General features: G+C 44.9%; 1 protein-coding gene across 1 annotated transcript; it reads right to left on the bottom strand.

Moving 5' to 3' along the window:
* Nucleotides 1–31,109: 31,109 nt before the first annotated feature.
* LOC137548484 (myosin heavy chain, clone 203-like) lies at nucleotides 31,110–116,927 on the bottom strand. The gene is made up of 14 exons (XM_068271155.1): nucleotides 116,895–116,927; nucleotides 109,600–109,676; nucleotides 103,808–104,006; nucleotides 95,412–95,539; nucleotides 94,099–94,225; nucleotides 93,183–93,380; nucleotides 68,802–69,022; nucleotides 67,078–67,216; nucleotides 64,158–64,222; nucleotides 59,286–59,362; nucleotides 59,119–59,201; nucleotides 57,157–57,255; nucleotides 37,805–37,927; nucleotides 31,110–31,229 (listed from the first exon to the last, which is right to left on the bottom strand). The coding sequence occupies exons 4-14, from the start codon at nucleotides 95,513–95,515 to the stop codon at nucleotides 31,182–31,184; spliced, it is 1,284 nt and encodes a 427-aa protein (XP_068127256.1). The 5' UTR covers nucleotides 95,516–95,539; nucleotides 103,808–104,006; nucleotides 109,600–109,676; nucleotides 116,895–116,927; the 3' UTR covers nucleotides 31,110–31,181.
* Between the last annotated feature and the right edge of the window lie 27,252 nt (nucleotides 116,928–144,179).

Genomic DNA, 144,179 nt, shown 5'->3' with positions numbered 1-144,179 from the left:
TGGCAAAGGAATCAACCCATATGACTATTAATCTTGCATTTAGATTGTTCCATCAGAGGAAAACAGGAAATGTGAGTCAGAGTGTAGAAGAGCTGTGTGTGCATATGACTCAGCTATCAATGTCACATCTTGTTTCTAATTCCAGCTGATATAAGGACCTTTTTACTGCTATTTGAGAAATCATAGATCTGCATGGTATAGTGATGTGTGTGTTTCAGTTTTTACATATCAGCTGTTCTTGTACTTCTTAGATACCTCTCTGGGGTTTACATATGAAGCTCAGGCCTTTCTGTCATGAGTATTAGAACTTCTGTCATATAGCCTGTATGACTAATTATAACTACACACTTACATTTTCTCCTCAGTAGAATAACAGTCAAGAGATACCCATTTAGGATTTATTTTAACAAGAACAAGCTAACCAAACTGAATTTTTTTTGTTATGCTGGATTAACAAATTACACAAAACACTTACACTTGTGCTTAGTAGTACAAACAGAAAAACTCAGCAAAGTCATCAGGCTCTACAGTCTGGATTCAAATAATAGACTATTTAAAAATTGAATTACTGAACAGCTTCTTCGGTTATCAAAAATTCATTGTCAAGGAGGATTGTCATTATTATGATGGGTTATATATTAGTTATAGGCAATATTTTTTCCTCAAAAAGTTTCAATTAGAACATATACAAAAAGTTTGCAAGACAGCCAAAATAAATGTAATAAATTGATTAAGATTGTGTAACCTAAAAAAAATACACTCTCAGGCATGGGCGTCTGCAGAAAATTTTCCAGGGGGGGCAAAAAGGTGAGGAAGAAAGATTCCGGGGAGGTAGTGCGCGCCGAAAAATATAGGGGTTACATTGTGCGGCGCCGGAAAATGGGTGTGGCCATGGACCAAAAATGGGTGTGGCTATGGACCAGAATGTGGGTGTGGCCACAGGTGAAGACAAATTTACATGAATTTAGCAATGTGGGACATTAGATTAGGAGTGGTGGCGAACCTTTTGGAGGCTGAGTGCCCAAACTGCAACCCAAAAGTCACTTATCTATCGCAAAGTGGCAACAGCAATTTAAACTAAATAGAAACGTTTTAACTCATACATGAACATTATGGAAAATCCAAGTTGAAAATAAACTGTGAAAATAAACAATAATTTCATCCATCCTACTCCTGAAATTTAATTATTTTTTTTTAGTACCTCCCAGTTTTATTTTCGGTTTTAAAAAACTAAAAAAAAGTAGGTTTAATGCTAGTGTCTCATGATGATGATTCAGCTTTTCCCATAGTCTCGCAGTTAGCAATCATGTGACCCCCAACAAGACAAATTCAGCAATCATGAGGCCCCGAACAAATCATGAGGCCCCGAACAAGACACATTCAGCAATCATGATGCCCCCAACAAGACAAATTCAGCAATCTTGACGCCCCCAACAAATCATGAGGCCCCCAACAAGACAAATTCAGCAATCATGATGCCCCCAACTAGACAAATTCAGCAATCATGAGGCCCCCAACAAATCAGGAGGCCCCCACCAACACAAATTCAGCAGTCATGAGGCACATAAATAGATAACATTTCACATAAATAGGCAGAATGCCCCCTTAATATGGTAGACACCTCTCACCTGGCTTCTCAATTCTCCTCTACTGGCTGCTGTGCCTGGCATTACTGTTTTTGGCTGGATTAAGGATGATGTGTGGGCTGAAAGGCCTTGCGGCCGGGCTGGCTGACGGTGATGCTGTGGCTGGGTTGGCTGGTGGTGATGCTGTGACCTGGCTGACAGTGATGCTGGGCTGTGCTTGGCTAGTTGAAGTAAACGCTGTAACAACAAGGTCCTGAATATCTTTTACCATATGCTTCCCAGGTCTAAGACCTTATATCAACATTTTATTTACAAGCAAGGTTGGGAAGAAAAACTAAATTGACTGAAGTTATACAATTATCAAAATGATTTGTTTATTTATAAATCCATAATAAAAGATTTAAAATTCAACCACAGCGCAAACACATGGTAAGAGATACATTAGCCTGATATCCACTGTTTTAGCCAACTGGGCCCAAGTTAACAAATGTCCATGACTCGACAGTCAAATGGAGGGAATAACCATGGTTATCCAGAAAAATATTGCATATGCATATATATGTGCACAATGAAATATAACTGCACTCTTAAAGGGACACCGTGCAGTGCAGAAACTATGGAAAGATGCATATCATTTTAAAGCTCTCTTTCTCCTCTATCTAATGATATATAAACCGCCACCCTACGCCTTTTAGTTTTCGTTATTTTCGTGATTGAAATTGCCGATTGAAATAGACTAAAAGGCGTAGGGACGCTGTTTAGGTGTCGCCAGAAAGAGGAGAAAGAGAGCTTTAAAATGATATCCATCTTTCCATAGTTACATTGTATTACACAGGAAGACTTTTTCTGCTGAATGGAGCTGCTGACTTTGAGAAAAAGTTGCCCTGTGTAATACAATGTAACTATGGAAAGTTGGATATCATTTTAAAGCTCTCTTTCTCCTCTTTCTGGCGACCCCTAAACCGCGGCCCTACGCCTTTTAGTTTTCTATATTTTCGCGATCGAAATCGCGGCCGCGTCAATTTCAATAGCGAAAATAGTGAAAACTAAAAGGCGTAGGGCGGAAGTTTATATATCATTGGAAAGAGGAGAAAAGGAGGAGAAAGAGCGCTTTAAAATGATATGCATCTTTCCATAGTTTCTGCACTGCTCGGTGTCCCTTTAAATAGCTATAGAGATTCCCAGCAGTCAATCCGATGTTAATATTCCACGTTTTCCTCTGCGATGGTTAAAACAGAACCTGGTTCACCAAAATAATTCCTTGTGCAATATCAGACATATAGTTGAGAAAAGTCCCAGAGTCTCTGACCACATATATTGTTATCACTGTATTTGTTCCTCTATGTTGGTCAATTGTGTATTGTCCGCCAGGAAAATTCCTTATGCAGTTGCAACCATAAGAGGGCAAAATTCATCAGGGGTATTGCACCTGGACCTTTGCATAACCACCTGTAAAGGTCCCAGGACAAAGTTCATCAAAGATATTGCACCTGGACCTTTTTAGCACCACCTGCAGAGGTCCCAGAATCAGCATATATCAGGCAAAGTCACATGATTCCAGCACGTGTAACATGCTATATTTGGTCACAATAGAAACAGCACTATATATATTCCTTGAGTGGTCCGCCAGGATTTAATCCTTGTGCAGCAGCATCCCCAAAAAGTGAGACACTTAAGGGATCTCTATTCAGGTTCTCTTTAGGTGAGAAGGACATATATATACAGGATCTTCTCAAAAAATTAGCATATTGTGATAAAGTTCACTATTTTCTGTAATGTACTGATAAACATTAGACTTTCATATATTTTAGATTCAAATACACACAACTGAAGTAGTTCAAGCCTTTTATTGTTTTAATATTGATGATTTTGGCATACAGCTCATGAAAACCCAAATTTCCTATCTCAAACAATTAGCATATTTCATCCAACCAATAAAAAAAAGTGTTTTTAAAACAAAAAAAGTTACCCTTCAAATATTTATGTTCAGTTATGCACTCAATACTTGGTCGGGAATCCTTTTGCATAAATGACTGCTTCAATGCGGCGTGGCATGGAGGCAATCAGCCTGTGGCACTGCTCAGGTGTTATGGAGGCCCAGAATGCTTCGATAGCGGCCTTAAGCTCATCCAGAGTGTTGGGTCTTGCATCTCTCAACTTTCTCTTCACAATATCCCACAGATTCTCTATGGGGTTCAGGTCAGGAGAGTTGGCAGGCCAATTGAACACAGTAATACCATGGTCAGTAAACCATTTACCAGTGGTTTTGGCACTGTGAGCAGGTGCCAGGTCGTGCTGAAAAATGAAATCTTCATCTCCATAAAGCTTTTCAGCAGATGGAAGCATGAACCCACTTTTGAACCAGAAACAGCGGCAGAAGCGCCTGACCTGGGCTACAGAGAAGCAGCACTGGACTTTTGCTCAGTGGACCAAAGTACTTTTTTTGGATGAAAGCAACTTTTACATGTTATTCGGAAATCAAGGTGCCAGAGTCTGGAGGAAGACTGGGGAGAGGGAAATGCCAAAATGCCTGAAGTCCAGTGTCAAGTACCCACAGTCAGTGATGGTCTGGGGTGCCATGTCAGCTGCTGGTGTTGGTCCACTGTGTTTTATCAAGGGCAGGGTCAATGCAGCTAGCTATCAGGAGATTTTAGAGCACTTCATACTTCCTTCTGCTGAAAAGCTTTATGGAGATGAAGATTTCATTTTTTCAGCACGATCTGGCACCTGCTCACAGTGCCAAAACTACTGGTAAATGGTTTACTGGCCATTGTATTACTGTGCTCAATTGGCCTGCCAACTCTCCTGACCTAAACCCCATAGAAGCTGTGGGACATTGTGAAGAGTAAGTTGAGAGACGCAAGACCCGACACTCTGGATGAGCTTAAGGCCACTATCAAAGCATTCTGGGCCTCCATAACACCTGAGCAGTGCCACAGGCTGATTGCCTCCATGCCACGCCGCATTGAAGCAGTCATTTATGCAAAAGGATTCCCGACCAAGTATTGAGTGCATAACTGAACATAATTATTTGAAGGTTAACTTTTTTTGTTTTAAAAACACTTTTCTTTTATTGGTCGGATGAAATATGCTAATTTTTTGAGATAGGAATTTTGGGTTTTCATGAGCTGTAGGCCAAAATCATCAATATTAAAACAATAAAAGGCTTGAACTACTTCAGTTGTGTGTATTTGAATCTAAAATATATGAAAGTCTAATGTTTATCAGTACATTACAGAAAATAATGAACTTTATCACAATATGCTAATTTTTTGAGAAGATCCTGTATGTGCATATGTATCGCTCCCTTTGGGTGTCTATAGGCATCAAAGTCTTTGCAATTTAATGAAGTGCTGAATAAATCAAGTTCATGGTATTGCGTGTTTGTTGTATAATCATCCAGAGCCGCTTATGCCATAGATACCTCCTCGGGTCCAGAGTTCGTGCACAGTGCGATCTCCCATGTGTGGTGCCAGGTCAAGGAATTGAGCCCAATAGCCAATGGCTATTGGGCTCAATTCCTTGACCCGGCACCACAAATATAGCATGTTACACGTGCTGGAATCATGTGACTTTGCCTGATATATGCTGATTCTGGGACCTCTGCAGGTGGTGCTAAAAAGGTCCAGTTGCAATATATTTGATGAACTTTGTCCTGGGACCTTTACAGGTGGTTATACAAAGGTCCAGGTGCAATATCCCTGATGAATTTTGCCCTCTTATGGTCGCAACTGCATAAGGAATTTTCCTGGCGGACAATACACAATTGACCAATATAGAGCAACAAATACAGTGATAACAATATATGTGGTCAGAGACTCTGGGACTTTTCTAAACCATATGTCTGATATTGCACAAGGAATTATTTTGGTGAACCAGGTTCTGTTTTAGCCATCGCAGAGGAAAAAGTGGAACATTAACCATTTACCGCCATCCTAACGTATTAAAACGTCATGCTTACCGCTATTAACAGCAACATGACGTTTTAATACGTCGCGCATTCCCGCCGCTGCTACCGCCGAGTGTCCGCCGCTACCGCCGCCATTACCGTCGGGATCCCGTGCTGGGTGATTGGGGAAGAGGACCGAACAGTCCTCTACCCAATCGCAGTGCCTGGAGTGAATGGACGTGACCGCGAACAGCGGCTACGTCCATTCACATAAACAGGAAATGTAACAGTTTAATAAAGTGTAAAAAAAAAAAAAAAAAAAGTGAACACGTCCTATGAGTGTTCACTAGCGCCATCTTGTGGCCAAAAAGTATATTACACCTACAAAATACATACATTTTCAAGTATATACACATCACTAATAAAATTACACTTCCAACCCTCCCCCCCCAAAAAAACACTTGTAAAAAAAAAATCAGCTTAAAAAAAATAAATAAATAGTTGCCGTAGGGACTCAGCTTTTTTTTATTCTATATTTTATGGGGAAAATTAATTTTAATTTATTACACAGGGGCTTGTGATTATGGCCAGAACAAACAGAAAAATAACCACTTATATTTCAAAATAATATACTGTCACCATACATTGTGGTAGGGACATAATCTAAACTGTTTAATTATCGGGACCACTGGGCAAATAAAACGTGTTTGTTTTATCCACAGGAGAATGTTTAATTTTAAAACTATAAAGGCTGAACACTGAGAAATAATGATTTTTTTTCTTTTTTTTCTGTTTTTCTCATTAAAATGCATTTAGAATAAAAAAATTATTAGCAAAATGTACTATCCACAGAAAGCCTAATTGGTGGCGAAAAAAACGAGGTATAGATCATTTTCTTGTGATAAGTAGTAATAAAGTTATTAGGGAATAAAAGGGAGGAGCGCTGACAACTGAAAATTGCTCTGGTCCGTTAGGATAAAAACCCTTGGGGGTGAACTGGTTAACATCGGATTGACTGCTGGGAATCTCTATAGGCTATTTAAGAGTGCAGTTATATTTCATTGTACACATATATATGCATATGCAATATTTTTCTGGATAACCATGGTTATACCCTTCATTTCACTGTCGAGTCATGGACATTTGTTAACTTGGGCCCAGGTGGCTAAAACAGTGGATATCAGGCTAATGTATCTCTTACCATGTGTTTGTGCTGTGGTTGAATTTTAAATCTTTTATTATGGATTTATAAATAAACAAATCATTTTGATAATTTTATAACTTCAGTCGATTTAGTTTTTCTTCCCAACCTTGCTTGTGTATAAAATGAAGTAAATGCTGGCCTGACTGGTGGTGATGCTGTGGCCTTTTTAACAGTTATTCTGGGCTGGTTGGCTGATGGTGATGCTGGGCTGGCTGGCCTAGATAGTTTAGGTAGTGACAGGTGTCCCCCTAGTTTAGGTAGCGCCAGGAGCCCCCCAGTTTAGGTAGTGACAGGCGTCCCCCAGGTTAGGAAGTGCCAGGGACTCCCCAGGTTAGGAAGCGACAGGCGTCCCCCAGGTTAGGAAATAACAGGGACCCCCCAGGTTAGTGACAGGCGTCCCCCAGGTTAGAAAGTGACAGGCGTCCCCCAGGTTAGTAATAGGCGTCCCCCAGGTTAGAAAGTGACAGGGACCCCTCAGGTTAGTGATAGGCGTCCCCCAGGTTAGAAAGTGACAGGCGTCCCCCAGGTTAGTGATAGGCGTCCCCCAGGTTAGGAAGTGACAGGGACCCCCATTTAGGTAGTGAGTGACAGGGATCCCCATTTAGGCAGTGAGTGACAGGGACCCCCGTTTAGGTAGTGAGTGACAGGGAACCCCAATGGAAGCGAATGACAGGAGCCCCCCTCTAACCGCCGCTGCCGCACCCACCTTGCAGCCAGCAGCGTGTCAGACCTCGATCAGCGGGCGACCCGACCAATAAGAGCGGGCGCACGGACGCACCACGCTCTATATGCGGAAGTGATGTCACTTCCGCATATCAGTGCGGTGTGCTAGGTCCTAGCACCCGCACTATTGGTCGCCGCCTGATCGAGGTCTGACGCGGCTAGAGGAGGGGGGAGCGGTGGCTAGAAGGGGGGAGCGGTGGCCAGGGGGCGCAGCGGGTGGCCAGGGGGAGGCAGGCGCCCGTTTTTGCCATATGTGCAGACGCCCATGCTCTCAGGGCTAGGATGCATGTTGAAAATGTCCTCTAAATACAAGTAAAATTTGTGGTATTTTTCATTCAATTTAATTAAAGGACTTCCAAGGTGAAGGAGGATGAATATCTTTTTACTCACCTGGGGCTTTTTCTAGCCCCTAGCAGACCACATCTGGCATGTACTATGTCTGCGCAGTAGTTGTGCGCAGGGGCAGTATGCGCCAGATGATGCAGAAGAGCCAACCCCTCCGGCTGGTCGCAATCATTACGGGCGGCCAGTGAGGACACCGAGGAGGACCTTGGCTACAGCAAGGGACTGAGATGGCTGCTAGGGGCTTGAGGAAGCCCCAGGTGAGTAAAAATAGATTGTTGTGTTCGTCTCGGAAGTCCTTTAACTTCAGTGATGCAGTGATTACAGAGAGTTAATACACTAGGCAAAATTTAACAAATATAAATCATATCACAGAAGTAGATTTTTAGCGCCTTTTGAACCTCAGTGGCTTTGTTTTTGATTACTTCTGACTTTCCAACTTTTGTATGTAGGGGGTGTATGCACTACACTGTGTCAAGCAGAGTAATGTGTGTCAAGTCTTAGGCCACATACACACATCAGACCATAGTCTTTTGAAAATGAAAGATCACAGACCAATCTTACCACCCTTCATGTAGTATGAGAGCCATACTCTACACAGTCTATTCTATGGAGCTGAACTCCCCATCAGATAAAAACCTTTGCAAGATGCTGCACACAAAGATGCTGTACAGACACAAAAGATCAGTATCTGCAAAAGATCTGTTCCTGCCAAAGATCCATTCCTGCAAATTGCATTCATAGTCTATGAGATCTGCAGATCCTCATACACACCTTGTTTAACTGACCTTCATCTTCAGATCAGAAAATAATCTGCAGATCTGAAAATCCATCCTGGTGGATCTGATCTGCAGATGAATGTCTGTTAAACAAGGTGTGTATGAGGATCTGCAGATATCATAGACTACGAATGCATTTTGCAGGAACGGATCTCTTGCAGGAACAGATCTTTTGCAGATACTGATCTTTTGAATGTCTACAGCATCTTTGTGTGCAGCATCTTGCAAAGATTTCTGTCTGATGGGGAGTTCAGCTCCATAGAATAGACTGTGTAGGTATGGCTCTCATACTACATGGAAGGGGGTAAAATTGGTCTGTGATCTTTCATTTTCAAAAGACTATGGTCTGATGTGTGTATGAGCCTTTAGGCCACATACACACACACACATGCTGTACAGACACAAAAGATCAGTATCTGCAAAAGATCTGTTCCTGCCAAAGATCCATTGCTACAAATTGCATTCAGAGTCTATGAGATCTGCAGATCATCATACACACCTTGTTTAAGTGACATTCATCTGCAGATCAGACAATCATCTGCAGATCTGAAAATCCATCCTGGTGGATCTGATCTGCAGATGAATGTCTGTTAAACAAGGTGTGTATGATGATCTGCAGATCTCATAGACTATGAATGCATTTTGCAGGAACGGTTCTTTTGCAGGAACAGATCTTTTGCAGATACTGATCTTTTGAATGTCTACAGCATCTTTGTGTGCAGCATCTTGCAAAGATTTCTGTCTGATTAGGAGTTCAGCTCCATAAAATAGACTGTGTAGGTATGGCTCTCATACTACATGGAAGGGGGTAAAATTGGTCTGTGATCTTTCATTTTCAAAAGACTATGGTCTGATGTGTGTATGAGCCTTTACTCCATGATGAGTAGAGCAGAATTCAACACAGTACATGCACGTAGTTGGCCATTTTATTGAAGTGCTGTCATTCTAATGACTTTTGGATAAAGAGCTATTATGCTGCGGTAGTGCCAGCCTAACTACATGGATCCTACTTGTTATAGCCACTATGTACAGAGACTACAGGCTGTGGCACACCTAAGTCTTTAGTATATGGGCGCTTTTCTACACAAATTCTTTATAGATTACATGCAATGCATTATACTCTACTCATCGTGCGGTAAGACGCAATTCTGCTTAACACAGTTTATTGCCTTCACCTATAGTTCTATGAGCTCTGCTAATGTGAGAACTGTCCATTTTTCATCCATGGTGTCCCACCACTTCAGGTAGAGCTGACACATCAACACCTTCATCTTCCAAAACTATTGTGACAAATCAATTGCCCATCTCAGATTTTTTAAATGCTTCCCACTACAGTATCAAATGTTCTACTATACCATCTAATCTAAAACTATGATAGGTGCCCAATTATGAAGCATGATAATACTTCAAGTGAGGTGTCTGAACAAGGCTGACATACTCGCAAGTAAACTGTCAAAGAAGTGTAAAATATGTATCACCAGTTTATGATTACATTTACAATGTGTGCACATTGTACTGGTGCATAGCTGGCCTTTGACCTGAGCGAACCGAGCAGCCTTCCAAGGGGGCACCTAGAGCTGGCTATCTAACGGAGGGCACCTACTCCTTGCTACCTATACTGAGGGCACCAACACCTAGCTACCTATACTGGAGGCACTGACGCCTGGCTACCTATGGGGGGGAGACCTACACCTGACTTCCAATACTGGGGATACCTATGCTTGGCTACCTATATTGAGGGCACCTACAAATGAGATCCTATACTGGGGGTATACCTACCTAAACTGAGTCTGAGGGCATTTTTTTTTTTTGGGGGGGGGGGGGTTACGCACTTTGGCTTTAACTTGTGGTGAAAATTGTTGGTGCTCTGCTATCATTCCAAATTGGGGGGGCCGCCTAACTGTCCCACTGATTTTTAGTATTTTTTTTTCTTTCTTTTTAGTATTTTGTTTCTCATTTAAATTTGCAAGTACACATCTTTTCCTTAGGAGCATATATGGCAGTGTGGCATGAGGAGCATTAAGTTATGCTTGTGGCCCAGCCATATATTAAGCTTACACATACAGTTTCTACAAAATGTAAGATTCACATACTGTTATATCCTTTATTTGGCTTTGCTCACTATCAGTCTGGCAATGCCTGCTTGTTACATATAAACCTTCTTTGATACCCAGAGGTGCCCCAGATCTTCTGAGGCCCTAGCAATGCCCTTAAGGATTTCTTTAAGAATTTACCCTTTTCAATTTTGTCAATTTTGGGGTTAGCTGGGATTTCATCCAAAGCATAAAGAGTGCTATAAAAATGTTATGTTTAACTGTACTTGCTGACATGATCTGCAGTGGCGGATCTAGAGGGGTACAGGCATGGCTAGAGCCATGGGCGCTAATGCACCATGGGCGCCATGCCTGCCCCATACCACTGCTCCCCCACTGTCTGCCTCCCCTCCTGGGTTGCGCCCTCATGCCACCACTCCAACGCTGTCTGCCTCCCCTCCTGGCTGCGCCTCCCTGACGCGTCTCCACTGGGGTCCCCGCCAGCGCCATGGTAACAGACCACCTAGTCACCTAGTAAGATCAGTGGACACAGAGGGCGCTCGAGCTACCCGCCCGGCCTCTGTACTCCAAATGCGGAAGTGGCGTCACTTCCTGCATTTAGAGTACAGTGGGCGGCAGGTAGCGTGTGCACCTTCTCTGTCCACTGATATCACTATGTGGTCTGTTAGCATGGTGCCGGCGGGGACGCGGCAGTGGTGGGGGAGCGGCATGCACGAGGATACAGGTAAAGCACGCAGCCTGCACCCAGCCGCCATTCACTCTGCCCAGCCATGCTGACTTGCACACAGCCACCCTTCATCCTGCACCCAACCACCCTTCACCCTGCACCCAGCCACTCTTCACCCTGCACCCAGCCACCCTTCACCCAGCACTGAGCCACTCTGCACCCAGCCACCTTTCACCCTGCCACCCAGCCACCCTTCACCTGGCCACCCAGCCACACTGCACCCAGCCACCCTTCACCCTGCACCCAGCCACCCTTCATCCTGCACCCAGCCACCAGCCACCCTGCACCCAGCCACCATTCACCCAGCCACCCTGCACCCAGCCACCCTTCACCCTGCCACCCTGCACCCAGCCACCCTGCACCCAGCCACCCTTCACCCTGCCACCCAGCACCCAGCCACCCTTCACCCTGCACCCAGCCACCCTTCACCTAGATCCAGCCACCCTTCATCTAACCACCCACCCTGCACTCTAACCCAGCCACCCTTCAACCTGCCCAAGCCACCCTGCATGCAGACTCACCCTCCACCCTGTCCCAGTCACCCACACTCACCCTGCAGCTGGTCCCAATCACCCTGACCCAGCCACCAGACCCACCTTGCAGCCGGACCCAGCCACCCTGTCCTAGCCACCCTGCACCCAGACCCAGTCACCCTGCATTCTGACCCAAGCATCCTGTCCCAGCCACCCTGTACCTTGACCCAGCTACCCTGTCCCAGCCAACCTGCACCCAGACTCACCCTGCAGCCCGTCCCAGCCTCCCTGCACGCTGACCCAGCCACCCTGTCCCAGCCACCCTGCACCCAGACCCACCCTGCAGTCTGACCCAGCCACCCTGCCCCAGCCTCCCTTCATCTAGCCACCCACCATGCACCCTAACCTAGCCACCCTTCAAGGGAAAAAGGAGTGGGAGTGTCATGGTCACTTACATGTCTGACGAGGCAGCTGGCACATACTGATGTGGGCAGGTGTCCTGGTGCAGATCATCGGGCCTCTGTTAGGGGTCGGGGGGTGTGTGCCTCTGGGTTCCGTGTGCGTGTGGAATTCTCGCTGGAGCCGTTGGTAGCTGGCATGGTGTTGTGCGCATGCGCGCCCGAAGGGTCGCCTGTGTGTGCATGATTTATGGGTTTTCATGCGTGCATCTGGCCGCGTGATTGCATATGGGTGTCGCGTCATCGCGTATGGGTGTGCGTGTCATTGCGTGCGGACGTCCGCGTGTTCCCGCCATTCAGCCTATTTAAGTCTGGAGAGTGCCACTCTCCAGTGCTGTTGTATTGCAGCTAGTGTGAGTGAGCGTTCCTGTGACGTGATCCTTGATCTGCCTGTTTTCCTGTCCATGCTGTTGCTGACCCTGGCCCGTCTGACTGCCCGACCTGTTGCCGACCTCTGCTTAGTACGATTACGCAATTTGTTGCCAACCTCTGCCTGTCTGAGATTCTGATCTAATGCCGACCTCTGCTTAGTACGAGTACCCGATTTGATGCCGACCTCTGCCTGGCCAAGAACCCGATCTGTTACCGACCTCTGTTCTGAACGACTACCAGATTTTTTGCCAACCTCTGCTAACTACAAAACTCAATCTACTACGAAGACTACTACCTGGTCTCTGAGTCATTGCACCACCAGACTCAGCCTGTGGGGGCGCTTCAGTCTCACAACGGTCACGCGATTCGGCGTCACGCCAGTGATTCTTCTAGTGCTCCTGCCCCATGTCAGCTGTAGGTCTCTGTTCACACTCCAGGTCCCTCAGCTGATAAGTTGCAAGAGTCGCTGTCCTCAGCACATCGGTCTCCAGTCTACCAGGTACGTTACAGAATACAACAGCCACAAAATGGAGACTGCTGAGGCAGCGAATGTACTGAGTACCTTGTGTAAACAAATTTCTGCACTCACGGATGCTATTAAAGAACTTCAAGCAGGACATGTGCAATTAGAAGGACAACTCAACACCTTACAGGGTGGAGGTACTCCAGTTGCTACTGCTTCCCCCGCTCCTGCTGCCGCAGCTCCACCTCCTGTACCCCCGGAGCCAGTACCAATGGCCGCTGCTATTATACCTGAACCCAGAGTACCAACGCCTGAACACTTTTCAGGGGATCGCTCTAAATATCGCTCCTTCCAGCATTCATGTGAACTTTATTTTGCTCTCCAGCCTCGTACCTTTGCTAATGAGGAAGTTAAAGTGGCATTCATTATCTCATTATTATAAAGAGAACCACAGTCCTGGGCGCATAAACTGATGGAACAAAAGGATCAATGTCTGAGTTCAGTAGAAAGTTTTTTTACCAGTATGGCCAATTTGTATGATGACCCACAGCGGGGTGCCATGGCTGAGATCTCTCTTCGCAACCTCAAACAAGGCCGGAAACCAGTAGATGAATATACTGTACCTCTGAATTCAGGCAATGGATATCAGACACTGATTGGAATAAGGGTGCTCTAAAACATCAGTATCGGCTTGGATTATCTGAGTACATCAAGGATGAGTTAGCTTGAACAGGCATACCAGCAACTCTGGATGATCTCATACTGTCAGCTATTCAGATCAACAATTAGAGAAGTCCGGTGCTTATGTCTTCCGTAGCTCTTGGACACCCTCGAACCAGTCACCCTCTCCGGTATCTGCTTCTTCTAACAATCAACCCATGCAACTTGGGGTAATGCGTTCTCCCTTAACTGAGGAAGAAAGAACGCGAAGACGACAAGGAAACCTCTGCTTTTACTGTGGAAACCCCGGTCATTATTTAAGGAATTGTCCTGTCCGCCCAACGGGTAAGAATGATAACTCTCAGTTTCAAACATCCGTTCCTGTAACCAGTCCCAGCAATCATCTAATTATTCCTATTCTTTTCCAGCTACCAAGAAAAATCCTTAGAACATCAGCCATCATTGATTCCGGAGCCTGCAGTTGCTTTATGGACATCTCTTTTGCTACAACACATCAATTTCCTGTTCGTTCCCAGAAGGAAATACTTCACATCCATCTGGCAGATGGTTCCTCTATCAGTTCTGGGCCAGTAAACATGGACACTATTCCAGTACCTACATGTATTTCAGATAATCATCAAGAACTGCTTAAATTTGATCTGGTGTCGTCTCCTTTATATCCTGTTATTCTAGGACTACCATGGCTCCGTGCTCACAATCCAATTATAAACTGGTCTACTGAAGAAATAACCTTTAACAGGGCCGGATTTGTATTTTTTACTACCCTAGGCCAACTATCTCCAGCCGCCCTATGACAACAGCGGGGTTAGCAAAGGGTTATAGGACATAGAGAAGGGGGGTGGTTAGGGATACTGATAGAATAGGAGAACAGTGTCAGGCATTTCTGAAAAAGGAGTTTAAGTTAGGCAAAAGTAAAATAAATGCAGTTAGGTGGAGAGTAAGGCCCCATTCACAGTTGTGCGTTGTGGTGTAACAGCCGCTTTTTTAATGCTGCCTGTTGCATTGCAATACACCACGTATGCAATGTTTACAGTGCAACAGGTGGGTTGCGGTATAGTAACACACTGCATGCAAGTGCATTAAAGCTAAACGCGTATATTATCAGTAACAGTTAAGCATACTTTTGCTTCAAACTGTATGCTTCACAGTACCCAACGCAATGTGAGCATAATGTGCAGTGCTGCTGTCCCAATGTCTTGTGTTCCTGCTGTCACAGAATGCAACGGCCACTGTGAACATGACCTAAAAGCTAGTGCCTTGGGCTACGAATTTGAGAATAGAATTATGGGAAAAAGGATAAAATTAAGTATCAGCTTAGTGTTCGTGATCACAAGATGAGGATGATTAAATTGACTTAGGAAAGTCAGTGACATGACCATGTAGTCTGTAACCAAAGATACGACCAACTCTCCCTATGAATTCGCTGCTCACCCGCAGTCTTCTTGTTAATTAACACAATCACCGGCAGCCATTGCCATCAAACATAAGATCAATGTAAACTCTTGAGGTATAGCGTATCAAATTAAAATACTGCACCGTAACATCAGCACGTCCGCCGGCCGGGTGTAGTGTAGAGCCTCGTTTCCTAGGCGTCTGTACGTGCATCCAAGCTCCGCCCTATGCGTTTCGTCACGGGGCGTGACTCATCAGGGGCTGCCCCTGATCTTATGTTTGATGGCAATGGCTGCCGGTGATTGTGTTCATTAACAAGAAGACTGAGGGTGAGCAGCTAATTCATAGGGAGAGTTGGTGGTATCTTTGGTGCGTTTGGGGCTTATTCACTGCTCGTGGTAGTGTGTGATTTGACACTGAAGGTGAAGTGGTCCCTACGTTACACCCTATGTTCCCCTCTCTGTTCTTCTTCCCTATATATGCCTGCTGGATTTATGAGATATACAAGCGCAGCAGTATTGGAACGATTAAAAATTGGTAGGATTAGATTGTGAGCTCCTCTGAGGACAGTCAGTGACATGACTATATACTCTGTATACAGTACTGCTGCAGAACATGTCAGTGTTATATAAATACATAATAATATTGCATGACATTAGACAATGACTATGGTAGGATTAGACTTTGAACTCCTCTGAGGACAGTCAGTGACATGACTATATACTCTGTAAAATTCTGCAGAAGACTTCAGTGCTATATAAATACATAATATGGTAGAACATTAGACTATGACTAGGGTAAGTATTAGATTGTGGGCTTCTTTAAGTAAAGTCTGTCAGACATGCCTGTGTACTTTGTAAAGTGCTGCAGAAGATATCAGTGTTGTGGGGCTTGGAAGGGGGGGAGGGCATACAGATGACAAGATAGGAGAGAAAAGAGATGGGAATAGAGCACATATGTGGGAAAGAGAAAAGAAAAAGTGAGAGCACTAGATGAGAGAGAGGAAAAGACAGAGAGAATGTGATGTGTAGGAAAGTAAAGAGAGATGGTGGAAAAGTCACATTTCCTTACCAGGACTGCAGCCTGACCTGTACTGTTTGTTTTTGACATGCCAGGCATCTAGTGGAAGGAAAACACGTAAATGAGAGAGAGTGAGGGGAAGGGTAGAGAGAAGAATTAATCAGCAGCAGCAGCAGCGATGAAGCTTATCTTCATTGGAGCGATCTCTACAGTCATTTTGTTTACTCACTTGTCTGTAAAGATCTCTTCAAAGCTAAGCTTCTTCCCCATGCCGAGACGCTGATAGCAGCTCTTTCTGCATGGTTTAAATCACCCAGTAGTGTGACAAGCAGCCCGGAGAGGAGGGGGGCGTGCCTGCACAACACACAGCTCCATTACAGGGGGAGAGGAGGTGATGTACTCGCAGCGACCTGCATCAGCGTCACAGAGTTTCCTGCAGCGTCATCACCACTCACCCGGGAACTCAAGCTGTGAGTGGCCGCAGACGGGTCTTGCTGGCTGTTTTGTTGTGTACAGTGCACACAGCACTGTACACCGGCAGGAGAATACTGCGGTTAAGTGCTAACCAGTCTGCTGAGAGGCTCTAAATGTTTAGGCAGGTGCACTGCCACTGCGCCCTAGCAAATATGGCGCCCTAGGCTTGAGCCTAGTAGGCCTTGGCTGAAATCCGGCCCTGACCTTTAATTCTCTTTACTGTGGAAACTGCTGCTCCAATCAAGATTCAACGTCCTCTGGTTCTTTGTTGTGTACCTCTTCTTTAACTGAAACCATTCCTGCGCAGTATCACAATTATCTAGATGTTTTTGATTTTAAAAAGCAGATCAGCTTCCTCCACATTACCCATACGACTGTCCAATTGATCTTCTGCCAGGTGCAGCCATTCCATTTGGCAGAATGTTCCCTCTTTCTGAACCAGAACAGGCAGTATTAAAGGACTAAATTGAGGAAAACCTAAAGAAAGGGTTCATCCGTCCTTCCACTACTCCCGCTGGTGCCGGTATATTTTTTGTTCAGAAGAAAGACAAAACATTGAGACCATGTATTGATTACCGAGCACTGAATAAGGTTACAATAAAAAAAAAACCGTTATCCTCTTCCCTTGATGCCTGAGTTATTTCAAAAACTACTGGAAGCAAGAATCTTCACCAAACTGGATCTGAAAGGACCTTACAACTTGATCAGAATAAGGAGGGGAGATGAATGGAAAACTGCCTTCAGATCTCGTTATGGACACTTTGAGTACCTAGTGATGCCATTTGGACTTTGCAATGCGCCAGCTACTTCTCAGCATTTTATTAATGATATACTCCGAGATTTTATTGATCAATTTATTATTGTGTACTTAGATGACATCCTTATCTTCTCTTCCTCTTTGGAGATCCACCGGCATCAAGTTTGTCAAGTACTTGCCCGCTTAAGGCTTCATAAACTGTATGTAAAATCAGAAAAATGTGAATTTGAAAGAGAATCAATCCAGTTTCTCGGACTCATTATTTCTGCTGAGGGACTCACTATGGATCCACAGAAGGTTCAAGCTATCCTCGATTGGCCACCACCTAGTAATAAGAAGGCAGTTCAAAGATTTGTGGGCTTTGCTAACTTTTAGCGAAAATCTATAAAAAAAAATTCCGCTATAATTCTTCCTATTACACAACTCACCCGTCAACAGAATCGATTTTTCTGGAGTCCGGAGGCCCAGTTGGCATTCGATAAGCTTAAAAAACATTTTACTACTGCTCCTGTTCTGAGACATCCAGACCCTGCTTTATCCTTCATCTTAAAAGTAGATGCTTCTGAATCAGCTGTCGGGGCGATTCTTTCTCAAAGACAAGATGCGAAAGCTGTTTTCTATCCTGTGGCTTTTTTTTCCAGGAAACTTTCTGATGCGGAAAGAAACTACGATGTAGGTGACAGAGAACTGTTGGCCATTAAGGATGCGTTAGAGGAATGGCGAAACTTGTTGGAAGGTGCGGCTCACCCTATACTTATTTACACGGATCACAGAAATCTTGAATATCTGAAGACAGCGAAAAGATTGAATCCCAGACAAGCCAGATGGGCATTATTCTTTTCCAGATTTACTTTTCATATTACATACCGTCCTGGATCAAAGAACACAAAACCTGATGCTATTTCCGGTATGTTTCCTGATGATGAGGTACAAACCAATCCAGATACGATTTTGTCCCATCAAGACTTTTTGATGATTCAACCAGATGTTCTTAGACAATTTTGCCAGAGTGTGATATCTCCTTCAGACAGGATAAAATCTTCTCTGACCCAGAAAGATGGTCTCTGTAACATGGGGATAAGATCTTGGTGCCTGAAGAATGTCGAATGACAGTACTTCAACTTTGTCATGATCATCAATTAGCCGGTCACTTTGGAGTATCTAAGACCCTGGATCTAATAAAACGTTATTTTTGGTGGCCAGAACTGAAGAAGAACTGTACAGACTATGTCTCCACATGTGCAATATGTAATCGCTCTAAGGCAGGGGTCTCAAACTCAATTTACCTGGGGGGCCCCAGGAGGCAAAGTCAGGATGAGGCTGGGCCGCATAAAGAATTTCACAATCGCGGCGCAACGCCGCCTCTGCCCGCCCCTCTCACTCTTACTTCACAGCGAGGGGCGGGGAGAGGCGGCGATCCATGCGGCTATTGACGCCAGGAGGGGCAGAGCTGAAGCTGAAAGCTCTGCCCCTTTCAGGAAATGCCGGCGGATTGGGGGCTCTGCAGCCCTCGTTTAGCGGCGGGGATGCGGCGGATTAATTGGGAGCACTGAAGCGAACTATAAGGAGGATTTTGCCGGCGAGGGCCACAAAATATTGTATCGAGGGCCGCGAGTTTGAGACCCCTGCTCTAAGGGGAGTAACCTAAGACCTTGGGGTTTGTGAGAACCACTTCCTGTTCCTCCAAGACCATGGCATTCTATATCCATGGACTTCATTGTTGAATTCCTACGATTTCACAATTGTAATACAATTTTCATAGTTGTGGACTGACTGTCAAAAATGGCTCACTTTGTCCCAATGCAAGACTTACCTACAGCTCAGACAACTGCCACCACCTTTATCAAAGAAATAGTCAGCCTCCATGGGATTCCTGACAATATTGTCTTCGACAGAGGAACTCAATTTACGTCCAAATGTTGGAAAGCTCTCTGTAAATTACTTAATATCAAACTCCATTTCTCTTCTGCTTACCATCCGCAAAATAATGGACAGACGGAAAGAACCAATCAAACCCTGGAACAATATTTAAGATGTTTTTCTACCTTCTCACAGGATAATTGGTGCCAGCTTCTTCCTTTGGCTGAGTTCGCTTACAACAATTCTATACATTCATCCACACAACAATCACCATGCTTCGCCAACTATGGTTTCCATCAATCTTTTTTACCAAATCTAACTGTGGAAACCTCTGTTCCGGCTGCTGAAAAATTAGTTAATTTTCTTTCCCAGAATAATTTGGAACTCCAAAGATCCATGGCACATGCTCAAGAAACCTTTAGAAAGAAAGCAGATGACCATATGAGGGGTGATCTGGAACTTAAAGAGACACTGAAGCGAAAAAAAAATGATGATATTATGATTTGTATGTGTACTACAGCTAAGAAAAAAAACATTAAGATCAGATACATCAGTCTAATTGTTTCCAGTGCAGGAAGAGTTGAGAAACTCCAGTTGTTATCTCTATGCAAAAAAGCTATTAAGCTCTCCGACCAACTTGGTCGTGGAGAGGGCTGTTATCTGACTTTTATAATCTCAACTGTAATTAAACTGTTTACTTTTCCTCTAGCAGAGGAGAGTTTATTACTTCACAGACTGCTCTGAAAGACTCATTTTGAATGCTGAGTGTTGTGTAATCTGGACATATTATAGAGTGATGCAATGTTAGAAAAAACACTATATACCTGAAAAGAAAAATATGAGAATATTTTCTTTGCTGCTAATCTTCTAGTAATTATTCATAGTACACAACCAATTCATTATATCATATATTTTTTTTCGCTTCAGTGTCTCTTTAAGAGAGGAGATCATGTGTGGTTATCCACAATTAATCTTAAATTACCTTGCCCTTTCAGGAAATTGGGACCAAGATTCATTGGACCATTCTTAGTCAAAAAGAAAATTAATCAAGTTGCTTATGAATTGGACTTACCTGATAATTTGAAGATCCACCTAGTATTTCATGTATCTTTGTTGAAGGTATCTTCTGTTTATCCTTTTCCAGGTCGATCCACGGTCCCTCCACCACCTATCCTGATTGATGGAGAGGAGGAATTTGAAGTAGAGGCAATCATGGATTCCAGAAGAAGAGGCAGAGGCATGCAGTATCTGGTCAAATGGAAGGGCTATGGGCCTGAGGAAAGTACCTGGGAACCAGCCTCAAATCTGCACGCTACTCGCTTAATTAAAGAATTTCGCAAAAAAATGTCCTGATAAACCTGCTCCTGGGAGGCATCCGGAGGCTGCCATTTAGGGGGGGGGGGGGGCATTGTCATGGTCACTTACGTGTCTGACGAGGCAGCTGTCACATACTGATGCCGGCAGGTGTCCTTTTGCAGATCATCGGGCCTCTGTTAGGGGTCGGGGGTGTGCGCCTCCGCGTTCCATGTGCCTGCGGAATTCTCGCTGGAGCTGTTGGTAGCTGGCATGGTGTTGTGCGCATGTGCGCCCGAAGGGCTGCCTGTTTGTGCATGATTTATAGGTTTCATGCATGCATCTGGCTGCGTGATTGCGTATGGGTGTCGCGTAATCGTGTATGGGCGTGCGTGTCATTGCGTGCGTCTTTCCGCGTCATCGCGTACACCTGTTTGCGTCATTGCGTGTGGACGTCCGCGTATTCCCGCCATTCGTCCTATTTAAGTCTGGAGAGTGCCACTCTCCAGTGCTGTTGTATTGCAGCTAGTGTGAGTGCGCGTTCCTGTGACGTGATCCTTGGTCTGCCTGTTTTCCTGTCCATACTGTTGCTGACCCTGGCCCGTCTGATTGCCCGACCTGTTGCCGACCTCTGTTTAGTATGATTACCCGATTTGTTGCCAACCTCTGCCTGTCTGAGAACCCGATCTGTTGCCGACCTCTGCTTAGTATGAGTACCCGATTTGTTGCCAACCTCTGCCTGGCCAAGAACCTGATCTATTACTGACCTCTGTTCTGGACGACTACCAGATTTGTTGCCAACCTCTGCTAACTACAAAACTCAATCTACTACGAAGACTGCTACCTGGCCATTGCACCACCAGACTCAAAACGGTCACGTGCTTCGGCGTCACGCCAGTGATTCTTCTAGCGCTCCTGCCCCGTGTCAGCTGTAGGTCCCTGTTCACACTCCAGGTCCCTCAGCTGATAAGTTGCAAGAGTCGCTGTCCTCAGCACATCGGTCTCCAGTCTACCAGGTACATTACAGGGAGGGGCGCACTTTCATTGTTTGCCATAGGCGCCATATTACCCAGATACGCCTCTAATGATCTGAATGCATCTTTTTTGCATTGAATGCTTTTTGTACTTTCAACAAAATACAATATTAGATAAAGCTAACCCATGTAAATGTAACATAAATGTTAAATTTGCCAACCTACCTATGAGAAACACAGTAAGTTAGTAGGAAGGTTTTACTTGTGTGCTTTAAGTGAGGTAGTTCACTCAGTATACTATACCAAATACTTGTGGAACATGGTATAAGAAAGAGACCATGCAGTGGATCAAATAATTATATTAATTCACTGCTATATCCTGAAAGGGATGTGCTTACTTGAAGAGGAACTATTAAAGAAACTGTCATTCTGTAAAACCCCAATAATGATAGAGTTTTTAGCCAGCAACAATAAAAGGCTTCCCCTGTGTCTTTTATGACAGCTTGTTTGAAGGAATGCCTTCTATATCAGGGTTCTGTGTCAGTGACGGCGTACAAGGCTGTACCATGTAGCTAGGTGTAGTGTTGGGCGAACATCTAGATGTTCGGGTTCGGGCCGAACAGGCCGAACATGGCCGCGATGTTCGGGTGTTCGAGCCGAACTCCGAACATAATGGAAGTCAATGGGGACCCGAACTTTTGTGCTTTGTAAAGCCTCCTTACATGCTACATACCCCAAATTTACAGGGTATGTGCACCTTGGGAGTGGGTACAAGAGGAAAAAAAAATTAGCAAAAAGAGCTTATAGTTTTTGAGAAAATCGATTTTAAACTTTCAAAGGGAAAACTGTCTTTTAAATGCGGGAAATGTCTGTTTTCTTTGCACAGGTAACATGCTTTTTGTCGGCATGCAGTCATAAATGTAATACATATAAGAGGTTCCAGGAAAAGGGACTGGTAACGCTAACCCAGCAGCAGCACACGTGATGGAACAGGAGGAGGGTGGCGCAGGAGGAGAAGGCCACGCTTTGAGACACAACAACCCAGGCCTTGCATGAGGACAAGAAGCGTGCGGATAGCAATTTGCATTTTGTCGCCATGCAGTCATAAATGTAATACAGATGAGAGGTTCAATAAACAGGGACCGGAAACGCTAACCCATCACAGATGTTCATTGTTCATGTTACTTGGTTGGGGTCCGGGAGTGTTGCGTAGTCATTTCCAATCCAGGATTGATTCATTTTAATTTGAGTCAGACGGTCTGCATTTTCTGTGGAGAGGCGGATACGCCGCCGATCTGTGACGATGCTTCCGGCAGCACTGGAACAGCGTTCCGACATAACGCTGGCTGCCGGGCAAGCCAGCACCTCTATTGCGTACATTGCCAGTTTGTGCCAGGTGTCTAGCTTCGATACCCAATAGTTGAAGGGTGCAGATGGATTGTTCAACACAGCTACGCCATCTGACATGTAGTCCTTGACCATCTTCTCCAGGCGATCGGTGTTGGAGGTGGATCTGCACGCTTGCTGTTCTGTGTGCTGCTGCATGGGTGTCAGAAAATTTTCCCACTCCAAGGACACTGCCGATACCATTCCCTTTTGGGCACTAGCTGCAGCTTGTGTTGTTTGCTGCCCTCCTGGTCGTCCTGGGTTTGCGGAAGTCAGTCTGTCGGCGTACAACTGGCTAGAGGAGGGGGAGGATGTCAATCTCCTCTCTAAAGTCTCCACAAGGGCCTGCTGGTATTCTTCCATTTTGACCTGTCTGGCTCTTTCTTCAAGCAGTTTTGGAACATTGTGTTTGTACCGTGGATCCAGAAGGGTATAAACCCAGTAATTGGTGTTGTCCAGAATGCTCACAATGCGTGGGTCGCGTTCAATGCAGTCCTAGGCCGAAGAGGTCATAGCCTAGGGTCACAAAACCTGTTTATTTGGGCAATTTCAATGGTGGCGAGTCTGACATACATAAATCGCAGCAATGGCCGTTAGCAACGTCTGAATCTCACGAAATGTCTCATGCAGGTAGAAGACATATTGTTAGACGTGGGCTCCAAAGATGGGTTCCCTCCATCTCTGCAAACCAGAGTTACAGGGCTCCAAATTTGGTAAAATCCCCAATAGGCTTTCATTGGGCCTCCTATTTACAGTTCCAAAATCTCACATCTTTTCAAAGGGCAATTACTCAGCAGTGGCAAATTTTCTAGCATTGTAGGGACCCTTAGGGGGAACATGACTGGTGAGTTTCGGGCCCCTAGGCCGAAGAGCTCATAGCCTAGGGTCACAAAAACCTGTTTATTTGGGCTATTTCAATGGTAGTGATGGTGACGTACATAAATCTCAGCCATGGCCGTTAGCAACGTCTGAATTTCACGAAATGTCTCATGCAGGTAGAAGACATATTGTTAGACTTGGATTCCAAAGATGGGGTCCCTACATCTCTGCAAACCAGAGTTACAGGGGTCCAAAATTGGTAAAATCCCCCATAGGCTTTCATAGGGCCTCCTATTTACAGTTCCAAAATCTCACATCTTTTCAAAGGGCAATTGCTCAGCAGTGGCAAATTTTCTAGCATTGTAGGGACCCTTAGGGGGAACATGACTGGTGAGTTTCGGGCCCCTAGGCCGAAGAGGTCATAGCCTAGGGTCACAAAAACCTGTTTATTTGGGCTATTTCAATGGTAGTGATGGTGACGTACATAAATCTCAGCCATGGCCGTTAGCAACGTCTGAATCTCACGAAATGTCTCATGCAGGTAGAAGACATATTGTTAGACTTGGATTCCAAAGATGGGGTCCCTACATCTCTGCAAACCAGAGTTACAGGGCTCCAAAATTGGTAAAATCCCCCATAGGCTTTCATTGGGCCTCCTATTTACAGTTCCAAAATCTCACATCTTTTCAAAGGGCAATTGCTCAGCAGTGGCAAATTTTCTAGCATTGTAGGGACCCTTAGGGGGAACATGACTGGTGAGTTTCGGGCCCCTAGGCCGAAGAGGTCATAGCCTAGGGTCACAAAAACCTGTTTATTTGGGCTATTTCAATGGTAGTGATGGTGACGTACATAAATCTCAGCCATGGTCCTTAGGGGGATCATGACTGGTGAGTTTTGCCACTGCTGAGCCATTGCCCTTTGAAATGGTGTGAGATTTTGGAACGGTAAATAGAGGCCCAATGAAAGCCTATGGGGGATTTTACCAATTTTGGAGCCCTGTAACTCTGAAATGAGACATTTCGTGAGATTCAGACGTTGCTAACGGCCATGGCTGAGATTTATGTACGTCACCATCACTACCATTGAAATAGCCCAAATAGCCCAAATAAACAGGTTTTTGTGACCCTAGGCTATGACCTCTTCGGCCTAGGGGCCCGAAACTCACCAGTCATGTTCCCCCTAAGGGTCCCTACAATGCTAGAAAATTTGCCACTGCTGAGCAATTGCCCTTTGAAAAGATGTGAGATTTTGGAACTGTAAATAGGAGGCCCAATGAAAGCCTATGGGGGATTTTACCAAATTTGGAGCCCTGTAACTCTGGTTTGCAGAGATGTAGGGAACCCATCTTTGGAGCCCAAGTCTAACAATATTTCTTCTACCTGCATGAGACATTTCGTGAGATTCAGACGTTGCTAACGGCCATTGCTGCGATTTATGTATGTCAGACTCGCCACCATTGAAATTGCCCAAATAAACAGGTTTTGTGACCCTAGGCTATGACCTCTTCGGCCTAGGACTGCATTGAACGCGACCCACGCATTGTGAGCATTCTGGACAACACCAATTACTGGGTTTATACCCTTCTGGATCCACGGTACAAACACAATGTTCCAAAACTGCTTGAAGAAAGAGCCAGACAGGTCAAAATGGAAGAATACCAGCAGGCCCTTGTGGAGACTTTAGAGAGGAGATTGACATCCTCCCCCTCCTCTAGCCAGTTGTACGCCGACAGACTGACTTCCGCAAACCCAGGACGACCAGGAGGGCAGCAAACAACACAAGCCGCAGCTAGTGCCCAAAAGCGAATGGTATCGGCAGTGTCCTTGGAGTGGAAAAATTTTCTGACACCCATGCAGCAGCACACAGAACAGCAAGCGTGCAGATCCACCTCCAACACCGATCGCCTGGAGAAGATGGTCAAGGACTACATGTCAGATGGCATAGCTGTGTTGAACAATCCATCTGCACCCTTCAACTATTGGGTATCGAAGCTAGACACCTGGCACAAACTGGCAATGTACGCAATAGAGGTGCTGGCTTGCCCGGCAGCCAGCGTTATGTCGGAACGCTGTTTCAGTGCTGCCGGAGGCATCGTCACAGATCGGCGGCGTATCCGCCTCTCCACAGAAAATGCAGACCGTCTGACTCAAATTAAAATGAATCAATCCTGGATTGGAAACGACTACGCAACACTCCCGGACCCCAACCAAGTAACATGAACAATGAACATCTGTGATGGGTTAGCGTTTCCGGTCCCTGTTTATTGAACCTCTCATCTGTATGACTGCATGGCGACAAAATGCAAATTGCTATCCGCACGCTTCTTGTCCTCATGCAAGGCCTGGGTTGTTGTGTCTCAATGCGTGGCCTTCTCCTCCTGCGCCACCCTCCTCCTGTTCCATCACGTGTGCTGCTGCTGGGTTAGCGTTACCGGTCCCTTTTCCTGGAACCTCTTATATGTATTACATTTATGACTGCATGCCGACAAAAAGCATGTTACCTGTGCAAAGAAAACAGACATTTCCCGCATTTAAAAGACAGTTTTCCCTTTGAAACTTTAAAATCGATTTTCTCAAAAACTATAAGCTCTTTTTGCTAATTTTTTTTTCCTCTTGTACCCACTCCCAAGGTGCACATACCCTGTAAATTTGGGGTATGTAGCATATAAGGAGGCTTTACAAAGCACGAAAGTTCGGGTCCCCATTGACTTCCATTATGTTCGGAGTTCGGCCCGAACCCGAACATCTAGATGTTCGCCCAACACTACACGTGACCCGTTCGGCCAATCACAGCGCTAGCCGAACGTTCGGGTAACGTTCGGCCATGCGCTCTTAGTTCGGCCATATGGCCGAACAGTTTGGCCGAACACCATAAGGTGTTCGGCCGAACTCGAACATCACCCGAACAGGGTGATGTTCTGCAGAACCCGAACAGTGGCGAACACTGTTCGCCCAACACTAGCTAGGTGACACTTCCCTGTCATTATTCACACAGGAATGATTGTTTCTGCCCTGCTCACACACACACTGCTTTTTCACAGTTTATATGAGAACAGCTGAGAGATTTTTCAAGTACAGCGCAGCTTTTAAAGAGAAGGAGTTTTACTTTATTCCTGTTCTTGCATGCTTACCCCCTTCCATTCAGAATGAGCTCTTCCTGGCTGTAACACTTGACTATTTACTCTACCGCATGAGGCAGAGAGCAGAAACACAGGAGCAAGGCATGCAGTTTATGAATTATTTAAACAGTATTTTGATGCTATATCTCTGCTATCTGTGGTTCCGAAGGCATTGCAATCACAGGATTTTAGCCAGTAAGTACTGTTTCTGTATGCTGTCCTCCATAGTAATGCAAACAGAGAAAACTGTTCTCTGTAAATGTCATATTTTCTTCACATAAGAAATGAAAAGATGAAAAAAGCATTTTTATTACTATTTGCTAGTAACTACTGGAAATATATGTGGAATTAAGAATTTCACTAAACATTGATAGTTGTCCTTTAAAGAGACTCTGAAGTCTCCCAAAATTGCACTTTTTATTTAACAATTCTCTTAAGCAGTAGAACCCAAGCTGAAACGCTGCACCCCCGCCGCAGATTGCTGTATTTAACCCCCCAGATACGGGGCTAAAATCCATGACTTTGAAAGTCGTGGATTTTGCTGCCCGGGGAGGCAGAGCTTTGAGCTGCAGCTCTGCCTCCATGCGCGTCAATCCGCGCCTATCTCCGCCTCTCCCCCGCACCTGTGAAAGAAGACTGAGAGGGGCGGGGAGAGGCGGTGATCAGCGGGGATTGACACACATGGAGGGAGAGCTGCAGCCCAAAAGCTCTGGCTCTATCGGGAAGCGCTCCACGATTTCAGCCCCAGGGATTTAGGGGGTATAAGACCCTCGTTCTGCCACTGGGATGCAGCGTTTTAGCTTGGGTTTTACTGCTTAAGAGAATTGTTAAATAAAAAGTGCAATTTTGGGAGACTTCAGAGTCTCTTTGAAGTACTGTTGCTGTTTGTTACTTTGTATACGTTTTCTTCTTTCTATTCCAGATAGATAAAAACTGTTGAAATTTGACCATAGCATGGTAGGATCACCAGCTTTGCCCAGCCTCTCTTGTGATGAGTCATACTGTGTGCTCTACTGTGTATAGGAACAATACACTGCAATCTATACTGCCCTTACCAACTTGCATAGCAGTGGGTAACTGTTGATAGAATCAAGGTCGTAAGTCAAAAATCCTCTTCTTAGTAAGAATATCCAAATACATGCTGTTATGGGGACATCCAGGTTTCCCACCTAGTATATCGCATGGGGGCTTTCTGGAGTGGGAATCAAAGGGGATATCTAAACTGGGAAATCTCTGGTATTTTAAGAAAAACAGATGGTATAACTTCCTAGAACTGAGAGCGTTATACAGTATCCCCAAGTCACACTTCCTATATTTCGCCCAATTGAAATCCTATGTATCTAGCCTAGGAGATAACATGGCAAGGATAATGAATCCAAAGTAAATCGAAAACCTTGCGCTCTTTTCCTGAAGAAATCAGTGCTTTCAAAAAGATCCTTTTCTCCTTGGTCTCTATGCACTGAGCTGCTCCACATATATTAGACAAGGAGGAACTTATTCTAGAAGAAAGGAAGCGCTCTATAGTGCATTACCCAAGGATATACTTTAATCGCAATGTAAGGTTATACTCACAAGATGTGAATGGTTAAAATCGCTCATCAGCGGTACAGTCCACCACTGACGAAGGCGCAGAGCGCCGAAACGCGTAATAACGCCATACGCACGCTGAATCCACAGTCACGCCCACTCCCACAACGAGACGGCTTCCCTGAGCATCGGAGAACGCACTGCCGGCCACAGCGCGTTGTTGCCCATCTGCCTGAGAGTGTAGCGGTGGACTGTACTGCTGATGAGCGATTTTAACCATTCACATCTTGTGAGTATAACCTTACATTGCGATTAAAGTATATCCTTGGGTGATGCACTATAGAGCGCTTCCTTTCTTCTAGAACAAGGATAATGAATGTTAACTCATTTGACAATTTTTTCAACCCCAAAGACCAAAATTATCTATATCAGAAATTCAAAAACGTATATCATTCCCTTCCTTAGAAAAAAAAGCTTACCGCAATTTTTCCGCATGGACAAAAGAAATTCAGAGCGAAAACCTAAGTGCACAAATTATTGAAGGTAATAACCTAATTCACTCGCTAATCCTAGATGAATCGGCCAGAGAATCACATTTCAAAATGATTCACCACGCAAAATACGCCTTCAACATTAAATATAAAAAATTACCCTTAAATTATCAGCCATGTTGTCCCAAGTGCTATACCCCAAATGCTAATATGTTCCACTGTCTATGGTCTTGCAGAATAATACAGGCCTTCTGGGCAAAGGTCCAGAAATATATTCTGAATATATGCAAATGCAAGATAGAGCTCATCCCCCAGCTATGTCTGTTTATTTTTTATGATCCAAAGTCTGAGGGCCCAAGTAAATCCTCAGGAGTGAAAAAAGGTCTACCTCTTCTAGCTCATATAATCGTATTTGTTTTACGAAAGGTAGTATATAATAAATGGATCTACTCAAGCTCCCCGACTACCTGGGACATTAACCACTTCCGGATACCGGGTGGTTTTGCTGATCGGTGCTGCGTGGGCTCTCCAGCCCGCAGCACCGATCAGCTAGCAGCCAGGCCGATCAGACTTCCCCCCTTTTTTCCCCACTAGGGGGATGTCCTGCTGGGGGGGTCTGATCGCCGCCGGCTGCTTGCGCTTGCGGGGGGGCTCTCTTCAAAGCCCCCCTCCGCAGCGCTTCCTGGCCGCCTTCCCCTTCCCTCCCTCTACCTCCCCCTGTGAGCGGCGCAGGACGGAATTCCGTCCTGCGCCGGATAGGATAGGCTTCAGCCTATCAGGTGCCGGCGGTCCCCGGCCAATCAGAGGCCGGGGATCGCCGATCTCCGCCACGGCGCTGCTGCGCAGCAGCGCCGTATACATGTAAACACCGGGGAAGATCTTCCCCGTGTGTTTACATTTACCCTGCGAGCCACGATCGGAGGCTCGCAGGGTGTTCACGGAGACACCCTCCGTGAACTGACATGGAACGGCCGCTCCGTTTCCATGCAATCCACTTCAGGATTCAGGGGCGTAGTTAAGCGTACGCCGAATCCTGAAGTGGTTAAACAAGAGCTTCTACATATGTTCTACCTGGCAAATGTGGAGACCCAAATGCACAAGGAAAAAATGACAACACGACTTTTTCGAATATGGAAACACTTTATTATTCAATCTTTCACAACAGAAGAGATCCGCAATATTATGTTACCATATCAGTATACCTCCTGGTACGCTAAAAGAGATCTTCTAGGAGAACTGGGCAAACTTCGGCTGTAAAAGTCTCGCCTTAGACATAACACACATGCTAAATGGAGCATGATTCCATATGACACCCCTTTCTAATATTTTTGGAAAAAAATTAAAAGATGAGATGGTGACGGGGGGAGGTGGGGGAGGGAGGAAGGGAAGGGGAGGGGTTGAAGGGTTTAAAAGGAAAATATTTGTGAAAGATTCTTATTATGTAAATACAGGAGGCAAATGTTCAAGCAACTATTTGTGAGCATTAATGTAACCACCATACCTGTCAACAGTATATCTATGTTCTCCTCCTGTGTGAGGTCGCTTGTTATGTAACTTTCACAAGTTTAATAGAAATTTGTTAAAAAAAAAATCCTCTTCTTCCTGTGATTGGCCTTTATGGAACTTTATAGAGAACCGTGGCTGGTTTATGTGGTGCATCCAACATTGTGGAGAGTATGTGCTACTTAGGGTGGCGGCCCTTCATTGGGTGTGTAGAACTTTCTCTCCAGCCACAGCCAAGGGATGGCCTCTTCTGAAGTTCATACATAGTGGCTGTCACAGGGACTCAGTGCTCAATAAAGATATATTTATAGGGAGCAGCTCATTGTGGAAAGACATGCAACTCTCTTACTCTCTATTAAAGTCTTGTAGACTGATTTTTACTGTATTTATTTATTTTGTTTAATGACTTTCGCTCAGATTGCAATACATTTCATTATTTCTTGTATGTATTTATTTGCATGTCACTTACTGGTAATATTTTAGAAAACTGCATAATTCACATAGCAGAGCTTTAAAAAAAAAACAAAACACTTTTGCAGACATTTCCCTTCTAATCTAAGAATGTGTTCATATAACTGACGAAGGCAGTTGCACTTTGTTTGCAACTTTTAGACAAAACTTACTATACAATCTGTTTAGAGTTAATGTTACATTTGTAAGATTGAAGTAATAGAAATGAGTAGCGAGAGGAAAACCAGTCACAGCAAATTATTGTTAATAAAAATATCCTGAAAACAAAACAAAAAACAAAGTGTAAACCTTTAATTAATATTTTGATAAATTTCAGTATGATTTGATACGGCAAATGTCTTCTTATTAGGTATCAATTGTTTGATCCTGAAGTTTAAGGAGTTTCAAAGAATCCTGAAATTGAATATATGTTATTGTATGGCATGTCCATTTAAATATTTTGTTCACAAAATAAAATGTATATTTGCAATCTAAGTTTATTTTTATATTCTAAATACCTAATAGGTTAGAATTAATACAAGGTGCTGTCAGTTAAAAATAACTCTGTGTCAATATTTTTAACATGTGTGTCTTGAGTTTTACTACATTTATGCATTTTGCATAAGCTCTGTTTTCTCAATATTAAAGTTGCTGGCATGTAGCAGGGAACTCATGGAAAAGCGTGTGATCAGTTTAAATAGGCTATACATTTGTCAGGCTAATGTGCTGGTCACAGTCATGAGTCACTTCAGTTTTTGAGTGGACTAAATCATGAAATAGTCTATAGCAGAACTTCAGAGATGGGAATAAACATAATGGAATACAGGAGACACTAAATGTAGTATATATACGTTTGAATAGAGAACTTAATGTAAAATATTATGCTTACACCATAGGGGTTGCTATTATGTAACTGTGTGAGGAATCATCAGTCACCCACAATGAATGTTTCTATATGGAAGGTTTAGTAAGAAACTGAACAGTATCTAGCAAAGCTAGTAAGGTATAAACAACTGATAAGTAAAATTGAGGCACCAGAAGAAATAAAATAATGAAAAATCTGAAAAGGAGTGTAAGTGGTTACACTTACTTCCTATACAAGAATAGCTGGTACACAGGAAATATATAAGAAAAATTGGCACACAACAACACCTTGCTTGGGTCAAGCCCACTTTATCAGGTTACAGCGCCCAGAGTAAAAAGAGTGCTGTAATAGACATGGGTAATCATAATATAAAAATTTTATCATACTGTAAAATCACTATTAACAAATAATCTAAAAGTAACATTCAAAAATAATAATAAAAATAGCCTACAATAGTATCATTACTATAATTAAAATAGTTAAGACTATGAGTAGATGGAACTGCAAAAACATTTTTTATGAGTAGATGGAACTGCAAAAACATTATTAAAAACATAAATAAATGATAAATATATATATATATATATATATATATAGAGAGAGAGAGAGAGAGAGAGAGAGAGAGAGAGAGAGAGAGAGAGAGAGAGAGAGACAGACAGACAGAGACACAGAGAGAAAGAGATATATCGATAAAAGCAGGAACTGCAGTAAATCAGAGAAAAGAGGGTTATTGTAGAATGGGCCTATTTCCACGGGCCACGAATTGCAGCTGTTTTCTGCATGTGACTTCAGATGCAGAATTGCAGCCTATTAAAATCAGCATGTTGCATTTTTCAATGACATATATATATCTGAATCCCTATAGCCATGCATGACACTCACAGGTGATTTGGCTGCAGACCCACAAAAGCAGGAGTGCTGCATCCGATTTGAAAACAGACAGTCCAGTGGAAATGTGCTTTGAAAATTGTGTATTGTTTACAGGAGAATATAGAAGAAAAAATGAGGAGGACATTGGTCCATACAATTGTTGCAAAGGGACAAAGCAGAGGGAAACAGGGAAACGCTGATCCCACTATAAAATGATTAAAGGTGTAGAATGAAATTCTCATAAATAATGCAATATTCTATAACATACCGGTACATTTAAAATGAAGGATAAAATTTCACTTACCTAATATCTGAACCTTTCAGTGGCGACTGCCTCTAGCATGGTCAGCTCACTGTTATTGTCCATTAAAACTTACAAAATGCAGTATTTCGGTGCCAAAAATGGGATTGCAGGGCAAAGGTAATGTGTTTTATGTGCATGTGATGGAAAATGGGAAATGCGCATGCACATAAAAAGTTTGCATTTCTGCTCAAAAAATGCAAGTTTGTGCAAAAGAAAGTGCCAAGAAACGGTAAGGCTGAGTTTTTAGACTACACATTTGCATTTTATGTGTGAGAATTTACATGAACATTTTTCATGTGGTAAGAAGAAAAATGTGCAAATTTTATGCAAATTTGTGTATACGGCTAGCATATAGGACAATTCCTTCTCCTTCGCTTTCCATGTAAAACATATGCACATTTTTGCATATCACATGCAAAACCATGCACAATTGGGACATGAACACATGGAAAATGTGAAAAAGTGCAGTAGTCTGTCATGAAATGCATTGTGAATAAACATTTGCATTTCATGGAAACTTGCACATTGTCTATCATTAGCATGCATTCTAATGTGAATTTCTGTCCCAAAAATACATAAAAATTGCATAAATAGAATTGCAGCTTAGTACATATCAACAGGGAGTAAAATCAGTTTATTTGTACATTAAAATATTCCCTATTTTGGAATAATTAAGAACAAGTGACTGTGGGCCTGATGCACTAAAGTCCGGTAAAGTTGTCATATGTAGGGAGTGCACAGCAATTTTACTGTTATTAGCACAAGGGAGCACCAGCCATCAACCCATTAGCGGCATGTGCATTACAGTGGTAACGTGCATTACAACCTGAAAATGTTTTCCATACAGCAGTGAATACTGGCATCACAGGGGCTGCAATAAAAAGCCGGAGAGGCCATACACTGGTGCATTAGAAGAGCTGACCTATCTATTTTTATCCCGTCAGACTAGAGAGGACACGGGGAGTGGAGGGATGGAGGTGCAGCATGGAAAGGTTAGAGGAGGACAAGGGGCCCAATTGGGGCAGGTTGAGGAGCCTGGGAATTGCACATACCACTGCCACTGAAGTTGCCCTTTCTTCAAGACTTGGCTGGACAGCTCTTGTCAGGTTGTGTTCTGGCCAGCCAAAGTCTGAAAAAAAGCAAGTTCTTCACGTATTGGCTACACCAGTTGGCCACTTTGTGCATTGGTAAGCCAGCTAGATCATAAAAAAGTCAGCTTTGGGATCCTGCCATAACACATACAGAGCATTCAAACTTTTTGGGGAATGGAGTAGTACATACTGGTGCTTTGCGTGCATCTGTGTACATAGATGCATGAATGTGTGTATGCATGTGTGCCAATTAGTGTTTATGAGTAGGCAGAGATGAATGTGTGTAATGTATGTATGTTTATGCATGAATATATTTATGTATGTTATTGATGTCCATGTACTCAGGGCCGGATTTGTACTTTTTACCGCCCTAGGCCAGCAGTCAAGAAACCGCCCCTCACCACCCACAATATTCCATCACCATGTGTGAGCTCCTCTGAGGACAGTCAGTGACATGACTGTGTACTCTGTAATGTGCTGCAGAAGATGTCAGGGCTATATAAATACATAATAATAGTATGGTAGGACATTAGACTATGACTATGGTAGGATTAGATTGTGAGCTCCTCTGAGGACAGTCAGTGACATGACTGTATTCTGTAAAGTGCTGCAGAAGATGTCAGGGCTATATAAATACATAATAATATGGTAGGACATTAGACTATGACTATGGTAGGATTAGATTGTGAGCTCCTCTGAGGACAGTCAGTAACATGACTATGTACTCTGTAAAGTGCTGCAGAAGATGTCAGTGCTATATAAATGCATAATTTTAAGACGGTAGGACATTAGACTATGACTATGGTAGGATTAGATTGTGAGCTCCTCTGAGGACAGTCAGTGACTTCACTATGTACTCTGTAAAGTGCGGCAATAATAATAATATCATAGGATTTAAGACTATGGCTATGGTACGGAATAGATTTTGAGGAGGACAGCCAGTGACATGACTATGCACCATGTATAGTGCTGCAGAAGATGTCAGTGCTATATAAATACATAATAATAATATGGTAGGACATTAGACTATGACTATGGTAGGATTAGATTGTGAGCTCCTCTGAGGACAGTCAGTGACTTCACTATGTACTCTGTAAAGTGCGGCAATAATAATAATATCATAGGATTTAAGACTATGGCTATGGTACGGAATAGATTTTGAGGAGGACAGCCAGTGACATGACTATGCACCATGTATAGTGCTGCAGAAGATGTCAGTGCTATATAAATACATAATAATAATATGGTAGAGACATTAGACTATAACTATGGTAGGATTAGACTGTGAGCTCCTCTGAGGACAGTCAGTGACATGACTATGTACTCTGTATAGTGCTGCAGGTATCAGCACCGAATAAATGTTTTAAAATAATATAGTAACATTAGACTACGATAGGGATTAGATTGTGAGCTCCTGTGAGGACAGTTAAAGTGCATAAAAGAGAAAGAGGAAAGGGACAAGAGGGGAAAGAAGAAAAAGAGGGGGAGAGCACAGGATGGGAGATTAAAAGAGAAAGGGAACAAGATGGGGAAGAGGGCAGCTAAAAAGAACAGAAATAGAGAACAAGAGAAGGAGAATGTGACGGGAAGAAAAGCGAAAAATGTGGAAGAGGGAAGGAGCCATTACACAAGTGGAATGACTAAGAATGGGCAATAAATCAGGTAGTGTAGGATGAGAAACACTCAACAGCAAAAAACAGCAAATCATCTTATCTTAGGTGCAGTATATTGAAACTACCGAACTTGACTGTGTTAGAGGTGAGGGTGAAAGGACTTTTATATGTTAATACCTGTGTGGAGCTTTTGTTCTTGTACCACTGGCACTGCCTGTCTGGTGGCTCATCTGCACAGCACAAGCAGCGATATATAGCCCCCGGGAACTGTTAGGGGGAACTGCAGCCAGGCGACATGATGCGAGTTGCCTGCCTGGCTGTGTCTGCTTCTCAATGCTGGCTCCCTTCCCTACCATCTTCGCTGCCTTGTTGTCCACCCATAAGCCCCTACTCCCCAGCCACCGGGAAAGATGTTAAATTTGTCCCCCACTGCCGCCACGTGTCACATGCCGAACAGCAGCCAATGAGGTGGCAAGGCTGGATTGTGCATGCTGCGCGATAGGCTGCTGACTTTGATGTTCACAATCCAGCCTTGCCAGCTCTCAGGTTTACAGCGCAGAGGGGGGCGAGGAGCAGCTGATCACCCATCATCTATCTGTGCGCGACCCTTGCCCTTCCAGCCTGCCGCCCGCTGCCTGCTAGCCATACAATGCCTATCTGCAAATTTAATGCAGGGCGGGCGGCCGCGGACGGAATGCATCTGGGCTCAGGAGGTGAGCAGAGGGGACTGCTCCCCAGTCCGCCGCAGCTGCAGCCTGCACACACAGACATGCTTTTGTGTGCAGAGGAAAGGAGCGGGCGGCTGCAAAGTGACTGGGCGGCCATTGGGACACTGCCGCCAGTTTCTTAACCCGCCCCTACCTTGGCTCCGCCCTAGTCCTGGGCCTCGGTGGCCTGCCCACAAATCCGGCCCTGCATGTACTTGGGTGTTGGTGGACCTTTTGAAAGAACTGCTTTAAGCATGATCTGTGAATAGGAGGCTTAGTCATAAAACCCATAAGAATGTGAATGTATGGTAATATTCTAAGCATAAGAAAATTATGCCATGCTATTTAGATTAAAGGTGGGTACACACATCGGATAAAAGTCTTTGGAAAATGAAAGATCACAGACCAATTTTACCCCCTTCCATGTAGTATGAGAGCCATACCTAAACAGTCTATTCTATTGAGCTGAACTCCCCATCAGATAAAAATCTTTGCAAGATGCTGAACACACAGATGCTGTACACACATTCAAAAGATCATTATCTGCAAGAGATCTCTTCCTGCAATAGATCCGTTCCTGCAAAATGCATTCATAGTCTATGATATCTGCAGATCTCATACACACCTTGTTTAATGGACATTCATCTGCAGATCAGACAATTATCTGCAGATCTAAATATCCATCCTGGTGGATCTGATCTGCAGATGAATGTCTGTTAAAGAAGGTGTGTATGAGATCTGCAGATATCATAGACTATGAATGCATTTTGCAGGAACAGATCTTTTGCAGGAAGTGATCTTTTGCAGATACTGAGCTGTTGCATGTGTACAGCATCTTTGTGTACATCATCTTTCAAAGACTTTTATCTGAATGGGAGTTCAGCTCCATAGAATAGACTGTGTAGAGTATGGCTCTCATACTACATGGAAGGTGGTAAAATTGGTCTGTGATCTTTCATTTTCCAAAGACTTTTATCTAATGCGTGTACCCACCTTAAGTCATGCTATTTATGAATGTACACTCACTAGAATAGCATTGTCATCACAGTTGTGCACATCTGTATGGATAGGTATTTGTTTGGTTTCCCAATGTAACCCTACTACAGTGGTTTACAATGGAGCCATGTGATAAACACTGCATTCAATATTTGAGAACTGCGATTGTCTGTCATAGTTAAAGAATGTCTATGCAATCACTGTTTCTATGGTATTTTAAACAGTTTCATTGAAATACATAAGGTGGTTGGGCAGTGTATTGATGGTTGTACAGCTTGATTGGACTATACTATCAAGCAGAAATGACGTGATCACTTGATGGTGACCAGCCAGTCAGAGACAACTTACAAACTGATGACACAATGTGCAATTTCCACTTTCTCTTGTAGGAGAAATCATGCAAGAAATATCTTCCTTATCTCACACTAATACATATTTTCTTCTGTGAAACTATACTACTAAAATCATAGCAGTCCTTGACATTTCAAACTCTGCACACAAAAAACTGTCCATTATAAATTAAATATTATCAGGGGCCCTCACCTTTATTGCTTGTACTCTGCTTATCCACATCATTGCATCCCTGTCATCAGGGTCTTCAGAATGCCTTAAACTTGCATTATATGCTTGCTTTAGATGAGTAAGTTCAATTATGACAGCTGTAATCTATTAAACATTGAGAATATTTCAGAACAGATAAATAGATTGGACCACACCACAATCATTTAGGTTTCTGCCATCTTGGTCACTGACTGGATTTCATCAGAAGGTGCATGTTAGAACAATCACTTAGAAGGACTAGTGCTGACCCCTCTATACTAAGACTAAAAAGAATGCAGCCAGAGTTGGCATGTATTACATTAACACAAGCCGTGTCTTACAATGACACCTTATTTCAGTCTGTTTTTGGCATCTTACCTTTGGAAATTTTAATCAATCAAGGAAAAAGGATAAACTGTAATCACAGTCTGAAAGAGAACCCGAGGTGGGTTTGAAGAATATTATCTGCATACAGAGGCTGGATCTGCCTATACAGCCCAGCCTCTGTTGCTATCCCAAACCCCCCTAAGGTCCCCCTGCACTCTGCAATCCCTCATAAATCACAGCCACGCTGCTGACAAACAGCTTGTCAGAGCTGGCTGTGTTTATCTCTATAGTGTCAGTCTGCTGCTCTCCCCGCCTCCTGCAGAACTCCGGTCCCCACCTGCATCCCTTCCCTCCCTGCTGATTGGAGGGAAGGGACGGGGGCAGGGACCGGAGCTATGCAGGAGGCGGGGGAGCAGCTGAGACTGACACTACATATGTAAACACAGCCTCACATCACGACTGGGATTTATGAGGGATTGCAGAGTGCAGGGGGACCTTAGTGGGGTTTGGGATAGCAACAGAGGCTGGGCTGTATAGGCAGATCCAGCCTCTGTATGCAGATAACATTCTTTAAACACACCTCGGATTCTCTTGAAAGTTATTTTTTTTACTGAGAGGCTCTATAATGACTCATGGTAGAAGGTGTTAAATTATTCAGGATATCCATTTTACCTTAATCATCCTGGTTTTGGTTTTCTGATATCTACTGGTATATATTGGTCTGTATTTGTTGTAGCCCTGCCCTCCCAGTGATGTTTAGCCTAGGGCAGTGGTTCTCAACCTTTTTGAAGTCGTGAAACATTACGCCAAATGCTTAGATCTCCATGGCACATCATCAACAACCCCCCTGGTTTAAAAATGTTCGCACAGTACAGACAATTTGCACTGCACCCCCCCCCCCCCCCCCCAAACAAAATAGCCCTCAGACTCAGTATAAGTAGTTAGTTAGCGAAGTTCCAAGTAGGGCAGGCACCACCAATTGTAAATATAGCTTATTTTATTGGTCACTTATAGTTAAAAGCAGTAAATACAATGACAGACCTCTGTTTCGAGCATCCTTCGGTCTTTTTTCAAGTTGCAGTTCTGACAACTTGAAAAAGACCGAAGGACGCTTAAAACAGCGGTCTGTCATTGTATTTACTGGTTTTAACTATAAGTGACCAATAAAAGAAGCTATATTTACAATTAGTAGTGCCTGCCCTACTTGGAACTTGTACGTGATGGTGGTGGTGTGAAACGCTGCTTGCCTGGGCACACCTTTCTCTTGTTCATGGGTGCTGTCCCATCTCCTTTTTTGGTTTGTAATTAGTTAGCCAAGATCAGGTGCCCTCAGTAAAGGAAGTCAGGTGAAGGGAACCTCAATATTGGTAGCCAAGCATAGGTGCCCCCCAGGGGCGTAACTAGGCCCCACCGGGCCCCCCTGCAGATTTTCAGAGCGGGCCCCCCCCTCTCCCTGGGGCCCGCTCGGGCCGTTTTGTGGGAGCTGGAGGGGTGGCAGCATGAGGGGAAAGCTATGCCCACTGTCGGCAGGGAGAGGGGAAGTCCCCCCCCCTCTCCCTCACCTCAGGGCTCTCCCCTCCAGCTAGATACAGTGTGGGCAGCGGCTGGCAGATACATACCTTCCGTGCGTTCCACCGCATACTCCTCGCTGTAACGTCTGACGTCACTTCCGGAAGTGACATCACTTCCGGAAGGGACGTCAGACGCCAGAGCGAATATTATGCGGTGGAACGCAAGGAAGGTATGTATCTGCCCGCCGCTGCCCACACTGTATCTAGCTGGAGGGGAGCGCAGAGGGGAGAGCCCCGAGGTGAGGGAGAGGGGGGGAACTTCCCCTCTCCCCGCCGACTGTGGCCAAGGCTTTCCCCTCATGCTGCCACCCCTCCAGCTCCCCCAAAACGACCCTGAGCGGGCCCCAGGGCGCAGGGGCTGCAGGGCCTATTATTACGCCAGTGGTGCCTGCCCCCAGTATAGGAAGTCAGGTGTAGGTGCCCTCAGTATAGGTATGTAGGTGCCATCAGTATAGATATGTAAATGCCTTCAATATAGGTATGTAGGTGCCCTCAGTATAGGTATGTAGGTTCCCCTCAATATAGGTATGTACAGTAGGTGCCCTCAGTATATGTATGTAGATGCCCTCAGTATAGGCGTGTAGGTGCCATCATAGGTGCCCTCAGTATAGATATGTAGGTGCCTTCGGTATAGGTATATAGGTGCCCTCAGTATAGGTATGTAAGTGCCCGCAGTATAGGTATGTAGGTGCCTGCAGAATAGGTATGTAGGTGCCCGCAGTATATATATAAAGGGTGCCATCAGTATAGGTAGCCAAGCATAGGGGCCCTCAGTTTAGGAAGTCAGGTGCAAGTAGCTAAGCATAGGTGCTCAGTGCCCCCCTCCCCCCCCACCAAGTGGCATGAGCAGGCTGCGGCTAACTCACCCAGCTCTGTGGATTCCAGCGATGACATCTCTTCAGCGCCCTGCTCTGTCTCCCTCTCTGCTTCACTGCTCTGCCTCCGCTCCATGTATAATTAGAGCAGGGCTACAACAAAATGGCCACAGACGTCTGCGTTTGTGGACATCGGCGCCCATTTTCTTGTAACCCTGTTTTAATTACACGGAGGCAGAGAGCATGGTAGAAGATAGAGCGGAGAGGCGGCACATACCCGAGGCTGCCGCGGCACATGAATGTGTCGCGGCACATGGGTTGGGAAACCCTCGCCTAGAGTATGATGTTATGCAGCCTTCTGTCCCAGAGCACTCTGGGAGATCTTGGGATGTTCTTGCTCATTTTACAGAGTGGGAAAAATGATTCTAGCAGTAAAAATGCTAGCACCTAAATATAAACACTGTATATCAAGGTAGAGGTAAGATTTTACAGTAGGCAAACAGGGATAAAACAATTGCTAAATTAATATTGTAAAAAAAAAGTTTATTTATTAAGTTATTCAATAAAGTTTTTCTTTAAGTTTCCGCAAAGGAACTGATTAAAGCTAATGTATATGTATTTGTGTTATAATAAAATAAAAATGTTAAATTGCATTTAAAAATATATAAAATAGTACCAACCAAAGTTTCACATATTTTGGAATAGCAACTGCACCTTCAACTGGGAAAATGTTGTGGGCAGAAGAGAGCATTGCTTTCTTGCTGCTGCATAGAAATTTTTGAGATAACAAAAGCAAATTTCCCTGCGTTGTGGCTGATAAATAGGTAAATGTAATTTTCTATGAAGCTATCTTATCTTTTGTCCACTGCAGTAAAATGAGGCCTTTCTTTGATTTTCAAAGTTTGAATTTCACAAAAATAAATAAATAAATCAATAAATGTAAACACAATAAATGATCACCATGCGCATTTGTGTATGCGGTACAGACCCACTTGTCTTCGGAATTACTTAGGGACGTGAGAGGGCCAGTAAGGCTCTATGGGAGCCAGCACCTTCCCTCTCCATAGGTGAGAATCAACACTTTTTTGGGGGGTGGCTACACTTTACCTGCTTGCCGACCGCGTCATGCCCATGGGCATGGCTGCGGCGGCAGCCCCAGGACCGCCTAACGCTGATCGGTGTAAAGTCCTGGGGCTTCAGTTTGCAGGAGATCGCGCGCAGGCTGCGTGCCCATCTCCTGCTTGGTAGGCGGAGCAAGCGCAACGCTGGGAGACTGTTAGATGGCGAAAACCGCCGTCTTAATACCGTGTACAGCTCTGCAATCTACAGCAAAGCTCCTGAGTCTCGGCAGTGATCGGCTGTGAATCCTATGACAGCTGATCATGGTGATTGGCTGGCGGGAGGAGGGAGGGAAGAGTACATAAAATATAAACAAAAGACACATTTTTCTTATAAAATAAAGAAATAAATATTTTAAAAAAAAAATTAACATTGGGGGAGTGATCAGGCCCCACCAGCAGAGAGCTCTGTTGGTGGGGAGAAAAGGGGGAGGGCAATCACTTGTGTGCTGTGTTGTGAGGCCCTGCAGCTTGGTCTTAAAGCTGCAGTGGCCCATTTTACAAATAAATGGCCTGGTCTTTAGGGGGTGGTAAAGCCTGTGGTCCTGAAGAGGTTAAAGGAGGTTAACGTTTTTCAGCAAATATATTATTAAATGGTGACCTTACAAGTAGGATAAGGAAGTAATTTTCTAATTCTGCATTACACTTCAAAGGAAGGAAGAAGAATAATAGTACATTCATGTAAAACATTTACAGAACAGTGCTTTATCACAAGTATCTGGTGCCCTCTAGTGCTACAGAGACTCTGCATTTTATTTATATGTCATGTAGGGAAACACTGTGATAGTATTTAACCAATGGTTTGGCCATTTAGCACCTTGGTTAACACAGAGTAACCTCTAAGTGCTTGTGAAATAAATTAAGTGCATGTAATATTTATGAGAAATAATGATATATTTGGAATATGAGCATCCACCTTGCACACAGGCTTAAGTTTGTTCACAACAAAATGCAAATTAACAATTATAAATGCATCAGTAGGGATAGCTAAGCAATGCAAAAGGGAGCATGATGTGTAGTTATCCATACATTTCCAAACATGCAGTTATTTATAGGATGCCAGGAAAACATGTATTCTTTGATCATGCCTTTTAATGTAATCTCACATTGAATTATTCTCAGAGGATATAATACTAGATCCCTAATGGTGGCCATACATGGTACAATTTTTTCATACAATCTTACCATTTCTATGTAACATAAGGGAACTGCCTAAATTATCCTTTCAGTATATTCACTTAATTTACCCTTATACTACATAGAAATGGTAAGATTGTATGAAAAAATTGTACCATGTATGGCCCCCATAAGACAGTTCTTTAGTAAATGAAAACAATTATTAACCTCCCTGGCAGTAATCCTAAGTGTAGCTCGGGCTACGAATTAGTAGCCAGGTGCGGTAACTAATATAGCATCTCCACCTGCTTACCTGGGTCCCGCGCACGATGGGCGCAGTCAGGCGGGACTCCAGGACTCTCCAGCTGACCACCGGGATCCGCGTCTCCTCTCTTCTTCATGGATCGCGATGGTGGCGGTGCGGCAGTTTCGGCTTGCGGCGGTGCGGCGTGACGTCATGACGTGGGGGGGCAGGGGCGGTCTGGGAAAGTTAAAGTGGACCTGTTCTCTTGCACAGGACAGAAGGAAAACAGCACCCAGTGTGTATATGTCTAACCCCTCTGCACCTGAACACTTGCGCAGGATTGAAGGAAACATAGAAAAAATGCACAGTGTATGTATATAGAGAGTTTTTGCCCGTCTAATTCCCCCTCATTTAAGTCTAATCACATGTTGTAATTTGATCTATCCCCTGTATCACATGACTGCCATGGAAGAGATGACAGATAAGCTCATTTAAAAGCACAGGATGTTAACAATTTAGCCATTTGGTTCCCAACTGCTTCTGAGCTTCTGTTGATCTGCCTTTTGAGTACTCTATGCCTGCCACCTGCACCGACCTCTGCCTGTATTTTGACTACTCTCTGCAGGCCGCCTGTACCGACCTCTGCCTGGATTTTGACTACTCTCTGCCTGCCGCCTGCACCGATCGCTGCCTGGATTTTGACTACTCTCTGCCTGCCGCCTAAAACTGAAAGCAAGGGGAAAATAGTCTTAAAGGAATCATGCTTCTGCCCAATTTTTGATGTCATCCTCTGTGCCATTCCCAGTTTTAAATTATACCACACGCAGGAGTGTATTAGGTATATATGTACATACTGTATAGTCTGGTGCTTTATTTGTACGGTTTCACAATTTTTTACGTTTATTCATTAATTTAATTATTTCAACAATTTTGTGTCCTAGTCTTTTATTATACGCGGGATGGCTATAGGACCTTTATTCTGACATATTTCGGTAAGTTTTGACTTAAGAATTGGAAACTTAAAATTCTTGAAAAAAATGTACCGCTTTTAGGCCCATAAATCCAGACCGAAATGCACCGCCAGGGAGGTTAATGTTGGTCCAGCATATAATACAAATAAGGTACTAAGACATCTAAATGTACTGTATCCAGCATTCAATTAAAATAAGGTACCAAAGGAGGAAAGATGCCCCAAGTGTAAAAGGTTTAAGACATACAAATAGGAGTGCAAGCCACTAGGCATTTACCTCCTAAAAGAAAGCAACAGGTTAGCTTTATTATAGTACCATCTACAACGTGTTTTGAGGGTCCCACCCAGTTCCTCGGGTAACAGTGCCCATATGAAGCTTGTATGTAGAGCATTGTAATTGACTAGTCGCTTGCACTACAACTTTAACCTTTTATGCTTCCTTTCCTTTGTACTTTTGTTTAGGCAGTAGCCACTTCTGTAAAATTCCTCTTTTTTTAGAGAAGCAACCCATTTGAATATTTACCTTAAACTCTGAACTGAAAAAAGGTGAGTGGTAATCCTTTACAGAGGAGCATGTTGAAATATTATAACAATTGCAAAACTGTACTGTATGTGCAAAGTCTAAAAAAATGCTCCTTCCTCCAGGGCCGGTGCTACCATAGAGGCAAAGGGGGCAATCGCCCCAGGGCCCCAGAGCTAGTAGGGGCCCCTAAGGTGTCTCCTCCCTTAATTGTTCCTCCCAGGGGCCTCTGCAGAGTCTTTGAAAGAGTAATGTCTCACATGTGCTGGTGGGCAGGTGAGATGCTACACTGCCAAAGGGCCCAGGAAAGAAAATTTGGCTGCTACAATGGGCCCCTAATGCTGCTTTTTGGTGGGGTGATGTCTGTTGGAGGGCCTCAGGGTTAATTTTGCCCTGGGGCCCCAATGTTACTAGAACCATCCCTGCCTTCCTCATACGTGCATAGAATTGGCTGTATGGCAACTTCCATGCTCTAGACAGCACAGATGTAACCTTGAGCTGGCACAGGATCAAGGCAAGCATGTGGGGATAGATCCTGGGGCGGACTTAGATTGGAATCTGGGAACTCCCTTCCTTAATGGGACCTCCAGATGTCTGTCCTCTGCCAGGTAAATAGATTTCTGTTTTTAGAAAGCAAAAAGTTAAACTTTATTAAAGTCAGAGGAATATGGATGCTGACTTATTTAATTCCTTTTAAGCAATGCAAATTGCCTGGCTGTCCTGCTGATCATCTGCCTCTAACACGTTTAGCCATAGACCCTGAACAACCATGTAGATCAGCATGGGAAAAAAATTGATTCTGATTTTGATCAGGTGTTTCTGACTGAAGTCTGACTAGATAAGCTGAATGCTTGTTTCAGAACGTGATTCAACCACTACTGCAAAAAAAGAGATCAGCAAGACTGCCAGGCAACTGGTATTGTTTAAAAGGAGATAAATATGTCAGCTTCCATATCTCTTACTTCAGGTTTCCTTTAAGGGTTAAAACCCCCTTTTTTTCCTTAAGGTAGCCATACACTGGTCGATTTGCCATTAGATCGGCCAGCTGACAGATCCCTATCTGATTGAATCTGATCAGAGAGGGATCGTATGGCTGCCTTTACTGCAAACAGATTGTGAATCGGTTTCAGCCTGAAACCGATCACAATCTGTTGAGCTGCTCCTGCCGCCTGTCTCCCCCCCCCCCCCCCCCCGTATACATTACCTAAAGCTGGCTCCGGGTCCTCTTCTCCGCGCTGCACCCCGCACCACATCCCAGCGTACCTTGTGTCACTCCATGACCAGGAAGTTCAAATAGAGCGCCCTCTATTTGAACTTCCTGGTCACTGCAGTGACACAGGAAGTTAATGTACGCTGGGATGGAAGCAGGAACAGAGTGGTGCAGCGCGGAGAAGATGCCCGGGAGCCAGCGTCAGGTAATGTATACCTGATCGGATCGGCCGCCGCTAGCGAAGCGCTCCCTACCCGCGGGCGATCGACGGTATTTTTCCGCACGGCGCGATCGACGGACCGATCCGATTTCGGGAGGAAATCGGATCGGCGGGTGCGTTTAGCGCGAACGATTGGCAGCAGATTCGATCCCAGTGATTGAATCTGCTGTCGAAACAGCCGCAAATCTTCTTCTATATACTTCTTTTGTCATTTTTATCTGTACAATTTGTTCTGCTCCTTTACTTTTCTTTTTTTTTTCTATCTTCTGTTCTTACATTCTACTGTTTTTCTGTATTCTTTACTTGCTCAAAGAGTCCCTGCTGCCTATAGGCAAAACCCAGCAAAACCACTGCAACCTACTGCATTACTGAAGCTGTACTGCTGACAGGGCTGGTTCAAGCAGCCCTGTCAGCAAAGGTAACCAGGACAAAGGTAACCAGGGGGTCCCTTAGCCTAAGGCAAAGTCAGTCAACCCCCTCCCCCCCTCGTTAACTCCCTGGCAGCCAGGACAGTGCCCTCCCAGTAAAATGCCAAATTGCCAGTAGCCTTTCTTCATAGGTAGTGTGGTGTCCCAGTATAGGTATAGTAGTGCCTCCAGTATAGTTATAGCAGTACCCCCAATATAGGTATAGTATTGCCCCCAGTATAGGTATAGTATCGCTCCCAGTATAGGTATAGTATCGCCCCCAGGATAGGTATAGCATCGCTCAGAGTATAGGTATAGTATTTCTCCCAGCATAGGTATAGTATTGCCCCAGTATAGGTATAGTAGAGCCCCAAGTATAGGTATAGTATTGCCCCCTGTATAGGTATAGTATTGCCCCCTGTATAGGTATAGTATTGCCCCCAGTATAGGTATAGTATTGCCCCCTGTATAGGTATAGCATTGCCCCCAGTATAGGTATTGTATTGCCCCCAGTATAGGTAGAGTGGTGCCCAAAAACATAACCATCTCCCCGTGCCAGGGGCGTAGCATTCAGTATAGCCACCATAGCGGTTGCTATGGGGCCCCTACGCCACAGGGGGCCCGTGCCGAGTCAGAGGACTTTTTTATTATAATGATGCCGTCCGGGCCTCCTTCCCCCCTTCCCCCCCGGTCCTCCTCCCCCCCCCCCCCTGATATTTATAGAAAGCGCACAGGCCTCCCCCAGCCCCCCTCCTCTGATAAGGTGGCTGGTGAGGAGGGGGACTACGTGGCAGCGCATTGATCCTCCCTGGTGGCCGGGCCGACACTTACTGTATAGTTCCGGCTTCCGGCCAGCCAGGGAGGGAGAAGGAGGACAGTCAGACGTGCGACCAGGAGGGAGCGGACCGCCTGCGAGGAGGAGAGCGGAGCACCGAACCGACCCCACGCAAGCTGCAGGCATTGTAAGTATGTTGTGTGCATGCCTCAGTGCCTGGTGCTGCTGCCTGCAGTGGACGGAGGTGGGTGGGTGGATGGAAATGGGAGCCGGCCCGGGGGACTTGCTGGCTGCTGCGGTCCGGGCACATATACGTCCGACTACATATACTTGGCACATATACCCCTGGCTACATATGCTGAGGACATATACCTCTGGCTACATATACCGGGCACATATACCCCTGCCTACATATACTGGGGACATATACCTCTGGCTACATATACCGGGCACATATACCTCTGACTACATATACTGGGCACATATACCCCTGCCTACATATACTGGGCACATATACCCCTGCCTACATATACTGGGCACATATACCCCTGGCTACATATACTGGGCACATATACCCCTGGCTACATTTACTGGGCACATATACCCCTGCCTACATATACTGGGCACATATAACCCTGGCTACATATACTGGGTACATATACCCCTGGCTACATATACTGAGCACATATACCCCTGGCTACATATACTGGGCACATTTACTGGTGAAAAGCTGTCTCTAATTATGTGCATTTACTGGTGAAAAGCTGTCTCTTATTATGTGCATTTACTGGTGAAAAGCTGTCTCTTATGTGCATTTACTGGTGAAAAGCTGTCTCTTATGTGCATTTACTGGTGAAAAGCTGTCTCTTATGTGCATTTAATGGGGAAACGCTGTCTCTCATTACATGCATTTACTTGGGAAACGCTGTCTGTCATTATGTGCATTTACTTCATTTTTTTTTTTATGTAACTACATTAGCTAGTATAACTACATTATAGTTAGCCTCATCCACATGACATCATGGCCACGCCCAGTTTAAAAAAAATGTCCTCGAGCATGTTGCCCCCTACCCATTTTTGACTGCCCCCTCATATGTGCCAGTCTAGAACCGGCCCTGTACCCCTGCCTACATATACTGGGCACATATACCCCTGGCTACTTGTTCTGGGGACATCTCCACCCCTGGCTACCTGTTCTGGGGACATCTATACCCCTGGACACCTATTCTGGGGACACCTATAGACCTGGCTACTTATACTGTACTTAGAGGGGTGTGGGAATGTTGGGGTGGAGGGTCCTGGAGGAATGTTTGGGTGGGAGGTCCGAGGTCCGTGGGGTTGAAAGGTCGTGGGGGGGGGGGCCATAATTTTTATGTGCTATGGGGCCCAGTAATTTCTAGCTACGCCCCTGCCCCCTCCTCCAAAAGCAGAGAGTTAGATAGTAATAGAACCTGACTCACCAGCACTTCAGAGCCAGGCAAGCAGGCAGCCAGAGATCCTATGGATTCTGTCCAGCCACTCAGCCAGCATCAGTGCGCTCTGCTCCTCGCAGGCATGGGCGCACTGACATGACGTCCATGCCTGTGTCACATGGGGGAGCGCCGCGCTACGGCTGGCCACAAAGGCGAGTAACCATGGAGACCAGGACGCCACCAGGTATGTATGGTCTCGGCTCCCTGACTCCTCGTATGCTTGCCACCGCTGGCACCCAGCGCAGCGTAGGCAGACCACAAAGTGGCTGCCTGGATAGTCATTGGCTGGCAAAGGGGGCCCGCAGGGACTCTGGGGCCCCAGGGAAATTGCCCCCTTTGCCTTACTGGTAGCGCCAGCCCTGACTGCTGACAACTATCGCACCATTGCCTCCACACAATTGGCAGGAACCACCAGACACCACCACAGCATGGTTAGAACTTATCTTAGCTATTAGCTGCAATCTGGTGTCCTACTAGTGTTGGGCGAACATCTAGATGTTCGGGTTCGGGCCGAACAGGCCGAACATGGCCGCGATGTTCGGGTGTTCGACCCGAACTCCGAACATAATGGAAGTCAATGGGGACCCGAACTTTTGTGGTTTGTAAAGCCTCCTTACATGCCACATACCCCAAATTTACAGGGTATGTGCACCTTGGGAGTGGGTACAAGAGGAAAAAAAAATTAGCAAAAAGAGCTTATAGTTTTTGAGAAAATCGATTTTAAAGTTTCAAAGGGAAAACTGTCTTTTAAATGCGGGAAATGTCTGTTTTCTTTGCACAGGTAACATGTTTTTTGTCGGCATGCAGTCATAAATGTAATACATATAAGAGGTTCCAGGAAAAGGGACCGGTAACGCTAACCCAGCAGCAGCACACGTGATGGAACAGGAGGAGGGTGGCGCAGGAGGAGAAGAAGGCCACGCTTTGTGAGACACAACAACCCCGGCCTTGCATGAGGGCAAGAAGCGTGCGGATAGCAGGCTTTGTACCGCCATGCAGTCATAAATGTAATAAAGATAAGTGGTTCAATAAACAGGGACCACGCGGCAACGCTAACCCAGCAGCAGCAGACGTGATGGAACAGGAGGAGGCGCAGGAGGAGAAGGCCACGCTTTGTGAGACACAACAACCCAGGCCTTGCATGAGGGCAAGAAGCGTGCGGATAGCATGCTTTGTACCGCCATGCAGTCATAAATGTAATAAAGATAAGTGGTTCAATAAACAGGGACCACGCGGCAACGCTAACCCAGCAGCAGCACACGTGATGGAACAGGAGGAGGGTGGCGCAGGAGGAGAAGAAGGCCACGCTTTGTGAGACACAACAACCCCGGCCTTGCATGAGGGCAAGAAGCGTGCGGATAGCAGGCTTTGTACCGCCATGCAGTCATAAATGTAATAAAGATAAGTGGTTCAATAAACAGGGACCACGCGGCAACGCTAACCCAGCAGCAGCAGACGTGATGGAACAGGAGGAGGCGCAGGAGGAGAAGGCCACGCTTTGTGAGACACAACAACCCAGGCCTTGCATGAGGGCAAGAAGCGTGCGGATAGCATGCTTTGTACCGCCATGCAGTCATAAATGTAATAAAGATAAGTGGTTCAATAAACAGGGACCACGCGGCAACGCTAACCCAGCAGCAGCAGACGTGATGGAACAGGAGCAGGCGCAGGAGGAGAAGGCCACGCTTTGTGAGACACAACAACCCAGGCCTTGCATGAGGGCAAGAAGCGTGCGGATAGCATGCTTTGTACCGCCATGCAGTCATAAATGTAATAAAGATAAGTGGTTCAATAAACAGGGACCACGCGGCAACGCTAACCCAGCAGCAGCAGACGTGATGGAACAGGAGCAGGCGCAGGAGGAGAAGGCCACGCTTTGTGAGACACAACAACCCAGGCCTTGCATGTGGACAAAAAGCGTGCGGATATAGCAGCAATGCTTTTTGCCGCCATGCAGTCATAAATGTAATACAGATGAGAGGTTCAATAAACAGGGCCCGGAAACGCAACACCATCCCAGATGTTCATTGGTCATGTTACTTGGTTGGGGTCCTGGAGTGTTGCGTAGTCATTTCCAATCCAGGATTGATTCATTTTAATTTGAGTCAGACGGTCTGCATTTTCTGTAGAGAGGCGGATACGCCGATCTGTGACGATGCCTCCGGCAGCACTGAAACAGCGTTCCGACATAACGCTGGCTGCCGGGCAAGCCAGCACCTCTATTGCGTACATTGCCAGTTCGTGCCAGGTGTCTAGCTTCGATACCCAATAGTTGAAGGGTGCAGATGGATGGTTCGACACAGCTACGCCATCTGACATGTAGTCCTTGACCATCTTCTCCAGGCGATCGGTGTTGGAGGTGGATCTGCACGCTTGCTGTTCAGTGGGCTGCGGCTGCATGGGTGTCAGAAAATTTTCCCACTCCAAGGACACTGCCGATACCATTCCCTTTTGGGTACTAGCTGCGGCTTGCGTTGTTTGCTGCCCTCCTGGTCGTCCTGGGTTTGCGGAAGTCAGTCTGTCTGCGTACAACTGGCTAGAGGAGGGGGAGGATGTCAATCTCCTCTCTAAAGTCTCCACAAGGGCCTGCTGGTATTCTTCCATTTTGACCTGTCTGACTCTTTCTTCAAGCAGTTTTGGAACATTGTGTTTGTACCGTGGATCCAGAAGGGTATAAACCCAGTAATTGGTGTTGTCCAGAATGCGCACAATGCGTGGGTCACGTTCAATGCAGTCTAGCATGAATTGAGCCATGTGTGCCAGAGTCCTACCAGAATCCTCATCATCCTCTTGTGAGCGTTGTGATAGTTGTTGTGATGCATCATAGTCGTCACCTTCCTCCTGGTCTGCTTCTGCTGACCATTCGCGTTGAATTGTGGAAGTCCAACGTGCACCGCTCTGGCCCTCGTCAGTGGTGGCATGAAATTCCTGCTCCAACTCCAGCTGTTCCTCCTCCTCTTCTTCGTCATAGCTGCTGGGGCCAGCGTTCCCTGAGGCGGATGGCCTGATGTTGGTACCATCACGCTGATCGTTTTCTCCTTCAGATTCCCCCAGTTGCATCATGACAGCTGTTTCCTTGATTTTTAACATCGACCTCTTCAGTAAACACAGCAGTGGTATGGTAATGCTGACTGAAGAGTTGTCACTGCTCACAAGCAACGTGGATTGCTCAAAATTTTGGAGGACTTGGCAGAGGTCCAACATGTTGGCCCAATCGGATCCACAGAAGCTTGGCAGCTGGCCGGATGCGCCTCGGTACTGCGCCGTCATGTACTGGACCACTGCACTCTTCTGCTCGCAAAAGCGGGCTAGCATGTGCAGCGTAGAATTCCAGCGCGTAGGGACATCACACAGCAAGCGATGGTGGGGGAGATTGAAGCGCTCCTGCATCTTGGCGAGTGCCCCCGAAGCAGTACTGGAATTTCTACAATGTTTGGACACTCGACGCACCTTCAACAGCAGATCGGGCACGCCTGGGTATGTCCTCAGGAACCGCTGAACTACTAGGTTCATCACGTGCGCCAGGCAAGGGATGTGTGTCAGCTTAGCCAACCTTAAAGCGCGAATGAGATTACTCCCATTATCACACACAACCATGCCCGGTTTCAGGTCCAGCGGTGCCAGCCACAAATCCGTCTGTTCCTTTATTCCCCTCCAAATTTCCTCCCCTGTGTGCTGCTTATCCCCAAGGCAGATTAGCTTCAGCAACGCTTGCTGACGCATGCCAACAGCTGTGCTGCACTGCTTCCACGATCCTACTGCTGCTGGGTTAGCGTTTCCGGATGAGGTACAGCTTTGAGATGCGTTGGAGGAGAAGGAGTCAGAGAGGTAGGTGCTGCTGTTGTTATCCAGTGGGAGGGACGGCGGTGCAGCTGTTTGTGGCGTGGGCAACACCCGTGCCGTAGCAGGTGAGGAATCGCTGCCAGGCTCCACAAGGTTCACCCAGTGCGCGGTAAGGGAGATGTATCGACCCTGGCCGAACGCACTCGTCCAGGTGTCAGTGGTGAGGTGAACCTTGCAGGCAACGGCATTCTTCAAGCTTCGGGTTATTTTGCTGACCACGTGCTCATGCAACTCAGGCACTGCAGAGCGTGCAAAGTGGTAGCGGCTGGGAACCACGTAACGTGGGATGGCCACTGACATCATGCCCTTGAAGCTGTTTGTCTCCACCAATCGATATGGCAGCATTTCGCAGGCCAGAAGCTTGGCTATGCTGGCTGTTACTGCCACGGCCCGGGGGTCATTTGCTGGCAATTTCCTCTTGCGCTCAAACATCTCCGACACAGACAACTGAACCGTAGCGCTGCACACGGAAGGGCTGTTGGTTGTTGTGTTTGATGAACACTGGGAGACCTCAAGAGCACTACTCCGGAAAGTGACAGTGTCAGCGTCGTCTGATGTTTGTGAATGTTGTGAACCACGCAATGGCTGGGCTACTGCTGCTGCTGAGGCGGGTCTGGTGAACCCAAGGGAGGCAGTGTTGTTTCTGGTACCCTGTCCTGACGCGTTTGCCCAAAGAGTGGGATGTTTGGATAGCATGTGACGGCTCATGCTGGTGGTGGAGAGGTTGTTAATATTTTTCCCCCTGCTCAGGCGGGTCTTGCACACCTTGCAAATCGCCATGGTAACATCCTCAGTGCAGTCTTCAAAGAAAGCCCAGACTTTGGAGCACCTGCCTCCTTGCTGGCGATTTCTGTTTGCTCCTCTTTTGCCTCTCACTTGAACTTCCACGCTTGTGGTGCCTGAAATTGCGCGCCGCCTACCTTGTGGCACAAGGCGAACTCGTGCAGCAGTGTGTTCTTCAACAGACTCATCTGTGCTGCTGCTACGACGGCGATGTTCTCGTTCACAAACAAAATCTGGGTCTCTGTCCACATTGTCCATACCCTCCTCTTCCATCTCCTCAAACTCGTCATATGTCATTGTGGGCCACCGCCGTGGAGTAGAGCTCCCCACAACAACCTCTGCGCAGCACACTCCAACGTCGTCTTCCAGATCTTGTCGGCCGACCTCCTGCAATTGCAACCCCTCCTGCCCAAATTGCTCTGGGATTTGGGTTTCCGAGTCCTCTTCGGACTCGCCTTGTATTTCAGTGCGCGGTGCATTTCCCACAGTTAACGGTTGTGAATCCAGGCACAACATTTCTGGCTGTTCCTCCATTGACCTTTGAAAGGTGGAAGTTTGTTGGGCTGGGAATAGCTCCTGCGAATACCCCATTGTGTCCTGAGGTAATTCATCGGACTGGTTATCTGGCAGTTGTGTGCGTGGTGTCGCTGCCGGTTGTGTCAGCTTTGTGCCCACTGGCTCCTTGTAACTGGCTGAGGACTCGGACCTCGTGCGTGATGTGCTGGTGCTGCTTAACCCACTGCTGGACGCTTGAGAGGTCATCCAAGTAATTATCTGGTCCTGTTCTTTTGGATTTGTGAGGGTTGTTGTCCTGGACAACATGGGCGGTATTGAGTGGGTTTTCTTGGGTGCTCCCCTGTGGCCTGTACGTGAACCGTCAGGGGAAACACCTCTTCCCTTGCCCCTCCCTCTTTCACCGGATTTCTTCCTCATTTCACTTATCCTTACAGTACACGCTGACTGGCAGCAGTACAGTGGCAGTACAGAAATGCTATACAGTACCACTATTCCCAGCAGCGACACAGAGCACAATGCTATACAGTGACGGGTGAGCGGTGTACCACTATTCCCAGCAGACACAGAACAGTACACAGAATGCTATATAGTGTGGCTGAACGAGCGGTGTACCACTATTCCCAGCAGACACAGAACAGTACACAGAATGCTATATAGTGTGGCTGAACGAGCGGTGTACTACTGTTCCCAGCAGACACAGAACAGTACACAGAATGCTATATAGTGTGGCTGAACGAGCGGTGTACTACTGTTCCCAGCAGACACAGAACAGTACACAGAATGCTATATAGTGTGGCTGAACGAGCGGTGTACCACTATTCCCAGCAGACACAGAACAGTACACAGAATGCTATATAGTGTGGCTGAACGAGCGGTGTACTACTGTTCCCAGCAGACACAGAACAGTACACAGAATGCTATATAGTGTGGCTGAACGAGCGGTGTACTACTGTTCCCAGCAGACACAGAACAGTACACAGAATGCTATATAGTGTGGCTGAACGAGCGGTGTACTACTGTTCCCAGCAGACACAGAACAGTACACAGAATGCTATATAGTGTGGCTGAACGAGCGGTGTACTACTGTTCCCAGCAGACACAGAACAGTACACAGAATGCTATATAGTGTGGCTGAACGAGCGGTGTACCACTATTCCCAGCAGACACAGAACAGTACACAGAATGCTATATAGTGTGGCTGAACGAGCGGTGTACTACTGTTCCCAGCAGACACAGAACAGTACACAGAATGCTATATAGTGTGGCTGAACGAGCGGTGTACCACTATTCCCAGCAGACACAGAACAGTACACAGAATGCTATATAGTGTGGCTGAACGAGCGGTGTACTACTGTTCCCAGCAGACACAGAACAGTACACAGAATGCTATATAGTGTGGCTGAACGAGCGGTGTACCACTATTCCCAGCAGACACAGAACAGTACACAGAATGCTATATAGTGTGGCTGAACGAGCGGTGTACTACTGTTCCCAGCAGACACAGAACAGTACACAGAATGCTATATAGTGTGGCTGAACGAGCGGTGTACCACTGTTCCCAGCAGACACAGAACAGTACACAGAATGCTATATAGTGTGGCTGAACGAGCGGTGTATTACTGTTCCCAGCAGACACAGAACAGTACACAGAATGCTATATAGTGTGGCTGAACGAGCGGTGTACTACTGTTCCCAGCAGACACAGAACAGTACACAGAATGCTATATAGTGTGGCTGAACGAGCGGTGTACTACTGTTCCCAGCAGACACAGAACAGTACACAGAATGCTATATAGTGTGGCTGAACGAGCGGTGTACTACTGTTCCCAGCAGACACAGAACAGTACACAGAATGCTATATAGTGTGGCTGAACGAGCGGTGTACTACTGTTCCCAGCAGACACAGAACAGTACACAGAATGCTATATAGTGTGGCTGAACGAGCGGTGTACTACTGTTCCCAGCAGACACAGAACAGTACACAGAATGCTATATAGTGTGGCTGAACGAGCGGTGTACTACTGTTCCCAGCAGACACAGAACAGTACACAGAATGCTATATAGTGTGGCTGAACGAGCGGTGTACTACTGTTCCCAGCAGACACAGAACAGTACACAGAATGCTATATAGTGTGGCTGAACGAGCGGTGTACCACTATTCCCAGCAGACACAGAACAGTACACAGAATGCTATATAGTGTGGCTGAACGAGCGGTGTACTACTGTTCCCAGCAGACACAGAACAGTACACAGAATGCTATATAGTGTGGCTGAACGAGCGGTGTACTACTGTTCCCAGCAGACACAGAACAGTACACAGAATGCTATATAGTGTGGCTGAACGAGCGGTGTACTACTGTTCCCAGCAGACACAGAACAGTACACAGAATGCTATATAGTGTGGCTGAACGAGCGGTGTACTACTGTTCCCAGCAGACACAGAACAGTACACAGAATGCTATATAGTGTGGCTGAACGAGCGGTGTACTACTGTTCCCAGCAGACACAGAACAGTACACAGAATGCTATATAGTGTGGCTGAACGAGCGGTGTACTACTGTTCCCAGCAGACACAGAACAGTACACAGAATGCTATATAGTGTGGCTGAACGAGCGGTGTACTACTGTTCCCAGCAGACACAGAACAGTACACAGAATGCTATATAGTGTGGCTGAACGAGCGGTGTACTACTGTTCCCAGCAGACACAGAACAGTACACAGAATGCTATATAGTGTGGCTGAACGAGCGGTGTACTACTGTTCCCAGCAGACACAGAACAGTACACAGAATGCTATATAGTGTGGCTGAACGAGCGGTGTACTACTGTTCCCAGCAGACACAGAACAGTACACAGAATGCTATATAGTGTGGCTGAACGAGCGGTGTACTACTGTTCCCAGCAGACACAGAACAGTACACAGAATGCTATATAGTGTGGCTGAACGAGCGGTGTACTACTGTTCCCAGCAGCGACACACAATGACTGGGGGGGACCCTGGCTAGCGTGGCTGGAGCGCGAACTACCCTGCCTGCCTACCCAAAGCTAAACCCACAGACAAATGGCGGAGATATGACGTGGTTCGGGTATTTATTTACCCGAACCACGTGACAGTTCGGCCAATCAGAGCGCGTTCGGGTCCGAACCACGTGACCCGTTCGGCCAATCACAGCGCTAGCCGAACGTTCGGGGAACGTTCGGCCATGCGCTCTTAGTTCGGCCATATGGCCGAACGGTTTGGCCGAGCACCGTCAGGTGTTCGGCCGAACTCGAACATCACCCGAACAGGGTGATGTTCTGCAGAACCCGAACAGTGGCGAACACTGTTCGCCCAACACTATGTCCTACATAGAAGATTCTTTTCTCCAGACAGCATAAACCCAGGAAGATTTCTATTTGTTTATCCCTTTAATATTTATGTGATGAGTTTATATTAAGTTTTATCTACCTGATTAACTCTTGTATGAAAGTGCTCTTTCAAGTTACTGCGCTCTTTCAAACGTTGTTCTACTTCTTCTTGGCTTTTATCAGTTGTAGTTGTGCTATCCTAGGAAACAATTAAACATGTGATTAGAAGAAACAGTCATTTAAGCTATAATTTCAATGTTGTTTATTTATTAAAAACTGTATACAGTAGCTGAACTTAGATAGCGGCAGAGCTGGTAGGTTAGTATGAGGGGATAAGAAACGGGTTTGGTTATAATATACACAAACCCCATGGTTAATGTTAGGTGCAACAGTAGCAGGAAGGAAGATTAGTGTTAGGCATGGAGATGGGTGAGGTTAGTGTTAGGAGTGGAGAGGGGGTTAGTTCTAGGTATGGAGAGGGGGGGAGGGGTAGTGTTAGGAGTGGAGAGGGGTGAGGTTAGTGTTAGGAGTGGAGAGGGGGGTTAGTGCCAGGCGTGGAGAGAGGGGGGAATAGTGTTAGGAGTGGAGAGGGGGGAGGCTAGTGTTAGGAGTAAAGAAGGGGGGTTAGTGCTAAGCATGGAGAGGGGGGTTAGTGCTAGGCGTGGAGGGGTGGAGGTTAGTGTTAGGAGGGGAGAGGAGGGAGGTTAGTGTTAGGAGTGGAGAGAGGGGGTTAGTGCTAGGCGTGGAGGTTAGTCTTAGGAGGGGAGGTTAGTTAGTGTTAGGAGTGGAGGTGGTTAGTGTTCGGAGTGGAGAGGGGGGAGGTTAGTGCAGGAGTGGAGAGGGGGGAGGTTAGTTAGTGTTATGAGTGAAGAGGGGGGTTAGTGTTAGGAGTGGAGAGGGGAGAGGTTAGTGTTAGGAGTGGAGAGGGAGAGTGGAGAATGGGGAGGTCAGTGTTAGGAGTGCAGAGGGGAGGTTAGTGTTAGTAGTGGAAGGGAAGGTTAGTTAGTGTTAGGAGTGGAGGGGGGTTAGGGTTAGGAAAGGAGATGGGGGAGGTTAGTGTAGGAGTGGAGAGGGGGAGATTAGTTAGTGTTAAGCATGAAAGGGGAGTTTGTGTTAGCAGTTGAGGGGGTTAGTGTTAACCACTTAAGGACCGGGCTATGTTCTTCTGATCTGTGCTGGGTGGGCTCTTCAGCCCACAGCACAGATCATGTTTGAGGCAGGGCGACCAGACTTCCCCCCTTTTTCCCCCCTGCCGGCGATCCCCGGCCAATCAGAGGCCGGGGATCGCCGATCTGCTTTACGGCGCTGCTGTTTGATGCGCCGTATGATGTAAACACAGGGAATTTCTTCCCCGCGTGTTTACATTTAGCCTGCGAGCCGCGATCGGAGGCTCGCAGGCTGTTCACGGAGACACCCTCCGTGAACTGACATGAAGAGGCCATGGGAAACAACTAATGACCTGCCGCCGCCTATCGGCGTTAGGCGGTCGTTATGTGGTTAAGATTGGAGAAGGAAGTTTGTTGCAATATTAACCATATTTAAATTATTGGTAATTCCTGTGCCAATCTTCCTAGTGTGTATAATAAATGTATGCATACTATAATCTAAGTGCTAATTTGTTTTCACAACATCATGAAAGATAACTGGTAATTAATTAATTCAAAAAGAAAAAAAGAGATGGGAAACGTCTCCCATCTCTTTTCTTTCTTTTTGAATTAATGAATTAGTTATCTTTCATGATGTTGTGAAAACGATTTATCGCTTAGATTATATTATGTACTTTTTTGGACCATACATGTCTTACTGAGCCAGCTTTTCTGTCCCACAGTATATGCTCCTTTTTTTGCCTGATGAAGCAGGAGATGCCTGCGAAACACGTTGCACTTGCACTTTCTGGAGTATACAAATAAACCTTTGTTGTTTTGAATATATACAACAGTCTTTTGTGTCTGCTTGAAGGAGGTAAATCCATCTCTGCCTACTCTCATTTGAACATTTTTAGAAAATTTGTATTCTTTTGGCACCTCTGTCTGCATATATAGTTCACAGTGCTCTGACTCACCTTGAGCTCTTCTAGAGTACCCAACAGAAATGTAAAAATGTGCTCTTTTTCATGATCTAACTTTACTTTGTTTTTGAGAAGACCTTTAAAGAGATGGAAAGCAAGACACTTTACTATTTACTTTTTTCTCTCTAGACATGACTTCAGTATCTATAACATAAACTTACATTCCAGTTTCCTCAGTAAATCTGCCAGATTTTGATAGCGGGCACAAATAACCTTGGTGTTCATTTCAGATCTTTTACTGGAAAAGGAAATTAAATGCCTTAGCTTCCAAAATGAATAAAAAGGTGCTGATTAAAGAATTCATCCAGTAATTAACATACGTTCCAGACGCAAAAAGAAAGAAAAGGCAACAGCAGCCATCACACATTACAATGCTAACGGAAATTACCTTACTAAATAAAACAGTGATGTGTCTGAAATCTTAGTATAAGGTTTAGAATCCAGCAATTACTATGTGTACTGTGGAACATTTGAAGAGTTACTACACTTTAATACCACAATGTATACAAGGGTCATCTGGGAAGTAACAGCCGTTTTAAATAAATAAGTGAACATTTGATTTATTCCATCTTTTACAAGATTTTCAATCTCTTTGTCAAAGTAACTTCACACTGCTCACCTATAGGTAGTAAGAGAAATTGACAGAGAGGAGGGCATTCATGTTAATGTTGCTGAGCTGAACATAGAGGGGGCCATTTATCAAGAGTGTCTGAGACAAAATATTGGTATGTTTCTAGAAATCCATACAGAACTGTCTTATGGTACCCATACACGGCACAATAAAAAATGTTTGTTTTTCCCGTTTTTTCGACTAAAATGATCAAACTGAATGGAAAAATCTTTATATTTTATCTACCTGAATAATTGAACTAAATTATCTAATTGAAATTTTTTTAAAAAAATTGTACCATGTATGGGCACCTTTAGACATATTGAGAAATCACTAGATAGTGTAGTTTCCTTCTAAAACTGTTGTAAAAGAGGAGGAGTTATGAAGGTTTCTCAGAAGTGTGTGAGGGAAATTGCTGTTGCTGAGGTAACCAATACATTTCCTGTAATGCATCAATGCCCAGCACTGGCGGGTTTTAGCACAGAACAGCTTCAGAGGATTCAGCAAGGGGGGGGGAGCACTTCACAAATCATGCCTAGCCTGCACTGCTGCACAAGCTGTAGAACTGCTATTAACCAGCCGGGCGGTATGGACGAGCTCAGCTCGTCCATCACCGCCGGAGGCTGCCGCTCAGGCCCTGCTGGGCCGATTTTCATCAAATAAAAAGCAGCACACGCAGCCGGCACTTTGCCAGCCGCGTGTGCTGCCTGATCGCCGCCGCAATCCGCCGCGTGCAGCGGCGAAAGAGGGTCCCCCCAGCCGCCTGAGCCCAGCGTAGCCGGAACAAAAAGTTCCGGCCAGCGCTAAGGGCTGGATCGGAGGCGGCTGACGTCAGGACGTCGGCTGACGTCCATGACGTCACTCCGCTCGTCGCCATGGCGACGAGGTAAGCGAAACACGGAAGGCCGCTCATTGCCGCCGGAGGCGATCAGAAGAACGCATCCGGAGCGCCCTCTAGTGGGCTTTCATGCAGCCAACTTTCAGTGGGCTGCATGAAATAGTTTTTTTTTTATTAAAAAAAAACCCTCCCGCAGCCGCCCTGGCGATCTTAATAGAACGCCAGGGTGGTTAAGCACTTCTTAATCTGCGGCAGTTTAGGGATGGATTTGCACTTTTCTTAACTGTAATGCAGCTGTAGAAATTCACACTAAACTGCCGCTATTATGTAGGTTTTAAAGAGGAACTCCAGTTAGAATAATGTAATAAAAAAAGTGCTTCATTTTTACAATACTTATGTATAAATGATTTAGTCAGTGTTTGCTCATTGTAAAATATTTAGTCTCCTCGATTTACATTCTGACATTTAAAACATGAGGACATTTTTACTGTGGGTCACTTCTGCATTTAGACCCATTGAGTTATGCTCCTTTTTGCCTGATGAAGCGGGACCATGCCTGCGAAACGCGTTGCACTAAGTGGAGTTACATAAAATTTTTGTATTGATATATTGTGACTCAATTGAGTTTTATATTTTTGAGGGAGGTAAATCCACCTGAACATCCCCCTCTTTTAGACGATTTTTAAACGTTTTTATTCTACTCTGGCGCCTCTGTACACTAAGCCTTGCTGAAATCTTGATTCCACCCTCAGTGGAGGGGTGTTACCCCGTTTCCTATCTACAGAGAGCGACATCTTAAAAACCTAAGTGGAGTCAGGTTCTAATACTCCCCACCTGCACTTGAAGTGGTTGCCTATGGGTAACCCATGTTTGTGAGTATAGCTAAATATTTTGCTTTAAACCACAACCAACTTAACGATATTACATCACATTGGGCTCTCGATTTCTCTTTGTTTTTCCAAGCATTGGCACAACTTCTGTAACATGTTAGTTAACATTATGCTGATTTCACATCACCCTTCCATCCGTGTGTTTAACTAGAGTTAACTAAAGCTGCATTATCACCTGCAGATGGATGGGGGAACCTCACAGCTGCCCTTCCCGATGAACAAGGTTCTCCAATCCATTTTCCTACCCACGGGAGCACATGATATCACACCAGAGCAGGATTATCCACCAGGCAACCTAGGTGCCTGGGCCATAGTGGGCGTCAAGGGGCCCACATGTCAATTTGTTTGACCTCTCTTCACTTCATCTTACCAAAAGGACCACAAAGGGGCCCCAAATTTACTACCTTGCTTGGGGCCCCATTGCACCTTGATTCATCTCTGCATCACACGATGACACACAACGGGCGCGAACAGGAGTTCAAACGATCGTGGTACTTTGCATGGAGTCATCAGGGAACTTACAGATCCGATCCATTGTGATGGCTGTTATCGTCACGTGTCGACAAAAGTCATTTGTGTAATCATGCGCTTGTACCCATGCCACAAGATCGTGTAAACGATTGCTCGTCACTCAAAAAAAATTGCTGGTCATTGTAAAAATCACTGTAGAAATCATGTAGTGAGCAAGGGCCTTTAGACAAGCATTGTGTAGTGTAAATTAAAAAAACGAAAAAACGTGTTCATTTACTTAACTGAGGACTGTTCACTGCTGTCCAGGGGGCCATAAAACATGTCTCATTTCTTTAATAACTGCTATGTTGCTGTCTCCGTTCCTGCATTCCTGCAGTGACACAAAGGACACACAGGAGGACATGCATAGCTCGGCTTGTCTGCAGAGTGGGAGTAGCATGGTGAGGACAGCAATTCCCAGGCTGCTGGCATGCAACTTGTTACAGATGTCTCAGGCCCTACTATTACAGAGCTGTGTATAGTGTCTTGCGCACATGTGATGACATGCTCTACACAGCAAATAACACAGACAGACCTCAGAGGGCGGCGCTTGACTGGCTGGGATAAACAAACTACTAAACCTCTCCCTCTTCCTCCTGTAAAAGAACACCTTGTTTATTACTCTTAGTGCCAGTGGGGGGGGGGGGGGATACTTCTTCATCCCTTAGCCGATCTCCACTCCTCCTCAGTCAGGCTCTACCTGCAGTGCCACTCCTCCATTCTGCCTTGTGAGTTACAAGTGCCAGATGCTGCTGCTCTCACCTCCCGGGTCTACCCTCCTCACTCGCACTACTTGCACAGCACAGGCAAACTGCCTTGACCCAATAACCTCCTTGTCACCTTGCTCTCCTCCGGCAGCCGCAGTGGGCGGCTCCTCCTGCTCATAGCCTCTGCATACTGTGTGTACACAGTACAATTGTGTCTTACTGACTTGTTGCCCTGTTTTACCCCAGGAAGTAGTTTTAAGTACTTCTATATCTTCATTTAAATAGGTTTGGATGCTTTCCTTGCATTGAAGGACATCTGCGGCTATAATTACTAGTTAATTCCCAGCAAAGTTGATCCAGAGATTTTATTTGATGGTCACCTGGAGTTGGAAAGGATTTTTTTTCCCTTAAAGAGAATCTGTATTGTTAAAATCGCACAAAAGTAAACATACCAGTGCGTTAGGGGACATCTCCTATTACCCTCTGTCACAATTTCGCTGCTCCCCGCCGCATTAAAAGTGGTTAAAAACAGTTTTAAAAAGTTTGTTTATAAACAAACAAAATGGCCACCAAACCAAGAAGTAGATTGATGCACAGTATATCCACACATAGAAAATACATCCATACACAAGCAGGCTGTATACAGCTTTCCTTTTTAATCTCAAGAGATCATTTGTGTGTTTCTTTCCCACTGCAGCTATCTTCCACTGAAGTGTCAGGCTGTTTCTTCCTGCAGAGTGCAGACAGCTGTGCCTGTATGTAACTCCTCAGTATGTGAAAGCCCAGCCAGCTCAGAGGAGGATTTATCCAGCTTGTAAAAGATAATAGAGCAGAGAGAAGCTGCACTAATCTAAATAACACACAGGCAGTGTGCAGAGAGGGGCCAGGAGGGGGGAGATGCATCACAGAACCACAACACTGAAGAACTTGGCAGCCTTCCAGACACAGGCTGACAAGTCTGACAAGAGAGAGATAAGTTGATTTATTACAGAGATGGTGATAGTAGAACGTGCTGCAGTAAGCCAGAGCACATTAGAATAGATTTTGGAACTTGTAGGATGGAAGAAAACCGGATGAAATTTTTGTTACGGAGTCTCTTTAAAGGTTAAATGGCCCAAGCCTTGCACTGTTTTTATTTTCCTTCCCCTGAATTAACTGAGATACGTGAGGGTGTGTGAGAGAAAGATACCTAATGCTTGATTATTTATTTATTTTCTTTTTTTCTTCTGGTTGGACTTGGTGGATGAATGCATTTTTTTCAACCAAACTAACTATGTAACTATGGGTCAGTAGCAAAACATCCTTTAGAAAATTAGCAACACTACCTTTTTTTAGTTTTGCAAGTTTTTCTTAGTTTTTTTTTTCAATGTAGCAAATAACTTTGCATTATGTTAGTCCTAGGAAAAAAAATAATTCTACTACTACTACCTCTACTATTACTAATAATAATACTGCACCACGCATCATATATTACATACCTATCATCATCCTGATGATGTCTGTTTCCTTGATTGCTGTCACCTTTAGAATCATATTTTAGTTCCTGTAGTAAAAAAAAATAACCCTAAGTAAATAATACTAAATAATAGTTATTTGAAATAAATACTTTTGCTCTAGTTGTAATATAGACTGAAATTAAAGGCAAATGTTTTATACTCCATATCAATAAAGATTTTGGATACCCTATTCTCACAACAAAAATCAGCTATAAAATATTTCTTTAATATGAAAAGTAGTGCGCTCCTCCACTCAGGGCGATCTTAACATAGACAATATCGAGTGTATAGTATCACAACAGAAAACAATAAAAATAGGCTTAGCCACAAATATTTGATGCTTGGTATAGCGCTCAACAGTTCACTCTCAGGGAGAAAGACATACATAAAAGTCCAGCATATACACTTCTTTCAGAGTCCCATCTTCACCAGACCTCAAACAAAAATAAACAGGCGAACATAGTGAAGTACTAATACGTTTACAGTTCACTTTTCTTATATCTACACTTCTAGTGGAGCCAATAAAACAGATTACGCTCACCGGAACTCCTGGCTGACCATATATGAATCCGCATAAAGGCATGAGGCTAAGCCAATATTGTGGATTCCCAGTCCTTGGCGTTCCTGATCACCTTAAAATCGTGTGAAGTTGGGAATAAGCTGATTATACACTGGAAGATCTGGAGAGGGATTTGAAAGAACACAATTGCTGGTCTGTGCTGGGCCAGCCACGCTATCCGGTGAGAGGCTCTATTGTTCTCTGGTGTGTGATGACACGTTGGATGAGAAGTGTTTTCTGGGTGCACAGGAGGTGGAATGCAATTTGCATAAGGCAGTATTACACTATCGCCATCTTTTTTTCATTTTTATGTATGAGCACATGATGAGGAACACCGAGGACTGTGAATCCACAATATTGTCTTAGCCACATGCCTTTATGCTGATTCATATATGGTATGTATACTTTCTTTTTTTTTTTGCTTGTACATCAACATTTCACAGAAATGTTTGCTGCTTGTATTGCAAAGCGCTCTTAAACCAAGTTACTCTCAATCCAAGGTTTTACTGTATTCAGCGATTTTGAAGAATCTAGAATAACACCATATCAGAAAGCAAGTCATTAATGTTGTTTTTATTGCAGTAAGCTTGAAACAGGATTTCTATAGGATAAATGTAAATTTAAAGATCACGTTGTGCTGTTTTTTGTGCTGTCTCAGCTCATCATAACTGTGTGGCTCCTTCTGTCCATCAGTATCATTATCAGTGCTACCATTGTGAAACCACAAGTCTCACATTCCTTGTTGCCTTGTTGCACTGTTCATAAAAGAAGTAGGCAGTACTATTGCCTGATATCATTTTGCATCAAAATTTGAAAAGTGAAAACGTTTTAGATTTTATACAATAGAAATATGCTGAAGTCAATTGTGAGTTCAAAATGCACTTTTTAAACAGAATGAAATGGGGCCTTAAGAGTTTATTTGACAACATGCCACAACAAAACCTACTGTCTGTCACTCATAAAGTTCTGCAGTTCACACCTTCTTTTTGTCAGTGAAAAAGCCATACTTAAGGATTTGACTAAAGGACAAACAGTAATTTAATTTAATGAATTATCCTCATGGATGCTTCACCTCAAGAACCAGCAATTCCAGTGACAAGGCGACCCGGGTATCAGAGTTTGCACAATGCTAAAATATTAAATAGAGCACAGCTGTATCAGGGCCTTCAAAAGGCATTACACCACCTCTCAGTTATAGGGAGCCTGGCCTACTGCACTGATCTCTCATGCAAAAATGAACTTTCTTGGTACTTGATTTGACTGGTACCTTTCAAACCAGAACAAGGAGTTGTGCTTATGAGGAGCCTTATCCTTAGGCTTACAGTACGTGTGATGTATTAATGGACAACTATCAATAAGCAAGTGTTATAAAACAACAATGTACAGATTATGTCTAAGTATTATTTAATAGCTGTGTAAGCATGTTCCTACTTTTCATGTTAAAAATTGGAGCCAAAAACTTTACTTTGGTTTGTGTAGGTTTTAGCTGCATTCATTAGCAGAGGTGAGTTTTTTTTATTTGAAATGTAACATCACAACCACTGCTGGTCTCTGCATCTTTCAGAAGACTACAGACTATTTTTATTTGACAGAAAATCCCGCTTGGTGTCAAGTTTCACACACATTAGTACAGAATGTTTAACAGCAGATAAGACATACATTTCTTTCTGCTTAGCTGCACCCCAGGTCTCCTGACACACCTCTCACTGAAAGCCCCACACGTTATCTGGACAGCTCATTCAGAGAGAGAGAAAGACAGCTAAGGATGCCAGTCACATGCAAAAGATAGAAAGTACACACAGGGTTGACATATGTAGGGAGAAGGACCCCCCATCTCATGATTCCCTTCCCTGACCCCATCAGTGAGATACTGTACATTTAGAACAGCAAAGGAAGAGATAAGCAGGGAAACATTTACATCTGTACTTAGGAACGCTTAGACAAGCTATTCCCATCCAAATTTAAAAAAACAAGACCTTTAACTGTTCTCCATTTGGAAGGCATTATTTATCATCATTAGTATGTTACTTAAAAAATCTTAAAATTTCAAACACAAACAAATAAGAAGTATGTTTCTTCCTGAGTAAAATGAGCCATAAATTACTTCTCTCCTATGTTGCTAGCATTTACAGTAAGTAGTAGAAATCTGACAAGATAAGTTCTTACTGTAAGTGACAGCAACATAGGAGAAAAGTAATTTATGGCTCATTTTACTCTGGAGAAATGTGCTTCTTATTTGTCTATGTGTACATATATTTTAAATTTAACGATTTTCGTGACAGAAATAGCAGTGCACATCCTCTTGTATCTCATTATATAGAAAATTTTTACTGTGCAACTAACCTTTTTTCTCCACAGCTTTGCTGGCCTTATGGAACTTCTGAGACTTGACACTCGTGGTAATTCAGAAGGCAAATTGCCATCTACAGAGCTGATGCAGTTACTGTTTTCATATTTATGTCCCTGGACCTGTCTAGGAGTTCTGAATGAAATTGTCAACAAAGTTAAATGTATATTCATTCTGAAATTATCGCATTTCAAGCTGTATGCAGTGTATAAAACTTCAGTGAGCTAAATACTAGTTTATCCTCAGGAAAATTAATCAATTATCACTTGGTCAGCCTTTTAAATGATGAAACAGCTAAAGTTAGACAGAGTATCTGAGGCTTTCTTTTGTCTTCATTTCCCAGAGTTCTGTTTCAGGATTATCCCCTGACTTCCAGACTGGATCCTGTAGTTTTTTTTGCTATAGATAGAAGTAATACATTGTTGCCTCAAGCCAACAAGCTATAATGCATCCTGGCTGCTAATCAGAAAGGGGTAAACACGGACTCAACACTGTGACATCAGTCTGGCTTGGACCATTACTCCTTTTCAAGAATCAGTAAAGTGATTATCTCCCAATTGGATAAAACAAACCAGCACCAGCAGGTCCACCACTCCGGCAGTTCACTTACTGCATATATTATAGATGATGTAAACCTTAATTCAATAAATAAAGACAGAACACAACAAGCTTACACAACCCTTGCTTGTTTTAAAGCAAACAATCAAAACAAAGGAGATAAGAGAGGCAGGGGGCTCAAAGGAGAAAATGTGTACAGTTAAAACATAACTTTTAATTATGGTATATTGTGAATAAAATCAACAATCATATAACATCATAAATAAAGTCACCACAGGGATTCCGAAACTGCATAGGTCCCTTCTCGGGCATATGGTCTTTTTCTTGGTTTGGCAATTATCATGTCTTTATTGCTCACATTGCACGTTTATTTATGCCTCAGTATGTCCCTCTTTCATTCCCATTTTTTTCCTTATCCTTCACTGTACACAGATTAGTGCGTCCTGATGTTGTGTTAGAGCACACAAATTACATACTACATGTTTCTGGTGGAGCTCTTTCTCAAACCTGAAAAAATGTAGTCTGCTGCTTCTGTGCAAACATTTGCAGCCTCCTGTCTGCTATCTACCGGTACTTTTACTGAATTACTCACCAATGATCACAAGGGGTACATTTAATATAAACTCATGTAAGATCCGAAATACATATCCTGAGAAGAAATAACTATTCCAATAACAGGATGTGTAGTGATTGGCATGTAAATTAGAGACAATAAATACTAATCTTATTAAACTTCTAACTAAAAAGTTATGTGAACTCTTAAAATAAAACACACTGGTTGTGAAACTATATTATGGCTGTCCAGACTTCCATTCTTTGCAACTACCTGTCCATGTCTGTACTGCTAGATTTTGGAACAGTCTTCACCTACTCATGGCTGGCAGTTTTGCAGACCGGGGTGACTGTATCACATCTGTGTTCTACCTAGATATATTTCCCTATCTCTCCTCTGGTTAGAATGATGCTGTGGTATGATCCCTGACAGTAATATTGTTAGAAAAGGTGTAGAAAATATGAATTTATAACATTAAGTGTGTCTGTAGTATAGACTGACAAATGTAACAGGATAAGACTGAATACTATACAGTTTACCATTTTCTCAGTGTCACTCATTTCGCTCGGATGTGTCTTGACAGGCACCTCATGTGGATAATCCACATACCTTTTTTTCTGTTCTTTAATCCCCCGCCTCTTTTCTTCTTTTTTCTTCACTATTTCAAACAGAAGTTCCTTCTGGGATATTAAGCTCTGTTTTTCTTGTTGCAGATTTTCTACTTGCGATTGGAGTGATTTGTTTTCACTTTTTGTACCTTCAATTGTGTTTTCCAGTGTCTGACTGTGCTTCTTTAGAGATGACGCTTCAAGACAGAGGCCCTCATTAATCTGTCAATTAATATACAGACATGCAGGAATTACCCTGTAGCAGCTGAGATGATATTATATGGATAGAACAAATGTTTTGACACCAGTTTACCATTGCCCTTTTTATAGATGTCTTAACTGATAGGCTTACCAATGACAAGTATATGCAGCAAATGTTTTAATGCCCTAAGGTTTTAGTATTTTTAATATTGTTACAGTATTTGTGGCTGCATTATGTTCTTTAAACACAATGTTTTAAATCATCTAATATGACAGTTTACTTTCAAGTAGTAAAATCTAATTGTAAGGGGAAAAGTTTTCATTTAAAAGAAAACAAAAACCCGCCTTTATGGTCTATGATAATATTCACACAAACCACCATTAACTTAGAGGCTCCCTTAGCTGAACTTCCCTATTAGTTTGGCACTGTCAGTGGCCTGAGGAAGCGGGCTCAGACCCATGAAACGCGTTGCCTGTGCTATCACTAATACAATCTTTTGTCACTACAAAGATTTTTCGTTACTGAGGTAAGCCACCTCAATTTATTTTCGTTTTTAAACTGCTTTTAAACAATTTTATATAACACCAGGGTGCCTCTTTAACCTCATTGTGCACCATTAATTACTTTATGAGGATAAACACTGATGGTTTACTTTTTTCACATTCAAAAAAAAAAAAGCAGTTAGCAGTTTAACTTATCTGGGGCTTCTTGCAGCCCCCTGCAGTCATCCTGTGCCTGCGCTGTCTATCCACAACCCTCCAGTTAGCAGCAGTGACCCCCTCAAAGCTGGCCAGTGATGGGTGGTTGCAGCCTACTGCGCATGCACTGTGCACATCCTGATTGCACTCCCGTAGCAGGGAGCATTCTGCATATGCTCAGTAGCATAGTTTTCTGTACTGCACATGTACAGAACACTGCTGTGCACAGGAGCATGATGAGGAAGCGTGCGGCTTAGGGCTACACATACAGCTGATGGAAGGCCGATACAGCTGATGAGAGGATTGCAGACTGACGGCATGGGCACAGAATGACTGCAGGGGGCTACAAGAAGCCCCAGGTAAGTTGAACTGCTTTTTTTAGGCTTAAAGGAAACAAGAGATGTTAAAATAAAAGTTTTATACATACCTGGGGCTTCTTCCAGCCCCATGTGCACTGATCTCTCCCACATTGCCGTACTCAGCCATCTTTATCACTGGTACCGGGTCCCGGAGAGATACGTAAAGGCAGCTGCCGGAGAAATACGTAGAGGGCGCATTTCTCTTGCACAGACTGGCCGTGACTGGCCAAAGTTACGGGACCCAGTACCGGCAATAGAGATGGCTGAGGATGGCAGCATGGGAGCGATCCATGCGCATGGGCAGGGGCGTAGTTAAGGGTGGGCAAGGGGGGACATATGTCCCCAGGGTGCAGCACTGTGATGGCGCTCAGTGCGGCTACCGCACCCACACGTGTGAGAGGCAGCTTGCTGGCCAACTGAAGTGCCACCGCTCTCCCTCCCTCTGTGGGGTGAGTAAACATTGATAACACCAGAAGACTCACCGACTGCAATGTTGAATGATATCATCTCTTCTCTGTTACCAAGGAGAGGATGCTGGGCATGTTGCAGAGGACAGAGTCACTGTAACATTGGAGCTAGTGAGTCTTCTGCTGTATAGAGGGGGGCACATCTGGCTATCTATTGTGGGGCACACTGGCTATCTGAACAGGGAAGAGGGCACTTTTAACTATCTAAATGAGGAGGGGGGGGGGGGGGCACATCTGGCTAGATAAACAGCATTTGTACATTTGGCTCCACCCATGACCATGCTCAGATTCTGATGCGTGGTCACACCATTTCTTTGCCGGGGTAGGACGGCGCAAAAATTGTCTTTGCCCCGGGGTGCAAAAAACTTTAGCTATGTCTCTGTGCATGGGGCTGGAGGAAGCCCCAGGTATGTATAAAACTTTTATTTTTGAATGTTAATGGTACACTTTAAGATTCCCTTTAATGTAGTGTTACAGAAATAGCACAAATTTGTTCTTACCATACAAAATAAGTTCAAGAAAATTAACCCTTAGACTACTGTGGACATTTAAAGTAGAGATTGCCCGAACGGTTAGAACGTGAACTTGTTAGCGTGAACAACGCGAGTTTGCATTCGCGTCGAAACGCGAACTTTATGCGAGTTCGACCCGCCCCCTATACTACATCATTGGGCTAAACTTTGACCCTCTACATCACAGTCAGCAGACACATGGCAGCCAACCAGGCTGCACTCCCTCCTGGAGCCCCCCCACTCCTTATAAAAGGCAGCAGTGTCGGCCATGTTCTCACTCTGCGTGCTGCTGTTTTAGTGAGAGAAGGGAGAGATGTGGTTGCTGCAGAGAAAGGGAAAGCTTAGTTAGGCTCTTGTTAGCTTGCTCCTTGCTGATATTTGTTGCTGAAAAGCACCATCAAAACAGCTCTTTTGAGAGCTAATGTTCTAATGATGTGTTTTTTTTTTGTGTGTGTGTGGCCCACTGACACTGCATATACAGTCCTGTCTTTCGCAGCTGGCCCTTGCTAATTGCTATACTGTGCCAGGCCCAGCACATTCAGTGCCTAGTGTGACTACTGCACATTGTATTATAATACCAGTCACTGCATACCTTTCACTGCATCTGTGTGACAGCACGCTGTTTTATATACCAGTCCGTGCATACCTTTTCACTGCACCTGTGTGACCGCACGCTGTTGTATATACCAGTCACTGCATACCTTTCACTGCATCTGTGTGACCGCACGCGGTTTTATATACCAGTCACTGCATACCTTTCACTGCATCTGTGTGACCGCACGCTGTTTTATATACCAGTCACTGCATACCTTTCACTGCATCTGTGTGACCAGATGCTGTTTTATATGCCAGCAGTCAGTGCATACGTTTTCACTGCACCTGTGTGACTGCACATTGTTCTACCAGCAGTCACTGCATACCTTTCACTGCACCTGTGTGACTGCACATTGTTCTACCAGCAGTCACTGCATACCTTTCACTGCATCTGTGTGACAGCACACTGTTTTATATACCAGCAGCCAGTGCTTCCATTTTCACTGCTTCTGTGTGACTGCACATTGTTCTACCAGCAGTCACTGCATACCTTTCACTGCACCTGTGTGACTGCACATTGTTCTACCAGCAGTCACTGCATACCTTTCACTGCATCTGTGTGACAGCACACTGTTTTATATACCAGCAGTCAGTGCATCCATTTTCACTGCTTCTGTGTGACTGCACATTGTTCTACCAGCAGTCACTGCATACCATTCACTGCACCTGTGTGACAGCACGCTGGTTTATATACCAGCAGTCAGTGCATCTATTTTCACTGCACCTGTGTGTGAATGCACATTGTTCTACCAGCAGTCACTGCATACCATTCACTGCACCTGTGTGACAGCACGTTGGTTTATATACCAACAGTCAGTGCATCCATTTTCACTGCACCTGCGTGACTGCACATTGTTCTACCAGCAGTCACTGCATACCGTTCACTGCACCTGTGTGACTGCACATTGTTCTACCAGCAGTAACTGCATACCTTTCACTGCATCTGTGTGACAGCACACTGTTTTATATACCAGTCAGTGCATACCTTCCACTGCATTTGTGACTGCACATTGTATAATACCAGCAGTCAGTGCATACCTTTCACAGCACCTGTGTGACTGACTGCACATTGTATTATACCAGCAGTCAGTGTATACCTTTCACTGCATCTGTGTGACTGCACATTGTATTAGTCAAGTCAGTGCATACCTTTCACTTCATCCCCCCAATATGGACAAAACAACAGGAAGAGGCAGAGCCAGAGGCAGGCCACCCGGCAGGTCTGTTCGAGGTCGTGCTAACGTGATTTCGTGCTGCCCTGGACCAAAGTACAGTGTTAAGAAGGCACATGCCATCAACTGCCAAGATTGTCAGGACGTAGTTGACTATTTACCACAGAACACCTCATCTTACGCAGCCACCAGCACTACTACTAGCACCACATCTGCTCCATTTGACACTTCGCAGCAGTTATTTGGTGGGGAATTAACTGATTCACAGCCATTATTGTTACAACAAGATGAAGGCGCTAAGCAAGTTACACCACCTCATATTTCTGAGTTAGGCGTCAGTATGGACGTAAGGTGTGAGGATAATGAAGTACCTGTTGTTGGTGCAGTTTTGGAGGTTTCTGATACAAGCGAAGCTGAGGAGGATGATTATGATGATGGCGATGATGATGATGATACTGCCATGGATGTCACATGGGATCCCAATAGACACAATGACCAGGGGGACAGTTCAGAGGGGTGTCAGAGAGGAGTAGGAGGAAACGAGTTGCTGAAAGAAGCAGGGGGAGCTCGTCATCAGAAGCAGCTCATGGCAGTGTCCGGCGGCATGTATCACCACCTATGGACAGCCAGCCAACATGCCCTTCAAGGTCAGCTGCTGCTGCCACCACCAAAGTGCCATCATCCCAGGGCTCAGCAGTGTGAACATTTTTTTGTGTGTATGCCTCAGATGACAGTGATGCGATCTGTACTCTCTGCCACCAAAAATTGAGCCGTGGAAAGACCAAGACCTGTGTAGGGACAACTGCCTTATGAAGGCACATGATGAAAAAGCACAAACGGCAATGGGATGACCACCTGAGGAGAAGCAGCACACAACAGCAAAGCCACCCTCTGCCTCCTCTTCCTCCTTCAGGTGCAGCATCTTCAGCCGCTTCATCCCTTGCACCTTCACAGCCACCCTCCTCCACTCCACCTCTCACCTTGAGCAGTTCCTGCTCCCCTGCCCACAGAAGCCCGGTGTCTATGAAGGAAATCTTTGAGCAGATAAAGCCAATGCCTGCCACTCACCCCCTTGCCCGGCGTCTGATAACTGGACTCTGAGGCCTTCCGAAAATTTGTGGCGATTGGGACACCGCAGTGGAAGATACCAGGCCACAATTATTTCTCAAAAAAGGCGATACCCAAATTGTACCGTGATGTTGAAAGGCAAGTGGTGTCATCTCTGGCACACAGAGTTGGGTCAAGGGTCCATCTGATCATGGATGCCTGGTCTGCAAAGCACAGTCATGCAGGTGCATTACTTATACGGCACATTGGGTCAACCTGGTGACTGCTGGCAAGCAGGGAGTACGTGGCTGTGCAGCGGACCTAGTTGTGAGACCTCCACAGCTTGCAGGCAGGCCTGCTGCCGCCTCCTCTCCTTCTCCTCCTACTCCTCCTGCTACATCCTCTTCGCTGTCGTCCTCCTCCTCCTCGGCTGAGTGGCAGTGCTACTCTACTGGTGCTGCGATCTCCTCTCAACTCCACACCTCCAGCTCCCCAGGGCCTATGCTGCATGCCAGGTACGATGGTGTCACACCATCTTGGACATGTCTTGCCTCAAAGCCGATAGTCACACTGGAGCAGCTCTCCTGGCTGCTCTGAACAAACAGGTGGATTAGTGGCTGACCCCACACCAATTGGAGATCGGTAACGTGGTGTGTGACAATAGCAGCAATCTCATTTTGGCTTTGAGTTTGGGAAAGTTGACACATGTACCCTGCATGGCACATGTGCTTAATCTAAAGATTTGTGTCTAAGTACCCAGGCTTACAGGAGGTCCTGAAGCAGTCCAGGCAGGTGTGTGGGCATTTCAGGCGTTCCTACACGGCCATGGTGCGCTTGGCCGATATTCAGCGGAGAAACAACTTGCCAGTGAGGCGCTTGCTTTGCGATAGTCCGACTCGCTGGAATTCAACACTCCTCATGTTTGACCGCCTGCTACAATAGGAGAAAGCCGTCAACGACTATCTGTACACCTATTGTCAAAGGTCAGGCTCTGGGGAGCCGGGGATTTTCTTGCCGAGGTACTGGACATTCATGTGTAATGCCTGCAGGCTCATGCATCCATTTGAGGAGGTGACAAACCTGGTGAGTCGCATTGAAGGCGCCATCAGCGACTTGATCCCATATGCTTTCTTCCTGGAGCATGCCGTGCCTAGAGTGGTGGATCAAGCTGTAGAGGAGCGTGAACAGGAAGAGGAGGAAGAGTTGTGGGAACCATTACAACCAGAAGAAGATTAGTCATCAACATCTGTGGCAGCACAGAGGAGGGGGGAGGAGGAAGAGTCATCTGGGGAAGAGTAGTCAGATGAGGAAGGTGTTTTTTTTTTGAGGAGGCGGAAAAACAACCGCAGCAGGCATCACAGGGGGCTTGTGCTGCTCACCTTTCCCGTGGTATTGTTTGTGGCTGGGAGGAGGAGGAGAACTTACCTGACATCACTGTGGAAGAGCAAGAGGAGATGGATAGTAGGTCGGCATGCAACTTTGTGCAGATGGGGTCTTTCATGCTGTCCAGCCTGTTGAGGGACCCCCGTTTAAAAAAACTCAAGGGGAATGACCTGTACTGGGTGGCAATGCTACTAGACCCTCTGTATAAGCACAAAGTGGCGGAGATATTTACAAATCTCCAGAAGGCAGAAAGGATGCAGCACTTGCACAACAAGCTGGCAACTATGCTTTACAGTGCGTTTAAGGGTGATGTTACAGCACAACGGAATAAAGGTGCCACTGCCAGTAATCTTCCTCCTCCTATGTCCAAGCAGGCAAGGACAGGACTAGGGATGCTCGTCGGATTCCGTGGAATGGAGATTTCTGCAATTCCGGTCGGAAATTGGCAATTCCGTTCCATTGAGCCGGAACGGAAAAGCTATATCGCTAATCGGAAATAATTGGAAATATTGGAATTTCTACGCGGAATTCTGTCAGAATTTCAAACAGAAGCGTGTAAAAGCTGCATTAGCCAATGAGCAGGGATAGACCCATCACAGAAGCTTAAAACATGATGATTTCTGCATTAAAAACGGAATTTCTGCACCAATTAGAGTCTTAACAAAAACCAACCAATCCTACGTTAGCAACCAGCTCCTAGCTACATATCATCAGCTATCCCACCCATTTTGTATATAAGAGAGGTGTGACAGTCACGAAAGCTTGTGGGTTTCAGTCTGGTGTTGGAGAGAGGAGAGACAGACCCATATTAGTTGTTTCAACATAAAACAATAGTCTTTTTAAAGACTGTATATAAAACAAAAGTCTTTTTAAAGACTGTGTGAGAGAATTAGATTGATGTGAGCTATATTAGTATTAGTAGTTAGGTGTATTTGTGAGAGAGTGACAGTAGATTGTTAGTTTGAGTGATAGATTGTAGTGTAATGTACTAGTAGTTGCTGTGTGGAGAGGGTTAGACAGAGCCAGCCAGGCTGCAGGCTTAGTGTTTGACAGAGTGAGAGAGGTGATTGATTAGTTGAGTGTAGTGCAAGTTTTTTTTGTTTGTTTTCGAAGTTCATATTTTTTTTGTTTTTTATTTTGTTTTTTATTTATTTTCTATATTTATTTTACTTTGGTTATGTCACTCATACCCCTTCCCCAATAAAGTTTTTGGCCCCAGAGCAATGGAGCGAGAGCAGCAGCAATTTCCTGCCACTCCTAAAAGAGAATGGAGTGATGGTGGTGTTGGTGGATCACGTGAAGTTTGAGGGTGGCAGCAGCAGCAGGAAGCGTTCCCCCCTGGTCAGAGATGTCTTCCCTCTGTTCAGACGCAGGAACATTTTGACAGAGCAGCAGGCGAACAGAGTTGTTGATTATTTAGATCAGGAACCCTCTACCCAGTCTGAGGAACTTATAGCTAGTGGCAGCAGCACCAGTAGTGGCCGCCAGGTTCCTCATGACCAGAACCCGACCGCAGCTGCTTCTCTTGATGAGGTTGCTTCCTCCCAGTACTCTCCTCCAGAAGTAAAGCACACCTATGTCGTTGAGAGAGATGTGGAGAAGGATTGGGAGGAGGCATTGGAGGAGACCATGGGACCAAGGTCCCAAGAAGTGGTGGGTTCTATGGTGACAGAAATGGCCCCTGTGTTTTCTTCATCCAGTAGTAATCCATCACAACTGGGAGCTTGTGTCACCACCAATCTACATCACCACCAGTCAAATACAGAGGTGTTTTGTGGCCAGGTGGAGGGTCCAGAAGAGTCCCTTATGGGTTCCAGTGATTTGGTTGAACTGGATGATGGTGGGCTATCTGGCTATCTGGTGGGTTAGGCACTAGCAGGCATGAGCAGCATGGAGAAACAGAACAGACGGTTGACCAGCAGTCTGTAAGTGCTTTCCCGTCTGTCAGTACCCACCAGTCCAATGCTGAGGATGGACGTGCAAGAACAGGTCGTACCACTCGCACCACTGCTTCACGTGCACGCACGTCCCTTGCATGGAATTATTTTACTGTTCTGGAAGAGGATGAATCCAGGGCAGACTCTTCTGTGTGCCGTAAATCGGTGAGCAGAGGCAAATCGGGCACCGGGTTCGGCACTTCAGGGCTGATAAGTCATTTGCGCAACCACCACAGACGGGAGTTTGAATATATAAAAAATTACAATAAGATGGGTGGAGGAAAAGCAGCAGCAACAGGCCCCTCCTCTTTTTTTTCTACTTGTCCTGTCCCTATCCAACCTGCTCAGTCCCATTCTAGTTCAAATCCCTCTGCATGCCAGGCTGGTAGAGGACTCCAGACCTCGGCAAGCACCTCATCATCACCCTCGTTGGTTTCCTCTGAATCCCCAGTGTTCCAGCGTCAGGCCTCTGTGCCAGAAATGTTGCAGAGGAAGCGGATGCTTCCTGCAAGTGATCCTTTTGTTGTGAAAAATAATGCGTTCCTGGCAAGGCTGTTGGGCCAACAGTTGCTGCCCTACCAGTTTGTGGACTGTGCCCCCTTCCACAGACTGATGAACAGTGTTGCTCCACAATAGCGTATCCCCAGCCCCCATTATTTTTCCAGGAATGCTATCCCTGCCCTTCACCAGCACATTGTGGAGTGTGTCGACCGGTCTATGGATCACTCTGTCAGTGGCAAGGTGCACTTCACTATGGACGGCTGGAGCAGCAGGCATGGGCAGGGAAAGTATCTAACTTTGGGTCACCATCCATGGTGCTGCTAAAGAGGGTGCAAGATCTGTGGCATCTCAGCTGGCGGTGCCGCCAAGTGGGTTGAAGGGGAGGCCTGTTGTACTTCCCTCTGCTACCTGTTCTGTTCAAGGCCAGTCCGCCATTGCTGAGCCTCCCAGCAAGTGGTCCCGCTCCTACACTGGTCTGCAGCACCATCGATGCCAAGCAGTGCTGAAACTGGAATCCATGGACGAGAACAGGCAAATTGGATCTGTAATCCTTGCAGCCTTACAGGATTAGATTCGGCAGTGGCTGACCCACCAAAAACTGGAGACAGGTGTAGTGGTGTCTGATAATTATGCCAACATGCTGGCCGCCATTTCTCAAGGTGACTACACTCACTTACCTTGCCTGGCCCACATCTTCAACCTTGTAGTCCAGAAATGTTTACGAACTTTTGATGGGTTGAAGGACGCTGTGGCCTTAGCACGAAAAGTGTCAGCCCACATCCGTCACTCCACAACTGCCACCTCGGCCTTGAAACTGCTGCAGCGCCGCCATAGCCTGCCACAGCATACGCTTCTTTCAGATTGTCCGACGCAGTGGAACTCCACCTTCCACATGCTGGAGAGGTTGTGGGAGCAGTGAGGGGGAGGAAGCCCTACTGAACAGTGGTCAGTCAAGTGGGGGAGGTAGTGAGCATGCTCAAGTCCTGGATGAGGAGGCAGAGTTTGTGGAAGCGGAAGAGCCCATTGTCTGGGGGTGGGAAGAAGATTCTGATGGTGTGGAGCAGGAGCATGACGACAGTTCTGTCAGCCAGGAAGAGGTGATTAATGGCAGACATCTCTTCCCTATGGCTGCGCATATGCTCCAGTGCCTCCGTAAGGACCCCCAGATTAAAACTTTAAAATTAAGGCTCGACATGTGGGTGGCCACCTTCTTAGTTCCTTGGTGCAAGGGGAAAATGCGGCAGACAGCAGTTCATACCCCCCTCCCAAGCAGACGCCAGGATGAGCCACATCCGGGATGCCCTTATTCGTTGGGTAGAAGATGCGTTTCCTGAACGCGTATCCTGGGCCCAAGCTACCAAGCCTCATCATGCTCAGCAAAAGTCCCTGCAGCAGCACCAATAGCCAATATGTGAACCTGCTGAGTATGTTGAAGGAATTTTATCAGCCAATGCCAGATACTTCTTCTAGCAGCAGCACCACCAGCAGGCAAAGTAGTCACCGCCAGAGGCTGGCCCGTATGGTGAATGATTACTTGGGGTCGGCGAGTGCTCCAGACAATATGGAAAGTAATGATGACCCCATGGAGTATTGGACAAAACAACTGGATACCTCACCTGAACTCGCTCAGTATGCATTGGAGGTTCTTGCATGCCCCGCCGCCAGTGTTCTTTCTGAGCGAGTATTTAGTGCTGCAGGTGGGGTGGTCACCGACCAACGGACCCGTCTGTCCGCAGATATTGTGGACATACTAACGTTCATAAAAATGAATGAGTCATGGATCAGTGACAATTACAAGGCCCCTCTCACTGATTCATGATGAAGATTGGACAGACTAAATTAAAATTTTGCTGTAATGACTGCCGTGAAACCACCTCGAGGTCCCATGGCCTACGACAACTCCTGGTGCTCCCAAAAAAAAATTATAATGACTGCTGTGAAACCACCTCTAGGTCCCATGGCCTACGACAACTCCTGCTGCTCCCAAAAAAAAAATTATAATGACTGACGTGAAACCACCTCTAGGTCCCAATGGCCTACGACAACTCCTACGACAACTCCTACGACAACTCCTGCTGCTCCAAAAAAAAAATTGTAATCAGGATTGTGATTCAGCCAACACTACAGCCAAAGTTATCAGCAGGACTGCTAGGGAACTGGTAACTCATGCTGCTCCCCCCCAAATTGTGATGACCGCCGTGAAACCAACTCTAGGTCCTATGGCCTACGACAACTCCTACAACAACTCCTACGACAACTCCTGCTGCTCCAAAAAAAAAATTGTAATCAGGATTGTGATTCAGCCAACACTACAGCCAAAGTTATCAGCAGGACTGCCAGGGAACTGGTATTTGTTTTAACCACTTGAGGACCTAGGGCTTTCTACCCCTTAAGGACCGGCCACTTTTTTTCCATTCAGACCACTGCAGCTTTCACGGTTTATTGCTCGCTCATACAACCTACCACCTAAATGAATTTTGGCTCCTTTTCTTGTCACTAATAAAGCTTTCTTTTGGTGCTATTTGATTGCTCCTGCGATTTTTACTTTTTATTATATTCATCAAAAAAGACATGAATTTTGGCAAAAAAATGATTTTTTTAACTTTCTGTGCTGACATTTTTCAAATAAAGTAAAATTTCTGTATACATGCAGCGCGAAAAATGTGGACAAACATGTTTTTGATAAAAAAAAACCCATTCAGTGTATATTTATTGGTTTGGGTAAAAGTTATAGCGTTTACAAACTATGGTGCAAAAAGTGAATTTTCCCATTTTCAAGCATCTCTGACTTTTCTGACCCCCTGTCATGTTTCATGAGGGGCTAGAATTCCAGGATAGTATAAATACCCCCCAAATGACCCCATTTTGGAAAGAAGACATCCCAAAGTATTCACTGAGAGGCATAGTGAGTTCATAGAAGATATTATTTTTTGTCACAAGTAAGCGGAAAATGACACTTTGTGAGAAAAAAAAAAAAAAGTTTCAATTTCTTCTAACTTGCGACAAAAAAAAAATGAAATCTGCCACGGACTCACCATGCCCCTCTCTGAATACCTTAAAGGGTCTACTTTCCAAAATGGGGTCATTTGTGGGGTGTGTTTACTGTTCTGACATTTTGGGGGGTGCTAAATTGTAAGCACCCCTGTAAAGCCTAAAGGGGCTCATTGGACTTTGGACCCCTTAGCACAGTTAGGCTGCAAAAAAGTGCCACACATGTGGTATTGCCGTACTCAGGAGAAGTAGTATAATGTGTTTTGGGGTGTATTTTTACACATACCCATGCTGGGTGGGAGAAATATCTCTGTAAATGACAATTTGTTAATTTTTTTACACACAATTGTCCATTTACAGAGATCTTTCTCCCACTCAGCATGAGTATGTGTAAAAATACACCACAAAACACATTATACTACTTCTCCTGAGTACGGCAATACCACATGTGTGGCACTTTTTTGCACCCTAACTGCGCTAAAGGGCCCAAAGTCCAATGAGTACCTTTAGGATTTCACAGGTCATTTTGAGAAATTTCGTTTCAAGACTACTCCTCACGGTTTAGGGCCCCTAAAATGCCAGGGCAGTATAGGAACCCCACAAATGACCCCATTTTAGAAAGAAGACACCCCAAGGTATTCCGTTAGGAGTATGGTGAGTTCATAGAAGATTTTATTTTTTGTCAAAAGTTAGCGGAAAATGACACTTTGTGAAAAAACACAATTAAAATCAATTTCCGCTAACTTGTGACAAAAAATAAAATCTTCTATGAACTCGCCATACTACTAACGAAATACCTTGGGGTGTCTTCTTTCTAAAATGGGGTCATTTGTGGGGTTCCTATACTGCCCTGGCATTTTAGGGGCCCTAAACCGTGAGGAGTAGTCTTGAAACGAAATTTCTCAAAATGACCTGCGAAATCCTAAAGGTACTCATTGGACTTTGGGCCCCTTAGCGTACTTAGGGTGTAAAAAAAAGTGCCACACATGTGGTACCGCCGTACTCAGGAGAAGTAGTATAATGCGTTTTGGGGTGTATTTTTACACATACCCATGCTAAGTGGGAGAAATATCTCTGTAAATGACAATTGTTTGATTTTTTTACACACAATTGTCCATTTACATAGAAATTTCTCCTACCCAGCATGGGTATGTGTAAAAATACACCCCAAAACACATTATACTACTTTTCCTGAGTACGGCGGTACCACATGTGTGACACTTTTTTGCAGCCTAGGTGCGCTAAGGGGCCCAACGTCCTATTCACAGGTCATTTTGAGGCATTTGTTTTCTAGACTACTCCTCGCGGTTTAGGGCCCCTAAAATGCAAGGGCAGTATAGGAACCCCACAAGTGACCCCATTTTAGAAAGAAGACACCCCAAGGTATTCCGTTAGGTGTATGGCGAGTTCATAGAAGATTTTATTTTTTGTCACAAGTTAGTGAAAAATGACACTTTGTGAAAAAAAACCAATAAAAATCAATTTCCGCTAACTTTTGACAAAAAATAAAATCTTCTATGAACTCGTCATACACCTAACAGAATACCTTGGGGTGTCTTTTTTTCTAAAATGGGGTCACTTGTGGGGTTCCTATACCGCCCTGGCATTTTACAGGCCCAAAACCGTGAGTAGTCTGGAAACCAAATGTCTCAAAATGACTGTTCAGGGGTATAAGCATCTGCAAATTTTGATGACAGGTGGTCTATGAGGGGGCGAATTTTGTGGAACCGGTCATAAGCAGGGTGGCCTTTTAGATGACAGGTTGTATTGGGCCTGATCTGATGGATAGGAGTGCTAGGGGGGGTGACAGGAGGTGATTGATGGGTGTCTCAGGGGGTGGTTAGAGGGGAAAATAGATGCAATCAATGCACTGGGGAGGTGATCGGAAGGGGGTCTGAGGGGGATCTGAGGGTTTGGCCGAGTGATCAGGAGCCCACACGGGGCAAATTGGGGCCTGATCTGATGGGTAGGTGTGCTAGGGGGTGACAGGAGGTGATTGATGGGTGTCTCAAGGTGTGATTAGAGGGGGGAATAGATGCAAGCAATGCACTGGCGAGGTGATCAGGGCTGGGGTCTGAGGGCATTCTGAGGGTGTGGGCGGGTGATTGAGTGCCCTAGGGGCAGATAGGGGTCTAATCTGATAGGTAGCAGTGACAGGGGGTGATTGATGGGTAATTAGTGGGTGTTTAGGGTAGAGAACAGATGTAAACACTGCACTTGGGAGGTGATCGGACGTCGGATCTGCGGGCGATCTATTGGTGTGGGTGGGTGATCAGATTGCCCGCAAGGGGCAGGTTAGGGGCTGATTGATGGGTGGCAGTGACAGCGGGTGATTGATGGGCGGCAGTGACAGGGGGTGATTGATGGGTGGCAGTGACAGGGGGTGATTGATGGGTGATTGATAGGTGATTGACAGGTAATCAGTGGGTTATTACAGGGGAGAACAGATGTAAATATTGCACTGGCGAATTGATAAGGGGGGGTCTGAGGGCAATCTGAGCGTGTAGGCGGGCGATTGGGTGCCCGCAAGGGGCAGATTAGGGTCTGATCTGATGGGTAACAGTGACAGGTGGTGATAGGGGGTGATTGATGGGTGATTGATGGGTAATTAGTGGGTGTTTAGAGGAGAGAATAGATGGAAACACTGCGCTTGGGTGGTGATCTAATGTCGGATCTGCGGGCGATCTATTGGTGTGGGTGGGTGATCAGTTTGCCCGCAAGGGGCAGGTTAGGGGCTGATTGTTGGGTGGCAGTGACAGGGGGTGATTGATGGGTGATAGGTGATTGGCAGGTGATTGACAGGTGATCAGTGGGTTATTACAGGGAAGGCCAGATGTAATTAATGCACTGGCGAATTTATAAGGGGGGGGTCTGAGGGCAATCTGAGCGTGTGGGCGGGTGATTGGGTGCCCGCAAGGGGCAGATTAGGGTCTGATCTGATAGGTAACAGTGACGGTTGGTGATAGGGGGTGATTGATGGGTAATTAGTGGGTGTTTAGAGAAGATAACAGATGTAAACAATACATTTGGGAGGTAATCTGACGGCGGGTTTGCGGGCGATCTAATGGTGTGGGTGGGTGATCAGATTGCCCGCAAGGGGCAGGTTAGGGGCTGATTGATGGGTGGCAGTGACAGGGGGTGACAGGTGGTGATTGATGGGTGATAGGTGATTGGCAGGTGATTGACAGGTGATCAGTGGGTTATTACAGGGAAGAACAGATGTAATTAATGCACTGGTGAATTGATAAGGGGGGGTCAGAGGGCAATCTGAGCGTGTGGGCGGGTGATTGGGTGCCCGCAAGGGGCAGATTAGGGTCTGATCTGATAGGTAAAAGTGACAGGTGGTGATAGGGGGTGATTGATGGGTGATTGATGGGTAATTAGTGGGTGTTTAGAGGAGAGAATAGATGTAAACAATGGATTTTGGAGGTGATCTGATGTCGGATCTGCGGGCGATCTATTGGTGTGGGGGGGTGATCAGATTGCCCGCAAGGGGCAGGTTAGGGGCTGATTGATGGGTGGCAGTGACAGGGGGTGATTGACGGGTGATTGACAGGTGATGGACAGGTGATTGACAGGTGATTGACAGGTGATCAGGGGGGATAGATGCATACAGTACATGGGGGGGGGGGTCTGGGGGGGGGGGGTCTGGGGAGAATCTGAGGGGTGGGGGGTGATCAGGAGGGAGCGGGGGGCAGGGGGGGATACAAAAAAAAAATAGCGTTGACAGATAGTGACAGGGAGTGATTGATGGGTGATTAGGGGGGTGATAGGGTGCAAACAGGGGTCTGGGGGGTGGGCAGGGGGGGGTCTGATGGGTGCTGTGGGCGATCTGGGGCAGGGGGGGGGGGGGAAATCAGTGTGCTTGGTGCAGACTAGGGTGGCTGCAGCCTGCCCTGGTGGTCCCTCGGACATTGGGACCACCAGGGCAGGAGGCAGCTTGTATAATACACTTTGTAAACATTACAAAGTGTATTATACACTTTGTATGCGGCGATCGTCGGGTTAACATCCCGCCGGCGCTTCCGTATGGCCGGCGGGATGTTGCGGCGGGTGAGCGGCGCCAGGCGGAGGCGGAGGATCGCGTCACTGATGACGCGATCGCTCCGCCCATGCCCCTACAAGGACCGCCGCCAATTGTCAATACGGCGGTCCTTGCGGGGTGCACTTTCGGCCGCCAATTGTACATACGGCGGTCGGGAAGTGGTTAAAGGAAACATCCATTACGTTCCCTTTAACATTGTGGAAATGGTTCCACCGGAATGCGGAATTCCGCGGAATACCGCGGGGATCCGCCGGAATGTAGCGGTTACGGAATTTCGTTACCGTGGAATCCGGAATTTCCACAGAATTGGAAATCACCCTTTCCAATCATCCCTAGACGGACGCTCTAGCGATCTCATGGTGATGTCGGACATTCTTTATTCCAACGCCTCACCCAGGCCCTTCTGGATCCACCCTCCACCAATGCCTCGACTGGCAGGTAGTCAACTACCTGGTCTTAAGTGCGGATGTAGACACTCTGATGCTTGACCTGTGGCCAGAGCTGTCACAATTTGCCATTCAACTTCTGGCTTGCCCTGCCTCAAGCGTCCTGTCAGAAAGGACCACCAGTGCAGCTGGAGGCATTGTCAGTGAGAAGAGAAGTCGCCTAGGTCAAAAAAGTGTTTAGTACCTCACCTTTATCAAATTGAATGAGGCATGGATACTGGAGGGCCTGCCCGAAGACTAAGTCAGTCCCCACACAGCATCTCTGCCTGCCTGCCGGCTGCTGCTGCCTGCCCCAAGACTAAAGCTACGTACACACATGTGACAACGATCGTTCGTTGTCAACGACGAACGAACTTTTTATTGATGAAAGAACGACCTAAGTAAAGTTAGTTTTAAAAGGTGTGTAACGAACAGATCGTTAGAACGAACGTTACATCATGTAAACTATTGCGCCTGCGCATAAAAATGAAAAAAGTTCCATGGAGAAATAGTGAAATGCGCATGTCAAGCCTAGTGCGAACGACCGTTTCCAATGATGTACTACTCTTGCAAACGATCATCATTGGAAAAAATCCACCAAGCTAGATCGTTCGTTTTTAACGATCTAGCTCATCCGTCGTTAGACTTAATAGTCGTTGGCTGCTTTTTTTTTAAACGATCGTCGTTTGAAACGATCGGGGAACGATTGTTTCAAACGACTATAGTCGCATGTGTGTACGCACTTTTAGTCAGCATCTCTGCCTGCAGGCCGCTTGACTGCCTTCTCCGCCACCACTAACAGGGTCCAGGACGCCACGCGGATTTCTGAATTTTTAAGGCCGCTGCAAGCAGTGGCCTCTAACAAAAAGAATAATTTTTCTGGTGCGTGTATATGCCTAATTTTTCAGGCTGCACTGCGGCTGCAACAACAAAACAAAAGGCATGTTCATGTATCAATTCCACTTTGTGATCGTTACCTTGCCGTGGTGAAGGGGCTTGCGTATCACAATGAAGTAATGACCTATATGAGTGTGTTGGGGGGCACACCCAAGATAATAAGGTCGTTGCTTCATTGTGGACAGACCAAGTTTGATCAGCTGGACAGTCACTGTTGTTCTGTCATTGAGCTACCTCAGCCTGATCATATGGGCTCGAAAACTGCCATCGCCTGCCATCGCCTGCACTCTCGCCATGGTGCGCACCAGTCCAGCACGGCCATCACTACACAAACAGCTGTTTGCGGTGCGTTACACAGTGAGTTTGGTCTGTCAGTGTGAAGCAGTACACTAATTACTCTACCTGATTGATGTATACACACGCAAGATGTTTTAAAGCACTTTATGCCTCCAATTTAGCAATGCAATTTGATTTCTGCCCTTAAAGGGAAGGTCCAAGCAAAAAAAAAAAATGAGTTTCACTTTCCTGGGGCTTCTACCAGCCCCATGCAGCCATCCTGTGCCCTCGTAGTCACTCACTGCTGCTCCAGTCTCCCGCTGGCAGCTTTCTGACCTCGGAGGTCAGGGCCGAATTGCGTACATTTTTACACATTCCCGCTAGTGCAGGAACATTAACACATACATTTTTACGCGTTAGTGGTGCAACGCGTACATTTTTGTTCCTGCACTAGCTGGAATCCCTAAAAATGTATGCAATGTGGCCCTGACCTCCGAGGTCAGAAAGCTGCCAGCGGGGGACTGGAGCAGCAGTGAGTGACTACGAGGGCACAGGATGGCTGCATGGGGCTGGTAGAAGCCCCAGGTAAGTGAAACTCTTTTTTTTTTTTTGCTTGGACCTTCCCTTTAAAACCCTGCTGTGCATCAAATCCGTAATTTTCCACTGGACTTTTGGTATGTATCCCATTCTACCATGCTCCCCTCCAGGTGTTAGACCCCTTAAAACATCTTTTCCATCACTTTTGTGGCCAGAATTAGTGTTTGTAGTTTTGAAAGTTCACCTGCCCATTGAAGTCTATTGCAGTTCACATGGTTCGCGTGAACGCGAACTTTTGCGGAAGTTCGCGTTCGATGTTCGCGAACCTAAAATCAGAGGTTTGAGCCATCTCTAATTTAGAGGTGTTCTGTGTTTTCACATCCATACACCACGGACGTGTAAAGGCATTTTATTGCAAAATTATTTCTGCATACAGCAGAAATCTATGGTCTTTTTGAGTCCCCATAGTCCTGTGCCACAGACATCTAAAAGGTGTTTAGTCCTCCCGTTGTCCTTCATTCATCCGCAGTCAGCCCCGGTATCTGGCTCAGTCGGCTCCAGTCTGGTTTTTCTGCTAATGCGCAGACCTCCTGCGCATGCGCAGAAGACCCCGGCTAAGGTCACTGAGCCAGATACCGGGGCTGATTACTGCTAAACCGAAGACCGCGGGAAGACCGCGAGCAATGCACCCATGCTTATAGGGCTGGAGGAAGCTCCGGGTAAGTAAAAACGTTTGTAGTGTGCCGTCTCTGGTACACTTTAAGTTGTAGTTAGTCACCCATGTAGTGGCAATATTTTTCTTTGTATTGTTACTTGATTTTGTATAAGATAGTTGATGTTAATAACCTGTAAAAAACAAATAGCTGGTGTTGGTGAAAGTTAAAGACTCTCTCCTTCACACTGTACCTGTCCTAGAAGGCAAATCACTTGTCACCAATCTCCTTGATTAAACAACAAGAGTGAAAAAACTTGCATTGTGCAAGTAAACTATTAGTCCACATTTTGCACAAAGAGGGCAGGGGTTGTTATCAAGATTTTCAGATACCACCATATGGTACCCCAGAGTGCTTAGCACCACTTCCTTTTCAGTGCAAACAGAAGTGAAGATGGGCATGTTTTAAAAATGTGGGCGAATTTTACTGCTATTATTCCTGAGCTAATTCCTAATGTCATAGACTATAGCCTGGTTTTGCTCTGTGGGCGTAGCCTGTATGGAAAATAGTGCGTTAATAGTGTTTGGGAGTTGGCGACTCATGCAACTCACTTTAGTCCAAAATAGAATCCATTCCATTTAAAGTGAAATGTATTTTCACCTAGTGTGGGCAGATGAAATTATTGTGCACTCAGTTCTCATTTTTGAAATTAAACAATGGAGTTGATTCATTAACCCATTCAGGTTCCGTCGTTTTCACGTGAGAAATGTTCACCTCCCATTCATTAGCCTATAACTTTATCACTACTTATCGCAATGAACTGATCTATATCTTGTTTTTTCCGCCACAATTAGGCTTTCTTTGGGGGGTACATTTTGCTAAGAGCCACTTTACTGTAAATGCATTTTAACAGGAAGAATAAGAAAAAACGGAAAAAATTCATTATTTCTCAGTTTTCAGCCATTATAGTTTTAAAATAATACATGCCTCCATAATTAAAACTCACGTATTGTATTTGCCCATATGTCCCGGTTATTACACCGTTAAAATTATGTCCCTATCACAATGTATGGCGACAATATTTTATTTGGAAATAAAGGTGCATTTTTTCCGTTTTGCATCCATCACTATTTACAAGTTTAAAATAAAAAAAATATAGAAATATTTCATCTTTACATTGATATTTAAAAAGTTTAGACCCTTAGGTAAATATTTACATGTTGTTTTTTTTTATTGTAATGTTTTTTTTTTATAGTAAACATTTTATTTGGGTAGTTTTGGGAGGGTGGGAGGTAAACAATAGATTTATAATGTAAATGTGTGTTAATTTTAATTTTTTTTTTCTTACAGGTGTAGTATTACTTTTTGGCCACAAGATGGTGGCCATGAGTTTGTTTACATGACGTCACTCTAAGCGTAACACACACTTACAGTGACGCATCGGGAAAGGAACGACCAGAAAAGGTGCAGCTTCCGAGAGAAGCTGTCGCTTTTTCAGCGGGGGAGAGGAATCAATGATCGGGCACCATAGCCCGATACATTGATTCCCTGGCTACCGAATCCGCAGCCGGGCGCGCGATCGGCCACGGGAGCGCGCGGTAGCGCGCATGGTTCCTGGACGTAGAAACTACGTCCAGGAACCAAAATAGGTTAAGCTGCCAAGTGACAGGCAGCCTATTGTGCCAATCAAAGTGCGGGGATCATGTCCTAGAAAGCCACTGGACCCAACAGGGCTCAGGCTGTATTAGAGGAGCGGCTGGCATTTCAAAGGGGCGCATGCAAGTTATCAGCACACGCTGCGCAGCATTACTGCGCAGAGCATGTGTGCAGAGATTTTAACTTGTGTTGCTCAATTTAAGCTGCGCTGCTTTAGCAGCTTATTGAATCAACCCCATTGTCTCATCTGACAGCACTAACTGAATCAGGGTACAAAATGATAGGTCTTTAACCACTTGAGGACCGTGGGCTTTACCCCCCTTAAGGACCAGACCCTTTTTTTCCATTCAGACCACTGCAGCTTTCACGGTTTATTGCTCGCTCATACAACCTACCACCTAAATGAATTTTGGCTCCTTTTCTTGTCACTAATAAAGCTTTCTTTTGGTGCTATTTGATTGCTGCTGCGATTTTTACTTTTTATTATATTCATCAAAAAAGACATGAATTTTGTCCAAAAAATGTTTTTTTTAACTTTCTGTGCTGACATTTTTTAAATAAAATAAAATGTCTGTATACATGCAGCACGGAAAATGTGGACAAACATGTTTTTGATTAAAAAAAAACATTCAGCCTATATTGATTGGTTTGGGTAAAAGTTATAGCGTTTACAAACTATGTGCAAAAAGTGAATTTTCCCATTTTGAAGCATCTATGACTTTTCTTACCACCTGTCATGTTTCATGAGGGGCTAGAATTCCAGGATAGTATAAATACCCCCCAAATGACCCCATTTTGGAAAGAAGACATCCCAAATGATTCACTCAGAGGCATAGTGAGTTCATAGAAGATATTATTTTTTGTCACAAGGTAGCGGAAAATGACAGTTTGTGACAAGAAAAAAAAAGTTTCCATTTCTGCTAACTTGTGACCAAAAAAAATTGAAATCTGCCACGGACTCACCATGCCCCTCTCTGAATACCTTGAAGTGTCTACTTTCGAAAATGGGGTCATTTGTGGGGTGTGTTTACTGTCCTCGCATTTTGGGGGGTGCTAATTTGTAAGCACCCCTGTAAAGCCTAAAGGTGCTCATTGGACTTTGGGCCCCTTAGCGCAGTTAGGCTGCAAAAAAGTGCCACACATGTGGTACCGCCGTACTCAGGAGAAGTAGTATAATGTGTTTTGTGGTGTATTTTTACACATACCCATGCTGGGTGGGAGAAATATCTCTGTAAATGACAATTGTTTGATTTTTTTTTACACACAATTGTCCATTTACAGAGATATTTCTCCCACTCAGCATGGGTATGTGTAAAAATACACCCCAAAACACATTATACTACTTCTCCTGAGTAAGGCAATACCACATGTGTGGCACTTTTTTGCACCCTAACTGCGCTAAGGGGCCCAAAGTCCAATGAGTACCTTTAGGATTTCACAGGTCATTTTTGTTTCAAGACTACTCCTCACGGTTTAGGGCCCCTAAAATGCCAGGGCAGTATAGGAACCCCACTAATGACCCAATTTTAGAAAGAAGACACCCCAAGGTATTCCGTTAGAAGTATGGTGATTTCATATAAGATTTTATTTTTTGTCACAAGTTAGCGGAAATTGATTTTAATTGTTTTTTTTTCACAAAGTGTCATTTTCCGCTAACTTGTGACAAAAAATAAAATCTTCTATGAACTCACCATACTCCTAACGGAATACCTTTGGGTGTCTTCTTTCTAGAATGGGGTCATTTGTGGGGTTCCTATACTGCCCTGGCATTTTAGGGACCCTAAACCGTGAGGGGTAGTCTTGAATCCAAATGTCGCAAAATGACCTGTGAAATCCTAAAGGTACTCATTGGACTTTGGGCCCCTTAGCGTACTTAGGGTGTAAAAAAGTGCCACACATGTGGTACCGCCGTACTCAGGAGAAGTAGTATAATGTGTTTTGTGGTGTAGTTTTACACATACCCATGCTGGGTGGGAGAAATATCTCTGTAAATGACAATTGTTTGATTTTTTTTACACACAATTGTCCATTTACAGAGAGATTTATCCCACCCAGCATGGGTATGTGTAAAAATACACCCCAAAACACATTATACTACTTCTCCTGAGTACGGCGATACCACATGTGTGACACTTTTTTGCAGCCTAGGTGCGCTAAGGGGCCCAACGTCCTATTCACAGGTCATTTTGAGGCATTTGTTTTCTAGACTACTCCTCACGGTTTAGGGCCCCTAAAATGCCAGGGCAGTATAGGAACCCCACAAGTGACCCCATTTTAGAAAGAAGACACCCCAAGGTATTCCGTTAGGTGTATGGCAAGTTCATAGAAGATTTTATTTTTTGTCACAAGTTAGTGAAAAATGATACTTTGTGAAAAAAAAACTTTAAAAATCAATTTCCGCTAACTTTTGACAAAAAATAAAATTTTCTATGAACTCGTCATACACCTAACAGAATACCTTGGGGTGTCTTTTTTCTAAAATGGGGTCACTTGTGGGGTTCCTATACCGCCCTAGCATTTTACGGGCCCAAAACCGTGAGTAGTCTGGAGCCAGTCGCCGGCGGAGGATCGCGTCACGAATGGCGCGATCGCTCTGCCCATGCCCGTACAAGGACCACCGCCTCTGTGCATGCGGCAGTCCTTGCGGGATCCACTTGCCGGCCTCCTCTGTGCAGTGGGCGGTCGGCAAGTGGTTAATAATCCAAATAAAGTATTATTAGCAAGTAAGTTCTTTATCATTGTAAACCTGAACCAGCTCTCCTCCTTGACTAAAATGATCCACTTCTCGCTGTCATACATTGCTCTGTTTATCCTCTGGGTCATAACCAAGATTTTAGTTACTTTCTAAAATGGTTTTATTCCAAAATGGCTGCAACCCCAGATGTACTTCCGGGTCATGGCGTGTCCAGTGGCAGCACATCTCAGCTCTCTGATTCAGAGCTGAGATGCACCGAGCCTCGGGAGCAAGCATAGAGAGGTGGGGAAGGGGTGTTCCTATTGCTGGAGTGCACATTATACAGGAGTGTCTTTACTGCAAGGGGAACCCCTTCCTGTTTCATTCTACTGACAAGCTGCTTGTCAGTATTTTTGGGGGGAGGGGGGGAAGGGACAGCAGGGGCGTTGCTGGCCCAAAAGATCAGTGGCACATGCCCCGGACCTATTCTTAGGTGCCCGAATGTCCCCCAGGCAGGGTCAGCTGTGGTGCTTCAATGGTGGGCATGCTGGGAGCTGTGGTGCATTGATCGGGGATATTCTGGGTGCTGTTGAGCTTCTATGTAGGCATACTGGGTGCTGTGGTGCCATGCTGGGTGCTGTGATGCCTTTATGGGGGCATGCAGGGAGCTTTGGTTATTCTATGCTGGGAGTTGTGGTGCTTCAATGGGAGGCCCATGGGAGCATGGAAGGGGTCCACTAGAAGGTCAGGGAATTCTATGGGGGACCTGCCAGGGAACCTGGCAGCAGGCCAGCCCACCCAGCAGAAAGCCAGACCAGCCAGCACAGAAGCTAGATAACTCTGCCTAGTTATGTTTAAGTGACACTACCTATTTATGTGATATGCTGCATTTGTGTGTGTGCGTATGTATTAATGTATTAATGGAGAGGGGGCTTTTTTTTTACTTTTGATATTGCTTTTGCTGGGTAGGCCTACTTAGACCACTGTTAAGGTCATGTAAATTTGGCTCCACCCATGACCACACCCACATTATGGTGCGTGGCCACACCCATTTTCCATTTTCCGACTGTAGTGCCCAAAAGGGCCCTGGATTTCTTAGGATCCTAGCAACACCCCTGGGGGACAGAGAAGACTAGGGAGACAGGGAGTGGTGCCGAGAGGACATGGAGGTATGTGATTGTGCAGGGAGCATGCCTCTGTGTCAGTCTCAGGTATAGTCATGTTATTTCTGATTTCCAAGTCAGGCCTCTTAAAGTTTACAGCCTCTGTCTGCAATTTGTATTAGGGCATCTAAAAATATTTTGACACCACCAAATACAAGAGTAAGCTAATAAAAATTGTAATCTGGTGACTAACATTTCTGCTGGCCGCTATCTGAGACTGTAGCTTCACACATTCTTTCTCCAATGCCTTAGAAGTCATTTTTGCCTGATGGAGTCCAGAATGAAGTGATGTCATCTGCAGCTCCAGAGCATCTTTCTCCCGCTGTGCTTCATTGCATTTAGCCTCCATCAGATCTGCATGTAGCATCAGCTGCTCCTGAATCTGCAAATTCTGAGAATATATGGCAAATATTATTGAAAGAGTAGTTTTCTTTTGCTAAGACAATTTCCTCATATTAGGCCAAGTGACTAAATAAATAAATAAATGCTAATGAGTAAGGGGCTAATTAAAAATGAAATAAAAAACTATTTATTTATATATATATATATATATATATATATATATATATATATATATATACATTATAAGTATATATTATATATATTATGTTAACTATACTATTAAAACCTGAGCCATGTATAAAGAAAGAAAAATCTTCCATTGGTTACAAAGCTTTGATTACTATCTGGTTGCTGTCACTGTTCTCATCGCCTAAGTCAAGTCAGGACATAGCTGGGAACAACTCAGTTAATATTTAATATGATTTCTTTCATGAACAGGACAAATGAGATTTGTGTATGTATTTGCAGCTTAGCTAAATAGGGCCCCTCTTCTGCTGTTTGGGAAGTAGTTACTCAAAGATCTTACTTACATATCTATGATCTAATGATCAATGATCCGGGAACAAATAAGTAGCAGTGATCAATGTGCAGAATACTCAGTACAGAAAAGTGGGTTCAGATCACAGATATGTTAGTAATTCTGGCAACATGACAATATACATTGATAGGTAAGTTTACAGGATACACTCTGGAATGGTTGTCAGACTATGCTTTGTGCATCCAACAAACATTATATGTCTGTACCTACTGGCTTTATTATAACCTACCTTAACTTTTTCAATCTGTCTTTCTTTGGAAAAGTTATGCAGACAAAAATTGCTATCTGTGTGGAATAAAGACGGGCTTGTCATCTTCATTTTGATGTCATTTCTTTCTTTCTCTAAGGCAGCAATTCTGTAAACAGATGACATTAGTTTAAATTGAAGGTCATTTTTTCCTTGGTCAATATGGTGCATACCTCAGTAATAAAACATATATCTTCATGGATGTGGAGGTCCAAGGGCCACACATTTGTTTTTAGATTGTTTTAAATTATTGTAGCCTCATTAATAAAGCTTTCAATTGTCAGTCTTTGGATTGATGCGTTTATTTTGGGACTGATTTGTTCATTTTTTTCTTCTTTTTGGATATATTATCTTAGGCTAAAGTCATGTCCAATATAAAACAAGCAAAAAAATCAAGTTACAAGATGTCTCTAGAAGTTAACAAATGTTCATGCCTTTCCATATGAAGCCGCTCCGTTTATACATGACTAGTAGACCTAAGCACGTTTAAAACAGGCTCTAGTTCTGTGTCGGAACCTCCCCTCCTCTCCCCTCCTCCCCCCTGTGACCGCCGTACAAACCCACTCGCCGCGCATGCACCTGCCTGCCGCGCACACACACCTACTGCGCTCGCGCACACGCCTACCCGCTCGCTTACACCTCTGGCCCGTCCTGCTCCCTGCGCAGTAGCGCAAAGCACGAACACACACACACACACAGGGGGGCAGAGACACTTAGGTATTATAATGTGGGATAATTAAACAATGTGCGGCAGAATATGCCAGTTCAGAATAATGGGCACTAATCAAACAGGAGATGTGTCTGTCAGGCAGCAGACATTAACCATTTCCATTTCTGGTACTATAAGCAGCTGTGAGCTGAGTTCCATTTTAACCTAAAAAAAGATCTCATTGGCAAAGACAAGGTAATATATAGCTTTAGATACAGTACATGCTGTAATAAGTTAACATGCCGTACGCTCTGTATTAATGTATCACGCTTGCTTTATCCATGCTACATGCTTCCTATAACACTAGGCCACAAGCATCACTGCTCCTCTTGTCACAGTGTAACACACGTTTCTAAGGAAAAGATGTATATTTGTAAAACACTACCAGAAAGAAAGATAAAAGCATAGAAAATACGTAATTTACTAAATAATTACGACAGGCAAACTTTCAATAATGTGCAGATAATACCAATACGAGGCAGATATCAATGACATACAACAAGCAGATATTACCAAAGACATGAAGATATTTCCAAAGATGAGTAAAGAATACTAACAATAGGTATCCACCGTGTCTTATGCATACCTATTAGAATTGCTGACAGCTGGTAAATTAGGAAAATAATGATTTTCATTTGTTTGCCTAAATTCAGAATCCAAGAACACTGGATGGAGGTTTTTCTGTTTCATGCAAGAGAATCTTGATTCCAAAGCCTGCAAAATACAAAATTATACTGATAGATGTAATGATGATGCAGATTTTTTTTTAAATGTGCTTGTAGATTTAAAAGGAAAGTTTATAGGAAAAAACAACTGCATGACCAAAAAGAAAGAGGATAGAAAGTGTTACAACCAGTGCAATGCACTACATGAATGTATTCCCCGTAGAGTCCCTATCTACTACAACCTCCAGCTTGGAGAAACTGCCTACATAATGTCCTCTTGAATTAGCACAGTGGTTGGTTAACTGTTGCTACACCTAGCAGACTGGAAAGCACTGGAGCCATAACTACAGCCATCAATAGAGATGGCTCGAACCTCCAATTTTCGGTTCGCGAACTTCCGCAAAAGTTCGCGAACCGGCAAACTTCGCGAACCACAATAGACTTAAATGGGCAGGCGAACTTTCAAAACTACAAACACTGTTTCTGGCCACCAAAGTGATGAAAAAGATGTTTCAAGGGGTCTAACACCTGGAGGAGGGCATGGCGGAGTGGAATACACGCCAAAAGTCCCGGGGAAAATTCCGGATTTGACACAGAGCAGGGTTATAATCCCTAAAGGGCAGAAATCACATTGCATTCCTAAATTGGAGGCCTAAAGTGCTTGAAAACATCTTGTGTGTGTATACATGGATATTCAGGTAGTGTAAGTAGTGTACTGATTCACACTGACAGACCAAACTCACTGTGTAACTCACCGCAAACAGATGACAGTGCTGGTGTGCACGTTGGCGAGAGTGCAGGTGATGGTGGCTTTCCATCCCGCATGGTCAGGCTACGGTAGCTCAATGACAGAACAACAGTGACTGTCTAACTGATCGAATTTGGTCTGTCCACAATTAAGCAACGACCTTATTTTCTTGGGTGTGCCCCCCAACACACTCATATAGGTCATTGCTTCATTGTGATACGCAAGCCCCTCCACCGTGGCAAGGTAACGATCACGAAGGGGAATTGATACTTGTACATGCCTTTTGTTTTGTTGTTGCAGCCAGAAAAAATTAGGCAGGCCTGTACACGCACCAGAAAAAATTATTATTCTTTTTGTTAGTGGCCTTAAAAATTCAGGAATCCACCTGGAGTCCTGGACCCTGTTGGTGGTGGCGGAGAAGGCAGTCAAGCGGCCTGCAGGCAGAGATGCTGTGTGGGGACTGACTTAGTCTTGGGGCAGGTAGCAGCGGCCGGCAGGCAGAGATGCTGTGTGGGGACTGACTTAGTCTTCAGGCAGGCAGTCGCATGGCGTGTAAGCAGAGACGCTGTGTGTGGGGACTGACTTAGTCTTCGGGCAGGCAGTAGCCCTCCAGGATCCATGCCTCATTCATTTTGATAAAGGTGAGGTACTGAACACTTTTTTGACCTAGGCGACTTCTCTTCCCGCTGACAATATCTCCAGCTGCGCTGAAGTTCCTTTCTAGGACGCTTGAGGCAGGGCAAGCCAGAAGTTGGATGGCAAATTGTGACAGCTCTGGCCACAGGTCAAGCCTGCGCACCCAGTAGTCCAGGGGTCCGGAGTGGGAGCCTGAGAAACGGCTACCACCACACATCCAAGGAAGGACCCAATGTGCTATATAAGTAATGTACCTACCCTGACTGTGCTTTGCAGACCATGCATCTGTGGTCAGATGGACCCTTGACCCAACGCTGTGTACCAGAGATGACACCACTTGCCTTTCAACAGCACGGTACAGTTTGGGTATCACCTTTTTAGACAAATAATTGCTGCCTGGTATCTTCCACTGCAGTGTCTCAATCGCCACAAATTTTCGGAAGGCCTCAGAGTCCACCAGCTGGTATGGTAACAGCTGGCGAGCTAACAGTTCAGCTAAGCCAGTTGTCAGACGCCGGGCAAGGGGGAGACTGGCAGATATTGGCTTCTTCTGCTCAAAGATTTCCTTAACCGGACACCTAGCTGCTGTGGGCAGAGGAGCAGGAACCGCTGGTATAATACAGTGTGCAGTCACACAGATGCAGTGAAAGGTATGCACTTAGGGGTATATAAAACAGTGTGCAGTCACACAGATGCAGTGAAAGGTATGGGAATCAGGGTTCGATTCCGGTCCGAAGTGGGAGCCTGAGAAACGGCTACCCCCACACATCCAAGGAAGGCAGCAGGCATGGCACGCAAGTCCCGACTCAGGGAGGAAGTGACGAAAAATAACAATACAGGAGGACTTTTTCGAGGTCCTGCTGTATAAGGATGAGATGAATACATTTGAAAACCTTTAACGAGAATCTATTATGGAGGGCAAGTCTGTTATCCATTCAAGTGAAAGGTATGCACTGACTGCCAGGTATAATACAATGTGCAGTCACAGATGCAGTGAAAGGTATGCACTGACTGGACTAATACAGTGTGCAGTCACACAGGTGCAGTGAAAGGTATGCACTGACTGCTGGTATAATACAATGTGCAGTACTGCAGTCACACAAGTGCAGTGAAAGGTATGCACTGACTGCTGGTATAATACAATGTGCAGTCACACAGGTGCAGTGAAATATATGCACTGATTGCTGCTATAATACAATGTGCAGTCACACAAGTGCAGTGAAAAGGTATGCAGTTCTAAGCACCAGAGGAAGTTCTGTGTGCCGCTGCTCTGGTCTAGACCAGATCAGACTAGCGGCAATGCACAGCTTCCTCTCGTGCCAGAACGAGGAGAAAGTAAGTCTCCGCCCGCTGATGCCCGCTGCCAGCCGCGCACAAAGTTTAATTCTGGAGGGGGGAGCGAGCTAGGGGGAGCCCCAAAGTGAGGGAAAGGAGGGAGATAGCTCCCCCTTCCCCGCTGCTGTGCCCGCTGCTCCCCCTTCACTGCACTGCCTCCCCTCCTGCTGGGGGACACTTAAAGTCCTGGCTACCTATTCTGGGGACACCAATAGATCTGACTTCCTATTCTGGGTACATCTATACACCTGGCCACCTATTCTGGGCACAACTATACACAATGGCTACCTATTCTGGGGACATCTATACACCTGGCCACCTATTCTGGGGACATCTATACACCTGGCAACCTATTCTGGGGACATCTATAGAACTGGCTACCTATTCTGGGGACACCTATATACCTGGCTACCGATTCTGGGGACATCTATACACATGGCTACTTATACTGGGGACACCTATAGACCTGGCTACCTATACTGGGGGTACCTAATTTGGGGGAACTGCTTCCAGATTATGTGTATGTTTGGGGAACTGCTGCTGCCAGATTACGTCTATTTTGTGGGAACCACTGCCATATTATTATTATATTATTGGGTGCTGGTGCATACATTTCAATGCTTATCTGATTGTTTACGGTTATCAAAGTCCTTTACTGACAGCCAAATGCCAAATCTGAGGGACTACTTAATCATAAAGGGAGGGGGGATTCCTTCACACTCCATTTGTTAATCCTGTGTGTGAGAAAGCTCTTACTGGCAGCTGTGTGCCTGTGTCTCTGACTGAGCTGTCTGCAGAGAGCAGAGGAAATTTATTGTATGTGCAACATAAACATTTGTAATTGTGTGTGAAACCTGACACCAGAGGCTTTTCATATGCGGTAACTGCAGCCTGACATGCAAAAAACAGTGTATTATTGAAACGGAGATTCACCTATGCAAATGAAACATTCCAAAATCTACACACAATGAATAAAAGTTTTTGCCCTTGATATTTAACACGAAAAGTAGGAAAATGTTTATACAACTACTTAGACATTATTTGTACATTGTCATTTTAGAACACTTGGTTTGATAGTGTTCTTTTAATTACTACTGAGGTATTTTTAGAATATTTATTGCAAACAAAAAAATTACAGATATCCAATGCCCAAAAAAGTATTTGCATTATTATATGTGTTACGGCCAAAACCAGAAATCGGCCAATTCTAGAATTGGCCGGCCGTTTCTAGAACTGGCCGATTTGACGTCGGCCAAAGTCCAAAATGCTGGGAATTTCTGACATTGGCCGGCCAGTTCTAGAAACGGCCAAAGTCAGTCGGCCAAAGTCCAAAAGGCACAAATCCCAGAACATCCCGGGTCCTGTCCAGCACCATGAATGGCACTCGGAACTTCCTCTGTGCTCTGAAAGATACACAACAGCATAATAACCGTCACAGCTAATACACAATCCTGTAACAAATCAGCAGCGTGTCTACTTCCTGATTTTACAAAAGCAGAACATTTTTTTAACATCCTGCACTTTAAAATTAGCTGCTCTGCCCTGGCACAGGGGAGAGATCAAATTACAGTGGTGATTAGTCACAGATGAGGGGGGGTGCATGGCTGGGGGCGCTTCTCTGGGCGCTTTGCATGGCTGGGGGGCTTTTCTGGGTGCTTTGCATGGCTGGGGGGGGGGGGGAAGCTTCGCTGTGCACTTTGCATCGCTGGGGAGGGGGGGGGGGGGGAGGCTGCACGCTTTGCATGGCTGGGGTGCTTCACTAGGTGCTTTGCATGGCTGGGGGGGCTTTTCTGTGTGCTTTGCATGGCAGGGGGGCTTTACTGTATGCTTTGCATGGCAGGGGGGGTTTACTGTATGCTTAGCATGGCAGGGGGAGGGGGGGTTACTGTATGCTTTGCATGGCAGGGAGGGGCTTTACTGTATGCTTTGCATGGCAGGGGGGGGGGGTTACTGCATGCTTTGCATTCAGGGGGGGGGGCTTTACTGTATGCTTGGCATGGCAGGGGGGGGGCTTTACTGTATGCTTTGCATGGCGCGGGGGGGCTTTACTATAGTCTTTGCATGGCTGGGGGGGGGGCTTTCCCTTGCGCTTTGCATGGCGGGGGGTGTTTGCCTGCGCTACTCACAGACCTCAGATCACGGCGACCGAAGAGGCGGGGAGAAGAGGAGAGAGGCAGAGCAGCGCGCACGTTACCCGCCCGGACCTGTGTACACTTCACATGCGGAAGTGCCAAATGACTGGCGCTTCCGCAGTAAAGTGTTCACGTCCTGCGGGTCACTTGTGCGCTTTGCCTCTCTCCGCCTCTCCGGTCCGGTCGCCCTGATCTGAGGTTTGAGTAGTGCAGGCAGCGGGGGAGAGCCGAGGGAGCAGGACTTCTGGACTTGGCCGGCCGCATACAGTCACAACGCGTTCTGGCCGGCCAAAGTCCGAAATTATGCCACATTTCTTACATTGGCCGCATTAGCCGGCCACTTCTCGTTTTGACCGGCCAGAACCCGAAGTGGCCAGACTTCGGGTTCTGGCCGTAACATATGCACAAAATTGGGAGGCTGAACAGGGCTTTAAAGAGACACTGAAGCGAGAATAAATCTCGCTTCAGTGCCTATATTCAGCATGTGTGCCCCTGCTAAAACGCCGCTATCCCGCGGCTAAACGGGGGTCCCTTCACCCCCAAACCCACCCCTGCAAAATCAACGACCAATTTGGTCGTATATTTTGCTGCTCTTCAGGCAGGGCTAACGGCTGCAGCCCTGCCTCTCAGCGTCGTCAATCAGCGGCGCATCGCTGCCTCTCCCCCGCCCCTCTCAGTGAAGGAAGAATGAGAGGGGCGGGGGAGAGGCGGAGATACGCGCTGACAGACGCGCGTGAGGCAGGGCTGTGGCGGTTAGCCCTGCCTCTATGCGGAAGAGGGGATGCGCTGCACGGAGGGGGATTTGGGGGTGAAAGGACCCCCGTTTAGCGGCGCGATAGCGGCGGTTTAGCAGGGGCACGCATGCTCCTGCTATCTATGAGGTCTGAAGCGAGATTCATTCTCGCTTCAGACTCTCTTTAAGGCCCTTTTACATTTAGTAGAAAATGTAACACCTTCCAATTGACTACTAATGTATGAATTTGTTTATGAAAATGTGGAGCATTTATTTCAGTTGAGTCATGTCTTCAGGTTCTCACTGTGTTCTGTGGTAATTAAAGGGGTACAGGTGACTGTGTTCCTTGCTTTAATTTCTGCCCTCTGGACTGAGTCCAACATGCATACAGCATGCATCCAACATACATTATGTTAAAGGTGGCATGGTAAAGGTGCTGAAAATACAAGTTTGATCACCAAACAGCCCTTCCTCATCAATTTTCCATTAATTACTAAGTTACATCACCTGTTATCTTCCAATGCTATTATTGCGAAGAGAGCATTTTGGAAGACATTGTTGTACCCTTATTCGTTTAGATTGCAGCGGGGTACATTAACTGGTACTTATCCGTTAGCCGGGCGCATCCTCTAGGTGGCGACAAAACTCCACCAGAGTTACTATCCATGTCGGCCTGGAGGGGGAATAATAATTAGCGCCACCTGCCGGATGCGCCCGGCTAACGGATAAGTACCCATTAACTTTTATTATTGTCTTTTGTCGTGTGTTAATTAAAGCACCTTTTTGAAATGCTAAAATAGCACTTTCGGTAGCGTTTAAAATGATACAGAACTCCTCAATAGTTAAGCCGTATTATACATTCAAACACTAGGGGGATATTATACTATGCCCAAAACAGCACCATAATAGCAAGTTGCTGCAAATTCCACAAAAGTCCACAAATACAAAATGCAAAAACATACTACATATAATATATAATACAATTTTTCATAAAGTGCCAGAAATGTAGCAACATAAACATGTTTTCAGTTGCAAGTATGAAAGTGTGTCCTCATTAGGGATGATTGATCAATGAGATGGAAATATTTCCAGGTTTATGTAAATATATGTAAATTGTTATGCAAATATATGCAGTTTGAAATGGACCAATCAAGGCTCACTCAGGTTTAAATTTATTGGTCCATTTTCAAACTGCATATATTTGCATAAAAATGTACATACATTTGCATAAACTCTGAAATATTTGCATATTATTGATCATCCCTAGTCTTCATCCAATACTTTAACAGCAGTGAAGAGTGTTGCACATAAGAAAATGAATGTGCAAAGGATAGCATAGGTGTGATATAGAGATGTGGAAAGAGGTATTGCACAGTGTCCAAAATGCAGAGAGGTTACACTAAATACCTGGAATTTACCATAGTCTAAATAAAAGTCTGTCACATTTCTGCAGCAGTGTAATCAGTGATTACTTTGCCCCCGGAAATAAATAAATGCAATGTTTGCAAAACGCCGACGATTTTTGCCAGCGTTTTGCAGGAGTGATTTTTCTGCGATTTCACGCGGAAAAATCACTGAACACTGCAGCGATTTTTCCGCGATCGCTTTTAGCGCTTCTATAGCACTGAAACGCGATTGCCGGGAAATCACCTGAAAATGGTGCGACGCCGACGACGCATTTGTGTTTCGTGTTTTTGGGCGACTTGCGGCGATTAGCGCAAATCGCCCATGTCAGAATGGGCCCATACATTTTATTACACCGGCGCTATGAAAAGCGCTAGCATTTGAGCGTTTTGCCGAAATCGCCGGCAAAAGGCTGACGTTTGAATGGGCCCTTAAGCACTTGGGAAATCGCTATACAAAGCACTTTTTCAAGTGCTTTGCGATTTCCCTATACCTTCCATTCAGGGCAAATCGCCCTGAAAATGGTACATGTAGCACTTTTGTCAGCACATAAACTTTTATCAAAATAAATATACAGCACAAACACAGGTCTATTAAGATCATACAGTGCAGTGATACTGTAATTTAAGATATTGTACAAAAGTAAACATGCAACTAGGCCACTGATTTCAGAATTCACAGAAGCCCATGTAATTCATTGAAGGAGCAAACAGATGACTAACATGTTGTCACCAACAGCTCTATATGGCCAAAAACAGCTGATATATTGGAATATATTGGAATAATTACATGAGATATGTGTGTGTAGCAGTGTAAAATTGGCAGTGACCGTGGTATACTGTGTGTGTGTGTGTGGGGGGGGGGGGGTGATGATAGTATATGAACATGATTGAAAAAAGCATATTGCAAATGCAAAAATTATCTCAGATCTGACAGGCTACTACACAGGAAGAGCTGCTGCTGCTGCTGGGGAAAATGAAAGAAGACATATGCACATGGCTAACAGGTCCATATGACATTAGTACACATAGGGCTTGATTCACAAAAGTGTGCTAACTGTTAGCACGGCCGTTTTCGCGCGAATTTTCGCATTGCGCGCGATCGCGAATTTTCGCACGAAACGATAACATTTTCACGCACAAACGCAAATTTTCACGCGAAATTGATATCGTTTTCGTGTGAACATTTGCGTTTGCGCGCAAAAACGGCCATGCTAACAGTTAGCACTCTTTTGTGAATCAAGCCCACACAGAATTATCAATCACAGTTTCACGCACTTACAGTAACAAACCAAAGTTCAAGCAAATTGCAAATGGGATTTAAACACACCTTTTGTCTCAGCAATAAGTTTTCAAGTGTTTCTTCAGTGCTGGCCAAGTCATTATCTCTCTGCTGTAGCTGGCTCTGCTGGTATAGCAAAGCATGGTGTGCATGCCTAAGGCTTTGGTCAAGGCTCCATCTCCTCTTCTCTGAACGGATCAATTCATTTTTCAGTTCATCCTCCAAATACCTCAAACCTGAAAAACAGCTTTTGGGATAAAAGAAAATCAGTATAAGGCCTCTTGCACACTGCAAGCAATTCAGATTCAGATTCCGCTTTTTAATCTGTTTTTACTTCCGATTCAGATTCAGATTTGCAGTTTGCTCCCTGCACACTGCAAATCTGAATCTGAATCGGAGGTAAAAACTGATTAAAAAGCGGAATCTGAATCTGATTTGCTCGCAGTGTGCAAGAGGCCTAAGGCCTTTTTCACATCTCATTGCGCTCGCGCTATCGCCCACTCTGAGCAATTTTCTTTTTATAAACGCTCTGCTCTGCGTGTTATAAGCGCTTTTGTAAGCACTTTAGCAGAGCAATTATTTAAATCATTTCCTGACGTCAGTCAGGAAGTGATTACTTTGCCCCCCGGAATTGAATAAATACAATATATTTATTCATTAAAGCACTGGGGAAATCTCAATACAAAGCACTTTTTGAAGCACTTTGCGATTTCCCTATACCTTCCATTCAGGGCAAATTGCCCTGAAAATGGTACATGCAGCACTTTTGTCAGCGGCAAGCAAACGGAACACCCCAATGAGAACTATCTCATTGGAAAGCATAGTGTAAGCGCTTTTAGGGTGATTTGTACAAATTGCTTGCCCTTAAAAATTCCCCAAAAAAACTCTAGTGTTAACGACCCTTTAAAGAGACACTGAAGCGAAAAAAAAATTATGATATTATGATTTGTATGTGTAGTACAGCTAAGAAATAAAACATTAAGATCAGATACATCAGTCTAATTGTTTTCAGTACAGGAAGAGTTAAGAAACTCCAGTTGTTATCTCTATGCAAACAAGCCATTAAAGGTAGCCATACACTGGTCGATTTGCCATCAGATTCGACCAACAGACAGATCCCTATCTGATCGAATCTGATCAGAGAGGGATCGCATGGCTACCTTTACTGCAAACAGATTGTGAACCGATTTCAGCCTGAAACCGTTCACAATCGGTGGTGGTGGTGGTGCTGCCGCCGCTTCCCCCCATCCCGCATACATTACCTGCTCCGCCGGCGTGACTCCTGGGTCTCCGCTCTTTTTCTCTGCTCTGGTCTGGTCTGGTCTCCGGCATGCATCCCTTCTTCCTGTCTGGGGGAAGTTTAAACAGTAGAGCGCCCTCTACTGTTTAAACTTTCTGCCGGGACAGGAAGAAGGGAAGCATGCCGGAGACCAGACCAGACCAGAGTGGAGAAAAAGAGCGGAGACCCGGGAGTCGCGCCGGCGGAGCAGGTAATGTATTGCGGCTCTATTGCGTCGGTCGTCGGGATCTCGAACGCCGCTAGCGATGCGCTCTTTACCCGCGGGCGATCGACGGTTATTTTCCGCACGGCGCGATCAACGGGATCAGACGGAATTGATCAAAATTCGGCGTGTAGCGCGAACGATTGGCAGCAGATTCGATCCCAGTGATCGAATCTGCTGTCGAAACGGCAGCAAATCGGGCCAGTGTATGGCCAGCTTAACTCTCCGACTAAGTCTTAGTCATGGAGAGGGCTGTTATCTGACTTTTATTATCTCAACTGTAAGTGAACTGTTTACTTTTTCTCTGCTAGAGGAGAGGTCATTACTTCACAGACTGCTCTGAAAGACTCATTTTGAATGCTGAGTGTTGTGTAATCTGCACATAATATAGAATGATGCAATGTTAGAAAAAACACTATATACCTGAAAATAAAAGTATGAGAATATTTTCTTTGCTGCTAATCTTCTAGTAATTATTCATAGTACACAACCAATTCACTATATCATTTTTTTTTTCACTTCAGTGTCTCTTTAAACAATGTTTCATTTTTAAAAATTCAACTGCACAAACATCTTGTTGGGTTAATTTGATTGCTCCCTTTTAAAGCTGGTCATACATCACTCGATGTAAGGCCACATCGACCATTAGATGGATACCTCTCTGATCAGTGGCGTAGCTAAGGAGCTATGGGCCCCGGTGCAAAGTTTACATTGAAGCACTATATACATAACAATTGATACGGCACACCAAAACCTGCCAAGGACAACCACAGTGTCAGAAGCGCAAGGAGGGGATGGGAACAGTTTGTTAATGATTACTACTATTCAAAGCACCTATAGAAGTGATTATTACTAGCATAGGACCAATAGAGAGCTAATTCTGTGTTTGAGGGTGGGGCCCCTCTGGTCCAAGGGCCCCAATGCGGTCGCTACCTCTGCACCCCCTATTGCTCCGCCACTGTCTCTGATGAATTCTGATCAGAGAGGGCACTGTTGCCTGCCCACATTCTGCTCAGTGATTTCCAATGGTTTTCAGCATGAAATCTATTGGAAATCCTCCTTGCTGGGTCCTCCAAATGTGAAATGCCCCACCCCTGCAGGTGCTTTGTGTTGTAAAGTCTTTCATCTCCACTGACTTTACTCCTGGCCTCCTCCAGTGTCCGTTGTCACAAAAAGATTTGACACCATTTGTAACATCACACATGCCTCAGTGCTGTGTGGTACAGGCAGCCAGTCGCGGTGACAATCGTAACAGGAAGCGAAGAGTTGTGCCGGCAAAGAGGTGAGGCTTGGGTGGACACAGGCCAGGGTTTGTTGGTATTTGTCATATTGAATGCTGTTACCACTGGGAACCTGATAAAGCCTTGGAATCTGAGATGTTTCCAACATTCTTGCTTGATACATTCAACCGATTTCAGACCAAACTCAATAAAAAGATCTATCTAGCAACCATGTTGCAGCACCACTTCTCTACCAATTAAAAAAAAATTATGAATTGGAAGGTGATTCAGTCTGAAATATTGAGAGATGTATTGCCACCCTAAGACCTTTTTGAAACTGAAGTGTTAAAGACCAACTAAACTGAAGAAGGCAAATCCTGAACACAATCATAAATCATAAATAAATCATCATACATATTAATTAAAACTAATACTATTGGAAATTCACTTTACAGAGTGGAAAATCCTTTATACAGATGTGCCTGCTGCAGCTGTGTAGTTACTTGATCTTGAGTAGCTTGACACATCTAGAGACTCCTGTTACTAAAGGTCTTTGTCCTATTCCTTGTGAATTACAAATTCCTATCTCCTCATGAGGACACGTGGTAGCTACTGTAATGCTCGAATTCTAGCAAATTTAGTTAGACATTTATTGCTCTTCCTACTTGGTGTGTCACATGGTCACACCCAGTGGCGTAGCTAAGGAGCTGTGGGCCCCGATGCAAGTTTTACAATGGGCCCCCCCCCCAAGCACGCTATACATAACAATTGAAACGGCGCACTAAAAGCTGCCAATGGCAACTACAGTGTCAGAGGTGCAAGAAGGGGATGGGGAACAGTTTGTTTGTTAATGATTACCACTATTCAAAGTATATATATATATACATGATTCTTATGAGCACAGGACCAATATAGAGCTAATACTGTAGTTGAGGGAGGGCCATTCGGGGCCCCTCTGGCCCAAGGGCCCCGATGCGGTCGCTACCGCTGCACCCCCTATTGCTACGCCCCTGGTCACACCTGGGTGACCCACAGCAATCACTTGCAGTCTAAAAACTTTCTATAGTGGTTGAGTCCAAACCTGTATCACCCAGCGTCCGAAATTAATGTTATGCCTCGTCATTTACTCTCCAACTACATCTTGACCAAGGCTACTGAGCAGGTTAGTACTGTCCCCCATTAATCAATCTTTTCCTGAATCTTAAACACTGGACAGATCAAAGGACACTGAGCAAATCAAAGGATACTATAGGCCATATCCTATTAACGTTTCTTCATGCAGATTTGGGGCCCCCTTGTGGTCCTTTTGGTAAGCTGAAGTAGAGGCCTGCATTGGGTTGGGTACCAGTGGGTACCTGCCGGTTACTCGAAATGCGGGTCGGGTTCGGGTACCCGTTTTGATTTTAATTGGGTTGCGGGTCGGGTGCGGGTACCAGATTCACCAGATAGCAGATTGTGGTTTGGGTGTGGGTAGCAGGGCTGAGGGTGCAAGTCTGAAAAATTAGACCCGCACAGGGCATCAGGTTGGGTACCTGCAGGTTACCTGAAATGCGGGTCGGGGGCGGGTACCAGATTCACCAGAAAGCAGATTGCGGTTTGGGTGTGGGTAGCGGGGCTAAGGGTGCAAGTCTGAATAAATAGACCCGCACAGGGTCGGGTTTGGGTACCTATTTTGATTTAATCGGGTTGCGGGTGCGGGTCAAGGGCAGGTACCAGATTCACCAGAAAGCAGGTTGTGGGTCGGGTGCGGGTAGTGGAGCTGGGGGTGCGGGTCTGAAAAATTAGACCCGCGCAGGCCTCTAAGCTGAAGTGGAGACAGGTCAAAGAAAGTGGCAGGTGGTCCCCTTGCCATCCACTACGACCCAAGAACCTACCTAGGTTGCCTGGTAAGAAATTACTTCAGATAATTTTGACTTTACCCTTTTACCTACTATTTGGTACTTTTTTAATTGCCAGGTACTAAAAGAATTATTTTTAGATAAGATTAAACATTATCTCCTTGGAGAAAAATCAGGAGAAAAGTTAATAGAATATGGCCCAATGTACAGTATGTTTGATTTGCTCAGTGTCCTTCAATCTGCTCAGTGTTTAGATGCAGGAAAAATATAAGTAATGGGGCCAGTACTATTCTGCTCAGTAGTCTGGATCAAGATGTAGGTGGAAAGGTTGCTTCACCACCTTTCTAGTTGGGATAGACAGGTAAGCATAAGTACAGTTGTTAATTTTTTTTCTTCTTGATTTTATATTACTTTGGGTTGCCTCCTTATCACATATACCTAACCACTTATGTAATCCCCATTTGCACATGAGTTGGCAGTATGTTAGAGGGTTCAAGTTTCAGGTGTGGGAGGGAGGTGGGAGGGAGTTGGGAGAAATCTAGGTGTATTTACATTTTATGCAGTGCGGTATTGTCAGCTATGACTAAGGCCCCGTTCACATCTAAAATCACAAAATGCTAGCAATTACCGCTAGCGTTTTGCGGGAGTGATTTTTCCGTGATTAATGTGGAAAAATCACTGGACAAAGTAGCGTTTTGGGAGCGATCGCGATTAACAGTTCTATACATGCTTATCTTGATCGCTCCAGAATGTCCGCCATAACGCTGCATGTAACGCTTTAGCGCTAATCGCAAAATGCCTGCGATCGCGTCAGTGAGAACACTGCCATAGGATAACCACCGCTAAGTGGTTTTAAAAAAGCTAGCGGTTTGCGGTGAGCAGGAATCTCGCGATTCCCGCTCAGATCATGTGCACGGGGCCTAACGACCCAGAGGGGTCAGTATGTCTTTTTAACCTCTACTGGTTGTTATTAGAAAGCCTGTAACTATAGAAAGAAGTCGTTCAACCCCAAGGAAATACATGACGCATATAAAATCTTCATTTCAGGATGACTATAATCATGAATAATACTGTACATATAAATATACACAGAAAATAAGCAGATAGTTGATATCACAAAACCTCCAGTCCATCGAGATTTTATTCACAGGAAAATCCATCAATTGCATTGCATAATTTGCATAATCCAGGTCTGTTCTTTCCATGCAGAAAGAAAGGGTAATATTGTTTTGCTTTTTTCTGTTGATCCATTACTTTTGTCTATGCATAAAATAAATTACCTTGGGAATCTGCTGTCCTGTTCATACAAAGCATCTTTCCTTCTTGCTAATTCATCACCACAGTGATCCAGCAAGCTCTAAGAAACACATGCCATGATGCTAGGATGATTGTTTTCATAGAAGTACATCTTTAATTGAAAATTGATGATACAAACAAAACAATACATAATAGAGGGACTTAACAATATATAAGCATCAAAAATAGTTAGAATATTCATAACAATGTGGAATATTAACATTCAGTACAAGTTTTTTTTTGGGGGGGGGGGGTTCAGTCTTGGAATGTTGTCATACAAGTATTAAACACTTTGTAATGACTTTACTACATTATTCTGTAATAGGCTTTTCCAGCTCATTATGGGATTGAAACGATGGGTAATTATATTTACACCTCACGTGGAGGTTTAGGAGTTTGTATTGGATGTTGTTGTCCTGGAGAAGTAGAAAAAGGCTAGACCATAGGAAGCATCTTGTAAAATTAATTGATTCCTTTTCTATATTTATTGGCAGAGCAAACATTGGGCATTATAGTTCCTACTAGGCTACCCATACTATGTTCTATTCCCCAGTTATCAACAAATACTGTATTGTGGGATGAAGACATCCTGATACAAAGATGCATCTGTTTAGCAGTTAGACTTCAGGTAAAGATTTATTATTAGATCATATTACTTTCTTAGCATTTTGCAGTCATTAATGAATGTATGGTCATCTGGTTTCCTAATGGCAGCCATGGTATTAGTTTCAGATTTCTGAAGGCCATGATGTACATTAATTACATTCAAAACTATCTATTCCAGGCATTTATGTAAAACAATTTATTATATTTCAATGCAAAGGAAGACAATTACTGTGAAGAAATATCATGAAGAAAGCATATAAGGTGCATATAAGCTAAGAAAACGTTTAGCAATGCAATAATAATGAGAAGAATTGAACTTCATCCCAATCAGTAGCTGATTCCCCCTTTCCCAAGATAAATCTTTTCCTTTTGTTAATCGGATCATCAGGGGGGTCTGTATGGCTAATATTGTGGTGAAATCCCTCCCACAGTGTGATGTCAGGACCATGGTCCTGACAGTTTCCTGTCTGTGAACCTCATTGTATTGTGGGAAATTGCAGCTGTTTACAAATGCCAAAAAGCAAGCAGCATCTCCTTCCACTGACATCACCTGCCAGCAGTAAAAATGTCATGTATAAGCCCGACGAAGGCTGCAAGGCCGAAAGCTTGCTTATTTTTATTCATTTTTAGTTAGCCAATAAATGGTATCATCCTGATTTATAACTTCTTACCATGTGATAAATGTCTGAATGTACATCAGGAAGAGGAAAGATTTTACAATGAGCAAACACTGACTAAATCATTATACATAATTATTGTAAAAATGAAGCACTTTTTTTATTACATTATTTTCACTGGAGTTCCTCTTTAACTCAGCAACAACCTATATATATATATATATGATTATTTAACAGAAGAAGGCCTTATACAACAAAAATTAAGGCTTCAGATGCATGCACAGCCATGGAGAAGATATCCATAATGCCAAAGTAGAGGTGAGAATCAAGAAGTCAGAATGATAAAGTGTGTCAGAATGATAAAGTGTGACTGATTCGGGATGGCTGTGTTTGTGGCTGTGCGCCTTAATCTTTATTGTTTAACCTAGGATCTGTTAGATGTCCATTGTGGTTTGCTCTGTGAACTGGACCATTTTCTGGTCTAGTGTGGGCCAGACCTTAGGCTTATTTGTCCACAATATTAGAAATAGACTATACTATTCTATTATAGATAGACTGACCTGTAGTACAAAGATCTTAAAGAGTAATGTCTCGTACACCTGGGGCAACATGGCTGGGCCGAGGCTGACAGACTGCAGGCTAATAACATGTTCTGCTCCTATGCAGGGGTGGAGCAGCACAGTTGTGACATCACACAAATAGCGGGAAAAAGGGAGAGAACAATGCTCTTGGCCGTCTGTCGGCCAAAGCAAGGCTGAGCACCCAAGAGGGTCAGGGGCTGCTGTACATATGCTGGATTCTCAGAAAAGGTGGTTGTTAATGAACCCCTCAGCTAAGTTTCATCTAGCTTGTGTACAGGGCTTAAGTGTACTCGTAACTATTGACAATCAAAGATAATTTCCATCCTAATTAACTATGTATTTATGTCAACTTCTAATTTTGCCTCATAAAGACATTTTTGACCCTATTGTCTGCATATTGTTTGCAAATGTTTTCCTTTGAGCAGCAGTCTGCAAATGTACAGGTACACCACCATACACTAACTTTGTGGGTCTGTTTGCTGGTCTGACAGTTTCCTCTGACTGAGTAGAAAACACACTTGCGCTCAACAAAATAGTTATGGCTCTTTACATATGCCCCTGGTGCTGCTCTCCTAGACTGGATGGAGCCAGTTGCTGGTAAAAACAAGAGGGTGGGGGGAGAGAGAGAGCGCTCCAATGGTGCATTAACCTAGATGTGTAATAGTCACGCACATTAAAAGTTACACTTACAATTGTGATGATTATGCTGCGCTTTGCTTCCAATCCCCCAGTGGGTAACCTCAGCCTAATCCTGCCTGGCCAGGGCGGGAGGTGTAGATGGTATTACAAGAGGACGTCCGTCTGGGGAGAGAGCTGTGCGCCGCTGTTACTGTCTGACGTCACTACCGGTTTCGGCGTTAGTCCACGCCTTCCTCAGGTGACGTTTTACTTCAGACAGTCTAGTATACATAGATTCGCCACCATGGCAACTGTTGCCAGGGGGCGAATTTAAAATTCAAAAAACTTTATGTAGACTTTATTTAAAAACGGACATCTACTGTCAAATAGACTACTTAAATGTAACATGAATTAAACTTCCCTGTATTATAAAACCAGGGTGGCAAACATTAATAAAACCTAGTCCCACATACCTTAGAAATTTTAGCTAAGATGCATGAACATTTTTATCATAAAAACGCTTGATATCAACAAGCTGTGCAATCACGCTTTTGCAGCCAATACGCGCAGCGCTAGTGCAGCGACTAATCAGACCTTACTGCAGACATAAAATGTCTATATATATACCAAAAAAAGGGAGAACAAAGGTCAGCTCTACTAGTTCTCCAACTATGTTCAATTTGTGGACATAAAAAAGGCACCAATTAGCGGAGAGCCATTTCAAATAATAGAGGTGATTAGAAAAATTCTAAAAATTGCGTGGAGGCCAAATTAATTTATCCATGCCAACAATCATACATGTACTCAGACTATTTAGCCTTAGATAAAATTATTTCCATATGAACCAATAAAATGTGCAATAAATACATCAATAATGGATAAATTCAGACCCTACTGCAGGCATTATTTCGTGTGTCAATAATCTTTTTCTCTGCTACTGCGCCTTAGTAGATACCTGATCTGAGGGTCACAGCTAGTTAATATCAGTGTCCAAACTACCCATAAAGTTTACTGTGTCCATGACACGCATAAACATGTCATTAAAAATGAAAATAAAAATAAAAACACCTACAAAAACAGGGACAACCAGCTCAGTGTGCCCTAATACTCAAACCTTAAATTAAAAAATGTGTGTGTAAGATATGTATGTATAAATGCACAAATGTTTATCAGGTAGTGTCATTCCTGGATCATGAAATAGCAACTTGTTAAGGGATTCAATTCAGACACTACCGCAGTCAAAACTCGACACTTAAAAGTAAATGGTCATAGAACCATGTGAAGGATCTCTGTCACTCTGATGTGTGTATGAATAAATACATAATTCATAATCAGCCTAGAGCTGACGGTCACCCTGTTATTGGAAAGAGTGCATGTGTGTGTGCACAGATTTATACACACCCACATGTAAACCCCCCATTTGTCATACCATCCATCGCACGCTGTTTTGAATAAAGTGCAGTGCATCATTCTTACACGTCGTAACATACAGAACAACTTATGTCACAGGCAACGCAGTCATAACTTCAATACTCCGACAGGTATCAATCAGCACCCGTCCCAACAATGTCAAACACATATATACTTCCCATACCGTGACCTCACTGTCATATAGATGATCTTATATTCTGTACCATAATCATATTTTTCTAAGATGGTACAGCCATATCAACAAGGCCCCATTGATTTCCCCTCTGATTGAACATAAAGGGTGATTTCAGGTTATAAAACTTTGAACCTCTAAATCTTCATTTAGGCCTCTCGAGGATAGTGTGTCCAGTCTAAAAATCCACTAAACTTCCCTCTCACATAATCTTTTATATCTCAGGCCCATAGGGAGGGAATCCGATATGTGTTCCAAACCGGTGATTGATAAGCTTCCAGGATCTCCTTGGTGACATTGGTTGAAGTGACGTGGAACACTATGTTTATCGGATTTGGCCTGGATATTGCATTTATGCTCTCCTAACCGAGTTCTGAGTTCACGGGTAGTTCTACCCACATATCTTTTGTTACAACCACATTGCAACAAATAGATGACAAATTTTGTCACACAGTTTATGAATTGCTTTATAGGTATGGGGGGACCTTCCAGATTTGGGATGTTTTTGAGCCTATGTAGCATGAATTGGCAACATCCACACCTGCTTGATCCACACCTAAAGTTTCCCGTCACATTGCTTTTCAACCAGGTGGTGGGTTCTTTTACATCAATTTTACTTGGTGCGATTACATTTTTTACAGATTTTGCTTTCCTGTAGATGACCTGAGGCACCTCTGGTAGGAGATCTTTCATTATGGGATCTTGTAACAATATAGGCCAGTTCCTTTTTATGATGCCTTGGATTTTTCTTGAACTTCCAGTATACTTGGTAATGAAAGTGGGCCCACCCCTGGAGCCTGAGGCTTTCTTATTATCTTTATTCCTGCCTCCATGTCCATTTAGTAAGCTGACCTCACTCCCGTCTATGCCAGACTGGTCTAACGCTTCATCTTTTGTATTTTTAATGATATTAATATCCTGGTATTCTGAAATGGCAGCATCAATACGATCATCCCTGTAACCTTTTTCTTTGAATTTTTCTCTTAATATACCCGATTGGTTTTGGTAGTCTGTATCATGAGAGCAATTCCTCCTTAATCTGCAAAATTGACTCCTCGGGATGTTGCTTATCCATTTAGGATGATGGCAGCTATCTGCATGGAGATATGAATTGCCTGCCGTGGGCTTGAAATGTGTCCTGGTTTGTATATTGGAATCTTGATCTATAAAAAGTTTGAGGTCCAAAAATACTAGTTCTTCTTCATGAATAACATAAGTGAATTCCAGCCCACAGTCATTGTTGTTACAATAAGTGACAAACTCCTGGAATCTATTTTTAGTTCCCTCCCAGATCAACAGTACATCATCAATGTACCTAGTGTATAGCACCAGGTTAGCTTTAAATGGGTGGTCAGACCAAATAAAGTTTTCTTCCCAGAATGCCATGTAGATGTTGGCAAAGCTGGGGGCAAACCCAGCCCCCATTGAAGTTCCACACTTCTGTAGATAATAATCCCCCATATAGGTGAAATAATTGTGTTCTAGTGCGAATTTGAGAAGGTCCAATATGAATTGGGCTTGACCACTATTAAGGGATATATCTTTGGACAAAAAGTGTCTGATAGCCTCCAAACCTTTAATATGAGGTATGCAAGTGTACAAGGAGCACACATCAAGGGACGCCCAGTGGTATTCTTTTTTCCAAGCATAATGTTTAATAATTTCTAAGGTGTGTAAAGAATCTCTTGTGTACGATTCTGTGTGTTGTATTATAGGTTGTAAGAAATAGTCAACATAATCTGATATGGGTGTTAGTATACCTTCCATCCCTGCGACAATAGGCCGCCCTGGTGGTTCTACTGTACTCTTATGGATCTTTGGGATGTGTTAAAAATATGGGATTAATGGATTCTTGGGGCCATATCCTATTCAAGGTGATAAGTAGCTTGCAGATGCGAGCTACTTATCACCTTGCCATCGCGCGAGGATTACCGGCAAATCCTATTGCCCATATCCTTCACGCGATGGCCGATCGTTAGGGAGCATTACTCAGGCGAAAGCCTGAGCGATGCTCCCTTTTACCGAGCGATGGGGAGTGAGGTTTACGCTGTGGTGCTGCCCATCAGCACCACGGCCTCACTCCCCACACATGCGCACTCGCCAGCCGAACATCGCCGACATCTTCTGCCGCAGCATCTGGGGGTCTCCTTTAATAAGGAGACCCCCAGAGCTCCCCGTCGGGTCGCCGCACAGTTTAGAAGCCCCCGCGCAGCTCTGCACCGGCACCCCTGCTGGCATACATACCGCCGCAGATCACCCGCCGCCTCTCGCCGCAAAATCCGTTGCGTAATTACAGTGTATCTAACACTGTAATTACTGTCTGCACAGAAGGAGCCCGGGCAAAGCATCTTTGAATCTGCAGCCTGGGCTCCCCATTGGTCCGCTGTCTGAGCCATTTTATTGGTTCAGACAGCGGACCAATGGGGAGCCCAGGCTGCAGATTCAAAGATGCTTTGCCCGGGCTCCTTCTATGCGGACAGTAATTACGGTGTTAGATACACTGTAATTACGCAACGGATTTTGCGGCGAGAGGCGGCGGGTGATCTGCGGCGGTATGTATGCCAACAGGGGTGCCGGTGCAGAGCTGCGCTGGGGCTTCTAAACTGTGCGGCGACCCGACGGGGAGCTCTGGGGGTCTCCTTATTAAAGGAGACCCCCAGATGCTGCGGCGACGACGTGCGTTAGCTAGTTTAGACCTGCTTTTTGCAGGTCTAAGCTAACGCTCATGTCTGCCGGGAAGCATCGCTTCCCGGAGACATGATAAGGGTAATTGGATTTGGTGTTAAGAACTCGCTGGGCGATTATATCGCCCAAGGGAGTTCTTTTCCGCCTGGGGGGGGGGGTCTAAAGTTTAATTAGATTAGGCGATGCCCCCATCGCCTAAGTTAAGAACTCGCCAGTGCTTAGCGCTGGTGAGTTCAGCAATAGAATATGGCCCTTAGGCTTGAGGAAATTATACTCGTCCTTATTTATAATCTCGTTAGTGATTCCGCCATCAAGGATCTTTAATAAAACTTTAGAGAATTCCTGTGTTGGATCCTTTCTTAATTTCGCATAGGTATTGGGATCCTCTGACTCCCTTCAGTCATTACATTGTTGCCAATGGCCGCTTATGACAGGCTTACTTTCCTATATGTGATCTGATTTCTACACAACAGGTCTCATCACTGCTCTTGGTATTCCTTTCCTATGCCCAGATCAGCAGTGGCAAATCAGATAAAATAGCGCTTATGGCAAACACTGAAATAGCATACCCTCCAGTTAGAACGCCTGTTACAATAGCTGCATTCTTCCTCACCCTTACAGGTAGAGCAACCCCTTCACATAAATCAGACCCCCCCCCCTCCTCCTCCCACAAAATCCACACTCCCCACACAAATGCAGTGATGTCACTGAAGTGCTCTCTTCTCTCCTCTCTTCAGGTAGCCACTGATCGGCATGTCTGTGCATAATGGGGAGGAAGCGCAGCATGGGGGAAGTGCAAAGAGGTTGCAAGGCAGGCATGGCTACCATGGCTACACCAAAGATACACCTCTGCAGATCAGTGAACATCCAACTTCTTGTGCAGATAACAGATACGTATGTGATGCTGTCATTCACAGCCATGGGCAGCAGTGGGGAGTTTGCAGGGAGAGGTAAAGCAATATACCAGAACAGGCAGATCCCACAGCAATGCTGGTTTACAATGAAACAAAGGTGCAGGTGATGATAAGATTCCTTTAAGGGGGGAAAGGGGGGGGGGGGAATCTGCAGATGCTTGAAAACTCCAGTGATGTCATTATTCAGAGTTGTCTTCAGTCCATATCCTCCTTACAGCTAGTTATACACATGCAATTTCCTACAGCCGAGTTGATTATGTTAAATTGAATCTGACAGGCATCTATAGCATAACCCCAGCATAACCAATGGACTTTCCATCTATTGATTTTTGAGCAGTTTATGAATGGGAAGTATGATTGGACATGCTTGAAAACCTCCATGTGAGTTGGAGGATAACCCTGGGGGGTGGGAGGCTATTTTGAAGTCCACTTAGTGCTGCCCTACATTGAGAGATACAATGCTAATGTTTTGATTGATGCTCTAGATTTTTGCTGAAATCTAATGCAGTGTGGATGGAATCCATCACTATTTGATTGATTTTGGATCAGAGAGGGATTGATCTGCTTGCCGTATCCTGCCATTATAGAACGGTGTTTTACCAGCTTTACACACAGCTGCTGTGATGTCACCTTTCCTCCAGAGATCTGGTGTTTTTGTGAACAGCCAAAGAGTTTTCTGATGTCTCCAGAGTGTCAAAATCATTAATGCAATTCAACTGCAGTATTTATTATTAGGCAATTGGGTATTGATTTGGCGTATGTGTTATTAGGTCCATACAGCCTTTAGTGCTATTTGCCTTCAGCAAGCTACCAGTATGTGGCTGCAGCTGGTAATGGGACATTTATATTTATTAAGTTTTACCTACTGCTTGAAAAATAGTAGTCTGGTTGTATTAAAACAAATAATAATAATAATAATAGTAATAATAATAATAATGTACCAACTCACCATGATGGAATACTATGTTCTAATGGTCTTTGTCAAGTAAAGATATTTTTGGTTCTGTAATCTTGTTCCACATACATTATCCTCCACTGATCCTTGAACTGTTAAGTGCAATGTTATGTTTGGAGTTTCCATTTCAATTCTCTTGCATGAAGAATCAGTATCCATGGGAAACGCCCCACCCATCTACTTGGGATTAAAGAGAACTCAGTGAAGCTTTCATAGTTAATCATTGAAGAGAATGAGTGAGGACAGTAACACGGATCGGAATGTTTGCCTCCAGACAACATTGCTTCATATGTGTAAACCATGAAGAAATGAAAACTAGTTACAGAACTGCCTTCTCTTCTTGTAACCCTAATCTGTGTGCTGGCATAATAGCTACCTGCCTCTGAGATCTAGATACAAGCTAAGGCTTTGATTTGCCTTCGATCACTTTTTTAAAAAAAACTGACCACTATATAGTACAAAATCTAACAAAATAAAATAATTTAAAAACATTTTTTTCTTTTGGATGGTTAGATGATATAGAAACATTTCAAAGCTATCAGTTATGTACCAGCAGCCAAAAATGTAAATAATGTTATTTTTACTTTATACAGTAAGTGGGCATATAGTTTATCCCTGACTGGAGTTCCTTGAGACAACATTCTGTATATTTAATAATGTTGTAAACATCAGAAAAGTAGTAGTACGGTAGTCTAGCTAACTGAGTTTACTATTTGTCAATACACACTACTGGCCAGTGACTTAAACAATTAACAATGGCATGATAGTGTCAGTTAGCTAGTCTGTTGGCTAGGGTATGTCAGGGCTGGATTACTGACCATGCAACTGAAGCACTTGCTTAAAGCTTAAAGAAAACCTGAACTGAAAATTAAAAGTCAAATAAGCATACACAAGTCATATTTACCTTCCATGTAGTCTACTCCTCAGTGTCTTTCTCCTGTCCCGTGTCCTGTTTGTTCACTGTGATCAAGGGAATTTTCCGTCCGCCATTTTGAAAATGGCCATTACCCATAACAGCTTTCTGGTCACCACACAGTTAAACTGTAACATCGCCCACTTGAGCCATAGGGAGACATGGACATTACCTGGTACATCAGTTTTCCTCTCAGCTATAACTGACAGCAACTGATATTTTACTGACAGCAACTGATATATTTCAGACCTGACAAAATATTGTCAGAACTGGAAGGGATTATTGTCAGAAGAAAATGGTGAGCTTCTGAGAGGAACTGATGGCAAGGTATCTATGTAATGTTCATTTGAAGTTACCTCATGTGTTTATTTTAAATATTTTTACTCAGTACAGGTTCTCTTTAAAGCACTATGGCACCATGGCGAAAAATTGTAAAATGTAAAATATGTGCAAACATAGACAAATAAGAAGTATGTTTTTTCCAGAATAAAATGAGCCATAAATTACTTTTCTCCCATGTTGCTGTCACTTACAGTAGGTAGTAGAAATCTGACAGAAGTGACAGGTTTTAGACTAGGCCATCTCTTCATAGGGGATTCTCAGCAAGGCTTTTATTCTTTATAAAGATATTCCCTAAAAAGGATTTAAACAATGATGCTGGCCAGCTTCCCTGCTCGCTACAACTGCCATTCACTAAGTGCTTTTGAAAATAAATAAATCCCTGAGAATCCCCTATGAAGAGATGGACTAGTCCAAAACCTGTCGCTTCTGTCAGATTTCTACTACCTACTGTAAGTGACAGCAACATAGGAGAAAAGTAATTTATGGCTCGTTTTACTCTGGAAAAAAATGTACTTCTTATTTGTCTATGTTTGCACATATTTTAAATTTTAAAATTTTTCGCCATAGTGCCCCTTTAAAAAGGAACTCCAGTGAAAATAATATAATAAAAAAGTTCTTCATTTTTACAATAATTATGTATAAATGATTTAGTCAGTGTTTGCCCATTGTAAGATCTTTCCTCTCCCTGATTTACATTCTAACATTTATCACATGGTGACATTTTTACTGATGGCAGGTGATGTTAGTGGAAGGAGCAGTTGGAAACGGCTATAAACAGCTATTTTCCACAATGCAATGAGGTTCACAGACAGGAAAACTGTCAGGACCATGGTCCTGACATCACACTGTGGGAAGGGTTTCACCACAATATTAGCCATATAGACCCTCCCTGATGATCCGTTCGAGAAAAGGAAAAGATTTATCTTGGGAAAGGGGGTACTACTCTTGGGAAAGGAATTACTGATTGGGATGAAGTTCAATTCTTGGTTACAGTTTCTCATTAAGTCACCAGCCACAGTCTAAGGGGCCCTAGGCAAGGTAAGCAGGACTCCCCTTCTCTCCGTGCGGCCGGTACAGTGCGGGTACAGGAAGAAACTCATCGGCTTCCGACATTCCTGCAGCTCTCTTCTGCAGCACCTCCAGTGTCCTCTCCATGGTTACAGCAATGGCTGGCATGTGACAGTATGTACTCAGCGCATCATATGGCAAGAGACATGCTGTCACATGGTGCTGTTATAACCATGAAGAGGATCTAGGGGGCTCTGCGGAAGAGAGCTGTCAGCGCAGGAATGTCAGAATCCAGCGAGTCTCTTCTTGAACGCTCCGCTCACACTCTGAAAAGGAAGGGTGACTCTAGGCATATGGCATTAAACTTTCACCCAGTACGCCTAGAGTCCCTCCTCCCTCTGCAGAGTGCGAGCAGAGCATTTCGCCATGAAAGGAGGTCACATCTGACTATAGGGGGAGGGGGGAAAAGAGGCACATTTGACTGACTATAGGGGGAAAGAGAGGGCATATCTGACTATGGGGGGGGGGCACATCTGACTATAGGGGGAAAGAGAGGACGCATCTGACTATATGGGAGGGGGGGGGGGGGAAAGGGGCACATCTGACTATAGGGGGAGGGGGGAAATGGGCACTTCTGACTATAGGGGGAGGGGGGAAAAGAGGCACATCTGGCTGACTATAGGGGGAAAGGAGGGCACGTCTGACTATAGGGGGGGGGGGGGGCACATCTGACTATAGGGGGAAGGGAAAAGGAGGGCAGGAGGGCACAACTGACTACTGGGGAGGGGGGATAGAGGGTACATCTGACTATAGATTTTATATAAATTTTTTAAAGGGTGGTTGAGGGGGGCTACTTTGCTTAGGGACCCATTTGGCCTTAATCCGTCTCTGAGGTAAGTGGATTACTTGTACTCACAAATAGTGATGGTCATGTCTAGGAGAACTCAAGGAGAAGCATGTGATTTGTTTGTCAGCTGATAGATTTGCAAAGCCCTGATTTGCTGTGATCCCATCCTGGGAGGGAGACAGTGAAGGAAAATAGTATCCTAGTAAAGGCAGATGTGGCTAGCCTTTATACAAATATTCTGCATACACCAGCTATAGAAGCAGTAAAATTCTATATGGATGGAGAAGGGGAATTAAATCCTGCACAATAATCAGTGTAATACAGTGTTTTGACATTTTTACATGTCGAGTTTGAACATAGACAACCAGCGGGTCATGTTCAATAAAATTTCTTCTTGGAACCTCTACTTTCATATATGTTTTTGTACACAGGCGGGTCTGTGTGGACAGAAGTGAGGAACTCTGCAATAGTTGGCGTTACCACATTTTTCCATTTGAAGGCAAATTGTCTTCTAGCATAAAATAGAAGTAACCTGGCTAGAAACTATTTGCACCCAATATAGGGACATTACCTAATATATTGAGTAGCATAGCTCAGGGAGTGGACGAGATGGAGATATGTATAAGTTTAGTGAGTAGGTCATGTATATTCCTCCAGAAGGTCTGAATTTCAGGGAATGACCAGAAGCTGAGAAATTTTTTTTGCATCAGATACGTCACATCTCCAGCACCTATTCTGATCAGCAACTCCCATGCTTGATAGTGTGTGGGGTGAGAGATGTGTTTAGTAGAGGTACTGAAGGGCAGATAATTTATGGCGGCCTGCTATGGGGGTTTTAAGAAAGCATAAGATGACTTCCGACCATTCATCCTCTGCCAGATGTAAAATGTCTCTTCTCCAAATAAGCAAGGGTTTTTGAAGATTGCTTTTGTCAGCATTTATTAGTATATCATATGATAAGGAAATAATCCGTGTATGACCCGGATGGCTTAGCAGCTCGTTTCTCAGATGGGTTTGCATGACATGTCTATGAGTACCAAAATTGTGCCTGAAAATACATGGAACTAGGTAGGGAATACTGAGCTTTTAGGGCATTGAATTGCATTGTCTCTAGTCCCCGGTGATATCCCTGTCCGCCCCAGATGCAGGGGTCAGGAATTAAGAATTCTTTGAGTTTTGCATTATTCCACAGTGGGGTATGGGGGGACCATTGTCCCTCTGAGAATAAGAATTTACCCGCTGCATCCCAGACTTGAACAGTGCTGATCATAGGCAGGGTCATTGAGGTTGAGGCTCTAGGCCCCATGAAATGGAGGCTGGAGAGAGCCCAAGGTGAGCCCACAATTGTGGGATCTAAAACCGAGGCAGGATTGCACCAAGATTGTTCTAACCACTAATAAACCGTGGGTAGGACTGCAGCCCAATAATAAAATTTCAGTTTAGGGATCGCTATACAACCCTGGTCCACTGGTAGCTGCAGACTGGATAAGGATATGTGTGGAGTAGAGGTGCCCCATATGAATGAGATGATCAGCGTGTCAAGGTCAGACATTAGGCAGGCAGGCAGTTTAAAGGGAACCGAGCATCATTTTTATCTCCCAGGGCAGCTCTTTAGCAAGTTAAAAATGCATGCTAAAAATTTGGTTCATGATTTAAAAAACTTTTACCTTATTTTTTTTACGTTTAAGGAAGGGTTAATTAAAGACATAATCCTTCTACATCTTCATCCACAAGGACAGACAGAACAACAGAAGATGGAAGGCAGATAAGAAGTCGCCTAATTACACTTAATTACCCACAAACAAACCCATTAAAGGTGCGTACACACGCACTACTATAAGGAACAACGAGTCCATCAGACCCTCCCGCTGGACTGGCATTCTGCTGGAACGCCCGCCCAGTGGGAGGGTCTGCTGGACCCGTCATTCCTTATAGTAGTGCATGTGTACGCACCTTAAGTATTAGGGAGGGAGCTAAGTCTTCCCCACTGTACTTCAAATAGAAAACATTAGTCACGCTTGAAGAATTTCACACCAAACCCTGGATAGGACAGAAGGAAAACAGAGAAATACACCCTGTATGTATGTAGAGAGTTTAGGCTGTTTAATTCCCCCCTCATTTGTGTCTAATCACAAGTTGTAATTTGATCTCTCCCTTGTCACATTACTGCAACGGCAGAGATGGCAGATGAGCTCATTTGAAAGGACAGGCTGTTAATAATATGTCTGATTCCATGAATCAGGAAGTAGAAACTGTGCAGATTTATTTTAGGATTTGTATCAGCTGTAAAAAAGAAATCTTTGTTGTTGTTGTTGTTGTTTAAAGAATATTATGCTGTTGTGTATATTTTAGAGCAGAGAGGATGTTCTGAGTTCAGGTCCGCTTTAATAAGGATTTGTGTAAACATTTAGATAAACTTAGGCCGGATGCACATCTTTATTATATTAGCACATCCTATTGGAGAGAAGCAACGTACCCCAGGCTCTCAACTTATCTTCAACTCGTCCTACTAATGATTTGATATTTAGTACGTAATAGTACTTAACATTTGAGTAGTTTTGATGCCTAAGTATTTAATTTGGTTGACTGCTTGTGGTAACGTATGCCACATACTGGGGTCTGTACAGGGATAAAGTGGCATCAAAAGGGACTTAGTTCAGTTAATTGTGAGACCTGAACGTCTATCGAATTCTGATATCAGCTTAAGAGCTGTAGATAGAGAGGTGTGGGGATCTGCCAGGTACAGCAGCGGATTCTCTGCCGATAGGGATTAGAGTTGGGCCGAACGGTTCGCCTGTGAACGGTTCGCCTGCGAACGGTTCCATGCGAACTTCCGTGGTTCGCGTTCGCGTCCCGCAGGCGAGCTTTTGCGGAAGTTCGGTTCGCCCCATAATGCACCATAAGGGTCAACTTTGACCCTCTACATCACAGTCAGCAGGCCCAGTGTAGCCAATTAGTCTACACTAGCCCCTGGAGCGCCACCCCCCTTATATAAGGCAGGCAGCGGCGGCCATTACGGTCACTCGTGTGCCACTGCCTGCCTGCATTAGTGAGAGTAGGGCGAGCTGCTGCACTGTCTCTCATAGGGAAAGATTAGTTAAGCTTAGCTTGTCCCTGACTGCATACCTGTTCTGTGAACCCACCACTGCATACCTGTACTGTGAACCCACCACTGCATACCTGTTCTGTGAACCCACCACTGCATACATGTTCTGTGAACCCACCACTGCATACCTGTTCTGTGAACCCACCACTGCATACCTGTTCTGTGAACCCACCACTGCATACCTGTTCTGTGAACCCACCACTGCATACCTGTTCTGTGAACCCACCACTGCATACCTGTTCTGTGAACCCACCACTGCACACCTGTACTGTGAACCCACCACTGCATACCTGTTCTGTGAACCCACCACTGCATACCTGTTCAGTGAACCCACCACTGCATACCTGTTCTGTGAACCCACCACTGCATACCTGTTCTGTGAACCCACCACTGCATACCTGTTCTGTGAACCCACCACTGCATACCTGTTCTGTGAACCCACCACTGCATACCTGTTCTGTGAACCCACCACTGCACACCTGTACTGTGAACCCACCACTGCATACCTGTTCTGTGAACCCACCACTGCATACCTGTTCAGTGAACCCACCACTGCATACCTGTTCTGTGAACCCACCACTGCATACCTGTTCTGTGAACCCACCACTGCATACCTGTTCTGTGAACCCACCACTGCATACCTGTTCAGTGAACCTGCCACTGCATACCTGTACTGTTCAGTGAACCCGCCACTGTATACCTGTTCTGTTCAGTGAACCCGCCACTGTATACCTGTTCTGTTCAGTGAACCCGCCACTGCATACCTGTTCTGTTCAGTGAACCCGCCACTGTATACCTGTTCTGTTCAGTGAACCCACCACTGTATACCTGTTCTGTTCAGTGAACCCGCCACTGCATACTTGTTCTGTTCAGTGAACCCGCCACTGCATACCTGTTCTGTTCAGTGAACCCGCCACTGCATACCTGTTCTGTTCAGTGAACAGTTTGGTGTGTCAGTGTGAAGCAGTACCTTAATTACACTACCTGATTGATGTATACACATGCAAGATGTTTTAAAGCACTTTAGGCCTGTCATTTAGCATTCAATATGATTTCTGCCCTTAAAACGCTGCTTTGCGTCAAATCCAGATTTTTCCCGGGGACTTTTGGCGTGTATCCCACTCCGCCATGCCCCCCTCCAGGTGTTAGACCCCTTGAAACATCTTTTCCATCACTTTTGTGGCCAGCATAAATTTTTTTTTTCAAAGTTCGCATCCCCATTGAAGTCTATTGCGGTTCGCGAACTTTAACGCGAACCGAACCTTCCGCGGAAGTTCGCGAACCCGGTTCGCGAACCTAAAATCGGAGGTTCGGCCCAACTCTAATAGGGATACTCTCTTGCATAAGCCTGCAGTTTGTAGCCCCGTTATATCCAAACTCGAGCGGAGGATTGCAGCCAGGGGCTCCATCGCAAGTGCAAAAGGAGCAGGTGAGAGGGGGCATCCGTGACACATTCCCCACTCCAGGGGAGAAAAAAAGAGGATATCCGGGTCCAAGTCTGAACCTTGGGCTTTGGGGTAGACTATAGTGACCTAATGTAGGTAGTAAATTATTTTCTAAAATATTCCTACAGATATGTCCACTCAACAGTGTCGAAGACTTTTTTGGCATTCAAGGATGCTATTTCCCTGGTGCCAACATTGACATGCTTAGAGGAAAGGTGTCATCAGTCTGCAGAGTTAATGTTAAATCCCTTACCAGGGATAAATATCGATTGTTCCTTATAGGTAATGGAGGTTTTGACCTTGTTTCGTCATCATGCAAGAGTTTTGGCTAATACTTTACTGTCCATGTTCATCAAAGAGATAGGCCGATACGAGGAAGAGAGAGTAGGGTCACAGCCTTTCTTGTTAATAACTGTGATCAGGGCTTCCGTCATCAATTCAGGAGACAGTACCCGCTGTCAAAATTTTCTTATATACCAAGAGAAGTTGGAGATCTAGTTGGTCTTTGTATGTGGTATAAAATTCAGAGGGTAGGCCACCCAGAAAGGGCCGGCCTTAGGTTTCACAGCGCCCTGAGCGTGCCCAGGTCCCCCCCCCCCGTTAGTGTATTTTGCCTAGGCAGATTCCCCCTTTAGTATATATAGTCAGATCCCCCCACCCTTAGTGGATATAGGCTACTAGGCTTGCAAATTCCCTTTTAGTGTACTTAGGTAGCAGAGCCCCCCCCCCCTCTTCCCCCAGTGTATCTAGCCTAGGCAGATCCGCCTTTAGTATATATAGGCAGATTCCCCCCCCCCCCCTTAAAGTATATAGGCTACTAGTCTTGCAGTTGCAGATCCCCTTTTTGTGTATTTAGGCAGCAGAGATCCCCCCCCCCCTTAGTGTATGTAGCCTAGGCAGATCCCCCCTTTAGCGTAGGGAGGTTGGGGATGGGGAACCTTACTTTTTGCTGGTCTTTTTTTGTCTTCTTCTTACTGTCTGTCATACAGACAGTATTGTATTGCAGTCTGCAGATTTTGGGAGCAAGAGAGGAGAAGATGGCCAGGACTTGTCAGTCAGGACACAGAATTTTTGAAAAAATATTTTTTGGGTAAGATCCTTTATGTTGTGAAGGATCAAAACACAGTCCTCTTTAGGGGCAATCCACCTTGCCCACCATAACTAGTATTTTTTAGAAAAGGACTCATGTAAAAATGCAATCTCGAAATTACAAAAAATTCCTAATAGAAAAAGCTTTATTGACACATATACAAAAGGTATATCCAAAAATAGAAAATATAAAAACACAGTTCTTTAATATCAAGCAGTGAGTCCTCATAGAGCCAAAAACACAAACGTGATATCTAATTCAGCTTGGTAAATGATGGCAGCTTAACGGGTATTAATTTTCAAGGCAACGACACATGTTCGACACATGGGTTCCCACGTCCTGGCGTCTCTTTCGCTGTTGGGAAGGTTTTGTGTACGCCTGGTAGGTTCAGGCGCCCCCAGTATATATTTTTGATTCCCATTTGGTTTTCCTCTTCTGATTGAGCCACGCAGAACTGGGTATCTTGGCCTGATGAAGGGCATATATATATTTACACAGCCCGAAACGAACATGTGTCGTTGACTTGAAAATTAATACCCGTTAAGCTGCCATCATTTACCAAGCTAAATTAGATATCACGTTTGTGTTTTTGGCTCTATGAGGACTCACTGCTTGATATTAAAGAACTGTGTTTTTATATTTTCTATTTTTGGATATACCTTTTGTATATGTGTCAATAAAGCTTTTTCTATTAGGATTTTTTTGTAATTTCGAGATTGAACTTTTACATGAGTCCTTTTCTAAAAAATACTAGTCAGGACACAGGGCAGGTTGACACACGTGCGGCGCGCTTCTCTGGAGCAGCCTGAGGCTGAGCCACGCTCCATCCAATGACTGATCGCGGGGCGGAGTTACTGGCTCACACTCCAAGAGGCAGCGCTGCTGCAGTTTCCTGGTCTTCACCCCCAGCGGCACCAGGAGGCCAGTGGCCTATCTAGGTAAGACAGAGCCCATGGCAAACAACAAAATTGTTCCCCCCCCCCCCCCCACACACACACACACACATCAGCAGCCTAATGTTCCTAAGTAGATATACCCCTTCAAACAATCCGAATGTGTGCATGCACACACATACATAAATAACCTCAGCCTATACATTATTATTATTATTATTATTATTATTATTTATTAGATTTATATAGCGCCAACATATTACGCAGCACTGCACAATAAATAGGATTACAGACAATGATAACTGGGGTGACAGAACAATACAGGTAACAGACCATAGATACAACAATACAGGTAATAGCAATAAGATACACCACACAATGCAGATAGTAGTACATACCAGATCATAAACTGGAGTGGTAGTGGTAAAAATTACCAGTTCCAAATTCTGGGTAAAGTGCACACAATCAAGTGAGATACACAAGGGGAGAGGGCCCTGCCAAAGGCTTACAATCTAGAGGGAGGGGTTGGTGACACAAAAGGAGGGGGTGCAGCAAGAAGTTATTGGCAGAAAGAATTAGGGCAGTGTTGAGTTGATGTAGGCCTCCTTGAAGAAGTGAGTTTTTAGTGCTTTTTTGAAGGTGTTGAAGGTGGGAGCGAGCCTGACAGGCAGTGGGAGAGCGTTCCACAGGATGGGGGCAGCTCTAGTGAAGTCCTGCAGTCGTGCATGGGAGTGCGAGATGCGTGGGGTGGTTAAGAGGAGGTCGTTGGAGGAGCGAAGTGGACGGCCAGGTGTATATCTGCTGACCAGGTCAGAGATGTAGGTTGGGCAGGACTTGTGTAAGGATTTGTACGCCAAACATAGGATCTTGAAACTGATTCTGAAGTGAATTGGAAGCCAATGAAGGGATTTGCGTAGGGGAGTCGTGGAGACAGAGCGGTGGGAGGAGTATACATGTCAGATACATAAATTAAGTGATCATTAAGCAGGTAGTTGTGCCTCCCAATAATATTAATAATAGTGAGATATGCCCCTATACCCAGTAAAGTTAGTGAGAGATGTCTCCCTCCAGTATAGTCATGCCAATAAAGCTTTTTTGGGATAAGTAAGAAAGGGTTTGTCCCCCAGTAAAGGTACTTAGGGATATCTCCCTCCAGTATATGCAATGAGAGATCTCTCTCTCCTGTTCCTATATAGGCAGTGAAAGGTATTCCCTCCCCACTCTTTCCTAGTATAGTCAAATGTTTACATTTCCAGTACGTAGTTGTGGGATAGTGAAGAACAGCAGTGCAGACAGCAGGACACGCACGGTGCAGTGTGAGTCACAAAATTATTCAGTGACAGAGCATTGTCTGTTCCATTCCAGCTCCCGCTGCTACTCCATCTCCCAGAGTTAGCCCCATTGTCACTAGTCCAGCTCTAAGCCTCCTGCACATCCCGTAGAAAGCCAGCAAAGGTCAGCTAGCAGCCCAGCACATACCTACTACTGTAACTCTGTCCTGAATGGACAGAAGCATCTTCTATCTTTGTTGCCTGGGCCGAACGATTGCTGCACCCATGCACCTCAGCTACAAACTTTGTGAAATGGATAGCAGATTAGCAGGTACTGACTGGGGCTGAGGGGCGCAAAGCAAACCTACATGCAGGCACACTCAACAGGTCAGGGAAGGGGGAGAGGTACTTTCTCTGCATGCAAACTGCTGTTACTTGTATTCATACTTGTAATAATAATGCCTGATGGCGCCCCCAGTTGTTAGAAGAGAGACTCGCCCAGGGCAGGAGACATACGTGCATGCCTGTAGATAGTTAGATACGCGCCTGCAGGGGGCGGAGCTACCATGTGACACAAGACGGACCCAGCCGGAGCCCGCATCAGCATATAAGGAAAGCATATGCAGCCAGGGTGGCAGCCAGCAGGGCAGGAGCGCCCCCTGGCGCCCTGAGCGATTGATCCAGTCGCTTAGGTCAATGGGCGGCCCTGCACCCAGACCTAGGAATTTCCAATTTTTAAGGGTGGAAATGGTCCGTTTAACTTCCGCACGGGTATTGTCTACTGCGGTTTTGGTGACCTTAGAGGTATACAATATCTCATAATAGAAACGAAATGCCTGGATGGTTAAATACAACTCTGCCATCAGTGATCATGGGCTGTGCTATTTAGATTGGGCTTTCTCCTACACTATTACCGTATATTCCGGCCTATAAGGCGACTGGGCGTATAAGATGACCCCCCAACTTTCCAGTTAAAATATAGAGGTTGGGGTATACTCGCCGTATAAGACTACCTCAGTGTCAGGCTGTGGTGAAATTACCTAATCGTGCAGTCTTCCTGTGAGTCTGGAGGTAGCGTCAGTAGTTGGAGGTGTCAGGCTGTGGTGAAATTACCTGTTGTGCAGTCTTCCTGTGAATAGAAAAGTAGATTGCGCTCTGTGTTTAAAGAAAAGACTTGCTGTAATCGTTTCTTGCGAGCAGCCGCTCGCGCGGGTATCAGTGCGGCTTCCGGGGTCACCTGACTGGTGACGTGTGCGCTCTACTGATGAGATTTCCGGGCTGTATTGTGGAGCGCACACGTCACCAGTCAGGTGACCCCGGAAGCCGCACTGATACCTGCGCGAGCGGCTGCTCGCAAGAAACGATTACAGCAAGTCTTTTCTTTAAATACAGAGCGCAATCTACTTTTCTATTGACAGGAAGACTGCACGACAGGTAATTTCACCACAGCCTGACACCTCCAACTACTGACGCTACCTCCAGACTGATACTCGGCGTATAAGACGACCCCCCACTTTGCAGAAGATTTGTAAGGGTTAAAAAGTCGTCTTATACGCCGGTAAGTGAGCAAGTAGTTTGCCTGTTTTATCACCTTGTTTAAAGATTTGAATCTTTTTTGTTTGGAGTTATCGTTTGGTATAACCAGTTTGTTTACTGGAGAGAAATATTAGAGCGCCCTGCCTAAGCTCATATGAGCTGTCTCTTTGTTCCAATATGTGCTTTGCCTGTTTCACCTCTGTCTCCAAATTAGTCATTATGATCTACACTTGTCGCCTTTTCTCAGCAATACTGGAGATGTATGCACCATGTATTACAGCTTTACATGCATCCCAGGCAAACAGGATCATGAGATAAGCTCCGATATTCCCTCAGTCTATCCTGCACTAAGAATTGCACCCTGGGATCTGCAACTGCATGACTGAAATCCAGGGTTACCTCCAAGGGACAATGGTCTGAGATGCCTCTAGGTAATAATGATACATCATGGATCAGGGATTGGCCTATAGGGGGCATATACTAGATCAATTTTAGAGAGCGTGCGATATGATGCAGAGTGACAGATAAAGCCTGCATTATCTAGGTGCTTACAGCGCCAGATATCTGTGAGAGAGTAAGCTGGAGATGTATTTTCAGAGGGTCTGGAATGTAGTCTGTTGTGACGGGACCATTTTAAAGTCTACCATAAAGAGATGGTATGGATTGAGAGACTGGAGGGCAATCTGGGCAATTTCAAGCAGCATGTCAGTGATCCCAGGGGGAAGGTTATAGAGTCCCATAAGGACCAGCATTATTTCATGGATGAATTACAACAAACCTGCCCATATTTTCTTTCTTCAGTGCAAGGAGCTGAAAGGGTAAGCTCTTTTTTATTAAGACACTGATCCCTCTCGAGTAGAATGAATATGCAGAGCTGTAATAGTGTCCCATCCACCGTTTTTTGAAAGCCAGAATTTTGCTACCCATAAGGTGCATTTCTAAAAGGATAAATACTGTATATGAGGTGAGTGCTTCCTAAGATAGTTAAAGACCAGTGATCTTTTACAGGATGAGTTTACACCCCTGGTGTTCCACAGTATACATTTAACTTGTTTGGACGACATTGATTAGTATGATAATATATACATAAGGTGTACCAGCATGAGGAGAGGACCCAGACCTTCCCAATAGAATGTAGAGGAGACTACCCTGGAGAGACTCATCCAATCCTCTCCCACCCTGAAGTACATCCCACCCTGCATCTTCACCCCAACCTGAAGTTGCCTAGTCCCTTAACTAACCCCCACCCAACTGAAATGTAACCTGTATCAGAGACAGGTAGGTTAGTCACCAACCTGACTAAGTCCTGTCTCTGGGGGGATGGCAGTTGTAAAGAAGATCCAGCACCTGGCCACACCCAGCCAAATGCTGGGGGTACAAATATTTGAACTAAGGTGAACACAAACACGAAACATATGTATATCTGTACATGTTTAGTGTATTATGCTAGTGATCCGCAACCCCAGTGTACCACCACCCAATATTCATAGGAAAGGCGGAGTATTTAGTCAATTATATAATTTTTTGTCGAAGAGACAGTACTTTTGGTGTACTGGTATTTACATGAGCCAGGGCTATGTCAAACTGAGTCATGGAGGGATCTCCTGAAACATGAGAGCTGCAACAAGGTCCCTGGCTGAGGCCACAGCCCAGACAGTCCTACTTTCAAATTGTACGCAGTGGTACAGAGGCGCCAGCAGTGTAAAATATTGATAAAAGGTTTAAAAATGGGGATGGTTAGTGGTGGACTTACCTCCCCAGTGCCAACACAAGATAAAGTTGATTATTTCAACAATAATGATTTATTCACATATTCCAAATTAGTTCACCGTGTTTCGTGGGCACATCCCACTTCATCAGGCTATAAAAAAGGAGTATCACAACTTGTGTGATGGGTAGTGTAGTTTAGCGTCTTTAGCGCGTTGTATAATCTTACAACCACCTTACTCAATTACATAACCCAGTACTACAACATATTGGGCTCTCGTTGTCCCCCTCCGTTGTTTAGCCCTACTATCAAAGATGTGCTATTGACCAGGTCAAGTACTAACATATGTATCTCCTGTTGTGCAATTTCTGTAAATATCTTCCACATGTGTAAGTTTACAAAGCTAATCATTTCAGGCATGTATTTCCTCCTCTATCCCCTAAGCCACGTTTTTTCAACCTTTTCACTAATTGTACCACTTTTATCCCCTGAAAATTTTCAAGTACCAGTAGATTTAAGCAGATTTAACTTACAGAAAGGCCTCCCCCTCCACTGAGCTTGCTGTTGAGCCCAGCGTCCACAAGCACCTTAAGGGCCATTGTGGATGAGATAGGGGGAGATGCTGGGGACAGTTCAGGGGGATTTTGAAGTGGAGGAGGTTGTGCTTGGCTAAGCACAACCTGATTTTGAGGCTGAGGAGGGCCTTGATCCAGGGGATGTTGCAGCGGAAGAGGTGGCTGGGGGGTCAGAGGAGTTGTTTGGGGAGGGGGGTTTGAGGAGGATGATGAGGTGCTGGACCGTCCGTATGTGCCAGAGTTCTCCCCCGAAGGCAGCGAGGAGGAGGCTCTGGCAAAGAGGTGCAGCATGGCGGCCAGGGGCAGGGTCAGCAGTGGGCGTGGAATACAGGAGTCACAGCCCACTGCTTCAGCCACCACCACCACCACCAGGAAACCCCCAAACAGAGGGAGACAGGCACCCCTTTCAAGCCGTAGAGAAGTGTTCACTTCCCCAATATGGAATTATTCCCATCTCTCCTCCCTGGATGACAGCTTTGCAGTGTGCTATACCTGCAAAACCACTCTGAGCAGAGGTCTGAATCCTTCCTGGATGGGTGCTTCAGGCCTCCAGAGCCACTTGAGAACCCAGCACAAGACTCTGTTTGAGGAGTTTAAGAGCCTGAAGGAAGCTGATGGACGTGGTAGTGGTCAGAGCAGGATAACCACTGTGCGTCCTTCATCAGTAGCAGCATCCCGTCCTCCTGCTTGTCGAGCAGCAGAAGCGGGTAAAAGCAGGCATATCCAGATGCTGAACGGGTTGCTTGCCCAGGCCATGTGCTTCCAGCTGCTGCCATACTCACATGTGCAGGAGGGGAGTAACATGCGCGGTCTCCTGCAGTATGGGATCCCAGAGTGGCGAATCTCCAGCTGCCACTACTTCTCCCGCACGGCCATCCCAGCACTGCAACAGTTTGTGGTGGCAAATGTGGCCCATTCGCTCAATCACTCTGTGGGCTGTTGTCATCAAGGACTCTTGGAGCAGCCGATTTGGGACAGACTGCTACCTTCGCCGCGCACTGGGTGAGTTTGGTGGAAAAGGGGTGAGGGCACAGCAACAAGTGGCACATAAGCATCAGCCCAGTTGGTGGTGCCACCCTGTGGGGTCAGGGGAGATGCAGCATGCACCCCTGATATGGTTCCCTCCACTGGCACACCCACCAAGCATTCCCGCCTCAGCAGCAGTATCAAGCCCCGCCACTGCGAATCACTGCTGGAGATGTCCAGCCTGGGGAAGGAGAAGCTGACGGCCGCCAACGTCCTGGCCACCCTCAAGGAGCAGGAGTGGCTTTCTCCCAGAGGCCTCAGAGTCGTATTGTTGGTGTCCGACAATGGGGCAAACCTGCTGGCCGCCCTCAGCATTGGAAACCTCAGCCACGTCCCGTTTGGCCCACATCCTGAACCTGGTGGTGCAGAGGTTCCTGGGCACCTACCAGGGGATGGACGCACTGCTGGAAAGGGCGTGGAAAAGTGTGCTCCATTTCCGCCACTCTGCCACTGCCTCCGCGATCCTGGCCGACCAGCAGCAGTGCGAGGGCCTGCCACAACACTGTCTTATCATCGATGTACCAACTCGCTGGTACTCCACCCTTTAGATGTTGGAGTGGCTGTGCCAGCACAGAAGGGCTGTCACCTGCTATATCGTTGATGAGAATGTCTCAGGCACCACACACCTCCAGATCATTTCCAATGCAGATTGGGGGCAGATGCGGCAGGTGTGCCTGGTGTTAGCTCCCTTCCTGCAGGAAAGCAACATTGGGAGCTGGGAGCGGGCATTCGTCTGCGAGTGGGTGCCCAAGGTTTGACTGCTATACAGGGTGGTGTTTGATCTGCTGGAAGAGAGAGAGAGGTAGCCATGACCCAGCTGGATCAGCAGGCAGCTGCACAGTCCACCTCTCAGGAGGAGGACTTTCAGTTGTTGGAGGAGGAGTTGGAGGTCCCTGACCTTGCTGTAGAGGGTGAAAAGCACTGCGCCGTTGCAGTGGTTCGAGGGTGGAGAGGGAAGGCTGACGCTCAGCAGGCAGAAGAGGACAGGTATGTCGTCTCAGGGGATGGCGATGATGATGTGGCTGCCGTGGCGCACCTCTTTCCCATGGCAGCGCACATGTAGACAGCACAGCATGTGCGCTGCCATGGGGAAGAGGTGCGCTGCTGGGACCCCAGGGTGATCCAGATGTGGCAGGGGGAGGACATCTGGATCACCATGTTCCTGGACCCACGGGTCAAAGGGAAGCTCGGTCAATTCATGAAGCGTGGAGATCCTGAGCGTCAAACAAGGGAGTTGCAGGTGGCCCTTGTTCGCACACTCGAGGAAACCTTCCCCCAGCCTAAGCCCCCCCATCCCAGTCAAGCCAACAAAGTAGCTGGTGCCTGCGGCCAGCAACAGCAGGCGCCCGGAAGATCTGCTGAGTCTGACAAGGCAAATTTACACGGTAGAGCTGCCTAGAGAGGAGGTGCTATCAGCAGCAGCATCCTCCTCTAGTCAGCAACAGTGTCTGATCCGCATGGTGGCAGACTACATGGGGTCCTTCAGCGGGCTTGACAGCGAGGCCCCCATGGAGTACTGGATCTGGGGGGAGCATTTGCAGTACGCCCTGGAAGTCCTGTCCTACCCCCCTTTCAGTTTGCTGTTGCAGAGATGCTCCAGTGTGGCCGGTGGCGTGGTCACAGAGAAGCGCTCTCGTCTGTCCACCCAGTCTGTGGACAGACTCACCTTCCTGAAAATGCACCAGGCTTGGGTGGAAGGCGATTTTCTGGCCCCTTGTGTCATCAAGAGGGGGACATGAAGTGGCTGGGATTGCTATGCCTGCCTGACCAACCTATACCACCACAACCTCCTGGCTCCTGCTAAGTAAGCCTGATTCATTCATTTTTTGGCTGTGGTATCACCGCTAGGTGCCATGGTCTACTATGCTGCCTGCTGCCACACAATACTCCTCCTGCTGCTGCATTACTCTGCTCCTGCTGTCTGTGCTCCCACCTCCAGGGTTCCACACGCCACTGCTATAGCTAGCTATTCTAACAGCAAAATAGCTATGCTGTTAAAAATAAATAAATAAAAAACTGTTTAATTTTTGGATGTGTCTGGGACGAAAACTGTGCTGTCCGAGTTGTGGGGAGGCCTCAACTGCGGCTGTAGGATTTCTTCCTGGAACCTCATAGTTGTTTTGGTTTGCTTGTGCTGTGGTACCACCACTAGGTGCCATGACCTACTATGCTGCCACATGCTACTCATCCTCCTGCTCCTGTTGATTGTGATCCCACCGCTAGGGTCCAAAAAACAACAAAAACAGCTATAGTATTATAGTATAAAAAAAAGAGGTATCTGTGCTTTCCCAGTTGTGTATTAGGCACAATGGCCTCAATTAATAAAGCATTATCGCATGCGGTAATGCTGAAAACAGCTGATTTTATCAAGCACTTAGCAAAGTGTAAATTCATAAAAGCAGTTACCGCATGAAAAGCTAAAGTTACCGAGCAGTGAGGTAAATTACCGACTTGTGCTGGAAATACCTTCACAAATGTCAGTAAATGTCAATTCATAAAAGTTACAACATGCAATAACAAGCCGAAAAATTACCAGCTGCTCTTGGCTGGCGATATAAGAGTGATAGGAAAATGGTAACACTGTGAAAGCCACAAGCAGAGGGGATAAGCTGTGACTGACAGGAGCAGAGCCAATAAAAACAGCTTCTGTCTGCTTCAGGTCCTGCTGAGGGATTCTGAAAGGAAGTGCAGGCTTCCTGGGTGGAGCAAAAGTTTCTACCACCCAGGTAGTGAGCAGAGAGAAAGGAACAAATAAAGTTTCCCTTGCCGCCCTTCGGCAGTGTTTAACCTCTTCCATTCCTGTTAGATGCTTTCCCTATACTAGCTACTTATCTTCAAAGCAGAGCTTGTGTAACGTTCATTTAACCACTTAAGGACCAGCTAACGCCCATAGGCCTTTCCATGTCAGTTCACGAAGGGTGTCTCCGTGAACAGCCGGAGAGCCGTCGATCGCGGCTCGCCGGCAAAATGTAAACACGCGGGGAAGAAATCCCTGCTGTTTACATCATACAGCGCTGCTGCGCAGCAGCGCCGTAGAGCAGATCGGCGATCCCCGGCCTCTGATTGGCCAGGGATCGCCGTCATTTGATAGGCTGAAGCCTATCCTACAATACTCCGTCCTGCGCTGCTCACAGGGGGAGGGAGAGAGCGCCGAAAATGCTGCGGAGGGGGGCTTTGAAGAGCCCCCCCCCCGCAAAGCGCAGAAAGCCGGCGGCGATCAGACCCCCCCAGGAGGACATCCCCCTAGTGGGGAAAAAAGGGGGTAAGTCTGATCGCCCTGGCTATTTCCTGATCGGTGCTGCGGGCTGGAGAGTCCATGCAGCACCGATCAGAAGAAAATCCCCTGGTCCGCTGTGGCAATTAAATAAAATGTTAAGAGAGATTAATAGATAGATTCAGAGCTAAGCAGAGGCAGTATAACAAACAGCATAGCACAGCATGCACATCTAAAGGGATGTTGGGCTGCAGCGTAATGCCCTCACTGCACAGAGATTTCTCTATTGAAGCAGTAAATTACCGAACTTCAATCACACCTCTGAACATTTTTATGAATCAGCATACCAAAGTCTAAAATACTGAATGCTGTGATTTAATGAGCATTTTACATTTACCGCACACAGCTCTATGAATCTAGGCCTATGTTGGCTTTACGACCGCTGTCTGGAACCTCCTGCTACTGTTGTTTTTACAGCTGTGCTCCTACCGCCAGGGGTCAGGGCCTACTTCTGCTGGTATAATAAAGTCTTGGAATTATTGCTATGGTACCAATGCCAGGTTCTCTGACAGATAATCCATCTGCTACTCATGCCGATGTAACATGCACGATGCCACAGAAAAAAAAGATTAAAAGCCGCAAGATTGAGTACAAAAAGAAGAAGATGGAGAAGAAGAAAAAGATGGTGAAGAAGAAGATGGTGAAGAAGATGGTGAAGAAGAAGGTGAAGAAGAAGAACAAGATGAAGTTGATGAAGAAGTACTGCTTACATGGATCAAATTACTATTTTATAATATACTGTATATATATATATATATATATATATATATATATATATATATATATATATATATATACATATATATATATATATATATATATATATATATATATATATATAATGTGTGATATATCTCTCTTTTTTTTTTAAGTATAGACCTTCCCACATATGTAATTGCTGTTTTTAATTACAAAGAAAAACGAAAAAACCATGATGCATCATTTCATGTAAAACAGGGTTTGAAAGCAATTTAACCATTTCTGCCGCCCGGACGTGAAGCTCACGTCCGGGTGGCTGCTCTGCTGCGATGCCACGCTTCGGCGCGCTCCCGCGCGTGATCGCGGGCGCGCCCCCGTGCTGTCCCCCGGTAGCCCTGGGATCAGTGAACGGGAACATGTTTCCCGATCACCGATCCATGTCTCCAGCAAAGCGGGCGCGCCCCCGTGCTGTCCCCCGGTAGCCCTGGGATCAGTGAACGGGAACATGTTTCCCGATCACCGATCCATGTCTCCAGCAGAAAAACCGAAGCGCTCTTACAAGAGGCTTCAGTCTTTCTGCCCGTAAAAAAAAAATTACAATAATAAAAAAAAAGACATAAATAGTTACCTAAGGGTCTGAACTTTTTAAATATGCATTTGAAGGGGGTATACTACAAACATTTTTTAAATTATAAGCTTGTAAATAGTGATGGTCGCAAAACGGAAAAAATGCACCTTTATTTACAAATAAAATATTGGCGCCATACATTATGATAGGGACAAAATTTAAATGGTGTCATAACCGAAACAAACGGGCAAATAAAATACACAGGTTTTAATTATGGTAGCTTGGATTATTTTAAAGCTATAATGGCCGAAAACTGAGAAATAATGAATTTTTTTCCATTTGTTTCTTATTAATCCTGTTAAAATGCATTTATAAAAAAAATAATTCGTAGCAAAATGTACCACCCAAAGAAAGCCTAATTAGTGGCGGAAAAAGCAAGATATAGATCAATAAATTGTGATAAGTAGAGATAAAGTTATTAGCGAATGAATAGGAGGTGAAAATTGCTCTGATGCATAAGGTGAAAAATCCCTGCGGGCTGAAATGGTTAAAGGCCATTTGTGATTCCGGATTCCATGCGGAAATCTGACTCAAAACCACATTCGAATCAGTATTCCATTTCTATTCGTGATCACAATCACGGCCAGTTCGGAAGTGGGCGGAGCCATGATCGTGATCACTCGAATCCGTGACCGGGGGTATCCGAGCACCCCTACTCAAGGCTTGTGTTTGCAAAATAAATAAATGAAATAGGAAAGGAAGAAGGAAACAGTTGGAAATGGATAGTTGAAAAATTACAGCTGAAAAAATGACAGTTGGAAAATGGTAGTTGAAAAACAACGGTTTAAATCTGGCCGTTGGAAAATGGCTGTTGAGAAATAAAAGTTAAAATTTGGCAGTTGAAAGATGGCAGTTGAAAAACTGTTGAAATTGGCAGTTGGAAAATGACAGTATAAAAATGGCAGTTGAAAACCAACAGTTGAAATTTGGCAGTTGAAAAATGACATTTGAAAAATGGCAGTTGAAAAATTATAGTTGGAGAATGACAGTTAAAAACAACAGTTAAAATTTGGCAGTTGGAAATTGACAGTTGGAAAATGGCAATTGAAAATTGACAGTTGGAAAAATGGCAGTTGAAAATTGATAGTTGGAAAATGGCAGTTTAAAAATGGCAGTTGAACATCAAAAGTTGGAAAATGATAGTTGGTAAAACAGCAGTTGAAAAATGGCAGTTGGAAAATGACAGTTGAAAAATGACAGTTGAAAAATGGCAGTTGGAAAATGACAGTTGGAAAAGGACAGTTGGAAAAGGACAGTTGAAAAATGGCAGTTGGAAAATGACAGTTGAAAAATGACAGTTGGAAAATGACAGTTGAAAAATGACAGTTGGAAAATGACAGTTCAACTGCCATTTTCCAACTGCTGTTTTTCAACTGTCATTTTCCAACTGTAAATTTTCAACTGCTATTCTCCAACTGTCATTTTCAGCTGCCATTTTTCCAACTGTTGTTTTTCAACTGCCATTTTTCCAACTGTCAAATTTCCTGAACGGAGAGCAGCTACTGCGCATGCGCACACACCCACAAGGAAACTTTGGGGCTCCTAGCGCTGGATCCCATATACTGAAGAGGAAGGGGGAGACCTCTTTAGGATACAAAGACCTCCACCTTCCCTTAGGTAAGTACCCCCAAGTGCACTTTTTTCTTAAAGGTACACGTTAAGAAAAGAGGGCATATAGGAGGGGAAAAGTGGGGAAAAAAAGAGTACAATTAAAATTGCTAGCCTACAGATTGCCAATAAATCAATAAAAAAGTAGTGTGCTCCTACCATCAAACCAATCAATGAGATACAATATCTATTCATAGAAGAGGTAAAGTAGCTTGCTTGGATCGCCAGTACCATAGGGTTTGTATGTCCTCTGAAATGTTTGTTAAATCAAGCAGTATGGTGCTCCTTGTTGTGCTGCCCTGCAAAATAGTTCACACCTCAGATCATAAGCCAGCTGCAGTGAAGAGACAGCCAGGCAAACGGTGCATGGTGACGGTGTGTATACTTCAAATATAGGAAGTGAGCAGTGATGTCACTTTCTATATCTGCGCCTACCCCAGTCGGCAACAACAAAACTAGCTGGCAGCGGGGGACCAGAAGAGCCATGAGTGACTGCGAGGGCACAGGATGGCTGCATGGGGCTGGTAGAAGCCCCAGGTAAGTGAAACTCATTTTTTTTTCGGTTTAGGTTTCCTTTAAGAGAGCGAGGCATCCTTAGGAGCCCGTCTCTTATATTCTTAGTCGCAGACCTTGAACAAGCATGCAGATCAGGTGTTTATCACTGGATTAGCCACGTTTCTTTCAGGTGTGTAATCTCCTCTGCATGGTCTGATGACTGGTTGGCGACTGCTGTTCAATAGTGGTTCCAGTGGTGAGTGAGCGAGCCAAATGCTTGATGCCTGGATAGCCTTAGGCCCAGCACTAAAGTTGCTTTGCATACGTTTTGTCTTTCTTCTCACTTCTCTTCACTCTTGTCATATGGCTTGGGAGTTAGCAGCCATAGCCACTCCAGAGGAAATTTTCAAACACCAAAGAAACAAGCATGTAGACATTGGCCTCAATTCACTAAGCTTATCTTCTGTCTTTAATAACGTTTCTAGAGTTATCACCATGGTGATAAGGCATGTAGTATTCAGGAAACATTTTACCTCAGGCAAACTCTTCTGTCTTTAAGTTAAGGTGAGATCTCTAAAGTTAACTCTTCAATCCTTAAAATAACTCCAGAATTCTAAAGTTAAAGACAGGCTGTTAATTAACTGCTTGTCAAAATAACTACAAAGGAGGTAACTTAACTACAGAGGAGTTAACTTAACTACAGAGGCGGTAATTTAAGGAATAAAGAGATAAGATAACTCTCTCACTGTGTGGTGGCAAGTTACCTCTTGCCTTATTATCTCCAGCATGATCTTAGTAAATTGAGGACATTCTCCCTCTGGGCACCAGCCTTCTTCTCAGTGGCGTAGCTAAGGAGCAGTGGGCCCCGATGCAAGTTTTACAATGGGGCCCCCCAAGCACTCTATATGAAACAATTGATACAGCGCACCAAAACCTGCCAAGTGAATCTACAGTTTCAGAGGAGCAAGAAAAGCATGGGAAACAGTTTGTTAAGGATTACCACTATTCAAAGTATCTATAGAAGTGATTATTATGAGCACAGGACCAATAGAGAGCTAATACTGTAGTTGAGGGAGGGCCCTTCGGGGCCCCTCTGGCCCAAGGGCCCCGATGCGGTCGCTACCTCTGCAACCCCTATTGCTACATCCCTGCTTCTTCTCATATATGTATCTGTTATATGTACAGATTCTTCTATTGGAACCTATGGGTGACAATGGCCTCAATTCATAAAGCATTACCACATGTGGTAAGGCTGAAAACAGCACACTTTCCCCATCACTTAGCAAAGTGTCAATTCATAAAGGCTGCTACCGCTTAAAAAACTGAAATTACCGAGCAGTGAGGTAAATTACCAACTTGGCTGTAATTACCTCCAACACGTCAGTAAATTGTCAGCACATGTCAATTCATAAAGCCTTCAACAAGCGGTAAGTCAGACAATCATTTCCGACACCTCTGGTGAGGTCTTAACAATGCAAAGTCTCTGTGAGTCTGTGCAGGGAACTGAATTCTCTGTGAGTCTGTGCAGGGAACCAAATTCTCTGTGAGTCTGTGCAGGGAACCGAATTCTCTGTGAGTCTGTGCAGGGAACCGAATTCTCTATGAGTCTGTGCAGGGAACCAGTCTCTGTGAGTCTGAGCAGGGAACCGAAGTCTCTGTGAGTCTGTGCAGGGAAACAAAGTCTCTGTGAGTCTGAGCAGGGAACCAAAGTCTCTGTGAGTCTGAGCAGGGAACCAAAGTCTCTGTGAGTCTGAGCAGGGAACCGAAGTCTCTGTGAGTCTGTGCAGGGAACCAAAGTTTCTATGAGTTTGTGCAGGGAACCCAACTCTCTGTGAGTCTATGCAGGGAACTGAAGTCTCTGTGAGTCTGTGCAGGGAACTGAAGTCTCTGTGAGTCTGTGCAGGGAACCAAAATCTCTGTGAGTCTGTGCAGGAAACCGAAGTCTCTGTGAGTCTGTGCAGGGAACTGTAATTACAGCTTGTAACAAGAGAGATAACGCCACACTTCTGCTGTACCGCTCAATGGGCTGCGGTAATTTACCGAACATCAAATGCAGCTGTGAAAATCTTTATGAATTAGCACACAAAGGTCTAAAATACCGAATGCGGTATTTTCCCTCTCAGATTTTTTTTACCCCAAAGTCTTTTATGAATTGAGGCCAATATGGCTTAAGTCTCCACTAACAGGCTTTGTATGAATCCACTCAAGATTATGTATTGACCATTTTTAATAACTCATGATGTATTTTACGTGGACTTGTAAACAATTTTGACAAAAAAAAAAAAAAAAAAATTCTTAAATTCCTTGAGGCCGGTTTCACACTGAATTTCTGTGGTTGCGGTGGACCGCCAAAAAACAGCCTTTGTGGATTACCGCATTAGTAAACCCCAAACCCCATAAACTTCCTGTGGCCGAATCTATGACGTGTGCAGAAGTGTTTTGCTAAAATACGCTTCCGCACATGCTTAAAACTTGCAGCGGTTGGTTTAAAACATGCGTGTTGCCATAGACTTACATGACTTCCGGTCTGCCGCAGAGGTTGCACGGTAACATAGGATTGCACTCGCATTAGAGTAGCTACTTCCGCCACGCCACATACAGTGTGCCCTAGCGTTAGGGGCTGCCATGTTTGAGAAGTACGACCCCCTGCTACTTTTCCACTGCCATTATCCAGGCTAGGTGTGAAATTCTTCAAGTGTGACTAATGTTTTCTGTTTGAAGTACAGTGGGGAAGACTCAGGGTTTGTTTGTGGTCAATTAAGTCTAATAAGGTGATTTCTTATCTGCCCTCCATCATCTGTTGCTCCTGCAAGTCCTTTCACAGACGTAAGAGGTGCCTATTTTAACCCTTAAATGTAAAAAGATGAGGTAAAATGAATGTTTTTTTTAATAATAACAAAAGTTTGCTTTCTTAAAACAGAAAGAATTTGTGATAATTCAGGTTGGAGTGAGCTTGAGATGTCTCCCAGGGCAAATTAACCATTGTACCCTTAGAAGCTAAACACACTTCTAGAACCACTGGAATGCAATGATGTGTCCGTTTGTTAATTTGTACAGAGCCATAATAATCCAACATGCATACAGACTGTTTCGGATTGTTTGTCCTCATCAGTGCATGGCATGGATTAATTTGGCTCTATGCAGTAGGGCTTGTAACACCGAGAGGTACAGACTAATCAGCAAGCTCATGGTGACCCAGAACTCATTGGAGTGTGTAAGGGACTACAATGGTCCTAAAAGCCCCCTTACTAAGATGTTAAGAAAAACAAAAGTTTGCTTTCTTAAAACAGAAAGAATTTGCGATAATTCAGGTTTGAGTGAGCTTGAGATGTCTCCCAGGGCATCACTGCTGAATATATGCAAATTAACCATTCTACCCTTAATAATAAACCAATTTTTAGAATGCATTTTTAATTTGCTATAGAGCTGCCCTGTGTGTTAAAAATGATGCCCGGTTCACTTTAAGCTCAACCCTGTGTGAGCTTTGATGGTGTCAAGCCAACGTGTTCTCTGGCGGCCGT

This window comes from Hyperolius riggenbachi, chromosome 1, assembly GCF_040937935.1.
Source record: "Hyperolius riggenbachi isolate aHypRig1 chromosome 1, aHypRig1.pri, whole genome shotgun sequence".
In the NCBI taxonomy this organism is placed as follows: Eukaryota; Metazoa; Chordata; class Amphibia; order Anura; family Hyperoliidae; genus Hyperolius; species Hyperolius riggenbachi.
This window is presented reverse-complemented; position numbering and strand designations above follow the sequence as displayed.

Excerpts from the sequence above, each read along its gene's own strand:
- LOC137548484 (XM_068271155.1), bottom strand. The coding sequence starts at position 95,515 with ATGAAACAGAAAAACCTCCATCCAGTGTTCTTGGATTCTGAATTTAGG. Across the intron at positions 67,217-68,801 it reads ATTAAAGAACAGAAAAAAAG|AACTCCTAGACAGGTCCAGG; the intron begins GTATGTGGATTA and ends AATTTCATTCAG. Across the intron at positions 59,363-64,157 it reads CATCATCAGGATGATGATAG|TAAAAGATCTGAAATGAACA; the intron begins GTATGTAATATA and ends TTCCTTTTCCAG.